Genomic DNA, 134451 nt, shown 5'->3' with positions numbered 1-134451 from the left:
TAGTCCGGGTGAGTTATGTTACAGGCCTACCTTTGAAAATAGCAGAAACATTCCGGAATATTTCTGACGGTAGCTTTGTCAAAGAATGCTTGCTAGCCAGAGATGTAGTCGTGCTATGGCGCCACCCCAGTACTGGTCGTTGTTGATCTTGACGCCTCTTGTTTTGTTTCCTGTGAGAGTGTGTTTGTGTGGTGTAATGTGGAGTCAAAGAGTGTGTGTGTTCTGAAATTGAGTTGCGTGTTGAGAATTTCATTGGAATATGTTTTTGTGTGTCTGTATATTTCATATTGTTCTAGTGTGTTTAGTTTCTGGCTTTTTGGTTGGATGTGTAGTATTTCCATGTCTGTGTTGATGTCTCTGTAGGTGTGGTTAGCATTTGTGATGTGTTCTGCATATGTAGAGATATTTTGTAATTTTGTTATGGTCCTGTGAGGGTGTGTTTGTGTGGTGTAATGTGTAATCAAAGAGTGTGTGTTCTGAAATTGAGTAAAGGAAACAAAACAAGAGGCACCAAGACCAACAACGACCAGTTCTGAGGAAACATGTAAACCAGGTACGATAGAATTAAATACAAGGAAGTCATATAATACATATATTATTTCGAAGTGATACAGTGTTAAAAGTTGTGTAATCAAGATGTATTATTTATTTACTATCTATGGTTACACAATAACTTCTTTTTATCTAATATCTTAGGCGTAATAGATTGACTATTGATCAGATTTTTGTATTCGACAGATATTGGAGAAAAATGTGAATATAAGAGTACAGTACATCAGTTATTCATAGATTTAAAAAAAATGCATATGACTCGGTTAAGAGAGAAGTTTTATATAATATTATCGGTATTCCCAAGAAACTAGTTCGATTAATTAAAATTTGTCTCAGTGAAACGTACAACACAGTCCGTATAGGCCAGTTTCTGTCGGATGTTTTTCCAATTTACTGCGAGTTAAAGAAAGGAGATGCACTATCACCTTTACTTTTTAACTTTGCCCTATAATATGCCATTAGGAAAGTCCAGGATAACAGAGAGGGTTTGGAATTGAACGGGTTACATCAGCTGCTTATTTATGCGGATGACGTGAATATGATAGGAGAAAATCCACGAACTATTAGGAAATACACGGGAATTTCACTTGAAGCAAGTAGAGAGATAGGTTTGGAAGTAAATCCCGAAAATGCAAAGTATATGATTATGTCTCGTGACCAGAATATTGTACAAAATGGAAATATAAAAATTGTAAATTTATCCTTTGAAGAGGTAAAAAAATTCAAGTGTCTTGGAGCAAATGTAACAAATATGAATGACACTCGGGACGAGATTAAACGCAGAATAAATATGGGAAATGCTTGTTATTATTCGGTTGAGAAGCTTTTGCCATCCAGTCTGCTCTCAAAAAAGCTGTAAGTTAGAATTTATAAAACAATTACATTACCAGTTGTTCTGTATGGTTATGAAACTTGGACTCTCAGTTTGAGAGAGGAACATAGGCTAAGGGTGTTTGGGAATAAGCCGCTTAAGAAAATATTTTAGGCTAAGAGAGATGACGTTACAGGAGAATGGAGAAAGTTACACAACGCAGAACTGCACGCATTGTATTCTTCATCTGACATAATTAGGAATATTAAATCCAGACGTTTGAGATAGGCAAGGTATGTAGCACGTATGGACGAATCCAGAAATGCATACAGAATGTTAGTTGGGAGGCTGGAGGGAAAAAGATCTTTGGGGAGGCCGAGACGTAGATGCAAAGATAATATAAAAACAGATTTGAGGGAAGTGGAATATGATGGTAGAGACGGATTAATCTTGCTCAGGACCGGGACAGATGGCGGGCTTATGTGAGGGCGGCAATGAACCTCCGGGTTCCTTAAAAGCCATTTGTAAGTAAAATACCAGATATTAAGAAAATGGTATTGACAAACTATAGGAACAATTCAAAATTGCGACCGCCATTGTTGACATATAAAGTATAATGCCGTATGATTGAACGACGAATCCTTCGAAATATCTGTGGTGGATTACGAAGATCTTCAAAAGGAAGAATAATTCTAGCAACTAATTCTTCTGGAGTCATATCTGGGGAACGTGTCGGTCAAGCAACTGGACCTGCTCTTCCTATCCAACAATTCGGAAAATGTACATTTAAATAATATCGACAATTTAAGCCGAAATATTCCGGTGCACTGTTATGTTGAATGATCATGTTTCTCCGAATATTAATCGGGATATCTTCAAGTAGCTCCTTAATATGGCGCTGAGGATGTTGTTCCTCATAGATTCGCTTTGCCAAATTAACATTGCTGTAACTTATGTAAGTATTATGTATGTATGTATGTATGTATGTATGTATGTATGTATGTATGTATGTATGTATGTATGTATGTATGTATGTATGTATGTATGTATGTATGTATGTATGTATGTATGTATGTATGTACGTACGTACGTAAGATTGACTGGGAAAGGAAAATAGTGGAGGTGTACGGTAAAAACTGTATTGCACGCATGTTTACTGACGAGCATGATGAGTTTTTAGAATCTGTAAGGGAGCATAATCACGACAATAGTGAACATTTGCCTAGACAAGTTTATCGAATAGTGTTAAACGCAAGGCCATGGATGATATTTCTTAATATTCCTGGTGAAATTTGTAGTAAACTGACAAAAGACGATGTCGTTTGTGCACGAAAATCAGTTGGTAGAACTAGGAGAAGTGTCCTTGCTCCGTTACCTAAAACGCGAATACTTACTGTACATGCCGCGATCAATGAAATTTATATTGTGACAAATAAATCCCAACAGTTGTTATTGGTGAACGATTGCATAAATAATGTTATAATAATATTCGGCTGTGAAACAAATCTAAGATATTTAGTGCAAAGCAAAAGTATTTTTAAGGAAGGAATATTTCAATTTTGTGCCAGAAATTCCGGTGAAGGTTACTTATGCCCCAGCCATTATAGGAACTTGTTAAAAATATCTTGATAATGCCTTGGATTTATAGTATTGATTATTAGAAATTGATGTGACCACTGGGAGAGCTGTAAGCCCATCCAACTCGCCCTAAATACGTATCTTACTTATATACGAAAAATCGTCGTACGTAAATGAAGAATATGGCCGTACTTCGTTAATATAACAGTGGGTTTCAGTTTCGCTAACAAATGTGTTGCGCAATAGTGTTTTACATTATTGTGTATGTGAGGTGAAACGCGTCTTTCATGAAAACAATATTTTCAATTTCATGATTCTGTAACGCTGATATTGCAGAGTCTTGCAACGTTTGAAAATATCGTTGCTCTCTTACAGTCATGTTTTTGTTTGTCCATTTTCAATTTCTTCATAGAAATACGATCCTATTATTAAATGTGACGTAAAACAACATCAGACAGTAACCTTGATACCATGCAATCCGTGCTGTATTCGGGTTTTCTTCTGCCCATATCCTGCAATTATGAGTGTTAACACCTCCGTTCAATTCGAAATGTGCCTCATCTGTCCATTTCTCAATCTTTGTAACGTTCGACATCTTCTCAATGCATATGCATATTGTCTATTGCATTCGTAATATCAGTAAAGGAGGCCAATTAGAAATCATAAAGGTAAAACCATTGTAAGAATTATTAAAATTATATACTCTCCTATAACTGCCGTCTATATTCTGAACAATAATTATTTATTGTTTATATAAGCGTGACGCAGTTACCATAGCAACGAAACACGCATCGATAAAACACCCCCAACCTTCTAAACCGACCTGCAGAACTGTAGCTCCTCAGAGCGACTGCCTTCATACCCCTTCTACTCTACCCACCTTTTCTACCAGTGTGGTCATACCGTTACACAGACGTGTGCAAATTATTAGACTCAGCACCACATTTTTTACTTTTTCATAATATCATGAAAATATCAAAATAATTCTGTAGGACTCTATGCGACAGGATCACTACGAAAAAGTTCTTTAAACCCGAATTTTTACACAAATGAGGGACTGGTTCCCTGATGGTGAATGTGTCTTCATGCAGGATGGAGCAACCTGTCACAAAATCAGATCAGTAACTAATTTTCTGGCTGAAAATAATGTAATTGTCCTTCCCTGGCCAGGTAACAGCCCAGACACAAATTCAATTGAAAATCTTTGGTATATCGTTAAGAAAAAATTAAAAAAAAAACGACGATTACAACCAAGGTGGACCTCATAGAAGCACTTCTCCAAATATGGCACAGGGATGAAGACATCAAGAAACAACGTGAAAATCTCATGAACAGCAGGCCAAACAGCATAAAATTGATGATAAAGAACAAAGGGTTTCATACTAAAAATAATTGTTGAAAACAGTGTGTAATAAATGAGTTTTGTAGAATAAATGTTGCTTGCATCATATATTACGTCTGTAGTTGCGCTCGCCTACATCAACATTCATCCTAGCGGCGGCAGGTACACAATACGCGTACTGCAGTTTTTAAAGAGAACTGCAACATGGCAAAATCTAAACCCATGAAGAAATACTACTTCCAAAGGAAATGGGAATATGATTATTTTGTTGAAGAATACGAAAGTATTGTTTGTTTACTGTATCCCATCCAATTTATTTCTACTCGTCATTTCAATATTAAACGACATTTCAACAAAGCCCATATTAAGAATCATGGAATAGACAAACTTTCGGGTAAGTTTATTATTACGAACTGCATATTGGTTACTTACGTATGGCTTTTAAGGAACCCGTAGATTCATTGCCGCCCTCACATAAGCCCGCCATAGGTTCCTATCCTTAGCAAGAGTAGTCCGGTCTCTACCATCACATCCCACCTCCCTCAAATCAATTTTAATATTTAGAACGTCAATTTTTGAAAAACTTAGGAGGTGGATGTGTTACCTCTATTGGGGCTCATCCTCCCATCCACATCTCGACCCCCCCCATAGGTCTTTTTCCCTCCGGCCTCCCAGCTAACACTATATACATTTATGGATTCGCCCATATTTGCTACATGCCCTGTCCATCTCAAATGTTGTGTAACTTTCTCCATTCTCCTGTAACTTCATCCCTCTTAGTCCCAAATATTTTCCTAAGCACTTTATTCTCAAACACACTTAACCTCTGTTCCTCTCTCAAAGTGAGAGTCCAAGTTTCACGACCTAACAGAACAATCGATAATATAAATAAATTCTAACTTTCAGTTTTTTTGAGAGCAGACTGGATGCCAGAAGCTTCTCAACCGAATAATAACACGCATTTCCTATATTTATTCTGCGTTTAATTTCCTCCCGAATATCATGTATATTTGTTACTGTTGCTCCAATTTATTTGAATTTTTCCACCTCTTCAAAAGATAAATTTAAAATTTTCATATTATTTGCGTTTCGTACAATATTCTGGTCACGAGACATAATCATTTATAGGCCTACTTTGTATTTTGGGGATTTACTTTCAAACCTATCTCTTGTATATTGATTATTTACTTATATACTGTTAAATTAAGGACATCACTCATATTAATTTCGTATTCAAATGAATAGTGACATTTATATTAACTTTCAAGTCGGCCTCGGTAGCGTAGTCGGTATAGCGCTGGCCTTTTGTGCTCGAGGTTGCGGGTTCGATCCCGGCCCAGGTCAATGGCTTTTAATTGTGCTTAAATGCGACAAGTTCATGTCAGTAGATTTACTGGCGTGTAAAAGAATTCCTGCGGGACAAAATTCCGGCACACTGATATAACCTCGAGTTGCGAGCGTCGTTAAATAAACCATATATTTTTTTCAAGGTTCATTACTTAAATACTACAAATTTATGTTTCCGTAGGTGATGATAGGAGGAAGATTTTGGAAAATCTAAAGCAGGTTAGGTGGAAAGAAATCTCAGAGTAACTAACGACAGAAAATGTAGCATAATCGTAAATCTTTAAACAACATAGCGCATTATAAAATACAATGACTTTATTACAATACTTTTTGAAAATTACAGTGCCGCCACTGATAAACCTTCCACACGCAAAGAATGTCAACAACTCACTACGTAAAAGTAGACTTTCCCCAATAGAGGTGGATTGAGGCTAGCGTTATAATTCCCCTACTTACAGGTTCTGCAGTTCTGTTCTAAACAGTAATGACATCTATATGAAGTCAAACTGCTGATATGTACAGAAAATACAGCTGTTTCAAAATGGGAACTAACTTTTAAATAACCATATAGGCTATATGGAACAACAGCAAGCAACAAAGATAATAAAAAAATCGTAAACACCTCAAAAGACAGAATTTCCATACTAAAATTGTCCTACACTATCAACTGAAGCAAATAATTCGCTTTTATTTTCTTAAGCGGGCTGCTTACACTCTCGTTCAAGCAGCGGTACGAGTAAGACATGCTTACTGCGGAGCGATCGTGTATAGTGAACAGTGTTTATTGCTAGTTGTAGTGTTGTGTTTTTGTGTTTTTTTTTCTTTTTGATTTTGCTTGCACAGTGCTTATTTCTTTATTTAATCAAAATATATACATTTAACCACAGCGTGTGTGTAAATAACGTTATTACCTGATTGATTTATTGATGACGATCGGCGTAAATAATGACATGGACATGATCATTGTTTCAAAATTGGAACATGAAATTGATACGGATTCGGAAACATTCAGTTCATCTAATTCACGAATGCATACTTTGTGATGACGCACTGAACCTTGAAGAAGTATTACTACAAGATACAGGTATCGATAATAGTCTCAAGACTTTCCTCTTTCAAACATTTGATGAACGAGTTAAAAATAAACAAGTCAATAAAACAGTGAGAAATGAGTCATCTAACTTTGAAGAAGAATTTCAATTTGTAAAGTCGCGGAAAAAATCTGAACGCAAATCTACGATGAATTGTCCCTCATCAACATCTGGGAACATTACGTTATCTAACCGATTTAACACGCTCTCAAATTATGATTATTTTCCCTTTAACGACGAACATCAGCAGTAGCAGCAGGAACAACAGCAGCAGTATCATTATCAGCAGCAGCAGCAGCAGGAACAAGATCATCGTCAGCAGGTGCAACAGCAGTATTCATCATCATCATCATCATGAGCAGCAGCAGCAGCAGGAACAACAAGATCATCAGCAGCAGTAGCAGGTACAACAAGATCATCATCATCAGCTGTAGCAGGTACAGTATCAGCAGCAGGACAACAAGATCATCATCATCAGTAGTAGCAGGTACAAGAGCAGCACATCATCATCATAAGCAGCAGGAACAACAAGATCATCATCATCATCATCATCAGCAGCAGTAGCAGGAACAACAAGATCATTATCATCAGTAGTAACAGGTACAACAACAACAGCAGCAGCATCATCATCAGCAGCAGCAGGAACAACAAGATCATTATCATCAGCAGTAACAGGTACAACAACAGCAGCAGCATCATCATCAGCAGTAGCAGGTACAACAAGATCATTATCATCAGCAGTAACAGGTACAACAGCAGCAGCATCATCATCAGCAGTAGCAGGTACAACAAGATCATTATCATCAGCAGTAACAGGTACAACAACAGCAGCAGCATCATCATCAGCAGCAGCAGGAACAACAAGATCATCATCAGCAGTAGCAGGTACAACAGCAGCACATCATTATCAGCAGCAGGAACAAGATCATCATCATCAGCAGCAGGAACAAGATCATCATCAGCAGCAGGAACAAGATCATCATCAGCAATGGCAGGTACAACAAGATCATTATCATCAGCAGTAGCAGGTACAACAAGATCATCATCAGCAGTAGCAGGTACAACAAGATCATCATCATCAGCTGTAGCAGGTACAACAGCAGCAGCATCATCAGCAGCAGGACAACAAGATCATCATCATCAGTAGTAGCAGGTACAAGAGCAGCACATCATCATCATAAGCAGCAGGAAGAACAAGATCATTATCATCAGCAGTAACGGGTATAACAGCAGCAGCATCATCATCAGCAGACAGGAACAACAAGATCATCAGCAGCAGCAGTAGCAGAAACAACACGATCATCATCATCAGCAGCAGTAGCAGGTACAACAGCAGTACATCATTATCATCAGCAGCAGGAACAACAAGATCATCATCATCAGGAGTAGCAGGTACAATAAGATCATTATCATCAACAGTAACAGGTACAACACCAGCAGCATCATCATCAGCAGCAGGAACAACAAGATCATCATCATCATCATCAGCAGGAACAACATCATCATCAGCAGTAGCAGGTACAACAGCATCATCATCATCATCATCATCATCATCAGTAGCAGGGACAACAAGATCATCATCAGCAGCAGTAGCAGGTACAACAGCAGCAGCAGCAGCAGGAACAACAAGATCGTCATCATCAGCAGTGGCAGGTACAATGAATAAATAATTTATTATTTTCCGTCATTGACTTAACATTTCATATAAGGTGTGAACCTTTATATTACATATTTATTCTTGGGTATTAATGTTTTCGTCGTACTAAACGACATCATCAGATACCATTATTAAATTACAATATGATAATCTCATTTGTGTACACACATATGGCCTTGGTGCCAAAAGATTTAAAAGCTTAACCTAAGTACATAAAATATAACAGCGCAAGTCTTCATAATTTAAAATATTTTAAATTTGGGAGATATTATAAAATGTTAAGTATGAAGACTTGCTTACATACAAATTAGACTGTTTATCATACAACTTTATTATGGCTGTAGTAAAATATTATTTTAACCTGATGGTATATTGATGTATTCATGCTAAACATACAAGTTCTGAGTTATTCAAGCTTTATATCTTTTACTAAAAATCCACTGATGTTTAGGTGAAGGTTGTCACGTCAAACGAACTATTTATTGTTATTGTTATTGTTATCGGTCTTCAGTCTGGGAAGAATAATATATGAGAGCTACGAGGTAGAAGACTCCATACTGGAAAACAAGTGTTTACAAAAGCTTGTTTAAATTAAAATTATCGTAATGTAAGTGAAATGTTGGAATATTATGATAATGTACTTTGAAATTATTGGATAAAATATATAGATTTGATATTAAATTAAAGGATTAATTTCAAAATTCAATGTTAATTGGCGCCAAGACCAGCAACAACCAATTCTGATGATGGCCAATAGCAGGCCGAAACATGTTAATAAGGTAACATAAAAATTTAACACGTGAAAGATATATAATATTTTTTCCAAAGAAATATAATTACATTTAGGAGATTTTATTATTTTCTGTATCATTATTTAAGCTATTTAATAGAGCAAATATCTTAAAATCGATAAATATGTTACATAGGAGTTATTGCAGGAACGACGACGAAATGCTGGGTAACTATCGGTGATGGACCCCGGAGTCATTTCACCGGAATTATCACCTTCATTTCATTCAGACGCTAAATAACCAGAGATGTTAATACAGCGTCGTAAAATAACCCCCCAAAAAAGATATGTATCAGAGGAAGAACAATGTTTGTATACATCTGAAGTCTGATTAATGTAATGTATCTAGTCAGCGATGTATGCAGTTGAGGGGGAAATGAACTGACCACCCTACGCCATTATCTCCTGCCTAGTTACCTCATGAGTGTTGCCTTGTTGGTGGGGTCCAGAAATGTCTTCGGATAGTTGACTAAACAACGACATAATTTAATAATAATCATAATAATGAGATTTTCGCGAAGCGTCTTAGTACTATTTTATTTAAGACTACAACCCTGTTAATAACGGCTACTGAACAAGTTTATTCCAATGACATCTTCAGATCTATCAGCTTGTCACGCAATGTAGTGGTCAGCAGAATCACAGATCTAGTTAAAGACATTGAGAATCAATTGACGGAAAGACTGAAAAAAAGTGTTGTTTACTGGCTCTCGACGAAAGCAATGACGACAGCGGTATGCACAATTAATAATTTTCATCAGAGGTGTTGATTCTGAGTTCAACACTTTTTAAGAATTGTTGGATTTGGTTCCAATGCACGGGAGCACTTGTGAAAGACATTTTTGAAGCCGTTAAACAACATGTTACAAAATTTTAATTAGCATGGATGAAACCCCAGCAATGACTGATTCAGAAATGACTTTGTTGGTCTTTTAAAACAATGTCTTGTTATGAAAGTGTCAAATTTAGATAATGTCCCATAGTACCTAACAACGTTCGAATTCCACCACTAGTACAAGGGCGAGCAGTCACTTGTTCTGTACTGTGCACCTGTATGAAATCTGACCTGCTGCATAAGCAATGTGAGGGGTGTGAAGGACAGAGCTTGCCTTCCTTAATTTTCCTTATTGACATGGCTGCTCTAAAATGAGTCGTCTGGGCCTTTCTTATTGAAAATGAGTGATCCAGAAACACTAGCACTGCTTGATATTAGGCATTTATTTATTTAAAAAATGTTAATAAAGTAAACTCCTATGATGGGCTCGACCCAAGTTGTACTGATAAATTTTAATAACATATATGTTTTTGTATGTTTTCAAGTATGAACCACATCTTCAAAATTTGGAGGCAAGGCCATCATGCCGGAATACAAATCAACCGGAACACTTGTCTCGACACTCTGCTGTTTGCTGACGATCAGGTTATCATTGAAACATCAGAAGATGAACTGCCACGAGCCGTCCACAACTTACAAATAACTGCTTCAAAATTTAATATGGAAATATCAACCGAAAAAACCAAAAACTTGGCCTTTTTAGGAAAAGAGCCATTTCCATCCAAAATCATTATAAATGGCACATCAATAGAACGTGTGAATTCATTCAACTATTAAGGTTATAATCTATCATACATCACTGATAATGATAAAGACAACAAAATCTCAAAATTTCTAAAAATTGCTGGAACCATCAACAGTGTATTCAAACCTTCCCAAGTACAAAGACATACAAGGCTGAAAATCTACAAAACTCTCGCATGACCAGTTTTGGCTATGGCAGTGAAGCATGGACACCAAGAAAATGCGATAAAAGATGGCTAACAACTGCCGAAATGAGATTCATGCGAAAAACTGCTGGATACTCTCTTCTCGACCATCATCGGAACGTAGATATTCTGAATGAATTAAAAATTGACTCTGTTGTCCATTATCTGCAGCAATACAGGCTTCAGTGGCAGACACATGTCAAGAGGAGGATCGCTCTAGATGGCCCAGGCAGATTTTGTCGTATGTCCCAAGAGGTCGAAGAAATTTAGGAAGACCTAGGAAACGCTGGCAAGAGACCGTTGGGATCTAACACTTGAAGGCTGATGATGATGATGATGATGATGATGATGATGATGATGATGTGTTCAAGTTGAAAGTATAAAGTGCATTTTCAGACTGTTGGTCTAATTCTGCAATGCATTTACACCTCCTCAACATATTGCACCTGAAAAATCAAGAAGTCTCCGTGTTAGTGGAATATTGCAAGAGACAGCAATTTGTTCTTTTAAATGTTCCACGGTCTTCTGAGATAGGCCTTCCCATATTACGTCCACGTATTCTTCGGTGCTGAACATTGTACTTTCAACTTACCAATCTTATTTTATTCCAAGCAGCGCTGGAGTATATAGGAGACCGGAAGTTTCTGGAATAGTGTAGAATGGCGTGAAATCAAGAACGAAGAAAATAATGGAATATTCTATGATTCTCGTATTAAAAAATTTACATTAGAGTAACATATAGTCCACCTATGTGGAGTAACGGTTAGCATGTCTCACAGTGAAACTAGTGGGCCCGGGTTCAAATCCTGGTTGAGGTTTTTCCGGGGTTTTTCCTCAACCCATTAAGAGCAAATGTTGGGTAACTTTCGGCGCTGGACCCTGGACTCATTTCGCTAGTATGATCACGTTACTCAGACGCTAGATAACCATAGCGGTTGATAAAGCGTCGTAAAATAAACCAATAAAAACATCAATATAATGTGAGATTCAAACCCGCGGTCTTACCATTACTACATGCACGCATTAACTACACGATGTATTGGCATTTTGTATTTCAGAACTTATTATTGATATTCTTTACAAAATGATCATGAATGTGCGGCTTGGGTAATTTTATTTTAAGAAGGCTTCGCATTAAAGATTTGCTGGAAAACGAGTAGATTGCATTTTTTTGTACAGTATTTTAGATTTGACGATTTTTTAAATTTGTGTTTTTTTGTTCGGGATGTCAATTACTTTCTTCTTGGTACTAAGAAGTTAATTATAAAAATCATATACAGTACATTATAAAGTTATAACGATTTGCTTCGGTTCTTTTTATTCGGAATATTGCTTTTTATACACAGTGTGCATAATTCAAATAGTAGTTGTTCCAGCCGCTAGGTAGCAGTATGAATGTAGTACGTTCTGCCACCTGCGGACATTTGAGCAACTATATATTCAATTCTACAAAGACGATGATGTTATCGCAGTAACTAACGCCATCTCTGCGCATAAATGTATATTGGAACTACGTCTGAACACAAAATAAATATAATACTGTGTAATATTTGTGAGTTATGTAATATAATGTTCTCACAGTAATACTATGAACTAGAATGCAGCTTTTAGATGCTGAGGCGAATGTTGAAAACGTTCGTTTCAGATGTTTCTGGAAGTTGTACAGAGATGTCACTAAGTGACTTCATATCATGCTATGCATGAAAGTACACTATGTTTATTTAATTTTTTCATTAGTTTCATAGTATTTTTCACGATAGTTTCAATGCGCTTTGGCGCATGAGCAATAGACAGTGGTGTTACGTCACCGCCGCACCAAGAGGTGCACGGATTGCATCCAATCACAGCCGATGTTTTGGTCATCTATCAACATGGCAGCGCGCGCAGCTTTCAAGTTCTTCTGAGTCCCGCCTTTGCCCCCCTTCCTCGGGTTCGGCAGCTTTGTCGCACTCGGCTCGGCTCTGTTCCTTCAGTATCGTGTTGGTAGTGCATACGTACGTGCGAAATCAGAAGGGGAGCCGCATTTCCTAACCCGGTTCACTATTCTCCTTTAGTTTTAGTCGTAGTTTTGAGGTAAACTATCAAAATACAGTTCATAATGGAGTCTCAGACCCAAGAAAGTGTTGCTGGAGGTTCTCCGGCAGAAGTGCCCAACGATCCAGGGTACGTTTTGTCATCATCTTTTGTGTGTTGTTTTTTTGAATATATGATTTTAATGTTACTCGTCCAGATTGTGTCATCTCCAGTGTTCTCTCGTGTTATGTGTTTACAAGTTACCGCTACAGCGGTCTTTTTTAATTCGAGCGGTGGATATATATTGTGACCGACGGAATCAACGTGATGTGGATGTGTAATACCCCTCTTCCCCCTCTCCCAGCCACCCCACTTTTATAAAAAGTGCTTCTCTGCTCCCTTTGGTGCATTGTGGATGGATGACCGACCGACGGAATGCTCTTACGCTGTAATAGAGGATGCCGGCTTGCCGGCCGTCGGATGTCGAGCTAGCCGCGCGGTCCTTTGTGTAGGATGCGGCGAACAGTGCATGCAAGCGGGGGTGGAATTCTTCATCCCTAAAAAAGTCACGGACACTATGAAGTCGCTTCATGTATCTTCCCAAGCTTGTTAACCATATTTGTCTCTCGGCCGGAGCTGAATAGGTTCTTTCCTGTTGGATGTTCCCACTATTAAGATAGCGTAAAAAACTTCTAAACGATCCTAGCAAGCAAGTGACAGTTCCAGAATCTTCTACATCACTCAGAATGCTTGAATTTGAGCTCTCTTCAGTTTGGTATTTTCTCATTGTGTTTGTTTTTAATTCGTGCTTGTTAATTCACATTGTAGTGGATGTCTATATTTTGTGAGAACGGGTTTTAAAGTGGACGATTGAACAGTGAATTATTTACGTCATAATTTTCAGAAATGGCGTTTGGAATGCAACATGAACTCTCTAACTATGAAAATATGTTTATTTTAAACACATTTATTACACAACTAAATTCATATTTTATATCATGCATAGAAGAGACAGTGACTACCCTTTTTTATCGTACTGGGTTATGCAGTTAAATCAATTATAAACATCCCCGGTATGGAAATAATTTATAGTGTGTTTGTATTTCTGAAGGCCTGTATGATGAAACAATAGCCACTAATGGACTGTGTGTTGACGCAGATGATGCAAGCTTACAGCTAACCCAAATCCGAAAACATTACTGGAACCAAATACATAATTACGGACTCTAAGTTTTGATTGTACACATCCGTTGTATGGAAATTCGTGCTGGCGGCTTTCATACACAGAGATCCTCTTTTGTTTCCTCTTTTGCCATTGTCAAGGCAACCCGTATCATTACAGACTGATGCGAATAAAAGCGAAGAGTAATCGTGGTTGTCGAACCATTGGCATTGTCAAGAAAAAGTTTTTTGGAATTGTGTGTAACAAATTATTTATAGGTTTATAGTTTGTACTTTTTGTAGTGACTATGTGTTAAGTTTTATTTTATTTCCTAAAATGAATTTAAATATTCGTTGCTGGTCATTTTTAACTTTTCATTATAATATGGAGTGTAGAGAAAGTGTACTTATTGATTCACAAAAAATGATTTAGAACACTTTACGGCATATTCAGTATCCATTGTGTCTGAGAAGAAGGTTTTTATATGCTGTTTGTCTGTTTGTCCTTCCTTCCGCGCGCATGTGTATGTATGTGTATTTGTGAATACACCTTTTGATCGAAGTAACTTTTCTTAAACCTTTAAAAAAATAAGAGCGACTGTAAACAATTATAAAAGAGGTAACTTTTGTCGAACTTAAAAAAAATAGGAGCCACTTTCAACAATTCTAAAAATTCTACTGATCACATACTGCACTGATAGCGAAAATGTGGATTTTTGGTATGCTGTCTTTCATATTTGTGTATTCGTTTACTTGTAACTTTTCTCTAAATTAAGGAAATTTGTGCCTAATATATGCAATTCTGTTCATTCATTCGGGAAGCATGCATACCGGTCATTTAAATATTGCAGTTAAAGATGACGAGGAAAATAGTGTGAATCTCCACAATGTCATTCAGATACTTGAAAGAAATAATATTGCTATGAAGAAATGAAGCAAAAGTATAATTTCTAGGATCCATTGTCAACTGAACATTAACAGACCACAAATGTATCTGGTATATCCGAAATAAGATTAATCTGGAAAACTTATTATAATATGAAAATAAAGAACTGAGTGAAAAGAGCATGATCTGAAAATGGAGCATTATAGTTTTCCACATAAGTTAATTACAGATCCATAGGATGGAGAAAAGTTTAAGGTCCAAAGAAACTCGGAAATAGCGTAATACTGGTACCAATAATTGGTATAATCCGTATTGTTTGTGGTAGTGAATGCGTATTCTTTTAGCAAGTCATTTTGAGTTTTATATTTTGTTCTTCTTCTTCTGATCATACAGACGCTGTACATGGACAATTATTACAAATATACAGAATGTAATAATGAAAGATAAGAGAGAATGATTTGTTACCCGATTACAATACCGTTGACACTGGATGATCATGCTTAGCGGAGATTTGATGTCAATCTATTCTGTGAAAAGTATATATGGACCAAATAATGATTCTGATTAAAATGGAATCGTGGGAGATACATTTATTAGAGATATTTTACGTAAATATAAAGTAAATGCGCGATATGTTTATAGAAATAAGTGACGATATTCCGTGTGTGAAAACAGTGCATTTACAAAGTGTCGGAGAAACAAGAATTGCTCCCGGCCTTCTACCTGTGAACTCATAACCTAACTCGTCAACACTTCATTAATGTTCAACGTACTCGATCTGGATCAGGAGATCTTAAATTCAAATGTTACGGTCTTCAGAAAGACCTGATTAAATTTTTTATGAGATTATGTGTACATATTTTTACATTAGAATGGTTTTAACGATCTACTTGTATTTATTAGTTGAAGCACGAAACTGCTGTTTAATAATCGATAAGGAAATTTTCATTGGAAATATGTGACTGTGCCTGTTGTTTTACAACTCTGTTCCAGTCGGTTTCTCGACATGTCGGTGGTGTTTCAGATGATTAATACATTGGTCTAAAGACGAATTGCTTCGCAAGAGGTGGACCTGTACCACGCGCATCGCCCGTTTCTGCTGTGTAATTGTGCGGGAGTTGATCTCCACTTGTCTCCCATCACTTCAGTCTGTGTCTACGCTGCTTTGTTTCCTCTGTTTCATAACACATTTGTGCTCGTGATTTTTCGTAAAATAAAATGTAACTTTAAACGTGTTTTTCACATTGTAGCCGTAATGTTTTACGTAAACGTATTTAAAAAAATCTCACTGTTAAATAATAATTATCAGTAGGTTCTGTGCACTGATATTGTCGTGAGGAGGAAAACATAAGTAGAATTCGGTTTTTGTATGTAGGCTACTACACGCACATTGCTAATATTTATGTTGAAATAATGATAATGGTGGTGGTGAAGGGGATAATGATAATGGTTACGATGATGATGATGATAATAATAATAATAATAGTAATAGTAATATAATTATAATAATAATAATTACTAATAAAATTACTATTTTAAAATATCAGGCAATTCAAGACGCGAAACAAGCTTGTGAAACATATGAATCTATAACACAAGCACGCAGCAAATATGCACGATTGTTTGTAAATATTATAAATCAACACATTTACACACAAAAGTAAAACGCTTAATGGAGTAGTTAATATAATAAATAAAGGAACAAACTATTTAAGTTCATGTTCATATTAGAAATGTATTTTCTTTAATTTCGAATTATTTTATTAGGAAGCACGTGCTTACCTCAGTTTGGTAATTATTATTTTCAGTTTACAATTATTTTATTTACGCCAAGGCTGTACTCTATAGAATCATAATAATGAAAAGACAGTGAATAAAGGACTACAGCTGAAATAGAACAGAAGTGCCAATAAATGTATCTTCTATTAGTAAACTACGGACATTCATGAACGATATCTGCTTATGAACTGCACAGTACGTAACTTACAATAAGTAATAACTCTGTAGAACGCTTATTACATCGTGTTCATTTTAAAAGATGTGAAGGATATTTAGTAACCCTATATTATTGCAATCATAAAGATGCAGTTTTAGCATACGTAGAAGATTTGCGTGGAGTGTTTAATCAGATGACTTGTTAAATTGTTTCTGGAATAAACTAATATATTGCTTTTCAGATGGGATTTGAAATCTCTTAACATAATATGATCCAAATTTTCAAGAACGGTCAAACGACTGTGTTAAGATCAAACTAAAATATATCTGGGTTTATTTCCAAATTGCATATGAATGTTATTTCAGGACCTCTACGTTGGAACAAACTTGTTTTTTTTTTATATTAAACATTTAGTCATATTAATATGCCTCTCATGGGTTTAGGCCTCAATTTAATGTATTCATTAATATTTTGAAAGGCGTTCATCAGTATTTTGTCACTCTGATTTGTAGTTATTTTCACTCAATATGGGAATCATTACGTTCTGTATTTAAGATTATTTTCTGTTATTGCTGTTTGAGGTTTCGAATGAATGTATTTTCATTTCGTTAGCGACTTCTCCATGTATGTCCTCCTCAAAAACATAATGCCTTTTATAGTTCTTGCAAAACCTTGATAGTGTGTAAAATATTAACAACTTTTCAATTGGACCGTAAGGTATGTATGTGATACATATTTTGTGTTCTCTCCATATATATTTGACTCTTCTCAAAGATTTCATTTCTGTTGCTGCAAAACATTGACAGTGTTGAAATGATTTAATTTTTTTAATTGATGTTTAAGAGCAGTCTAAAGGATTTTCTCTCATATCGGCAATTCTATCTTACAGAAAAAATTCTGTTATGTAACTATCAATTGTTTCAGAAATCTAGACAACTCCAACACTTCAATTTTGTGAGAAATTTATAATTGAATTTGTCACCAAGTTTATGCTATATTTTAGTGACCATGACTAATACCAGAATTACGAAATTATGCATCCGTAGTGTTAATTAAACCTTACTGAATACTTCATTTGCACCAGCAGTAAATTGATGTTTTTATGGTTGTTTTATTTATGTTTCCTGAAAGAAAAACGTAAGTTCGAAATGCTTGTGTAAAAACAAAACTGGTATAAATTACGTTTTCTAAATATTTTTCTGTAACTCTATAATAAGCTAAATGAAGACAACTTTATTTCATCACTATAGTCGTAATTCTCGTCACTTCCAGTTTTAAAAACACGCAGCAATCTTCGCATGAGAGGTCAATATGGCATACTGTAAAAGAGTAATTATTGACCTTTAACCCAGATAATGTGGTAGTAGACCAAACTAGTATTGCGTAGAAGAGTTTTCATTTCATAGAAGTAACAAAATATGACACAGACCAAGAAATTATCTCTGAAAAACGTTTTTGTTATTTTCTTGTTGCATTTTATAGCAGAATCGCTGCTTTCATCCGCTCAAATATTTTGTAACCATGATGTTAAAAGAGACGAAGTTGATTTATACATTGCTCTGAGAGCAGCAGCATTGCTGCTGTTATGTAACTTCCGGAAGTCTGAAGTTCTTCATATCTAGCGTAGGCTATTTTTTTAAGAACACGTGCTTTACCTTTGCTCGCATTGACGTTGGTAGGGGTTGGTGAACAGTGTGTTTAAAACACGATAATCGATTATAATCGTGACTGGAGTATCGAGTATTTCACATGTAGTTTTAAATTATCCTATTGCACAATTACTTTTTATTAAACAGACTTCGGCACGATAAATTTTCAACTGGAAATTGAAATAGTAAAACATGTGTGTCGACGTATTCATTTTGTGTGCTACTAAGCGTTTGGTATTAATAAAAATATGTATAAACTATAATAATTGTTTATTGTCTCTTTTAAACTGTATAGAATGTTCAGAGGGGTTGAATAATGATAATGGAGCGATGGTGGAATGGGAATAGCTTAAGTATCCGGAAAAAACCTTAATCGCGTGCTAAAAGTTTCGCAGGATCTGTCGGGGATAGAAGTGCGGTTTGTTAGTGATACGCTGTCAATTTAGTAAGCTGTAACTGAGTCCGACACGTACGAAAGTTGAAATAAATGGAAAAGATATAGCTAAAATATTGTTTGTTACGAAATTTCGTTCGTAAAAATATAGGCCTACTGCATGAATTTGAATGTGTTTAAGAACAGTAAAAGAATGTCCAAACTGTTAGAAATAAAAAATGAAAATGTGCATAAGAATGGTGAGTCTATTCTCTATGTGAAACACATTGCATTTTAAATACAGTGATCCTCGTTCTACTGTGATTTCATCAAATATTCACTAATAGGAAGAAGAAATAAGATGGTTCTAGAACAATATCGAATGAAGCCTAACGTATTGATTGCGAAACGTGACTATTGCTAACACATGTAATAATAATAATAATAATAATAATAATAATAATAATAATATGTATATTTATATTTATTTTTGTGTGCTGATTAACAGTATCTTGTATCATCATACCCTCTTCTACCTTGGAACATTGGAACGTAGGGAATATAGGTGGAAATAGGCCTATAGCTGTAAAAACTCACAATAATTAAAAAAAAAATGTATTTTCCATCATTTGCTGGTTTCTCTGATTGAGATTTTAATTCCTGCAGGAGCTATAACTGCTTCAACAGCTTTTTTTTTTTCAAGACAACCGGATCAATTGGGGTCCTCTTAACTTAAGACTTACTTCGTGGCATGATCTTAAAATAAAAGGAAAACAAAAACAGATAGCATCATGTATTGTATCTTGGAACATGTTCCTTGGTACAAGATGTTTTTTGATCCAAGATAGAAGAGGGTGCACGTTTAAATAAATATGTCTGCCTAAACTAGAATGAGAATAAATCATGGAAATTAACATTATGTATTTACTCACCAGATGATAGGGAACACACTGTACTTGATTGATATTTACAAATGCAATTTGGTTCCGTGTTAGGAAACGTATAACAAGGAATGAAATATTTACTTTTGGTACCAAAAAAATTGTTCCGTCAACAGTACTCATAATGTGTAATAAATCAAACCGGAACTATGATCAGAGCTACTTAGCAGCTTCCTCTACAATCTACTTCAGTTTCAGTCGGCTAGGTAGCAGCAAAAATCGGAAAAAAAAAAAAAAAAAATGATCCAAGATACAACAGTCTCACCTACATATGAATTATTATTATTATTATTATTATTATTATTATTATTATTATTATTATTATTATTATTATTATTAATTATTTTGTTATGTTTATTTATACACGGTTTAACATCTACGGTCATATCGCGTGCGTAGAATGTTAGGGTAGACAATTTTTACTATTGTTGAGTTTCTGTTTCTATTTTCCTGTGTTATAGGTGGCTTGTGTTCATGTAACTGATTTTATATTTTGATTAATGTTTATGATATTGATGATTGGGGCAGTGATGAACCATGGTATGTAAATTTCCAATCCGGCATTTGCCTTTGTGACCGAGGGAAATCATGAAAAATCCCAATCAGATTGGTCGGCCACTGAGTTTGAACCCGGGACCTTCTGAATGAGGGTCTCAAACGTTATCGAGTCAACTCGCTCGGTTATTATTATTATTATTATTATTATTATTATTATTATTAATATTTCTTACAAAAGATACATCATTTTCACCGACCTAATACAATATACAGTATATCCATTTATACAGTGCTATGTAGACAATGCAATATTTTACATTATTATTATTATTATTATTATTATTATTATTGTATCTTACTAAAGATACATATCTGGAACTCTCTGCCACATCATGTCAGAGTTTCTGACATTATCTAATTTCAAAAATAAACTAAGATTACACTTTTCCATTTCATATTCCCTTCAATTAAAGCCCTTTTTCTCTGCGACAGTTTTGTAAATAATATCTCTTTATTTCTCTTCTGGTCACCAACGCTGAATTCTCTTGACCACCAGGTGAATTTATTATCATAGCCTTTTTATTGTGACTTTTATTTAAATTTAGAATTTTTTCATTTGTTGTATTCTTCCTTACGTTTTCCCTGTTAACTATTCGTACTAATTGAGTTGCTTATGGTATATTCCAGTCTTTAGATCTGAATTTTACTTTTTTTCTATTAGTATTTAGTAGGCCTATAGTGTTAACACTCGTTATGTTATTATTTTCTGTAATATGTTAGTATTTTTTCTTTCACTTTTTGTTAAGTTTCACTGTTTGTATACTTTGTGATCTGGTAGAGTGTAAGAGAAGGCCCTATGGCTTTAACTCTGCCAGTATAAATAAATAAATAAATAAATAAATAAATAATAATAATATAGATACATCATTTTCACCGACCTAATACAATATACAGTATATCCGTTTACATAATTCTATATATCCAATGCAATTGTATTTTACAGTATTATTATTATTATTATTATTATTATTATTATTATTATTATTATTATTATTATTATTACTATTAATTCAATCAATCTACACTAAGGGAAGTATTATTCTTGCCAACCTAGGGTATACCTTGCTTCAAACCCTTGATTAACAGCATTTGAGTCGAAGTAGAGTCCAACCACCGGCTTTGCTCAGTCAGCTAAGACTCTTGCCTGTCGATTTGGAGTTGCGCTCGGGCTGATTAACTAGTTGGGTTGTTCCAAGGTTTTCCTCAACCGTAAGGCAAATGTCAGGTAATCAATGGCGAATACTCGGCCTCATCTCGCCAAATATCATCTTGCTATCACCAATTTCATCGAGCCAAATAATCTCGTAGTTGATACAGCGTCGTTAAATAACCAAGTAAAAAAAGTAGTCTATACTTACTACAAAAATATTTACATCTTACGTAGTCAGTATAATTTAAATTTGACATTAGTATTATTACCAAAACCACTCACTAATAATAATAATAATAATAATAATAATAATAATAATAATAATAATAATAATAATAATAATAATACCTTTAAGTGATAATCTTCCGGCGGAAAATAGGAGCCCAGAAATACCGAGAGAGAAATGGAAGGGCTCCTGATTTTTGGATAGAATAGGCTCTGAGGCCAATATGAAAAGAACAACACCCGAAATGAAACTGAACTAACTTTAGATCAGGGATTCTTCGGGCTGGAGGGGTCATGGTCGATGTTGCATCCAAACATTTCGTCTTCAGCTAGGGTAGACGTCTTCAGTGGCGAGGCACACGCGTGCGAAGTACGCCGAGATCACTTCGCTCACAATAGAAATCAGCAGACTACACTATCGCCTGAGCTACGCTGGTGGCAACTAAAGTTTTATAAATTATTGGCGGTTCTTACACTATTTTACGACGCAGAATTCTGAACTTGAGGAAAAGAAAGAATGAGAACAAGAACTGAGGGTTCAGAAATGAGACTTCTAAGAAGAATTGCCGGATATACTCTATAGAACAAGAAGAGAAACGAGGATACCAGAAGAGAACTCATCATCTTCAAATTAACAAGAAGCAAATTTAGAAACAACTGGAATGAACGTATCGATCGGATAGAAGAACACAACATTGCGAAATTAATGTAGGCCTACATTATAAATCTAAGAGTATAAAAATGTTGGCAGACCTATGAAGAGATGGATTTAGGTCGGAACAAACCTTAATTCCTGAAATCTCTGTTTCATTCAAGGGTAGGTCTTCCACTGCAAACCCAGTATTCACTCATTTTTTAGTCTCCGCATATGATATAATCTGATTTATTCTGCCCCGAACTCTTCTCACGTTCACTATTCCTTCTATTGCATGGGTGTCCAAACGCCTATAGAACCAGGAGATATTGCACGTCAAGCATGCTCTGCTAAAGTCAATAACTTTCCATATAAAATAGGAAAAACGACCTTAAAGAATATGTGCTGCGGGTTGCTTACGCCAGGGATTACTTCGTACGAGTTACAATTTGACATCTATGTTCTAGTGTATCCTTCAGTAGGCATTTCTTCTCACAATTCATTTTTCTCTTCCTGATCAGTTTCAGCATCATTCTTTCTTCACCACTCTTTCTAGCACAGCTCCATTTCTTATTTGTCTGTCCACTTCACACTCTCAATTCTTCCTTATATCCAGATTTCATTTTCTTCTAGTTGCTTCTCTTCACTTCGTCCTAATATCTATGTTTTTGCCCCCCATACAATGTCACACTCTACACAAAACACTCCATCAGTATTTTCCTTAGTTCTTTTTCCAGAAGTCCGCAGAAGATACTCCTTTTTCTGTTACAAGAAGTTGATGTTAATGAATGATAATACAGTGCGTTCGTAGCTCGGCCGGATCACTAAAACCTTCAAAGTTGAAAATTATACTTTCAATAATTGTTCCTTTTAAAATTATTCATGTTTATTTTTTATTTCATCATCCTTAATTAAAAGTTTTCTTGTCTATTTCATCATCCCTAATTAAAACTTTTCTAACGCTTGTTTATGTTATTTAGGTTATGTTATAACGGTTCGGCCGAGCAACGAACGCACTGTAGTAGTAAGGATAAGATGGAATGAAGCGTTGAGGACCAAATGATTGATGATGATACTACGACGACGACGGCAATGGCTACGACAATGACGACGACGAAGAAGATGCATGAATTTTTATTTTATGTGAATTACGGAAACGTATTTTTAAAGCACTTACAAACAATTAAATTTTATACTCTTGATGGTAGAAACGTTTTACGTGCAATTTAATGTAATTTATTAAAAGACTTAGAAATGGATCAGACATCTTTTGTCCGTCTAATGCCACGACGAGATAACCTTCATAATTATATTGTGTATTAAGTTGAAGGTTTTTCAAAAGGTGCAAACGACGTTGTAATAGAAAAAATGATCAATGACTTTATATTATTGCGCATTAATTAAATAAATTGCCTGGAGATTATTAAGATATAATTCTTGCTCATTAAGTTAGCAGGTTTATGCTTGGGTTTGATTCAGCATGTGCAACACATTGCCAACACGAAGTCCTGGAATCAGGTTCGCGTTTCTCATAGACGGACGATAGTTACAGCTACCGTTAAGAGACATAAGGCAGGATTGTGCGTTTACGCGTAAACGAAGATAATATACGTCAACGCGTAGATTATGTGATGTATGTACATAATGTTTAGACCATGCAATCTCTGAAGAGAACGCTTGATTGATATGGAAAACATAGCTTTAGTAGTCCTCTGTTGGCCTTATTTGGCATATGCACTGCGGTTAGAAAGGTAATATTTTCGGCGGGCGCAGATCCGACGTTTTATTTTTAATGGAATATTTTTACGAAGCTGTACTAATTGCGAGGTCAACAGATACGGCCATAGCAAAGTGGTATTTTGGAGACGTGAATTCGAGGATTCGTCGTGGATTTACCTGACATTTGCCTTAGAGTTGAGAAAAATCACAGAAAAATCTCAACTTAATCAGCCCAAACGGAGTCAAACCCAAGACCTAGCGCAGCCTCGTAACATACCCTGTGCTACCCTTAGACCACAACAGTGGGCCAGATTCCTCAGAAGGAAAATACAGGGTCTATATTCTCTGAAAGATGTGTGTTCCTTGTCATGTGATTGTTCTGTGATATCGTAAATGCGGCCTTGCGTTTTCTTTGTGATGATCACCACATGACTGGCTGTCGATTATCCGGAAGGATGTATTCACATTGCAGCTTTTCAGAACGGTAAAAAAAAAAGTCAACAATGTTTTCACGTCTTACGGCTTTGATTAACGTCTCTTTTCCTCTCTTCCTGTCGGCGAGGAAGTACTTACGTACAACATCAATCATTTCCATCACTCTAGACGCCAATTTGTGTTTTGCAGACACAATTTCTATTAATTTAGCATTTTTTGTGGTAGAGATGTTTGTGAATGTTCACAATTAAGGTAATTAAAATGTTAAATTAGTCACAGAATGTGTTTTATTGTTATAATCAAGTTTAACCTATAAAATAACTCATTTTAACAAGTTTTTAATTGTGATTTAGTTTTGTCCACTATCCGTGTCCCCGTCATTGTAGTGTGTAATGAAATCAAAGTGCTCAGTCCTGTACGTATAAGTGTGATCGTGAATATGAGTATGTGCTCGCGCGTATGCATGTTGTGTGCTCGCTTGTGTGTATGAGCATATCTGTGTGCATGTGTGTATGTATAGACATAGAGGATTCCAGGTTTAAAAAAAAAACATCGATTTTATGGGCCTTGTCTAGTACACTGTAGAAACTGTGTGGTAGGTATGTATTTCTATGGCAACTGGTTTTTTGATCCAGTAGCCCCATATACCCAATGTTTTTTTCTTAATCTGGAATACTCTAGAGACATGCGTACTTGGTTTGGCTTAGAGGGCTGGACTCGGGATAGATCTCTACACTGAGACATGCTTTGGCCCATTACGATGCAACGATTGTCCAAGTCCGACAGATGGCGTAGGTGGCATTTGCGAGTTCAACGCTGACAGGTGTACCATTCTGACTCAGCCCCTGATAGAGCCAGTTCCCTTCCGAAAACGACTAGCCTGGAACTAGCATCGTGAAACCGATGTTAACAGGTGGACCATCATCCCTCAGCCCCTATTAGTCAGGTCCCATCCGCAGACGAGTAGTCTGATAAGCCCCTGGGGCCCGGAACGCCAAACCTTTTCCACACCAACATTGGATACTCGTACTACCCCAAGATTTCGCCCTAACTTGTCTTTACTACTGCAAATGATAGATGAAATGAGGGAGAGGTGGAGAGTGTTGGTGAAATGATAGAGAGAAACGGGAATACCCCGAGAAAAGCACTCTGTAAAATCTGCTTTGTGAGCCACCGGCGTAGCTCAGTCGGCTGAGGCGCTTGTCTGTCAATTCGGAGTTGCACTCGGGCGTGGGTTCGATTCCCGCTTGGGCTGATTATCTGGTTAGGTTTTTTCCCAAGTTTTCCCTATCCGTAACGCGAATGTCAGGTAATTTATGACGAATCCTTGACCTCATGTCGCTAAATATCATCTCGCTATCAACGCTAAATAACCTACTAGTTGATACAGCGTATTAAATAATCAAGTTCCATCGCCGCCTAGCCGGGTATCGAACCCGGGTTGCCTGAATGGAAGTGCGCTAGCACTCGGATCAAGGACGAGGCTAGACATGTTTACATTATCTTCACTATTCTCATGACAAGAGCCAGGTGTTCTTGAGAGAGATCATATTTGTTCCTGAGTGATGGTATCATTAATAAACTTATGTTTTCCTGTATGGAACCATGAAACTTTTGATAGATATATGTGCAGACAACATGAGTTTAACATTTTTTTAAGGAATTAGAAGAATCTGTTGGAATTTGTAATTTTTATCCATGTTTTCATATTTGAAAATCTCGCGAAATATAAATTTTTATAATTTATTTTCTTTTCATCGAACCTCGAAACCTATGATAGATATTGGTGGAGACACGAATTTAACACTTTCTGAAAGAATTAGCACAATCGGTTGGAATTTATAGATTTTATAGGCCTGTAAGTGGAGACATTTGTGAAGCATATTGATCTTAATTTTGAGTTCAATTTTTATGAAAATATAATGGACAAAATTCTTGAGTGGTGAATGAGACATTATGGAAAGTAGATCTAATTTTTTAATTAGTAGACTAATTTAACGACGTAGTATCAACTGCGCAGCTATCTAGCTCTATGTTATTTTGATGAATTGAGTCCGGGAATTCGCCGTGAGATTACTTGATGTTTGTCGTGCAGTTGAAATTCTCAGAAAAATAACAACCATAGTATCAGCCCAAACGGGGTTCGAACTCCCGTCCGATCACAGCCTCGGAACACGAGTCACGCTTGCTATGCCTATGCATAACCAGTGCCCAGAAAGCACTTTATCGAGGTGTCAGGAACTTTTAACAAGAGGTGAAAAAATTAAATACATTAACCATTGTTTATAATGTTACATAATATAGGCCAAAGTGATTTTTTCCCTCCTTTATGTGTATGAGAATCGCTATTTCATGTATTTCCTTCAAACTTGAACGCACCGGCTGATAAGGCTCTTGAAAGCGGTCGCTAGGAAGCTCAAAGTGGAGCCGAGGGTATAATGCTAATGGAGATGGGTCTTGATAAAGTGTGCTGGAACAAGGCAGGGTCTGTCGCCAGTCTGTTGAACGTTTGCCGTATCCAGGGTCATAGAAATAACACTGTTGTCCATACAAGTTACAGTATACTCATGAAATGTAATTATTCTTGGTAACTAGGCCTGTATAGATTTTGGGACAGAGGATAACTGGAGGTAGACGAGATCACATTTGGAGATGATAAAATACAGTATCGGAGCTGTTAAAAGGACATTTGATATATAAATACTGTCCACTCGGCTATGGCAATTAGATTCATACACTAAATTTAGTTTTATTTCTTTATGATTTATTTAACGACGCTCGCAACTGCAGAGGTTATATCAGCGTCGCCGGTGTGCCGGAATTTTGTTCCACAGGAGTTCTTTTACATGACAGTAAATCTACTGACATGAGCCTGTCGTATTTAAACAGACTTAAATACCATCGACCTGGGCCGGGATCGAACCAGCAACCTATAGGACAGAAGACTAGCGCTATACCGACTACGCTACCGAGGCCGATAACAAAAATGAATGTAGAGGCTTTGACAGCATGGTGTAATTCATGACTAGACGAGAGTTAGCTTCTGTTAGGTTTACAGCAGTGGCATAGCATGAAATTTTGAGCAGGGGAAGCTAACTCAAGTTGTCTTTCATGCAATATGAGAAAATGTATTACAAAAATACAGCCTTAAAATAAATAGTAGTCAATTTCAAGTCAGCAGTCGAAGATTGGTTGGAACATCGTAAGTAACACCAATAAGGCATGACCTCAAATGAGACGTAATAAAATACGATTTCACGGTTTACACATATCTCTAACAAATAGACACGTATACGTATAACATTAGCTCACTCCCTGTCATACTTAGAGAAATCACAATATTAGTATCATTACATAAGTATGCGTCTGTCTTTTGGTTGTGTCCTTCATTGACAGCAAGGGAGTCGGTCATTTGTTTTTTAAATCATACTTTTGTTCGTAAGTCAGTCTTGATAATACAATTGTCCTAAAAAATTCAAGTAAATTAGTGTCAGGAACTGTTATTTCGCTCATTATTTATTATATCAGCCACAATGCACACTAACACTTCAACTGAATACAACTGACGAATAGGGATAACTCGGAAACTACTTATTTTAAATGTTAAAGCTAGCTTCTTTTCGAGCCTTGCGACTAGGGTAGTTTAAAAGGGATGGGAAATCTGCGGGGTGGATTACACAGAAGAAACCGGTCTGCTTGGAAGCTGGTGTGTGCAGGCTTCTTGTTTGCTGCTGCATCACAAATAATCCTGAGCTGCCGCATCACAATATTTAGCGCGTAAATATAAATTCTATTAAAATTAATAAATAATTTTCTGCATAAACTGCAGGTTTATTATGAAATTATTATTAACTGTTGAAGCTAAGCTTTTTAGCTTACATTGACGCTACGCCACTGGTTTACAGCAGGGGAGCATGTGTTGACTTGAATCGCGCATGACTGATAGCTGGTGGCTGCAAGTTAAAAAAAAAAGAAAAAAAAAATTAGTATTTTCAGAAATGATCTTCATTAATCGTAATATTAAGAATTGAGACGTATGTATTCGTTACTCTGTTCTATAACCGGGGCTAAATGGTTCAGCCCATTAATGTGGTTTTTAAAATTGTTTGAGAATGACGGTAGTATAATAAAAAGTGAAATATTTTATGCAGTTTGTTGATGTTTGATATAATTATAGTGCGGTAATGAATGAAAAAAGTGAAGGCAGTCACTTTTGCTATTTAATGGAGAAACAACGTTGTTGAGTATATATTATTATAATGTACCGAAGTACATATGATATTTCCATGCAGATATTCTGCGTTATCATACGATGAAAGAGTAATGGAACGGAGAAAAATTCTCTCCGGCGCCGGGATTTGAACCCGGGTATCACGATAACGCAGAATATCTGCATGGAAATATCATATGTACTTCGGTACATTATAATAATATATATGATATGCGTAAATCACTTCGTGATTTAAGACGGTGCTTATTCCGTCGGATCCCGGCCAACTAGTCACTCATTACGAGTGCACCTCAGCACATGTGTGGACTTCGGTCCTAGATTCATAGATATCTATGACGTAGTGCAGAGGGCGGCCACTAGAGGGAACCCAAGAGTTGGAACTTAAAACTGAGACGATTCTTCCGACGCCGGGGTGGAATCCGGTGTGGCTTAGTGGATAAAGCATCAGCACTTAGAGCTGAAAACCCGGGTTCAAATCCCGGCGCCGGAGAGAATTTTTCTCCGTTCCATTACTCTTTCAACGTTGTTGAGGTTATGTCTTTGTTTCTTTATTATTTCTTACGTAATCTCACAACGCTGAGAATTAAATATTTTATACAAAGTGATAGCACTTAGGTGGTTCGAAATTGGGTTTTGCAATGCATCGTAGGTGCAGATACATCTAAAATATGGGAGCAATTTATCGGCCCGTCAGAGGGACGGCAAGGAAAAGGGAAACCCTTATTTTGGATCCATTACTAAGAACTAGCCCTATTCCATGATTAGGTCTACTATCAATTCCTAGGACCTGTACTTCAGATACAATTGTATCCTGTTTTCAGAGCCCGGATAGCTCTGCCAGTTTATAGAGCAACTGGCTACGGACTAGAGTTCAGTGTCAAATGACTGCGGGATTTGTCATTGCCTAATTTTCAGAACATCCCCGGGATTCACTGAGTCACATATACAATAAAGTACCGGGTCTTTCCCGGAGGCAAAAGGCGGTCGGAGCGTGGTGCCAATCACACCACCTCATTCTAGTGTAGAGGTCAAGAAAACACGGAGTTCTATCTCCATGCACCCATACACCTCCATGACGTCTAACGAGGACACCTTTAGTACTATTTTCAAAATTGTGTATCAGATTTTCGTGATGTAGGCTAATGAACAAATGATGTTTCCTTGCTCGAGAATTTAATTAAATAGAAATTTAAATAAAATTTTAGAGTAATTTATATTTGCCTGTAGGCCTGTGAAGTGCCTTTTCGGAAATGTAATGCCTAGTATAATTTATTAAATGTCACGCGTTTTGAAGACATCGAGTTGAAGCAGACGATACTGCTCACAATATTCTACGGTTTAAAAGTCGTTAAGTTACCCAACATTTGCTCTTAATGGCTGAGGGAAAATCACGGAAAAAGCCTCATCCGGGTGACTTGTTGCAGCCGGGATTTGAATCCGGACCTGCTCGCTTCACGGTCGGATATGCTAGCCATTACTCCACACCGGAGGACAAAAATTTACTGGGATGAGATATTTTGCTATTGTATGACAAAACACAAAAGTACTGTTGTAATAATTATGCCCGTGATATTGCTTGGAGTGAAATGTTGTTCAACCAATTAGGGTAATTGCTAAAACTTCACAATATTCATAAGACAATGAATATTAAATATTAAATTAATTTTGTTTCATCTCTCAGAAGATACTCAAAGTGGAAATTTCTCCATATGTGTCCCTAGTTAAAAAAAAATATTATGAATCCAATATTTACCTCTGATTGAGGTTTTGACTCATAATATGTACGTCTGTTATCATTTATTAGGCAGTATAGGCTACATCTCACTTGGCGATATGTGTCAGAGGAAGAACAATTGTTTGTAGCCTATACATTTGAAGTCTGATTAGTGAAATATGTTATTAGTAAGGGATGTATGCAATGGAATGGGGAAAGAACTGACCACCTTTATCTCCTGGCTTAGTTTCCTCATGAGCGATGCCTTACATGTTATTCAATTGTCGGTTTCTGGTTCAATTATGTGAATCCTACTTACTTATAATCTAATACTAATATGTATTCTAATGTGTTTATTTTTATTTTTACTGTGTAACTTACATTTCTTATTAAATTATTGGCTTCTGTTTTTGTGTGATTTGTATTTGATTCTAACAACATTGATATGTATTCTACTATATTTATTTTTATTTTATGAGGTAAATTTTTATGTAACTACCTCTTCTGATCTCATTATGTTCCGAAATCGTATCAGTATGTAATTACTTAATTCCGATCCAGTTGTATGTTCAACTATGTAAGCAAGTTTTAATCCTGTTGAGTGTAAGAGAAGGCCTTATGGCCTTAACTCTGCCGGGTTAAATAAGCCTTATAATAATAATAATAATAATAATAATAATAATAATAATAATAATAATTATTATTATTATTATTATTATTATTATTATTATTATTATTATTATCGGACAGTTGACTAAACAACAATATTATTTTAAGGAAGAGAAACACCACTTCTTAATACCTATTTAGAAATATAAAACTGCATTTCTTTTCTACGTATATTAGACATGTGATGCAGATAGTGTCTTATTTTCTCCGAATAAGTCGTCATAGTGGATGGAAACGAAGTCAAAGGAAGTCGAATATTAATCTGAATTAGTCACACTGACTGACGGACTACCAATAAGCTTATTAGTTAAAGGGTGTTTTTTTTTTTTTGTCTTACAAGCAAACATTCTGATAGATGCAGATAAAAAAGTTATTTTTTTTCTTTCACCATATTAATAATGTCAAAAGAAGTGCTTATACAAATTTTGGCAACTCGACCCTTGTACGAGGGCCGTAAAAAATAAGTTCCGCCAGGGGCCGTTAACAGAAAGAAAACACAATTTCATTGGAAAATTTATTGGAACAGACATAGCAATTTTTCAGCTATTTTTCAACATACTATCCACTGGAATTGAGACATTTGTCATATCATGGGATCGAAAGAGAGGTGCAGTCGGCTGTCAAACGCTGATTCCGATCCTAAGCGGCTGACTTCTACGCGACACAAGGATACAAAAATTGATCCCATGGGATGACAAATTCTCAATTTTAGTGGAGGTATGTTGACAAATAGCGCAACAGTTGCTGTAGCTGTTTCAGTAAATGTTTCCATGCAATTGTGTTTTTTTTTCTGTAAACTGCCCCAGGAAAACTACTTTTTGGACAGCCTCGTAATTGCGGTCGAGTGGCCAAAATTTGTATAAGCACTTCTTTGACATTATTAACATAGTGGAAGAAAAAAATTTAACTTTTTTATCTGCCCCCATTAGACTGTTTGCCTGTTAGATAAGCGCTTTTACAGGCGAAGAGAGCAACTACATTAAACATTTGCTAAAATTCTACTTTTGCGTTCATTTTCCAGGTGTAATTATAACATAAAGAGCGATTTATATAGTGGGGACCTTTTGTTGGCAGAAGTCACTGCGGAGAAACCGAACGCGTGAAACAGGTTCATATACTTTGATAGTAATAAACCCTCGGAGGCAATGGAATTGAAAACCTGATGAATACTTGAATAGGTTAATAGTGTGAATGTCTCTTCATGGATGACTTTATACTTATTTAGATCTTGGGTACTGTAATTAAAGTAAGTGTCAATGTAAAACAGATTCCATTAATTTTTAAAGTGAATATGTACCTTTCAATTACGGAGTATGTTTATTTACAAAACGAACTTAACTTAGAAATAAATTGAAAAGTGAATTAAGAATTGGAGTGTAAAAATAGTGTCCTGAAGTTGTGGAAGAAAAAAAACTGCAAAATATCGAAAGTAATTTCTGTATACAATTCTGAAAGTTTAAAATAGAACTTAACTAGCTATTGCAAGGAAATTACCGACGTAAGAAAATGAAAATGCAATAAAAATAAGTTATGACAAGGATTATTAGAATAACATCTGTGTACATGTTTATCAGGAAGTAATAAATGAGTAGGCCTATAGCTATTTCTTGAGCATACAGCAGTTGCTGTAAAGTTCGCTTGTTAGAGAAATAATTGCTCATTAGTCTTTAATGTTATATCCTACAAGAAACTTCATCTTATCACGTATCGTAAAATAATAAACAATTTTTGTTCAAATTCTCATTTTGTGTAATCCTTCTTTTCCTTTTCTTTTTTCAGTTCCTCTGATTCTTCCTCTCCCCCTCTCTTTTTGTGCTGTCCTATTTATTTCTCACGTTCTCTTTTCCTTTGACTTTCTCATTCTTCGTGTTATTTTCTCTTCTTCCCATTTGCGTTCTTCCTTTTCCCTCTTTCTCTTCCACCCTCCCCTCTATTTACCCTATTTCTTTCCTTGTCTCTCTCTTTCGCTTTTTTCTATTCGTTTTACTTTTGTTTTGTTCTCTGCCGTTCTTTTATCCCTTAATTATCATGTTTTTTTCTACTTTTTATATCAACGAATAGATCATTAATTTAATTTAAAGATAAACGAATCATCAGCTTTAGTCTTTACAGGAAGTTTTTATATCTTATAATTCTTCATTTTATTATTGAGGTTAGTAATAGAATTTTGTAAGTTGCTTTTATCTTCTGTTTAGTATCTGTTCATCCACAAAGAGTAGATTACAATTCAAATGTTTTTAGTCTTGTCTAGCATCATTCCTTTCGGTTGATACGTACTCTAGAGTTCTATATCCTAGTTTATATACATATCGTATATGTTACGCAGGATCGGAGATAGACCTCATCCTTCTTTCAAACCTTGATTTGTGTTAATTGATATATTTTGTACATAATTCTGAACTGTACTGATTTTAGTGTCATTGTATATTGCTTTGATGGCTTTTAATAAATTATCTGGTGTATTATAATTTGTTGTGGTTTCCCACAATTTTCGTCTACTCTGTCTTTGAATAATCTAGGAATAGTAAATAAGTTGTTAATTGTATTCTCGTTTTTTTCTGGAATTAGTTTTACTGTAAAGATGGCATCAGTACAAGATCTGCTTCCCCTGAATCCCTTCTGAAAAGAATTAAAATAATTATTTATAAAGACATAATCGAACAAGTATCGATATTTAAATATCTTGGGTCAAAAATACCAATAACAAGAATGAATGCCGAAATTGAAGAAAACATGACAAAATATATAAAATTAAACGAGTGTATCTATTATTCCCCCTTTAGGGGAGGGTATGGACTGGGACTGTCCTCGCACGCAGGCCGCTGGAGTGGGCCCATTGTACTAACCGGGATGGAATGGCGTGAATACCCTAAGGTCCACCGCACTACAGAGTCCTCTGCGCGCCGCCTCCGAACTTCCCTATAGTCTACATCATCGTTTCTCAAACTATGGTCCGCGGACCACCTGTGGTCCTAGAGTTCTGCCCGTCTGGTCCTTCAAAAAGACAGAAGAAAAAAATAAAATTCAAATTAATTCCGTATCACACTACAGGTGAAAATCTCAGAGTTTGGAAATGACACATGGCAATTGCCTTTCAATTTTTCTCCCAGTACTAATGAAATTTCTTACCCTACCCACTCTACTCTCAGCAACAAAAGAGGGATTTAAAGCACTATGAACTATGAACGTGGCGTTTCTCGCCATCTTCTCCTGCATATCTGGCGTCGCTCCTGTAACCTAGCCAGGGACCACCCGAATTCACAACAGAGGACCAAAGTACCGAACCTTTTCATGTATTGAGACTTTCTTAATAGTTTTGCCGACACCCAGTATGAACATTGAAATGGGCACGTACAGTACAGTATGTCGTGCACCAATAATAGAACGAGCCAAATTGCATCTTTACTTGTTGAAAATCGGGCATGTTTCTGCATTAATTTTTTTATTTGTTTTTTCCAGATGACGATATAAGAAATTTTAGACTCCGCCTATTTTAAAATCCGACAGGTTTATTTTTTACACTTGCGTGTTTCGTCTCTAAGTGACGTTTCAATTTCACGGGTTTCATACACTCATTCAAAGCACTTCGTAACAAACAACACTTCGTTCACTCTCATTGCCACACCAAGTAAATCCAAGTTCCAAATTACTCTTGCCATATTTAGGAAAGTATTTTTTCTTTGAATAGCTACCACTAGGACTAGATATTTTAGTGCCAGTATAATCACTGATATTAATATATTTTTTCACACACAGCTTCTGAACTATTAGCACTGGCTAAATGAAGCGTATCATCATGTTCCTTTCTTTTCAAAGATCCGGATCGAAGCCAGTTTTCCATTATTTATAATGGGTACTATTTAACAGAGACATGGACTACTGCGTGTACCACATAAGAAGGATTTCAAACAACTAGCTGCTAACAGGCAAGCGATGAATCAACAATGCACATAATTTGTTACAAGTTATTTGTGATTGGCTATAAAAATATAATTAGAAAAATATTATAATTATTTAAGTAAGTATACTAGTGTTAAAATATGCTAAAAAAATGATAAATTTGCTTTCGAAGGGAACAAAAGTAAGGTGGTCCGCGGAACTGTTCTGACTTAAAAAGTGGTCCCCAGTTCAGAAAACTGGGAGAAACGCTGGTCTACATGATCCCTTTACCACCGCGGTCCCTCAAGTTCGGTTCCACGAGTTACCACGTGTCCAGTGGAGAGCCCACAGTTCATAGCGCTACCACCAACAACGAATGACCACATATCCACGGGGTCCAAGTTTGGAGGCGGCCCGCAAGCGACTCTACATCGGAGCAAGCCCGAAACCTAGGAAAGAAACGGAGATGATGATGAAAGAGAGAAATGGTGAAATGAGTCCGAGGTCCAACGCCGTAAGTTACACAGCTATTCTGCTTCAATTGGTTGAGGGAAAACCTCGGAAAAACCTTAACCACATAACTTGCAAAACCAGGATCTGAAACCGGGCCCGCTCATCTCACGGTCAGACGTGGTAACCTTTATCCCACAGCGGTGGATAAATAGGCGTATTAAACGACATTTTAATTAAAGTATACGTATAAAGATGTAAAGAAAGCTTATACAAAATTGTGTCCAAACCAGTCATTACTCTTGTGAAACATGGACCCTGAAAACAATATCTAGAGAAGAAGAGATTGGAGGTCACACTGATGAAGATTTTTAAGATCCCTGCAAGAATAAGAAGAGACGGGATTATAAATTCTGATATAGGGAACAGCTGGGTGAAGACAACACAATTGAGGAAATATCCGAATTTCAGAAATAATTGAAAAACCATATGGTTCCCTCAAGGTATTCACGTCAGGCTCTATCTTACAAATCGATCGGTACTAGAGGTGGAACGACTTACACGTAGATGTTCAGCATAGAAACAGGTCATTGAGCCTAATCCTTGGTAGGAGTAAGAACAAATTATCAGATGACTGATGTCTAAAACAAATTCATAATACATTAGCAATAACTTATGAAAAGAGTTTTTCTCAGGTTTCATTCTTTTTAATTCTCTCATTCACTTATTTACTTGACCCTTTTTGTCTTTATTTTTAATAGTCTTATTTTTATGCAAACTATACAGCCTAAAATAGCAGTTTTATTTCTGAATATTATCTCACGCATTATTTGGATTCAGAATTTCTGCTATTGAAAACTGATACTCATCTTTTAATTTTCCATGTCGACTAGAGAGAGGTTACTTAGAGAAGAGATTGTACGACAATAACGGAAAAAATGTGAAATGAAAAATTGGACAGAAGCCCGAAGTATTCGAGGTAATCCTACCTAACATCCACTTTGTAAGTCACAGTTCTCAAAGGATCTATCCGAAACCAAACTTAGATCCTTTTAGTGAGAAGCCAATGGAAAAGGAGTAAATGAAAATCATTGGGCCGGTCTTGGCCTAAAAAGTACTTGTACCTAAGGAAAAGAAGACACGATAGTGATATATAAATGAGGCGTTCAGAGCTAAAGTGGATCAAGTCCGTGAGACGTAGTTTTGAGATAATGGGACTTAAGATTAACTTTCCCCAGTGGACTAGCAATAATTTTATTGCTCCATTCTCAAATTCTGGATTTGTAAAATTATATAAACAATTGTGATGTTAATTGATGCAACGTTTTGGTCACTTGATCCACTATAGCTCAGAACATCGTGAACAAATGACGGGTTCAGAACCGTGGTGGGCCAAGCGCCATTTACTAAAACCGTAGAAAACAAGGGTTAAAATGAAGTTATTACCGTAATTCAATGGAAGCATATAGCAAATAATATAAAGTATAGCCTACACATTCAAACTAAATGATATGTCAATCTTCATTAAACTATGTTATTCACTTAACTTTAACCCTTGCTTTCTCCGTTTTTAATAAATGGCGCTTGGCCCACTATGGCTCTGGACCCTTCAAATAATCTGAGTCGAAAGTGACTGCTGTCACCTACCGTCGAATGCTTGGAATTAAGACTAGAACTATTACTGCTCGAAGAAGATCCAACTTCAGATAATCAGAAAATGAATTAAACTCTATTTATGAAAATTTGTGACTCGATCCATTTTAGTTCTGAACGCCTCAAATGATAGAAAGATCTGAAACGAGAAGCTCATTTTCAAAACGTCTTTGTCCACCTGCTAACGAAAATGAGCTTCCTGTGTCATTGCATTCTTCAAATGACTATTGGACTCGAACTTACTCCTGTAAACAGGCAAAGATTACGACAAAATATTAGTTCCAGCTTTGGAATCAAAGTCTCTCATGCTTCCATTTGATCCTAAATCAATCCAACATCTTTGGTTTCATAATGTCTCTTGCCTAGCTAGTAAGAAATTTCAGACTTAAAAACGTTTATTGTGATTTCCCACAAAGTTATGAGATTGGACAAGAGTCGTTTTTAAAATAAGCTCCTCGAAAAAAAAAAAAAAACTGCTCCAACCTATTTTCTTCGTCACAAGTCTCATAGGATCATCCAGAATCGAACGCCGGTCTTACTTGGTCGGATGTCGTCAAATAGCTGAGTTTGCCACATGAGAGCCGTATATTTCATTAGGCCTGTAAGTTAATCACCATTGCTTAGCTCCGTTTAAGAGTTTGTTAATTTGAACTTTAAGTACCGGTATGATGTAATATTGTTATTTATATTCACAAGGGACAGGAAGCTTGCAGACTTTGACGTGCGTCTTTCCTTCGATTTTTGTTGAAATAGGTAGTTTATTCCACTTTTATCATCACAGTCTATAAATTTGTAAATTTGTTACGTAACGAAAAGTTCTGAGAAAAGCTTATAACGTCTGCGTTTCTTTTAATGTCATTGTATGAACAGAAATACCAGCCGAACTTAAAAATTAATAATGGACATACCATGTGATCTATTTTCGTACAAAGTTTCCATTACAAAAAACTTTCCAATAGGCCTACTTAAAAGTTGTCAAACTGTAAAATAGAATATTCCTAGGTACCGGTATGTAAATTTAAGGGGAGGGAAGAAAGCGTTCCATTAAAAATTATGTTGACTTGTTTACAACCATCGTTATTGTTTCAATTTGTAGTTTTATCCCCCAGATGAAATTAATATATGGTTACGTGGTGACATTGTTATTTTAAGGGTTATTCAATGGCTATATTATAATATAACAATATTTTCGGTAACTGGTATTATCCTTTGACATCTTCAAATATTTCTCAGAAATTTAAGGACCGCTATTTATTACACCGCGGTTCACATTGTTCTTTAAAGTTGTTACTTCAATCGCACGCTGTGGTTGTCCCTTGGCATAGTGTCAGCACGATTGCAGATCTTTAACGGAGACAGTACACGACATCATAGAAAGTGGACAGACATCCTTTTGTAGGTAACAATCGAACTTATGACAGTGACTTTTATACGGCTGTACGCCTGAGTCATTTCTTTGCGCTTGGCATCTGATATTAATAAAATTACACGAAACTCGAAAACGTAAGGATAAAAATTTTAAGTTTAAAATTACAGTAATATTCACAGTTAACTCGTTTGTTATTTTGCTTGTATTCGTTTTCTCTACTTTTTCTCCTCCATCCACTTCGTCATTATTCTCCTTGCCTTAGTTTTTCTTCTGTTAACCTTTTCTTCCTCTTATTCACCAACATTTTTCTCTTACTTTTGTCCTCTTTCCTCATTTTTTATTTTCTCATTGTCTTCTTTCCTCTCCTTATTTCTTATTCTCCCCTTATTTCCTTTTCTCACCTTCTTTCCCCCTCTTCTCGCTTTCTTTTCTCTTCTCGTTTTCTATTCTTCTCCCCTTATTTCCTTTTCTCGCCTTCTTTCCTCTTTTTCTCGCCTTCTTTTCTCTTCTCATTTCCTATTCTTCTCCCCTTATTTCCTTTTCTCGCCTTCTTTCCTCTTTTTCTCGCCTTCTTTTCTCTTCTCATTTCCTATTCTTCTCCCCTTATTTCCTATTCTTCTCCCCTTATTTCCTTTTCTCACCTTCTTTCCTCTTCTTCTCGCCTTTTTTTCCTCTTCTTCTCGCCTTCTTTCCTTCTTTCCTCTTCTTGACCTCTTTCCTCCTCTCCTCCCTTTGTTCTTCTTTTCGCCTTCTTTTCTCTTCTCATTTCCTATTCTTCTCCCCTTATTTCCTATTCTTCTCCCCTTATTTCCTATTCTTCTCGCCTTCTTTCCTCTTCTTCTCGCCTTCTTTCCTCTTCTTCTCGCCTTTTTTCCTCTTCTTCTCGCCTTCTTTCCTTCTTTCCTCTTCTTGCCCTCTTTCCTCCTCTCCTCCCTTTGTTCTTCTTTTCGCCTTCTTTTCTCTTCTTTTCGCTTTATTTCATTTTCTACTCGCCTTCTTTACTCTTCTCCTCTCCTTTTCACTTTTCGCTTTCTTTTATCTTTTTTCTTCTTTTTTCCTCTTCTTTTTGCCTTCTTTCCTCTTCTTCTCGCCTTCTTTCCTCTTTTCTTGCCTTCTTTCCTCTTTTCCTCCCTTCCTTTTCTCTTCTTCTCGCCTTATTTCCTCTTCTCATCTTCTATCCTCTTCTTCATGCCTTTCTTCTTCTTCTTGTCTTTTTCCTCTTCTCCATTTCTTTGCTCTTCTTCTCGCCTTATTTCTTTTTTGCGCCTTATTTCTCTTCTTCTCACTTTCTTTCGTTTTCTTCTCGCCTTCTTTCCTCTTTTCCTTCCTTTCCTCTTCTTCTCTTCTTATTTTCTCTTCTCTCTTTATTTTATCTTCTCGCCTTCTATCCTCATCTTCTCGCCTTCCTTTCTTCTTCTTCTCGCCTCCCTTTACTCTTCTCCCTTCTTTGCTCTTCTCCTCCTTCTTTTGCTTTTTTTCGGCTCCTTTCCTCTTCTCCTCCGCGCACTGTGCAGTAGTTTCTGTATAACGACATCAGACCGTTTAAAACCCTAAGAACTAGTTGTTCGTTGGTTTATGTAGCCATCAAGGTGAATATGAATTTCATCTGGAAACCATATGTTGCAGAAGAAATCTGGATCCTGATAAGTCATGGACAACATTCGGCCAATACTGTAATCGGGCTCGTTCATCCCTTTCTGTTAGATGCTGAGCAACATGGATGCGGTATGCAAATCCACCCAGCTCTTTAAACATCCACCGAACCCAAGTTTCAGCGATGTTCGTCGTAGACTACTCTTTGGAGACTGTAACACCTGTTGGAGAAGTCGTCAGTGATTCTCGTTTGTGGTGACGGTTCTTGGGCGTCCTCTTGTCCCCTTTGTAAGACTGATCTCGTATGACGGAACTTGTCAACTACGGTCAACATTGTTCTGTTATTTGATGCCTCCTTATTAAATCGCTCCTCATACTGTGAAGTAAACTTGGTTCATTCTGACGTCCTACTTCGTATGACCGGAAATAATGTTTCACGATAAACACTTTCTCCTCTGTTGTGAGAACCATCCTAATTGCAGAAATCAACACAACACTGAATTCACAATATGTAAAACACAATAAATAGGATAAATACATAGATAGATAAATACATAAATAAATACTTCGTTGCTAGGGAAACGTGGACAGCAGATGAGTAATAATTTCAGTATCGTTTGTTTTGCCGCATACCGTACTGTACGAGTATAACTAGATTTGTGGAAAATTAATTACGTATATATGTACTTATACCGTATAATAATTATAAAACGAAGTCATTTATCTTAATTCTGTGATGATATAGAGAATGCGTTCTGTGTCATTCATTAAACGAATGTCCTTCTGCGTAGGTCACGCATTTGGGTCCATTACACTTAGACTACAGCTCCTGGCAGGTAGAGATGAGGTGAGCGAATGATTTAGGGACGCCGCTGAGCCAAAACAGGCAGGTCCCTGACTAACTGACTGACTGATTGTCATAAAGCAGACCACTCCCCGTACACCAGCCAGTCCTTGTTTCGAGAAAAGCTTTCTGAACGTTTCTGTCAGCACCGGGTATTGTCCCGATTTCTTTGGAGTGATGTTTGAGCTACCAGATGGTATTTAATTAATTATGGTTTATTTAACGACGCTCGCAACTGCAGAGGTTATATCAGCGTCACCGGTGTGCCGAAATTTTGTCCCGCAGGAGTTCTTTTACATGCTAGCAAATCTACTGACATGAGCCTATCGCATTTAAGCACACTTCCTCTAATATGCTCTTCCTGCATTTTTCTTGTTTTCCGAGGGGTTTAAATAATATTGCTGCAAGAGTAGTTGTTTGAAATTGTAATGTTCACTATTTGCTAGCGTAAGTGTGATTTCTTTTCCATGTAGCTGTCTAGGTAAAGTAAAATTCAGCCACCGGCGTGGCTCAGTCTGTTAAGGCGCTTGCCTTTCGGTCTGAAGTTGCGCTTGGCTGATTACCGAGTTGGTTTTTCCGAGGTTTTTCCCAACCGTAAGGTGAATTCCAGGTAATCTATGGCGAATCCTCGGCCTCATCTCGCCAAATACCATCTCGCTATCACCAATGTCATCGACGCTAAATAACCTCGCAGTTGATACATCGTCGTTAAATAACCAACTAAAAAAAAAAAGTAAAATTCTTGGATTTTTAACTTATCCTCTTAATATTTATTTTGAAATTTAATTAAGTATATGTTGTGATGGATCTTATTAAAGCCTGCGAGTTTCTGGAAAACCTTGTGAAAACTAATTAATTTTCTGTCAAAAAAGATTCTTCTATAATACCAGCAATACACAATTACTTGACATTTTTGCAGTTCACGTTAGAAAAACTTGCGTAATATTATACTGCCATTAAAAATATTAATATCCGTCAGATTAAACCTTTTGTGTGTAACATAAATATAACAATTCATTCCATTGCTGAGGTATTATTTCTAATAAAAGTTGAAATTCGTAGTTAGGAAGGGTTTGCCTTATAACTAGAGACGAAAATTTCATGCACTATAAAATCCCAAAATGTGCATGCATTCATGCACTATTGAACTATGAAACGTGCACGATCAAGTGAAAAATACATTAAAATATGCACTTTCATTTTTATTCAAAATTTCTTATTTTACTTCACTTCACTTTTTTATTTTGCACAGTTAACAACTGACAACATTTCTAAATTGGTTTCTGTGAGGTTTCTGCGCTTGTCAGTCAATATGTTTCTGTAGACAGAGAAATGATCTGTCTACATCGCAAGAAGTTATGGGTGCAAACGTGAATGAACCTTTTTCTGTTATTTAGTTTTTCTTTATTTTCCTTCTTCACTCCTGATTCCTGACGCTAAAATAAGGGGCATAGAAATGGAGAAATTGAGGTATCCACTCAAAATCATTAAAACATGCATTTAAACTAAATATAATATATATTATATGCATGATTAAGCTAAAAATTGTTGAAATATGCATTATGCATGTTTTTATTCCCAAATAAGCCGAAACATGCAAATATGCACGGAAAAAGTACACATATTTGGAACCGGAAAGTAATGGAATGGATAAATGCTAAGTTCGAGCTATGTTCTATGTTCCTGTAAAAACATGCATTTGCATTGAATTCTCGTCTCTGCTTATAATATTTAATCTTCATATCTCAGTTCTCGGGATGTTAAGAAGAAACTCTAATAGTGACGGTATACGCCAAGGCGTTTTCGCTTAACAACGTTTAAAAACGAATCGTACGGAAAATGGGTTGTGATGCGGGCCTATATAACTCGGTGACAAACAAGAAAGAGTATGTACAGGGGAATTAGGGGTCCTTTTATTTGTCCATTCAAGTAACTTGTTCGAAACAAAAGAATTCTTAGGGAGAAGGTGAGACGGGAATTTTTTCTTCTATTTTTGCGTGTGTACACGCACTGTTGCAAAACACGTCAAATTAAGAGTATAAAATAATGGAAATGGTTAGTATTAAGACGCAATGATAATCATAATGACACATTTAAATCAATCAGAATCGTACTCGTAAACAAGACAAAAGCGCACGACTGGCTGAGAAACGCATCACACACGCAATTAAAAATTTCTGTATCCATGTTATTTATCGAAATGTTCTAAAGTGAATAGCCTAGTTACGTTAAAAAGCTACGGGTAATGATTTAAAACAGACTTCCTTAAGCGTGCGATTTTATTTTTCCTGTACATATTCTGTTGAAAACACTGTTATAATTTTTTCCACCGATAGGCATTTCTTTTTCTACTTACTACATTTATTTAGTTTTCGGTATGTTTAAAGCTGTACTTTTTGCAGTGCGCGTATTACCAAAGGAAGTTCATTCATTCATTCATTCATTCATTCATTCATTCATTCATTCATTCATTCATTCCATGGGTAGCGTAGTCGGTATAATGCTGGCCTTCTGTACTCGAGGTTGCGGGTTCGATCCCGGCTTAGGTCGATAGCACTTAAATGTGCTTAAATGCGACAAGTTCATGTCAGTGGATTTAGTGGACAAAATTCCGGCACACCAGCGATGCTGATATAACTTTGGCAGTTGCGAGCGTCGTTAAATAAACCATAATTTTTCATTCAGTCATTCCCTGGGTAGGATAGTTAGTATAGCGCTGGCCTTCTGTGCTCGAGGTTGTGGGTTCGATTCCGGCTCAGGTCGATGGCATTTAAGTATGCTTAAATGCGACAGGTTCATGTCAGTAGATTTAGTGGACAAAATTCCGGCACACCAGCGACGCTGATATAACTTTGGCAGTTGCGAGCGTCGTTAAATAAACCATAATTTTTCATTCAGTCATTCCCTGGATAGGATAGTTAGTATAGCGCTGGCCTTCTGTGCTCAAGGTTGTGGGTTCGATTCCGGCTCAGGTCGATGGCATTTAAGTATGCTTAAATGCGACAGGTTCATGTCAGTAGATTTAGTGGACAAAATTCCGGCACACCAGCGACGCTGATATAACTTTGGCAGTTGCGAGCATCGATAAATAAACCACATTTTTTAATTAATTAATTAATTAATCAATTCATTCATTCATTCATTCATTCATTCATTCATTCATTCATTCATTATGTTCTGCCCGAGGGCAGTTCTTTCACTGTAAAGTCAACATTCTTCAATCTTTCCTACCTTCCGCTTCTTCTTAGTCTGTGCATACGATTTTGATGTAGTCTGTCATTTAATATCTTCATCTGCCACGAAATTTTCTTTCTTTCAATAAATGCTACATGTGATTCCTCTTCTTTTATTTATCAATTCCAGGTTTTTTCCGGGGTAACTTTCGGTGCTGGACTCCGGACTCATTTCATCGGCATTATCACCTTCATCTCAGTCAGACATTAAATAACCTAAGATGTTGATAAAGGTCGTAAAATAAACTAGTAAAAATTTATAAATTCCTTTAGTGTAAATGTTTATCCCAAACTTAATCTGCTTTGTTCTTTCGTTAAAATTGCTTCTGTTATTTGTTTTAGTCTAGCTGTTAAAATGTTTGAGTAGGCTATATTGCAAAACTTTAGGCCTTTTATATGAAATGCGCGTGGAAAAATTGCCTTAGAAGTTTGGCGTCGCGACGCGTAGTTCCCACCCATGGCAGCTCATAGCATAGCATTGACAGTGGACAAAACATCCATGCCACAGGCGGGATTCGATCCCACGCGTCAAAGCTGCGCCTTTGTCGTTGCGCACATCGCGGCCACTAAATGTCAGAGTAGGAGGGCGTTCATGTGAATTTTCTGTCCGTTATACACCGACATATTTCCAGCGAGTTGAATCAATTTCCTTTTTATCAGTGGAACGGACACAGGAGTGCTGACGTGGACATTTCATGTTCTAGTTTGAAGTGCTCATTAAGGTTAGGCTTACTTTGATAATAATTAATAATACACTTTACATTTGCTGCTATACGCGTAAGACCAATTAATCAAAGCATACGCCTACACAAGCGTGCCAGTAGTCATCCTCACTGGTTTATTAGTTAGTCTATCGTGTTTGCCATTGGATCTCAGGTTTGCAGGTTCAAATCCGGCAGGGAATGATGAATTTATAAAGTACGATAAAATTTCTTAACTTAGATAAAAAGCTGTTCTGTCCTTGAGTGAGTGGGCTGTAGTCCACCGCTGTGGAGTAACTACTAGTATGTCTGACCGTGAAACGAGCGAGTCCGGATTCAAATTCTGGTTGGGACAAATTAGCTGCTTAAAGTTTTTTTCGAGGTTTTCCCTCAACCAATTGAAGCAGAATAGCTGGGTAACTTTAGACGTTGGACCTCGGCCTCGCTTCACTGTCATAATTACACTTGCTCTCTTTCAACATCATCTCCGTTTCTTTCCCATGTTTCGAGCTTGCTCCGATGTAGAGTCGGCTGAGGGCCGCCACCGAACTTGGTATGTGGTCATTAGTTGCTGGTGGTAGTGCTATCACAGTTTAGTATATACAGTCACGAAGCTTGAGTTTATGAGGGTACTAGGAACAATAGACTGTGCAGGTACTATTTCGCATTATCTGTAATGAGGCGATATTAGCGATCCTAGTAGTTAGCAACTATTTATGCATGCATATTTACTACGTACTGAGCTTTGTGACTGTATATACTAGACTGTGGTGCTATGTACTGTGTCTCTTCCCTGGTAATTCGTGGAACTGGGGTTGAAGGACTGCGGTGATCCCTACACGAAAAGGTAAAAGGATTCTGTAGGTTGAATGGAAGTTCGAAGACGGCCCGCAGAGGTGTCTATAGCGCGGGGGGCTTTAGGACATGCACAACATTTCATTCTGGGTAGTACATTGGGTCCATCCAAGTGGCCTACGTGCGAGGGCAGCCCCTAGCCTTTCAAGGGGGACTAATAGAGAGGGCTATAGGCAATTTTTACAGAACATTTCTCGTATACATCAAAATTCGACACCGGAAGTAGCACAGTAGACTAATATGAATTACATAAGTGCGCTTGATTTTCTTCCATCAAGTTTAATCCATCCATCCATCCATCCATCCATCCGAGCTCTCCATTGGAAGTAGTTTTATCCTGGTTCTAGTAAACTTAAGCTGTTTCTTCTCCTTCATTATCGTACAGGAAATTTTAAAGTGTGTCTTCAATATGTATTTTATTGAATACTTGGCTTATCATTTGACCCATGCTACATTTTCAATCCATCCTAGTATAATTTTGATTTCCCGGTCCTTGTAGATTCAAGATGACCCTTCTTGCTTATTCCCGTAGACAGTTTTATAATTATGAATTTGTTTAAACGCGACTCATCTTCCTTTTTGGTCTGGCTTTAGTGTGAGTCTGACAGCGACTATACATATTTTGTGTTTGTTTTAAATTTCCTACGCGTTTAGATTTGTGTTTTGTTTTAATAATTTTCGTGGAAGGGCGCAAATAACTATATATGCTGACGCAGCCTAAAACGCCGTCACTAATACGACTGCTACTAATACGACCACTACTACGGTGATGTCAAAATCTGGTCCTCTCGCATTGGTGGTTTCTGCTGACGTTTTTCCCTAGCCCAAGCCTGAATCCAGAGCATTTTCCGCTCCGACCAGTACCGCTGCAGTTAGCCACAGGACTGTGTTCTCTAAGGCAGTGATTTTCAACCGAGGGACCTCGGAGTAGTTAATGAGAGGCCGCGAACAACAACAAACAACAACGTAATAATAATAATAATAATAATAATAATAATAATAATAATAATAGGCCTAATAATAATAATTTTTTAAGTTGTTCAATGAAAATTTAAACATAGACCATTTGACATTGAGTAAAGACATAATTTAATTGTTTCCTTCGTAAGTTGATATAGAGTTTCATATTAGTCTTACTCTGTTCTACATTCTGCTCTAATATTACTGTCTTTTGGATGAGGCTCCCCTTTCCTTTATATTACAGTGGACTCTCCTAAATTCGACTGAACAGATTGAAAGTTCAGTCCAATAAGGAAAACGCCCAGTAAGATAAAAAATAATAATAGATGACATAAATGTTGAACAAGTATCACAATTTAAATATTTGGGATGTACTATCTCTCACCAATACGAAATAGATTTAAATGAAAAAATCAACAAGTTTAACTACATTACAGGAACATTAAGAACACTCAAACATAAAGCATGCAAAGATTCAATAATAAAATTATATAAATCAATGTCAATACCGACACTTACATACGGATCAGAAACATGGGTAATAAATAAAAACATATTTCAAGAATACAATTAGCAGAAATGACATTTCTTAGATCCATAGCTGGATATACAAAACTAGATAAAAAATGTAACACAGACATTCGACAAGAATTACAAACAGAAGAACTGAATGAAATAATAAATTTAGGAAATACTGGCGACAACATGTAGATAGAATGACAGACAGTAGATTTCCTAATATGGCCTTGAAATATCAACCTAGAGGCGAAAGAAGTATTGCGAGACCTAGGAAGAGACGGTCTGAACAAATAGGAGCCGGAACGGATTGAAACTCCAAACCATGAAGAAGAAGAAGAAGAAGAAGAAAAACAAACCTCCTTTTTTTGGCTTGCTATTTTCTATAAAATAATAACATTTTTTTTCCTTCACTCATATTTATAAGAATTAGTCTTCACATTTCTGATGTCTACTGCATTAACTTTTTTTTTTAGTCAACTGTCCAATGACAGGTTGGAACTTCAAAAATGACATAATAAGGCATCACGCATGAGGCAACTAAGCCAGGAGATAATGGGGTAGGATGGCCAGTTCCTTTCTTTCTACATTGCATGCATTAATCAGACTTCAGATGTATACTCGTACAATCAATTGTTTCTCCTCTGACACATCGTCAAGTAAGATGTACTGCCTGATAATAGATGTACAGTCTTAGAAACAATAAAATTGATGGCGCGACTCTTTGTGGTGAAAAAGTTTTTATCGCACTACTTATTTACTCTAATTTCATTTCCCTGGCACTTGTTCTAGCTACTTAGGGACGACGAAACAACGAATGTTATTACGTCACCTATACTGCGTTCCATAATGTCTGACAGGCAAAGTAAACATTGCCGGCAGAGGAAGGGAGAAAGATAATTGCTTCTCAACCAATGGCAGAGGTCGCATCCCACGCTTATCTTCAAGTTGGTCGGTCTGAAGCGTTCCTCCTCCTCCCAACTTCAAGATTAGTCTGAAATGTAACCTCTGCCATTGGTTGGGTAGCAATTATCTTTCTCCCTTCCTCTGCAGGCAATATTTACTTCATTACGATGTACCGAAGTACATATGATATTTCAGTGCAGAAATTCTGCGTCATCATATGACGATGAAAGAGTGGAACAGAGAAAAATTCCCTCCGGCACCGGGATTTGAACCCGGGTTTTCAGCTCTACGTGCTGACGCTTTATCCATTAAGCCACACCGGATTCACCTCTCGATGTCGGATCGAATTTTCTCAGTTTAAGTTCCACCTTTTGGGTTCCCTCAGTACGAGTGCACCTCTCCACATGTGTGGACATTGTTCCAACTGTCATACATCTATGACGTAGTGCATGAAGTAGGCCACTAGAGGGAACCCAAGAGGTGGAACTTAAACTGAAAAAATTCGATCCGACATCGGGATGGGAATCCGGTGTGGCTTAATGGATAAAGCGTCAGCACGTAGAGTTGAAAACCTGGGTTCAAATCCCGGTGATGGAGAAAATTTTTCTCTGTTCCACTCTTCCATCATAATATTTCCTTTGCCTGTCAGACATTACGGAACGCAGTATAATGGTTCACTTATGAATCTGGTCGTTCGTCCTCTGATCATGCGCAGTGCCTCTTTTCTAGGACTTTGAAGAAATCTGTGCGCTATCATTTATTTCTAGGACTGTATACAATATCAGCCAAAACCCGCCAGAGCTAGCCATTAACTTATTACTATAACTAATTTTTACACGATTTTATACGCGGCGTAATAAATTATTTTCATTTTAATAAAATGTCATCACAATATAACTGGGAAGCAGTTGTGTTAAATACTTTCATGTATAATCACAGAAAGGAAAATAATTTGAGTTTCATTAACTGTCTCGTCCAATTTCTCCCCTCATGCCTCGGCCTCTGTAACTGTCTGTAAAAAGCCAGTTTCATGAATCGCCCATTACCAATAGCTGGTACCAAACCCCAAAAAAAGCTCGAGTTTGATGTCTGATCTAGCGACTATTAGACCTGTTATTGAATCTATGATTTAAGCATGACAGTACTGTAATTCTTCAACATGACCTTCCGAAAGATAAAATGAAAGCAGAGGTTTATTATCGTGAGTTTGTGTAAGAGTTTTGTCCTGAGAGATGAGATTTCCGGCAAAATTTGCCGTACATTCATCGATCTCGAAAATTTCTACATTGCGTAGGCTTACTCGAAAATAAATTCCCTCTTTCTCTTACTTACTTGCTTACGGCTTTTAAGGAACCCGGAGGTTCATTGCCGCCTTCACATAAGCCCGACATCGGTCCCTATCCTGAGCAAGATTAATCCAGTCCCTATCATCATATCCCACCTCCCTCAAATTAATTTTAATATTATCCTCCCATCTACGTCTCGGCCAATTCCCTCTTTCTCGTCGCTTTAAACTGTTGATGTACCGGTATATTACTTTATTGAATTTGGAAGTTTTCTCAAAGAATACAAGGCCTGCAAATTAAAAGTAACATTATACCCTTTTCTGTGTTACAGGAAGATGTTCATCGGGGGGCTCAGCTGGCAGACAAGTCCAGGTAAGTCCACCAAAACATTTACTCGTCACTAGGAGCGTTGAAATGTATGTACTACAGTTGAGAAGCTGTGTTCATTTATGATAACTGAACAGCTGTAATTCCCGAGGAGAAAGTAAGGTTTAACATTGCAAATTCCAATAGACTAATTGCTACAAGCATTATATCGATCACTATTCTATTTCTAATTCTCGATTTCTATAAACGTTTCTTTATTTCGAGTTTCGGCTGAGAGATGACATGAAATATACATCCTGCTGGCTTATTGTATTTATCTAATATATTGATATATAAGTCTAGGCCTATCTTCAGAAGTCAAGTTCTTTCGAATTGCAGTGCATTCTAAGTAACAATTTTCATTAAGAGGCCCGAAGCGTCTCTTGTGAAGGCTATGTGAATTGAAGTTTTCAGATGCACAACTCTAATCCAATTCCTTATTTTCATTGACTACTGTTTTTCTCAGCGAAAGCTAGTTAGGGTCAAGTTTAGGAAGATATAGAGTGCATACATTTTATCTTCTTTTACCTCGCATGTGTTCAGCTGCGTTGTGCACTACCGCGTCCGCCTTACATCACCGAGCGTGGAAAGATAAAATATATGAACTATATAGGTCTAGTGCAGTATAATAATAATAATTATAACTATTGTTAACTGACTTTTGAGGTTCTACAACCAGAAAAATATTAAATAACGTAACATGTCAAATGAATTTCTGTCGTGATTCAGCAATATCAATTACATGTTTGTATTTGGAAATATCGGAAAATAGTATATCTTATTCGTTCTAGAGAAATTTCTTAATGTTTACATATTTTCTTTTAGCTTTCTTTTAGATCTTCGCCTTAGTCTCTATATCTTTTTAGGAGAGGCAGTGTTTATTTTTCTTACATTTTTCGCATTCTACGTTATACAATTCTTATCTATTCAGTTTATCTTAATCTTATTATATGCCTGACTCCACTTACTCGTATATATTGCTTTGGACCCATCATTTAAGTTTTGTGTTCCTATATAATATGAGAAATTACAACAGAAGCTAGCTGTTGATGTACACTCATATCAGCGAAAGAAAATAAATTAAAATAGGCAATAGTATAAACAATTTTCCATTCTGTTGATATTTTTAATAGCCCATATTTCAAATATTAAAGTTAAATTCAATAGACATTAAGTAGACATTAATTAAAACTAACCGTTAATGAAGTTCTTGTCCTGTAGAATTTTCTTTCATGCCAGTATGAAGTTAAATTGAATTAAACATTCTACGTTGCTGAATTTTGTTTTATCCTCATCGAAATCAAACGACTGGTATAAATATTTTCCCCTCGCGTAAATTTTGTTTCATATGTTTAAATAGTGAATTAAAGCCAGCGATCGGAGTGAATACTGTACTTCTTTCTCTGGTACAGATTTATTCCATATACATAATTAATTAAAGTAATCTGTTATTATAGTAATTTATCTGCAAACATTTCTCCTAGACCCATACTAAAAGACAACTAAAGCAGTCGATCTATGTACAGTTTAAAGAATTTTTTTCCACACTCAGACGAAGAAATTATAGCTAGCAATTGCAATAAGTACTTTTTTCTTTAACATACTTTTTTTCCATATTCATAACAAAAAGATCCTAGAGACAACTCTTTGTGTAAGTAATCAAAGCCGTTCCAAACATTATTGATACACAATATAGTTCACGTATACGTATCTAGATATATTTGGAGAAATATTACAATGGATTACTTTATTCATTTCGTTTTGTCTTTTGCTCCTTTTCAGTTTTTTTTTTTTTTTTGTTCTACGAGGCTGTCTGCAATTTTTCAGTCTTTCACATGACATAAGCCTACTTACATTTCTTATTTATTTCTAGATTTTGGTATGATATTACACAATATTTTTTTTCTTTTCCACTGCAAGTTTTGTTGTTAGCACGTTCCTGCCTTTCAAAGCTGAATTTTTTTTGCATGAATGATCCTGGTCTTTTCGTATTGGTATTGTTTTGCATACTATGCAAGATGAACTGTAAGTAATGTCATTAATTTTAGGGAGTTATTCTTTGATATATTTGAAACAAAAATGTTTAATACAATTTTGCTCGTTTTTGATTCCTTTTCGAGATAAAAATTGTTTTGTATGAAACGTTTCATAGAGTGTTTGTGAAAGCCATTGATTGAATTCCCAATATGCTCCGCCAATTTAAGAGACCAGTGTATTTTGATAATAAATGATTGAAATAATTTTAGTTTTGTCCTTTAAATGTGCAGAAATTTCGTCCGAACAAATGCAACTTTTTGTTCTGCAAAGGAATTTTACAATGTTACATTTGTTCGGATCAAATTTCTGCACATTTGAAGGACAAAATTTAGATTTTCTTTCAATCATTCATTATCATAATATACTCTTAAATTGACTGAGCATATGGGGAATTAAATCAATGTCGCAAATCAAGATTTCAGGTATAACTCCCTGTAAAGTTGATTTGAATAATTTCGAGGGAAAAATTGTTCCGGAGCCGGGTATCGAACCCGGGATCTTTGATTTAACGTACCAACGCTCTACCACTCTACCACTTTGACGTTAACAACTTTTGTCAGGTTTACTACGCTGCCATCTAGTTGTTACATAAGGAGTCACGTCATAATTCCCATTTGAATTGCATTAGCGACTGTACTGCCATCTCGTGTTCGTTTACGGCGGACGGGTGGCGATCCTGGCGGTTGTTCTATTCAAAGTGCTGCCGATTTTAACATAGCGATGACCTATCTGTTACATATATGATCTAGGGTTTCATATATACCTTGTCTGAGAGAAGTACATGCCTTTTCTGCCATACACCAGTGAAAGAATAGCCATTAGTTCATGAAAATTCAGCTTATTGCCGTTCTGAGTTTCATTTTTTAAATTCTCCTGATGATTTCACAAGACATTGTAATTCACTTTATGTAATTTTGTCTAAAAAACCTGATGCTATGCAATGACGTATCTCATAAAATACTTAAAATGTGAGTCGAATAATTTTTTGTTCAAAATAACTTTACTTTTCACAACATATTTTTTATTCTAAAAGTTAGTGCATAGGTGGTTTTGGAAATATTTCATTTTATTGATACAACAAACATTACACTAATCGACAAATTTCAACTTTTTGCCTAACATGAACAAAATCGCGTTACTTTAACTAAATCGACTTTTCTGAACACGAAAATGACAGTAAAAATGTCGTAAGATGTAACTTTTTGTGTTACAGAGGTGTAATAGATTTCGGCCAAAAACACAGAATTCTGTTTTATTTTACATTAATAGCCTACTGATATCATTAAGTAATTGTTTTATTAAACAAAATAGTCCACACCTGTGGAGTAACGGTCAGCGCGTCTGGCTGCGAAACTAGGTGGCCCGGGTTCGAATCCCGGTCGGGGCAAGTTACCTGGTTGAGGTTTTTTCCGGGTTTTTCCCTCAACCCAATACGAGCAAATGCTGGGTAACTTTCGGTGCTGGACCCCGGACTCATTTAACCGGCATTATCACCTTCATATTTCAGACGCTAAATAACCTAGATGTTGATACTGCGTCGTAAAATAACTCAATAAAATAAATAAATAAATAAACAAAATAAGTACTAGAATACTTTAATTTTACAGAAAAATAAGAAGCTCTGAATGTATGCTGATAAGGAGTCATAAATTTCCATTTTATGTAATAAAAATCGCTGGTTTTTTAATAACTTATTAAATCTTAATTATATTATTTTAAATTATGATTATAATAAGAGTGTTGTCTAAAAAACACCATAGTAAGCCTGTTTACCAGTAAACCCAGTACACAACGTACATTATTTTTTATCTTGTAGAGCCTAATTTGGAACACTTGCAGTTACTTTTTCCTCTTGTGAACAGTGCCGCTTTCTCTAACAAGAAACCAGCAGTAGTCGCCCATTATGTGGGGATCCCATCTTCCTCGATATCACTACTCCATTTTTTGAATATAGGCTACTGATGGAATCTGTCCCCTTGTTCGTCGCTCATAGCTTCCACGTTTCGGGATAAAGTCGAGGTGGGAATGCAGCTCAGGTCCATATGGTACTGGTTTAATAGCAGATAAAACATAGAATATCAACATTAGATTTTGTTCTTTTTCATTGGCCCAATTTTTATTAGACAGAAATAAGTCTTCAGCATGGCTGGTTGGTTCACGCCAGACCATCAGAACCACGAAAGCCATAGTTCCAGTTTTGTCACCATTCATCCACTAAATAAGGGTAGAATAACACGTTATGCAGCTTATATGAGGGGCTTACGGTTTGCCTTCTTCACCTGCTCGGCATTCAAAATACTTGTAATAAGCTTCTTTTGCTTTTTCTGCTACTGATTGACGCTGACGTTTACTGTAAACTGCCCACATATATAACAGAATTCACACGAGCGACGGAATTTCTCCATTACAAGAAAAACTAACTTCACATTCACTAAAATACCATTTATCACAGCCGAAACCAAATCTAAGCTAAAACTAAAATATCAATTCTTCTCCCTGAAATGCTGCCTTCTTAGAAATTTCCTGTCGGCCTGGCGCTTAGAGTATTAAAGCAATGAAAAGGATAAACATCCCGCCTTTCAGCAAAATCACAAATACGGCATAAAGCTAATGATTGAGAGCTCCTTTCAGATCTTCAAGAATGAAATACAAGTAAAATTGTGTGCAAAAAAGATTTATATAGACTCTTTAAGAACTCTAATATGCAGTAACTCAATTCTTTTTTTTTTTTTTGCTATTTTTCCCTCTATTTAATTTATTTTCAAGATTTAAAAAGTGCAGAGTCATGGAATATTTTCACACCCATATTCGTTAATAACACATGGGAATTGACTTAAAATGCCTATTTTCATCCATATAACAAGAAACTTGTCGACTAGTGTTGTTGAAAATATTTGCAATGTAAGGAATTGAATTTCTTCAGATATTTTGTATTTTGAAGCGTTGCATAAGAAGTGATGAGTGAATAATGATAATAATAATGAAGGTAATGGTATCGCTATTATAGGTCAAGAAGGCCCATTGGATAGCGGGAGGTTAAGGCTCTCATTCTTCCTAGACAGTGGGCATCAACAGCAGTAGGGATACCAATCCTACGTGCTTGTCGCTTTTACACCCAAGTAAATACCCTCGCACTCAATTCTGTTAGGGACTGAGTCAGTCCCAGGGTAACTGGAAGGATTAGACCTTAGATCAATGGAAAAATGCATAATCCCATCGGGAACCGAATCTGCGACTTTCTAGCTTGCAGCGAAATGCTTCAATCGCAACGTTATCTTGTGACCCAATAATAATAATAATAATAATAATAATAATAATAATAATAATAATAATAATAATAATAATAATAATAATAATAATGGGTTTAACCAAGTTGTTTGTTCCGATTCATGTGCAGGTTAAACTTGATCTTTCCATGTTCTCAGTCTTCTAATATTTCTACAGTGTACGTTCTTTTAGGTTATAAACAGGGAAAGGAAGTTCATGTCCTAAAAACGTGGAGAATATGTATGCATTTATGCCATAAAATAGATAAATATGCTACAAAATAAGCATTATCAATCTGAGATTATTTGAACAGAATAATAAATTATAGGTAACTTACGTTTAGTCTATGGATTTTGAAGTGCTTGCTTCATTGCTGAATGCTCCATTTATGCTGTTACAGTTCACAACTAAGCAGTGACGTATGTTTTCTGTTGTCATTCTTCGCCTGTTGTCTCTCAGCATAGCTTTGTAGCGCGAAAAACTTCGTTCTACGTCACAAGAAGTAAGAGGGGCTTGCACAAAAGCTGTGAGCTGTTCTATAGAAAATTTTGTTGGCTTTTGGGGTGTTTTTCCTTTGAGAATATCTTGAATTTCTTTAAGTTGATAATATCCGGGGTTTTTGGAAAGAATATTTGCTGTTTTCTAGTTCACTTTATCTCCTACATTTCCTGGAACTGATGCTAAACTGGATATTGTTCTAACGAAATCTGCTAAAGACTGCAGTAAAGGAATACCAATTGCTAACTTGAGAGGCTCCCTATGAGGGCGTCATCGTTACGTTCAAAATTCATAAACATAAATTAGTCGTGTTTACGAGGTTACACACTTTTAAAAATGAGGGAAAGACAAATCAACATACATAATTTGCAGTTTTCCTGCATAAATGTTAAAATATGATGCTTTTATAAATAAAGGCAAAATATGAACTTTTATGCACAATAAAAGAAATATCATTGTATTCAGAAATTTGTGATTCATGTAGATAATCTTTCAGCATATTCACACAACGATAGAAAACAAATAGTTATAAATAAGATGAGACTTAATTGTCTGTACAGTTATCCTCCATTCGATAAAAATATTTCATCTTCTATCTTTTGAACAATACTAAATACTTGCAGTTCTTGTATGGTTTGTAAACCTTCTCATATCTAGGCTGTAATATCTGTCGCATTAAGCAGAAATATCATTTCAGCTGCTTATATTTTCTTCAGTTGGCTCTTTGCTAGGGTCAAATTTCCTAGCCCAGAAAGTAACACAAGTTTCAATATAACTTTATAGAACTTGAGTTTATTTTGTTGACTTACCGTTTTAAAATTGATTTTAATTCTCCACACATAACAATTAAATTTGTTAATTTTGACATCAACAACTCTATTTTGAAATATGCCACCACGCAGCCTGAATAATTAAACAACACTGACTTGTTCTAATACTTGATTTTCTAGAACTATCTTTATTGTAATTGGTTTTGGGCCTCTAAACGCTGACACTTTTGGTTTATTTATTGATATTTCTAACTCAGATTCGTTTAAGAAGAAGAAGAAGAAGAAGAAGATGATAATAATAATAATAATAATAATAATAATAATAATACTAATAATAAAACATAACAGTATATGGTAAGCTCTTTATTAATAATATGACGATGGTGGAGCAGTCGTGTTAATTTACATAGCAAACCACATACGTAATTAAAGAATTCGAAATTACCTTTCAAGTTATCAAAATAATTCTTAACATATATTTCATAATTCTCTTAGTTGTTGTCCCCTGTGTATATCTCATACGCTAATCCATTCAAGGTGTCTAACTTCAGTTTTAACTCCAATATTAGGATTATTTAAATTAGTCACAAATTTACTCGTATTGTAAAATTTTCTATTAACCAGAGACAGCATCCCTTATTGCCTCCAAAATATTCCATAATAAATTTCCTTAAAATATCATTAATTTTTACTCATGTCGTTTCGCCAGTGTCCATACTTTGCAAGCATGTGTTAGAATTGGTCCTATTAAATATTTATAAATATGAATCTTTGTGTATCCGAAAATTATTCTAATTTCTTTACTTGATGATAGGCATGACAACATTGATTTACATGTTATATTCTGACTTTAATATCGTCTTTTAAATTGTTTTCTGAGTTTAACAGTGTTACCAGACACGTAAATATGATTAGCCTGTATGCTCAAAACTTTTATCTCTGGAGTTTGAGCTAGTATTTTGTTTAAGGTTACGAAAGAGTAGGCTATAGGAATGTGATGGTGAAGGTAGCAATATTACAGAATATTTCGGTAATGTGAATCGTACAATATTTGGCAATTATGTAAGCCCATATTCTGTAACTTACGGTATTTTAAGTTGTTTTCTCTAATACCAGCGTTATGAAACGATAAAATACCGCTAAGCCATGTTTTGCAGTACTTCAACATTCTACGTAAACCAGCAGAATACTTTTGCGGCTACTGAAATTGGCGATCCTCGTGCTCCACTCTTACAATTTGTACGGCTATTTGAGCCTCGCGGTTTTCGGCGCAAGAATTTATTTGCATTGCGGCCAGCCTTTAAAACGCATTATCCTTTCTTCTCTGATTTACAAGCATCCATAGTATTTGTTTAGGCAGTTAGGGGTGCTCTTATTGTTTTGAAGTGTCTCTTAATTACTTTAATGTTCGGAACCAACGTGGTGTTCGCTGTTTTTACTTGGCTTTTTTGAAAGGAATTGTTACGAAATTGCAATTTAGTAATGGGCTTTATACTGCAGCACTTTCAAGCAGAAGAAAAATCTTGTATTTTGTGTCTGAAATAAAATGTAGGCCCATGTTGAAAATGTAAAGAAATGAGGGGGGGGGGAATCTGCCAATTGCGTTATTGAAATGAAACGATTGAGATGTTAAGGTGAAATAAATTATTGGAAGAAAACTAAATGTATGTAAATTTGAATTTTGTGTGTGTATTCCAATAAGTCCTATAATGATAATACACACATTGTGAAGTTTTGGTATTTCCTTCTTTGATTTATTTATTATAGCAAAATATCAACAAAGTTATTTTTGCTAATACATCTTAGTGAACGTTTTCGCCATTATTATGGGCATCATCAGACTAATGTAAATTAAGATATCTTTTGTAGATTCTTGTGTGATTCAAGTCTATAAATTTGAATTTTGTGTGTGTATTCCAATAAGTCCTATAATGATAATACAAACATGTGAAGTTTTGGTATTTTCGTTTGTTTGTATTATCATTATAGGACTTTGGAATACACACACAAAATTCAAATATATAGACGTGAGTCACACAAGAATCTACAGAAGATATCTTAATTTGCATTGTCTGGTGATGCTCAAAACAAGGGCGAAAACGTTGTATGTATTAGCAAAAATAACTTCGTTGATATTTTGCTATAATAAATTAAGTCAAAGACGGAAATACCAAAACTTCACATGTTTGTATTATAATTGTATGTAACTGATGATTTTCTCATCCTCGATCTCTCGAACTAATTCAATTTTAGTTCAAGTTCGTAAGATAAAGGCAATGATGTGGAATGTGAAATAATCGGTGGAATTAAGTCCCTGCAGAAAGTCTCGATGTAGTGGGTAAAAAACTATTTGATTTCTAAGGTGTTTGTTAACTTACCTCACAGTGAACATCTGATGAATACGCGTAAGCGACATCTCATATGTGTAAAATGTTGCTTCATCTTGTTGAAAGAAGCAGTAATTACGCTCCTCTTCTGTTGGGGATAAAATTCATCCAAGAAAATGAAGTATACATCCATGTTGACTGTGGTGTCTAAGAATATTGGACCGATAATGCGTTTTGCAGTTATGGCGCACCACCCACTGATCTTCAAATGTTCACTAAAGAGCGTACTGTGAGCAAAGGTTTGTGACCACCGCGGTCACCAGATTTATCGACATGTGACTTTTATTTATGGGGTACTTGAATGGAAAAGTTTACGAGCAGAATCCCCATACTATTGATGAACTGAAGGATAACATCAGGAATAGCATCCTCACTATAACCCGTGAGAGGAATTGGCACGTGTCTATATGAACCTGTTAAGACGTGTACAGAAGTGTCTAGATATTGGTGGAGGAAACTTTGAACGTGTATTATGAAGGTTAGTACGGGACACATTTATTTATTTTATTCCATTTCTTTGAAAAGAGTTTGTTTAAAATTAAATGAGATGAGACGGGCCGACTGTGTATTAAAATGGATTTGAGGAAGGTGGGATATGATGCAGAGTGACTTGATTAATCTTTCTCAGGATAGGGACCAATAGCGGACTTATTTAAGAACGGTAATGAAGCTCCGAGGTCTTTAAAAGTTGTAAATATTATATGTGCCTTAAATCATTGAAATCTCTTATTGTTAAAACGGTTGTTCAGATTTCTAACTATCGTTAAACATTAACAAATAACGCCATTTCTGTGTTACGTGGACACCATTGAGCAACGTCTATAACAATACAGGATACGCATGAAGAGAGTTAAATATTCACTTCTGTGTCGCGAAATCGAACTTATGTCTTCTATACTTATAGCAGTAAACTCTTTCACATCAGTCATAGCGGACATTTAATTGTTTATACAGTTCCGTATTCCTCAACACCTCATCAAAGGAACATAAGTAATACTTATAGTTGTGGGTCGCTTGACGTTTTGTGGCAGAGATGATCGAACCACTAGACAACCCTCCCTTGTTGAACGTTGGTACGAATCGGACAGAAGCAACGCCAAGCGCTGCCGAGGGGCTTCTTCCTGGCTTTTATAGCATAGCCACCCCAAACGCTGCTATGCGTCCTTTGCACGTATGTGGAAACCACGTCCGTCCATCTGTCTACATGTATCGATTTTATAGCCACTGAATACGTTTTGTGATTAATTTGTTATCGGAAAGTGATGGCTGAAATCCGTCCTCAGGCCTCGAATTTGTTGCTAATATCCAGCAGTTGCAGTGGTCGTCTATACAATGACCTGAATGAAATGCCACTACAAATTATACACATAATTTTATTTATAAATCGATAATGAACCATCTTTGGTCGGGTAGTGCTATCAAATCCATAGGTTTAGCCGTCGGTTGGTCAACCGATGACTTCTCATGAAAGGGGGCAGGCGTTCGATCCTGTATATATTCTGAGAGATTTTTCGTGGAAAAAGATACCTTTGAAACATGTTTTCTTCGAGTACTTTGATTTTTATCATAATTATTATTCGTAGCATTGCTCATTTATTGCCATGTCACATTCTATAATCTCTGAGTAGCCTGTGTAGTGGAAGAGAAACTTTAGATGATTTATTATTATTATTATTATTATTATTATCATATTTTCTGTCGATGTGGACAAAAATCAAAATCCTACTCGCAATAGTTACCGAATAAAAGGGTGTTAAGCATTTGGGGGAAAATATATTTTTGAAAAAACTATGAACTTCCCATCAAAATGGTATTACACTTTTTTGTTACATACAACATGCGCTATTCGCTCTCAAAATCTGTAGAGTTATTTCACTTCCGCCCTATATATTGTCCGCACAAAAATTAATAACTTTATTTGTATAATTGTGTTTCCTTATACTTACTTACGGCTTTTAACGAACTCGGAGGTTCATTGCCGCCCTCACATAAGCCCGCCATCGGTCCCTATACTGAGCAAGATTAATTCAGTCTATACAATCATATACCACCTCCCTCAAATTCATTTTATATTATCCTCCCATCTACGTGTCGGTCTCCCCAAAGGTCTTTCTCCCCCCCCCCCCCGGCCTCCTAACACTTTATATGCATTCCTGGATTCGCTCATACGTGCTACAAGCCCTGGCGATCTCAAACGTCTGGATTTAATATTCATAATTATGTCAGGTGAAGAATACAATCCGTGCAGTTCTACGTTGTGTAACTTCATCCTTCTTAGCCCCAAATATGTTCCTAGGCACCTTATTCTAAAACAACCTTAATCTCTGTTTCTCTCTCAGAGTGAGAGTCCAAGTTTCACAGCCATGCAGAACAACCGGTAATATAACTATTCCATAAATCCTAACTTTAAGCTTTTTTTGAGAGCAGACTGGATGACAAATTATTCTAAACCGGATAATAACAGGCATTTGCCATATTTATTCTGCATTTAATTTCCTCCCGAGTATCATTTATATTTGTTATTGTTGCTCCAAGATCTTTGAATTTTTCCACCTCTTCAAAGGATAAATGTCCAATTTTTGTATTTCCATTTCGTATAATATTCTGGCCACAACATATAATCACGTACTTTGTCTTTTCGGGATTTACTTTCAAACCTGTCTCTTTACTTCCTTCAAGTAAAATTCCCGTGTTTTTCCTAATAATTTGTGGATTTTCTTCTAACATATTCACATCATCCTCATAGTCAAGCAGCTGATGTAACCCGTTCAATTCCAAACCCTCTCTGTTATCCTGGACTTTCCTAACGGCATACTCTAGAGCAAAGTTAAAAAGTAAAGTTGATAGTGCATCTCCTTGCTTTAGCCCTCAGTGAATTGGAAAAGCATCCTTATACTACTTGTGAAAATATGAATCAAATACTGTAATATACAAGGAGTATTAGGCTAACATGGAAGGAGTTACTGTGCCAAAAAGAAGTATTTATTCAATATATTCACCTCTCAGTCCTGTACATTAATTTAGCACAAAGGTGATAGGATTTTAAAAAAGTTTGTTTGTCTACAAATCACTCTTCTATGTACTTATTACACGTACTGTTTCATTCTAGGAAAACTTCTTTCCTTTCATTGTTTTTTTATTTCGAAAATAAGTGATAGTTTGAGGGGAATAAATCTGGCGAATATCGGAATAATCAATTAATTCAAAGCCAACTTAATCAATTTTCTGCAACGCAATCAAGAACTTGTCAGCGGGTGCATTGTCTTCCAAGAATTGCACAACTTTGCAACCCAATTTTTATAGTGGCATCTCTTATTTATATCCATAATATCCGCAGCCTTTTCAAAAATAAGTACTTTTTCACTGATCTGTAGTGTACTCAATTTGATGAAAATTGAATCTTTTATGATATCTAATTTCTTTTAAAATTCGCAATACAAAATCGGCTAAACTTTCCATCAGTGAACATGGAATATCTATCAAACATACTCTCTTCCAAGCTTACTGTAAGTTACAGTATATCATATTTTAAAAGTTGTATGTATCTCCCTTGTATTATCTTAAGTAACTGATATTCTTCATTATGTGTAATTGTTTATTTTATGTAATCTTTTAGGTGTATACTTTTGTGTTGTTTTTTATTCTGTTTATGTATTTCGTGTATATGATTCAGACTTGATTGAGTGGAAGAGAAGGTCTTACGGTTTTAACTGTCAGGCAAAATAAAGCTATTACTGCTACTACTACATCAGTACCCCTTAGTATTTTAACTATCTACGTAAGTGTATATTCTTTTGTGGCACCTTATCCAATGCCTGGTAGCATCTCTCTATGGGAAAACATGCCAGTTTTTGCAATTTAAATAAATTCTCAATTAATTAAGCAGTTAGATGAAGTTTCATAAATACAAGGTGGATGGTAACATTTGTACCAAAATGAAACTGGTAATAGATTGTGAAGAGAGATTTGAAGAATATAAATAAGTTTTTTCTTTAAATTCACCGTTTTAGAGAAAATCGTTTTATTTCTATGAAGCATTTGACAACATCACGGCTGCTGCAATAACTCTAAGCAAGCGCGGCCTGCACTCCTTACCTTCCCCTCCCCCTGTGCTCAGTCAATAATACGCGACGTGCGCTGCGTTGCAAGATTTATTTCAACGATTTTCACTATTATTCCGTTTAAATTCATGGCTAAACTGTTTAATTTACAAAAAAAAAAAAATAAATAAAAAAGACTCAAGACATATTTTTATCTATCTACTTGTAGTATAGCAATCAGCCATTTCTCTCGGGCCATTACCGCAATAGAGCGGTGCAAACATGGGGGAAATAGACCTACTATATTTTTCCGGCTTAAAGGTACTTCATCGAAAAAAAAGTGTAATAAAAGTTTTGTTATATTTAACATGTAGAAGCACCTCCTTAAATTTTGGTGCGGAGGTTACCATCTACCCTGTATAGAACACAAAAAAATGGAGACTTACTGTGTACAGTTTCATTATTAAAGGTTTGAGTTATATCCGAAGAATATTTAGATTTGTCATCTTTCCCAGTATTGTCTTATAAAAGTGAACGAGATATATAGGCATTACAAAAATGTTAAATAGCCCGTTTGCCAGTGTTCCCTTTCTTGGTAGGGAATCTGCGAATTAGTGTTGTCATTTCTTAAGAGAGTAGTACCGGTAGATTTTCACTTTCAGGCACTTACACGTCACTGCCAAAACTGTTCTTGATTCATAGTTTTAGAACCAACGTCTTTGGACGTTGTAAATTGCCTCCTTATAATAAAAAGACTGATAAAGAGAGAGAGATAATTAATATGAACACGACATTTCGGAGGATATATCCTTAAGGAAATATGATATGAAAGAGGAGCAAACTAGCTAATTTCCAAGGTTTTTACCCCTCCTATCTCCAGATTTAGGTTCACTTTCCTATTTTCCTGCCTCTGAAGGATCGGCTCTCTTGTTTTGATTATTTCGACAAGACCGGATGGAGACTTCATAATTGCGAAAGCCTTATTTTGTAAAACTCTGCCATATATATCTTGTTCAGCAAGTAGATATATTTCCGTTTCATTTATAATGCCTGTAAGGTATAGGATGGATTTCACTAAATACAAGTTACGGCTCATTAAATATTCAATTATGGCAGAAGCAAAGTGGAAATACGATCCATTAAAACATTTTTTTTTTTTGTCGTTACTCATTTATTACGGATAATGCAGCTTGTGTTATATGATGTCGATTCTCTCTTAATACGATTACTTTTTTGCAGAATATTTGTCTATTAAGCTTAATCCAGATATATGATAGTATGATGTTACTATCGCCTCTGGATATAATTCTGTGTACTCGTCTTCGAATCTATAACTACTAGTTTCTGATCTGTGTTGTCCGTAACAATGCCCTTTCACCAGAACTCGATACTATAGCCCTGCGAAAGAATAAAATGGTGTAAACCATAGAATCCCAGTAGAACTGTTGACAAAAAAAGTCATTGCCAATTCAAATATCTCAAGATCACGTGCACTTGTTTACATCCCTTTATTCGTTCGTTGGATAGACTTTAGTTGTGTCTAATGTTTGTTCATAATCTGAAAGGGCCATATTCATAGACATTCTTAGCGCGGACTTCCGGTGGATGATCAGCGAACTAACGTTTTTCGTATTCATAAACTAGTGTTAGCGATATGCTATGATATGAATCGTGTACAAATAATCAGTCGATAGCCGGAGCTAGTTTAGCACGCTCGTAGCGCGGGCTAGCGAAATGTCTATGAATAGCACCCAAAGTGAATAGAGACGCACGGGCCGAATTCTCGAAATTAGGCTGTGATAGTGATTTTATTAAAATTGTCTTGATATAGAACATTCTCTCTCCTTACAGTAAAGAATCCAAATGTGATTCCTGAAGATAGTAGGCTGTGATTTTTTTTTTTTTTTTGACATTGCTGTTTATGACATTTACTCTGAATATTTTCGTTTCGTTTGTCCTTTTACCCTACATCTGAACCGGCCATTTCTAAAACATTAAGAATAAGATTTTTGTAGTTTTGAGTAAATAGAAGTACATGAATTATTACATGTTTGTGACACTAGCGTTGGATTGCTTTAGGAGAAGAAACACCAATGTGTTTCATTTCTCGTGTTTCATTACAGGAGTAGATCTACTTAACTGTGTGAAGAGAATTGAATTTATACACATTTTTTTATTTTTGGCTCGTTATATTTTAACATTTTTATTAATTCTACGCAAATATTGACAGGAGAAACACTATCAACTTCATCTCATTATACATTTAATTTTTTGTTCTGGGATACATTATTTTAACAGAGATCAGTAAAATGAAAAATCGTATTAGTGTTGTTTGACAGAAGAGATACGAAAAAGCTCTTCCCATTAGAGAAGTAATTAATCTGTATATTTTAAACGTTTTTTTCCTGTTTTTGATCTCCGACTAATACCTTGTTTTATCAAGAATCAATTATAAAACATTGCTGTGTAACTCTTATAGTTTAAACAGAAATGTCTCTGATTAGAGAACTAATTAGTCTGTATTTTATGAATTCATTTCATATTATTTACTATTCTAGGACTTAAGTTGTTTTAATAAGAATCAATGGGAAAAATATTATTGCTCGTAAATTTAATAGATATAACGTAATGAAATTATAAAAGTAATTCATCTGTATTAACTGGATTATTTTATGAATAATATTCTTTTCACTTATATTCTTATGAGTTTAACAAATATCAGTTACAACAACTTTATTTATTCATTCGACATGACTTTAAGAGGAAGTAAAGATTTTATTTGCAGTCTTAGAAACAAATTGATGGCCCGATTCTTGGTAGTGAAAAAATTTAAGTATTGAAAAGCGATTCACACGAGTACATTTGTATGTGTGCTGTCTCCTTTGAGTTCAAATCGGGCGGCTGTAAGCCTCTCTCCTTGCCGTTTCTGTACCGTTCGCCCCGGCTGGACAGTCGGTAACATGATGGTTTGCGGCGTCGAGGGCCCGGATTCAATTCACGTTCAGGTGGGGGTTAAAATTTTTTATACATGTTACCAATCTGCATTCATTTTTTTGTAAGTGGAACAACTTATACTAAATACCTGTCGGTTAATACTTGGCTCGACTTGCTGCTACAGAATGAATTACTATAGCCTATTCACACCCCATTACTTAATTTATAAATTACAGGTCATAATAAGATGGTTTATTTCTACAACTGATGAAAGACGCTTCTCATTAACTTAAACTAAATTAAATTAATGTCCAATTTCATGATTTAAGTAAGTCCTGAAGTATTGCATTGCTTCATACAGACCATTTCTATCACGGACGGTTTTAGTCTAGCGTAGAGAATACCTGCTGCCCATGCAGTCGGTGACGTGTAAGATCCTGTAGTCATGGAATTGTTTTTCTCCCATTTTTTACGGACATTAAGACTAAAATGTGCTGCATGTCCTGTACAAAGTTAATTTTCTATCATTAATTTGCAGCACTAACATACTTCAAAGTCTGATATCTCAATAATTATCAATTTCCGGACAAATGTTTATATAACATTTTTTTTATCGTCCATATGTGTGGAATCCAACCCTGAAATTTTGCCGTGTATTTTTGAAACACCCTTTATACATTTAATTTTTGTAGTAACACAATGCTTTCTCTTTATACATTCATTTCATTCATTTATTATCTTCCATAGATCTTACATGAGCAATGAAGCTTTAAGATGTGGAACAAGTCAAAATTTTACAATATTACAATTACATTTTTACAAATTTTTACAATATTTTACAATTTTTACAGTTTTACAATGTAGTAATTTTCTACAATGATGAAGTGAGGTCCGAGGATTCGCCAAAAGATTACCCAGCATTTGCCTTTTGGTTGGGGAAAACCTCGGAAAAATCCAACCAGGTAATCAAATCAAAGGGGGAAATAAAGTGATGCCGAGGACTCGCCATAGACCATCCGGCTTCAGTCCCAAGGCTGGGGAAAACCTCGGAAGAAACCATTCATTGAGACCAAAGGGGGGTCCAACCCAAGCCCGAACGCAGCTCCGAATCAGCAGGCCAGCGAGTCTGTCGACTGAGCTACATCAATGGCTCTACTAAAAATATACAATACATAGCCAATCAGATTATTAAATTTACAAACGCAAACAATCATTCATCAGTTGACCCATATGTATAATACAAAACAAGTTAATTAAATTTAAGGCATAAACAATTCAATCAGTTGTGATATACAGAAATTGATAATACATAATATGAAAAGTACTTCAAATTACAAACACAAACAATTTATCAATAGAGCTATACAGATTACTATTCAATTTAAAGCATATACAATTCATCGGCCAAAACTATACAAACATATACAATACAAAGTAAGCAGATTAATACAATTTACAAGCATACTTTCATTAAGCTATACAAATTTGTGCAATTAATTTCAAGTAGATTAATTCAATTTATAATCATAAACAATTCATCAGTTCAGCTATACAGACTACTATACAATTTACAGCATATACAATTCATCAATTGGGCTATACAGACTACCATTCAATTTACAGCATATACAATTCATCAGTAGAGCTATACAGACTATACAGACAGTGAACAAAAAGTAGAAAAAAGATGTTACGATTATTCAGCGAGTAGATCTGCCATAAGAATCGATTATATGTGATGAAGACGAAGTTGATTTGTTCAAAGGGAACATGAAGAAATTTGTGTATTCTGTTACATGTGTATCTAATCTTATTTCAGCAAAATTTTGGTATTTTGTTCGGTGCAAACGATGCTAAATGGGGAGTAATTGGAAAAAAAGTTTAGTTCTGTAGGAAACAAGATCCTTTTCATAAGATGAGAAGTGTATTTAAGGTTTTGAAAATAGATTTGTACTATTGGCCTCTCTATATTGAAAATGCTATTGTTTTTAGTCCTCTTCTTAGAAGACTTTTCTTCTGTTGACCCAGATCGAAAAGTCTAGAGGCAAAATGGATGCCCATAATTAAATTTGATTATCGTAAATCAGTTTGTCCCTCGTGTCGTTTTTGTCTCATCTATCTCTCTCGACCCGAACACACTCTGGTGGCACATAAGTTGGAGAAATTAAATTAGCATAGCGCGTTGCGAAGAAACAGAGGACGCTTCTTGTGTAACTCAGGCTCGTTCCGCAACAGAAAAATTATATAGGCCTAATGCCGGTATACAATTGAAGACCTCTCCGGAAAAGGATGTAACATAAACTTATTCAAATGTGTGACTTAGGTGGAAAAAGTAATTTCGAAGCATTCATTTATAACAATAAATTATTGCATTCAATAACAAAGTAAACTTGGTGTCCTTGATTAGTCAAATGGTTCTCCTAGTATTTTAGGTTTAATGAAATATGCTCCTGAAATTATTTTCTTTTCTTCTGAAACATGAATTATAGTTTTGTTGATTACATCTTTATTCCTTGTGCAAATTATGGTTAGGGGGGACTGGAAATATCAAGCCTATGAATATCACTCGAGCACTTCGTTCACTAAGCTACAAGACCACTCCTAAAAAGAGGATCTTCTTACTTAAGTCTTTCTTATAAGGAAATGAAAACTATAGTACCTCGAAAAATAAGCCTGTTTTTTGCAAACTCATTATTCTTGAACTTCTCCATCTGATATGCATGTCATCTGAACCCTCAACAACTAAGGTGCGCGAAATAGGTGGCACGTTACCATCATATTGACAAGCATGTTTTTATATCATTTTCAAATTGATCAGGCTGTATATTACATTGTTAAGTCTACATGTCACAGAAACTTTTCGTGTCACAGCTAGAAACGCTACAAACTTGACAAGATTTTCTGATAGGTATTGTTTTTCAATCTAATGAAAGTTCAATAAAATCTGTGTACGGAAAGCTGTGGACTCTCCTGGTAAGACAAACGAAAGAAGAGGGATTTATCGTACAACCATTTATTATGGGAGAGAGAGAAACCTCCATACCTCTGCTAAGAACCGAACCGCGGTCTCTAGATTTATACATTAATATTTTTGTTGTATTTTTAAAATTACGGTTTATTTAACGACACTCGCAACTGCAGAGGTTATATCATCGTCGCCGGTATGCCGAAATTTTGTCCCTCGGAAGTTCTTTTACAGGCCAGTAAATCTTCTGACATGAGCCTGTCGCATTTAAGCACACTTAAATGCCATCGACCTGGGCCGGAATCGAACCCGCAATCTCTAATACAGAAGGCGAGCGCTATACCGACAACGCTACCGACGCCGACATTTTGTTGTGGGCTATTTTATGCACTGTACATTGATGTAACAGGTTATTTGTTGTCGCTTTTTGTTACGTTTAAGCAAATGTTGTGTGAGGCTGAGTGAAGGAGACGAACGAAATAATATTCAAATGTGTTTGTTGTGTTTATGTAACACAGTCAAATACTTGCTATGAATTTAAAAGAATTCATGTATTCATTCGAATGACGTCTTCAAGCTTGCAAAAGTATAGCATTATAAACCCTTCAATTACAGTTACTTAGTCTTGTTCACATCCAGACATATTATCATCATTTTGTTTTACATTGTCTTTGTTTTTATATTTGTTCATTGTAAACACTTTACTCGTAAGGAAGTATCTGATCGTGTTGACGCATTAGCTGTATATTTGTGATCCTTCTTTTCAGACCTCTGAGAACTCGCTGAATTTTTTAAAGAGCGTAGGCTACACATTCTTCTTTCTTCCTTTTTTTTTCCATTCCTCTTTCTATTTTTCTTTTACCTTGTTACCTTTTTTGTCTTCCTCTTTCTTTCTCTGTTTTCTCCCTATGCCTTCCTTTCTTTTCCTCTTTTCCATTCTCTGTCTTTCTCATACTTTTCTTGTTCTCATTATCACCACAGTCTAATACATACAGTCACGCAACTCATACGTATAAAATATGCCAACATTTGACAGCTGGCGCGACAGTAGCCTCTAGCGGCAGGCAAGTCAAAAGTGTGCACACGACATACGATAAGCTATCATAAAATGGGTTTTGCGTAATTTATTTTATATTTTTATGCTATAAAGTAAGTGTATATGGTTCTTATTAATTTTACTTATGAATCCTAGAAGAATTTCACACGCAGTTAATCTACAAGTTTCAGAAGCTGGGAATAAACGTAATTCTTTCTGCTCCTTACAACTGAATCATGGCCCTGATCACGTATCATGGTTTGAAATAATATAATTGTTCGTACGTGGACGGTTAATTTAATTCATTCCTAAATATATTTATGAATCATTGGAACTCTATATTTCCTATGAGAAGAGTCAAAACTAATAGCTTCAAAATTGTAGGGCATATCTCGTAGGGTACATCGCGTGGTGAACTCCTCTCCCTATTTCCTGGGAAATTAACTATTTTCCATACCGCAAACTGAGGTAAACTTGAAAATAAAAAGGGGAGGATTTAAACCTTAATATGACAGACATTGATTTATGAAGTTCATTATTTTTCACTTCTTAAGCACTGGTATTTCCTTTATTATTTTGAGTCACAAATAGTGCTGATATTATAGTTTAAATTTTTATGGCAAGTTTACTGCATTTTACATTACATTTCCAGTTTTCACACATAAGCTTAATTTTAACTTATCCTACCTGTATAATACGTAATTTAGATATGACGTAGGTGAGAACAAATAAATGAACACACAATTTTGTTGAAAAAATTGTAACTTCAATTAACTCAGAAAATGTAGGCCTAATTTTATTTTCAGAGCAGAAGTGGTGCAAGTCAAAAATGGATAATGAGGGTTAAAGTAAACATTCTGTAAAATACAGCGCAAAGTAGCAGTTAATATTGAATTTATTTAAACTATTAGTAGTCAGGTGAATAGCACGATGGATATATTAATTGCTACTTTGCGCTGTACTTTACAGAATTTTTACTTTAAACCTCATTACCTAATTTTGACTTACACCGCTTCTGCTCTGAACGGCTTAAATAATCACTGGGAATGTAAAATCAACATCAATAACAGTCATGCAAATTATTACAGAAAATATTGCTTTTATATTAAATTTAAAAAGGATCTTTTATTTCTTGAGAACTTAATACGCCTGAAACATGAATCTACACCAACACATCAGAAATTTATCGACACAGTGGATTTATTCAAGAAGTGAATATTTTGCAAAAGGATTACAATACTCCATGAATTCTTGAAAAATTAACACCATGATCCCTACTTGAATGCAATATAATATTCAACTTTTGAAAAATATAAAGAAAAAAACACGAATACAAATATTATGGAATTACTTGCATTAAAAACTGTAGATACATTATCCAAAATCGGAATGGTTACACATTTACACATATGATCTCTGCAGAAGAATAATATACTGTAACAGGTATTTACTTTTTTTATTTAAACTCTCCTTCCTGACATACAAATACGTAACTGATAACTAATAAATGTTTTATAGAACACAATACGTAGGCTACCTACAACGTGGATTATTGGTTATGACTGAGTTATGATTTTCTCTTGGTCTTTAGGGAATCTGAAGAACAACAAATTCGGAGATCTAAACTTGTTACTGCAATTTTCGGCATTGCACACATTGCCTTTATTCCGACGCATGATTAAAACGTTATTATAACATCTCGCATCCCTTTAAAGCACGTGTTGGCTGAACGAGATTGTATCAACCCTATGACCAGTACCTTGCCTGCCGCTTGGGCGCTAGTGTCGCGAATGTTGGCAAGAAATTGTTGAAGTTGCGGGACTGTATGTATTAGACTGTGTTATCACTCTGTTCCTAGTTTACTTCACTGTTTCTCTCTCTACCTTTGTTTTTTTTTTCAATTTCTCTGTTTATTTAGCTTCAGTCTTTTATCAATCTCTTATTCTCTCTTTTTATCTCTGTATATCGTTGTACCTCTCTGTTTTTCTCTTGCTCCATTTCTCTCATTTTCTATCTTTAGCTCTCTATTTCCCCATCTCTTTCTATTTCTCAGTTTCTATTATTTCTGTTTCTCTCTACTTCTATACTAGCCCTTATATCTCCATTTATTTCTGCCTATCTCTCCCTACGTATATTTCTGTTTCTTCCTGCATATCTCTGTCTTTATATTCAACTTTCTCTCCGTCTCTTTTTATATCTCTTTCCATTTCTCTTTCTATATCCTTCTGTTTCTTTCTGTCTATTTCAGCCTACACATTTTTTATTTCGCTATGTTGAAGTATGTTTCTATCTTTCTCTTTTAATCTCTTTGTTCCTTTCTCTTTCTCTCTTTTTTCTCTTTATTTGTTTTTATTTCTATTGTTTCTTTCTTTCTTATTGTTTCTTTCTTTTTCTTTCGTTTTTTTCTTTTCTTTCTTTCTTTTTCTTTTTCTTTTTCTTTCTTTTCTTTTTCTTTCGTTTTTTTCTTTTCTTTCTTTCTTTTTCTTGCGTTTTCTTTTTCTTTCTTTTTTCTTTTCTTTCTTTTCTTTTTCTTTCTTTCTTTCCTTTTCTTTCTTTCTTTCTTTCTTTCTTTCTTTCTTTCTTTCTTCCTTCCTTCCTTCTATAACTTCACAGCCCTCGAAAAGATTGGTCTTATTCCACATATTAACTTTTCGAGATCTGACACACATCTTTCTTATACGGACACTAGGGAAAGCACCTGTGACGTGGAATCAGTAGGCCTATGACGCCAGACTTTTATCGGAAAACAAGAGTATAAGCCTGTCATATTAAAAACGAACATACTCGTTGTAGTTTAAATTTTTCACGTTGTTCAACGTGTGCAATTTTTTAGAGACGGAGTGGGGTTACACCGTGCTGTAGATGTAGAAACATAAATTGTTTCGGTGTTAATTATCGACTCCATAATGAGAGAAGGTTTTACATCAAGCACGAGCTCATAAGTAACTCCAAAACTTTGAATGTTTATAAATCTGTGAAATGATGCAAGAACCAGGATGTCTTAGCTACAACTAGTATACTCTATTCCTGAGGCGAAATTAAAACACACGACCGTAATTTCCACACGACATTAAAACTTCGCCTCCCTCGTTACTTAAAATACCATACTTGTTAGTACTTGCTATCCATAGAACGTAGCATTTCGCCCATGCGGCCACGACTCGGTGCACTGAGAACAATTGAAGAATTCTTCTCCTTATTCTTCTTGTCCAGTAAATCACCGTCGTTCTTATCTTGTTCAGAATAAAAGGAAACTCCATTCATGTTTGTCTGGCAGTTTCCGGCCCCTACCTGACAAGACTTTCGCATCAAGTTATTGGGAAATTTATGGTATCATGAAGATCTTGCGTTGTTCGAATTTACGACAGCGTTTAGAATTTTTACGATTTTATAAAAATACCATTGTATATGCTCCTATCTTCACTGCTTGAATTTTGAAAAAGCTGTAACAGATATTTTCAATCAGAGTGATAGACATCTCTTACAGTGTCTCTTTTCTCTATGAAATACGACTTTATACGGTTTCGGTAGATTCTATGCTGATTGAAGGCAGAGTAAGATCTCGATAGGACTATTCGAAAGAGATGATATATTTTTTCATTTTTTTATTTTATTTTTTGTTTTAATTTTATGAGAATTAGTCTGGGTTCGTTTACGTACCGTAACTATTATTTCTTAGCACTGCAGTCAGAACTCCTTGTCAAAGTCCACAGTTGACGGCTTATCAAGAGGAGACCGAGATTTTATTTCGGGAAGTTCGTACAAGATATACGATTACGATTATAAAAGCAAGTGTGATATACAGATTTTCTACTATACTCAGGTTTCCTGTACCATTATATTGCTCCATATCATATCTTGGCCTATGTAGCGTATTATATCGGGACATCACTTTATTTTACTTGCATTTTTATTGTATCTGCGTTTCTGAATGTACTTGACTCACACCCCTTTCACTAATGTTCTTGCTCTCGTCAGCCACACAAACTTAAGGCCGCTATTGCATTCGAAGTCTGCTAGCAGGGTAAAGAATATAGTGTGTTTCAGAAATATGGTTGCGTTTTCCATAGAAGGGAGAGCCTATATTATTGAAGCTTATTTCCAGGGGCAGGTATTTATGGAGATTAATTTTATCATTTGTGTTTTTCAATATTGGTATTGTTGGAGATTGATTTGTACTCTTGTTGGATATTAATGGAAATTTTGGAAAATACAACTATTTTGAAATAGGAGTATTAACTCTCTATGAATATTACTTTCCAAATAATTAATATTAAAGATTCATTGGTTTCTGGTAAAGGTGCGGTATGGCCAATAGACAATATTTGTTGGATTGAGACTATTTAACACACATTCATTAAAAACGGAAAAAAACTTGCAGCCCTCAAATAATACTTTCAAATTATTAGTGAAATGTTGAATTCTCAGTCTTTTGAGTTCACTAATGTAATTAGAACACCTGGAATACCATGTAATGTAGCCTACTTGAATGTGCAACAAATCCAAATGAAAAAAGTCCGAAAAAAGAACTCAGAATATGAAATTTGCTATAAAACGACACAATAATAATAATTCATGAATGTGTTCATATTTCGCTATTAGAACTCTATTTCGCGATTTGTCGTGATTGTTTTATCCGCATATTATTAATCAGAATCACTTAATTCGTAAAGATTAGTAAAAATCTATTGTATATCTAGCCTATTAGGCCTATGTCGTGGTTTTCACGAGCTCCGTAAATCCCCCCTCCCCGCTTATTTCGCACAGGTACTGTGTGTAGCATGACTGAATAACTTTATCTGTGTGGACTGAGCAGAAGTGAAGATTAGAGTTACCGAAAGTACGGTAATATGCTGAATAAAGTAGCCATTTATAATTAATAAAACCGCCTGAGGAGTTGAGTTTGTGAAAAAAAATGTTACTACTCTACTATATTTTGATAAAATACCGTAAAAGTAATGATCAAACTGAAAATCCTAATATCATATTTCCCTGTAACATAAATGGATACACTACTTTTCTCTCCTCCTATAACTAGTAAAATGATTTGTTTCCATATTGTACTAGTAACACTAAACTCCTGTAATGGAACGGGGTAACAGTGTTTCCGAATATAGCCAGGTTAATGTTAAAAATGTTGGTAAAAATAAAGTGATGTCCCTGTATAAGGTGTTGTTTACATCAACTCAGGGTAGTACAGAGACTTCTACTGAGCACTGCTATGCTTGAATCAAAATATTGCTCCCCATATAGTTAAGTGACTAAAACAAATAGATTATAACACACATTTACGAAAGCGGCTTACCTTATTCTCTTCGTTGTGAGATGGAAAAACTGCACATTTATTTGTCCTTACTCATTGTAATCGCCAGCCCTAGCAATGTTTCTCCCCTAATTTAACCTTAACTGACATGTCTATTATTTCTCTCGTAACTGACTTGGTGCGGTCTGTCAGACCCCATTAGTTACATTATAATAAATATAAATCAGTATTGCTAGATCACTACATTCCAATTGGAAGGTATGTAGAAGAGGAAAGTTCTAGACCATAAAATTCGTAAAGTGAAGGGGATGAAAGGATGCCGGCGGTATGTGAGACCCCTTCATGTCAGTTAAGGGTTAAGAGTACTCGGGTTGTTATACCTACAGCTCAGCTCATTTCTTGTCTATTCTTATTCTTCACTCATAATCAATTCTCTTTCTTTGAGCTATATATTCATCTAAGAAATGCATTTCCCAAATTATAGTCAATTCCCTTCTTATTATCGTTAGATTTACTTATTTACAAATGGCTTTTAAAGAACCCGGAGGTCATTGCCACCCTCACATAAGCCCGCCATCTGTCCCTGTCCTGAGCAAGATTAATAAAGTTCTTAGCATCATATCCCACCTCTTTCAAATCCATTAACATTATACTCCCATCTATGTCTCGGCCTCGCCAAAGATCTTTTTTTTTTCACTCGGGTCTTCCAACTGACACTCTGTATGTATTCACCCATACGTCCTACCAATGACGTTATAGTTACTTACCTAGACGCACAGCGAGCGCTGCTGTGGTGTACAAAATTGCTCTGAAAGACAAATTGCACAGACGTTGCTAATGTGCAAAAGTACAGTTCATGATATAATAAGACACTATGAAAACAGGTCAGAATAGATTCTACATCTCAAAAAGGTCGACTATAAATTCTCATCAAAAGAGAAAAAAGTATTCTCATCATACAAATCAAGGTAGAACCAAAACTGAGTGCATCGCAAAATAATTATCACAACACAAATTGTATTTTGAACATTTGACAGAAGATTGCTTCCTGAAATTACGTGAAAAAAAAAAAATGAATTTGTGGCAGGAACTTGATGCCAGGGTCAGGAAATGTGAGAAGATTCAGAGAACAATGGTACAGAATTGATCGTGAAAATACGGAAAAATTAGTTGCCTTCATGCCGAAGAAACTGGAAACTGTGATAAAACAGAATGGACATCACCAAATACTAGGACTTATTTCTTAGTCACAAGTGTCAGCTTATATTTTATTCAATTTTGTTTTATATTTTGCCCGAATATTATAGTGGCTGTGATAAATGTATAGCAAAGAAGAAAACCATTTCAGTTGATGTTATTTTGTAATATAGAATTATTGTTTATGTTATGAGATGCATCACAAGTAGAAGTTTCATTTTATTTCTTGTGATACAATTTTGTTGTATTTAATTTCTGTGTAACCGTATACAACTGATCAAATAGCAGTTGCCCGAATATTTAAGTGAGCCACTGTAAGTATTTATTCAAATATCAGTCTTAGAATAGGAGACAAAAATTTAATTATACACAATTTTATTTATTTTTCAGTCAAAAACTTATCATAAGGTATTATATATATATATATATATATATATATATTAATAAATCAGTACATTTATTAATATTTTCAGTATCTTACGATAAGTTTTTGACTGAAAAATAAATAAAAATTTGTATATCAGTATCGAATTTATCGGAATGTCAAACATGAATTGTAAAATAATAATAATAATAATAATAATAATAATAATAATAATAATAATAATGATAAGAAGAGGAAGAAGAAACAGTAACTCAGATTGTTTTCCTTTTAATGATTCGTGTTTTACATTTATAAAATATTATTCGGTTAAAATAGATATTAACAGCCGATAATAACTAAATTACTGAATGTACTACTTGAATAAGTTAGTCTTTTGCTAAATAATAGTTTCGTTTTGGCGCTCATCAAAATGTACTTCGACGGTTCCTCGATGGGATTCGAACTAACGAAAATAGTCTCCATGCATAGTCAAAGCTACCCTTATAATCAAATTACAAAATGTCACAAGATCATAGTCGGTTTTCTTCTCTACCTTCTCCTAGAATCAGTTTTGTCTCTATGGGACAATGACGGAAGAAGGAAGGTTTGTCCACCCTTGTTGTAAACTGAAATGTGATAGCTTATATTTTGATGACAAAATGCGGGCAAGGGTCCGCAAAGAAGAGTATAGCGTCTTTATTAGTGGAACTGCATAACCATCATGATTCATGACGTACGCAGTATGGAACAAGCGAGTTCTACAGAACATGTTCTGTTTAGCTTTGTGCATACTAACCAAGGACATGAACACCCCGCCTGTCTTCCTATCGTGGCTGTCCAGCCACCCCTATTTAGTGTCAGCGTTAAAAATGCATGCACGCCCACAACTCGCCTGTATATCCACATGAACTCCAGGTCGAAATTTCTCATAGCAGCACTGCCGAAGAAGATTCGAATGCTCTTTTGTAGATGCGTTCACACATAAAACATACAGTATATGTGAAGAACACCGTCTGTCGTTGTCTAACCGTCTGCCGATATGAAAGAAAACGTTTGTGTGCTTTGTATTCTTCTTTGTGTTTACTCTTTTATTTTCTCATTATGAAAATAATACAAACAAAATATTATGGTGCAAAAATAGAGTCAGAAAATTTCATGTAAATATACTTTTTCAGTATTAAGTATATAATACTTATAAAAAAAAAAAATATATATATATATATATATATATATTTATTTATTTATTTGGAATCAACATATCAAAATGTTACTTGACTGACGACATACAATCTGAAGTTGATAACGAAAATTAAGCTTGAGATGTTCGAAATTGTCTTTATAAAAACACATTACTATCCTAATATGTCATAGAAAGTAAAACATTTACCGTAGGTAAATAAAATGCCAAAAATTAAAAACTATACAGATAATATAGGAAATTAATTTATTGCGGTCTATATTATTATTATTATTATTATTATTATTATTATTATTATTATTATTATTATTATTATTTAATATCAGTTGTTATAGTTTACGAAACAGTAATACAGTAGCGCCGCATATCAGGATTTGTTTGAATCAGTACTAACAGCCAGGTAACTACAGGCCGAAGTATAGTTATCAGTTGAAGCACAGATAACTGTAAAGATAACGATAACTGTTGTTTCGGAAATTTCATTTTAAACATATAAGCACGTTAAATCATGGATAACGCTGTTTGTACAGGTAACTGTCTTTCCAGAAACCGGGCATAATTCATTTAATGGTGTCTCTACATCTCAGTATTGCAGTTGCTGTATTTTCTAATAATGGTGTTATTATTTGAGCAATATTGAATTTTTATTCATAATATGGCATTGAGTGTAACTTTAATAAATTACATGGTGTCAATTAATATTAATATATAGCATTTAAAATGTCATAATCATTTTGTTCGTAATTTAACCTTTTTATTGGTTTTGTATATTCCATAGTGTTCTGACTGTTTAATTTAATTTATTGGTCTGACCCAATATTTTGAGTTTGCCCTGCGACACAGAATAGCTCAAAATAAAATTTAAAATGAAAAATTATATAAACAGGTTTCAGACAAAATTGATTAAGACATAAGAAAAAAAAAATAGAACCAAATATAATTTAAATTGAATGTCTGTTTGTATTCCCCAGTAGCATTTCTGTGGAGTTAAAATGTTACAAACTTTTATGATGTGTAATATGATTTTCAATAACATACAATCGTATACTTCGCTTAGTGTACAAAACATATTGATGGAATAAATGTCTATGTTGCCCGTTTGATAGTAAATCTATGAGCGGAATTACGATGTAACATTTTTGTTCCTTCTGCACAGTTAGCAGATTGAAACATAGATCGTTATTCGGCCCAACGCTTCAATTCTAATTTTACTAGTAAGAAAGATGGAGGCGCTGAACGCGTCTCAAGTATGTTATGCAAGCGTGCACAATTGTTTATAGCACGAACTGTATATGGAAGCTCCTCACATGGTCCGACGTACAAGCGTTGCTTCCTTCCTTTCCGAGCTGTATATAGGTGACAGTGTGTGTGAGAAAACAGGTGGAGCGTGGGACTGGAGACCTTGACTTGCGATCCAGACTGTAGTTGGCCAACGAAGCGTATCCCGAGTTTTCGTATGTCTGTCTGTCTATCTCTCTATTCTCGATGGCGTCAGTTATACCCGGCCTGGCCTCCATCCTATTCTTCTCCCCTTCCTTTGTCTTGTGCTCTGCTAGCGTGTGGCTTCTTTTTACATGACGTATAGCCATCTTTTTCTTCCCTACCTGTACTACCTGCTCAAGAATATTGTCTACTCTACTTCCCTGTTTTTGTTTTCTCGCCGGTTGAGTTCTTTGCCCAAGTCGCTGACGTGATTTTCGTTGTATGTGGTAGGTAAGCTATTTATTTTTTAGTTTAGGACGTCTTGTTTCGAAGTAGCTTATTTATATGATTTGATTATTCCATTATATTGAAAGCGATTTGATTATTTAAGGAACCGATTATTTTTCGAATTGAGGCAAACTATTATTTTTCCGATAAAACGAAACGGTTATTTTTTCGAATGAAGAACTTCTACATGTCTTGTTCATGTAATTTTCAAATAGTTTAGCCCATTTTCTCTTATTTCATAGCTTAAAGTGCAGTAATTAGGGCTTATTTGATACAATTCAAATAACTATTATCATTAGGACTGTAACTATCAAATAATAATACTGCTATTTTTGCCTTGCATACGTCAGAGTAATTCAACGATATTTTCTACAATAATAATACAAAATAACTGCTGATATTGTTCACTTCGGATTATATATAACAAACTTCAAATTTTTAAGTATCTGTATACCCCTTTAAAATGTGATTTAAACTACCCAAATGGAATTTAAAATTTTATACGCAACAGTTCAGTCACGTGGTTTGAATATTTCCACACTAAAAGATTCCGGACGTAAATTATCTCTCCATTCGGATGTTTGGGAGGGGAGTGCTGGGAAAGGACACGATTCTCCTGCGAATACTGAATCGACGTTTAGGCCTATTCGGCGAAAGATACCTAGAGAAGAATAAAGAAGTGTATATGGTATTTGTGTACATATAAAAGGCGTTTGACAGAGCGGTTTGGAATAAACTGACGGGGATCCTGAAGAAAATTGGCGTGGATTGGAAAGAGAGCAGGTTCTTCAGTAGCCTTCATAAGAAACAATGAGTCAGTCAGGATAGGAGAAGAAATGTCTGAAGGAAGTAAAATAGGGAGAGGAGTACGACAAGGATGCCCTTTATCACCTATCCTGCTCAACATTTACTTGAAGGATGTAGTGAAGAACCGTTTTCAGAACATGGGAGGAATGATAGTAGGAGGAATAAGAATAAGGTTTATAAGATTTGCTGATGATATGGCGTTGTTAGCAGAAGAGGAGATGATACTAAAGGATATGCTACTAGAGCTAAATGACAGCCGTGAACAGTATGGAATGAAGATAAATGACAACAAAACGAAGACCATGGCCATAGGAAGAAAAGTGAAAAAGGTAAACTTGCGATTTCTAAATGACGCAGTAGAACAAATGGACAGCTTCAAATACTTAGGGTGTACTGTAAGCAGTAACATGAGCTGCTGCCAAGAAGTCAAAAGGAGAATAGCAATGGCAAAAGAAGCTTTTAATAGAAAAAGGCGCATCTTCTGCGGATCTCTGGAAAAAGAACTAAGGAAGAGACTAGTGAAGTGTTTTGTGTGGAGTGTAGGATTGTATGGGGCAGAAACATGGACATTACGACGGAGTGAAGAGAAGCGACTAGAAGCATTTGAAATGTGGATATGGAGAAGGATGGAGTGTGTGAACTGGACAGGCAGAATAAGAAACGTAGCTATGTTGGAAAGAGTGAGTGAAGAAATAATGATGCAGAAATTGATCAGGAAGGGGAAACGGAATTGGCTGGTTCACTGATTGAGAAGAAACTGCCTTCTGAAGGATGCACAGGAAGGAATGGTGAACGGGAGAAGAGTTCGGGGGAGAAGAAGATATCAGACGATATACGACATAAAGAGGATCATATGAGGAGACAAAGAGGGAGGCAGAAAATAGGAAAAACTGGAGATTGCTGGGTCTGCAGTGAAATACTTATCCTTGGGTAGAAAACTATGAATGAATGAATGAATGAATGAATGAATGAATGAATGAATGAATGAATGAATGAATAAAGTAAAGTTGCTCTATAAGTGCATTTTCAGAATTCATAGTTACAAGGTCGAGCCGTGGCCATTGTGTTTTTATAAGTGTTCACTGAGCGGGATGGCCGAGTCGGTATAGTCTCGGACTCTCATTCGAGAGGCCCGTGTTCAAATCCCTAGGCCTGCCAATCTTGAGTGTGGGTTTTTTCCGTGTTTTTCCCACTCTCAACGGCGAATGCTGGATTGGAACCCAAGCACAGAGGTGCACTCATTACGAATGACTAAGTGGCCGTCTTGAATCACAAAGTGATTACTTACGCTTTATCATTTTACTATGATATATCGAAGTACATATTATGGAGTTTCAATGCAACTTGTGGTTGGACATAGTGTGACACTGTGACACGGTACACGAGGGTAGGCCAACAAAGGAGAACACAGTAGGTAGAACTTAAAAATGAGAGGGATTCAATCCGACATCGGAACTTGAATCCGGTGGCTTAGTGGATAAAGCGTTAGCACACAAAGCTGGAAACCCGGGTTCGAGTCCCGGTGCGGGAGAGAATTTTTCTCCTTTCTACCGATTCTTGACTACTGCAAAAAGCATAGAAAGTCATGTTAGACTTTAACATTAATTTCTTTCTGAAGAAAAGTTATGGGTAAAATCAGCCCAAGCGGGAATCGAACCCGCGCCCGATTGGAAGGCAAGCGCATCAGCCGACTGAGTTATGCCGATGACCACAACAACTTATAATAGAGATGAATAATTAATTTGATGAAATATTGTTCTGTAGTTTGATAAAATTATCAAGCAATAAAAACTTGTGCCAATAACATGTTTGTGACTCACCCTTGTCAGTTGATTTCTTTATAGAACATACCTTTTCTCCTTTTTGTTGTTCATAACTGTCTTATCACTTCAGTCATTCTTGTAAGTGAAATGAAACACGTTCTTCATTTAAATAGCTTAAACGTAAACGTTGTAGGCATTCTTGCAGCGGGCAACTAGTAGTAGATTATTTCTAGATATTGACGGCAAATATGACAAATACATGCGAGCAAAAAACTATCACGAACATGAGCATGTAAGATAATAACAAATAAGTTGGTAAATCAGTAAATAAGTGAATAAAGAAATGCAAAATAAATAAGTAAACGAATGTGAGGTAGATAAGTAAATAGATTAATATGAAGTAGTTGAGTAAATAAACGAATATGAAATAAACACGCAAAGAAATATATCTATGTGAAGTTCGTCTACAATGGTTGTAGGTTGTTCCAAACGCACACAGTTAAATTTTATCTTTCCATCTCTTTCTCACTCTCTCTCTCTCTCTCACTCTCTCTCTCTCTCTCTCTCTCTCTCTCTCTCTCTCTCTCAAATATTATGTTTATATGTTTTCTGAGGGAATCTCTCTTGTCTCATTCTCTATACAGATGAAGGAGACTTGTTTCATAATTCTGCATTTTATGTGCTGTAGCTATTAAGTTCAACATCTGTGATTGTTTTCTGTTATTTACATTTTGCGATTAATTGAGATTTAGAGTATTCTCCACGAAATTCTGTATCATCAGAGATACCTCGCACCCATGGTCTATATTCTCTTGAGTCCTGAGGCATTTGTTATTTTATTTTTAAAGTTGAATATAATTTTACACTTAAAAAAATCACTGACATGAGGGAAAATGCTGAAAAAAATCTGCAGGTAACAGTTAGGGCACAAATGCAAGTAGCCTATAATATAGGCTACTATACTTCGGGTCTCCGCACATACATGTATCATCATGTATGAAGTATGCTATAGTATACTATACTCTCAGGACTCAGGAGGTTAAAATTATATACAAATAACGGAAGCTGATATTAATGCGTTACGGCATATTGTAAAACTAGTAAAAACTTGAATGCAGGCTTCATTTTATTCAGAATCTTCTTTCAAAATCTATTAGTTATGTTTACCATGCACGCAAGCACGGAAACACGCATTTATGTATGGAAAATGTTCTGAAAAGAAGCGATTTTACTCCAAGTGCTACAGTAAAGACATGGCAGTTCTGTGTATCTGAAAAGGAGGTTTTCTTCTCTCTTTTAATTCCAAAATCGCCAGGATACTTTACATAGACCAAGGAAAATCAGTCGAATGATTGATCAAAGAACGTTGCATAAAAGATTCACTGACCACAATTGCGTGTTTTCTCCTGTAGAGGATTACATAATGCTGCCAGACGAATGGGAGCTCCGTTTCTTTTTTCTCTTTCTCTAGACTTCGAAATACAAGTGAAGGACTTAGCAGATTCCAAGCGCACTGCAGGAGAGGTCGGTTAGAAAGAAAAATGAAAACCAGAAACATTCATACCTTATTTACATTATTTTGTAGCGGCCGTAGAACAAAGAAGAAAATAACTCCTTATTTTTTTACGAATTCCATGAATACCTGCATCGAACCCTACTGATGGCAAAATCGCTTAATTTTACTTCTGAAGCGTCATGCGTAGTACGTTTCTTAACTACCTGTTCTCAAATACATGCTTCAGTTATTCATATTGTTGTGTAAATCATATTCTTATATTATTAAAAGGCACTCTTGTATGGCAATTACGTCTACTCAAGTGAAAGAGTAGGCTTAAGTTTAAATGGGTAATTGTTTACATTGTCATAATCTTCAATATTTTAAAATTTACAATCTTCTTGTTTTTGTGTTTCATGATAATGGTGACAATATTCGTGGTGATGGTAGTGGTGCTGACGACGATAATGTCTGATGATATTACAGATGACTGTTGACGTCTTGACGGCGATTGCAGTGATGATCATGATGATTAACAAATAAGAATGAAATTGGAAAAGCTATTAGACTCTTCTCTGTTCTTGAGAGATTTTGTTTCTTTGTTGGACAAAACTATATCAGAGATATTCTCGGACTATTTAATAATAATAATAATAATAATAATAATAATAATAATAATAATAATAATGTACTCTGAGGTTCTGGCTGAAATGTACAGTAGTGGCAAAAAAACCGGACCGAACCTTGTAGCTGATTTCAGAGCCTTGTTCACTCCAGAGCACGAAAGACTGGCAACTAAGACTTTCGTGGTTTGAATCCTGCCTGGAAAGGACACTTTTTTTTTGTTCTTTATTCAAATTTATTCCCAATACTTTTCGATTGCAGCGATATTTTACTACTTAATTAACTTATTATTCCCAGAACATGAATTTTATCAGCAATCGAAAAGTATTGGGAATAAATTTGAATAAGGAACAAAAGAAAGTTTCCTTCCCAGGCAGGATTCGAACCACGAAAGTCTTAGTTACCAGTCTATCGTGCTCTGGAGTGAATAAGGCTCTGAAGTCAGCTACTGTACTCGAACCACGAGAAAGTCTCAGGGGAATGAGACGTAGCGGGGTAATGCTGTGAATGAATGTTGATGTCATAAGGTCACACACGTGGGTACACGCATCTCCATTGGCTAACTCTCAAAGCATAAACGATAACACTGATACACACATTTATATTACCCTAATTACAAAATTAGATCACGGTTAATCTCCTGGTCTTTTAACCCCTCTATACAGGAAATAACATATGCAGGAGAGCACCTGTTCTTTAAACTGACGTTATAACGGTAATATTATCTATCTACTTCGCTTCAATAGCTGACGCAATAGTAAGCACATTTCTTTCACGGTTAATCTCCTGGATGGAGAACAGTAGAAGGGTCGGTCCGGTTTTTTTTGCCACTACTGTACATCTGTTATCAGACAGTACATCTCACTTGACGATATATGTCAGAGGAAGAACAATTTATTGTTTGTATGCATATGAAGTCTGACTAGTGTATACTGTATGTAGCTAGTCGGCGAGGTATGCAACGGAGGGGAAAGGAACTGGCCACCCTACTCCATTATCTCCTGGCCTAGTTACCTCAGAAGTGGTGCCTTCTTGGTATCACTTGTGAGGTTCAGACCTGTCTTCGGACAGTTGACTTAATAATAATAATAATAATAATAATAATAATAATAACAATAACAACAATAATAATAACAATAATAATAACAATAATAATAATAATATTGTTTATTACCAGCAAAATACACTACAAAGAAATTGTAAATTAATAAAATTCTATGACTCCCCTGAAAGAATGTTCTCGTGCTTAGGAGAGGATTCGATACATAATAAATTTACATGCATAAATTTAAAATAAAATAACTCCTAAAAATTAATAATTACCCATAACAAATTGCTTACATACATTCTTAAATTTTAAACTGTTGGAGGTAAACAGATATGGGCAATTCTTTATTAATTTGTTATAAATTCTAGGGCCGATATTAGTACTATGGTTGAAAGCAGTGCTCGTTAAAACACTTGAGTTTAAACAAAAGTATTGTAAACATGCCTTTGGTTTTGTGTTTGAGTATATGATCGGAAATATGTAATATTTGACTATTTCGTTTTTCCCTGGCATTTTCATTGCAAATTATCTGCAATATCGTCATACAGTCGCCTTTCCTTTGTAAAGGGGCTGTTACATAGAAAAAGTTAGTTAAACTTTTTGTGATGCATATGTCTGCAAATGTGTAACAATTTACATTTAGCAAATAGACCTAAACTTATTCATTTATTGGCTACTGGAACGTCGCGACGCGTCGCTTACATACAGTAAAATGGAGCAGTAAAACCTTTGGAATTAAAATTGTCAATTTTGCTCTACAACTATTGCTACTCTTCCTTTTTTATTCCATTGCCCCTTTAGTTCCGAAACTTTGGCGGCTGTACTGTGACGTCAGAACCCTGGATGGTGAGTGAGCAGATGGTTAGTTGAGATGCAGGTCACGTCGGTCAACCCCTCCCCCCGCCTCCTATCCACTTGTCTGGAAGCTGGGCTGGTCCAGCTTCCTATTTGTCCTTTCCCCCCTCCCCTTCACTTGTCGGACCCTCATCATGGGAAACGGTAATCGGGTTCATTTCCACTGCTTGTGCTGTCTGTCCAGTCAATTTTTCATCCCTAAACACTTTTAAATGTGTTAAATTGAATTTCTAAAAGGCTAATATATATAACCTTACGAGGCTATAAATTATTTGACTTATATTAAGTACATTTAAATCAACAGCTCCTTCACATCTCCCACTTACTGTGTTGTGGAGTTAATTAAGAAGTCATGAGCAGCTCAGACAGAGGAGTGACTGCGATCTGTCTACTTCACAGAAATATCTCATTCGCTTAACCTGTTGTGCGCTTTCAGACGAAATTGCTTCAATAAACAAGATCGATCATTTTAGATTCTGGGTTATGCTTGCCCTAGCTAATTCCAGTAGAGCTATTCCTAAATCTTTAAATTATATCAGGCTATAAGATTCTTGGTTGAAAGATGGTTAATATTTTTACATTGATGTTATACAAAGAATGAAGAGAAAGCGTTGTGTTGTTGAAAAAAATCGAGATATTTTCAGCATCCCAGATTTTGGAAATGCTATCCGCCAGCCTGTATATAGCGATTCTTCCTAAGCTATTTGTTGGATTAGATTCATATGTAGTATCTATGGGTCAATTTATCCGTAATTTTCGGGATTGATGAACATGATATATATATATAAACAATAATAATAATAATAATAATAATAATAATAATAATAATAATAATAATAATAATAATATAATAATCATCATCATCCTTCACGAATTAGCCTCTGTAGACCTGTTTCGGCCCCATCTAGCAGTCTTCTAAAAGTCTTCCTGGTCGACGATGTCCTCTAGATCCAGAGGCTAAAAGTGGCAGCCCCATTACTGGACTACCTAACGATAAGGCTAGTAACCTATCTTAGGGAAAATTACATTACTTTCAAGCCTCAAACAAGCAGCATAATAATAATAATAATAATAATAATAATAATATTAACAATAATAATAATAATAATATTAACAATAATAATAATAATAATAATAATAATAATAATGGTTTATTTAACCTGGCAGAGTTAAGGCCATATGGTCTTCTCTAACACTCAACCAGGAGTGTATATATATAAAGTAAACATTTGGAAACACAAATGTACTGTATCGATTTTTTTTTTTACTAATTTCGGCACCTCAGCCTGAGGCTTATTGTGCCTAGACCCACAACTCTACTGAACACACGCACACACTGCAGGACTCCCCCGTTTAGTACTGGATCAGGATGCCTGGGGACTACTGCAAGATATCACACACACTTGGACAATGGACAGACACCAGTCTTCGTGAAGAGATCCGAATTAAATCCCCTTGACTTCACGGCAGGGAATCGAATCCGGGCCATCTTGATCAGGAGTCCAGCATGCTACCTTCGAGACCAAGGAGGCGGTCACTATATCGATTTACTTTAAATAAAAAAAAATTCTTTGTGATTTTTTTGTATTGCGTGTAATAAACTGACAAATAAAATGGTGATATTGTATGGAAGGACATATATTTTCTAAAATAAATTATTGTAATTATCAGAGCTGAGTTTCTTTTAACCTGCGCGGTGCTGTAAACGACGCAGCGACTATGTTTCTAGAGAAAAGAGACAGAGAATACCTTTACGATTCTATTCGGAAGCAATGCTCGAGCGTATACAGATACAATGGGGTGAAAAATCTTGTAGCAGGTCAATGAAATGAAGTTTCCATGTGTACTAAATTGAGCAACATTTGCACTGGAATTTAACACAGTGAACTTCATATAACTTTGAAAAGTAATTAAATAAAGTACATTAATACAATACACTTCTATGAATAACAAAAAATAGTAATTACAGTTAACATTGATATAAATTTTAATGGTACCATGTTTAATAGGACCAGACAGTGCATGGCCTATGCGGATGATATTGTGGTCATGAGTAGATCTCTTGGAGTGCTAAATGAAATAGTAAACCAAATTCAAATAGAAGCAGAGCACATGGGGTTAAAAATTAATAAAGAGAAAACTAAATATATGAGAAACATAAGACCAAGTGGCGTTTGTAATAAAGATATTATAATAAATGGACAGAAATATGAGGAAGTAGATTCTTTTAAATATCTAGGAGTTCTAATTACCCAAGAAAACACTGCAGATGCGGATATGAGGCAAAAAATTGCTGGGGGAAATAGATGCCTGAGAGCCCTTAACAAAACTTTGAGAGCAAAATGCATAAGTAAAAAAGCAAAACTTACATTATATAAAACAGTCGTAAGACCAATTGTGCTTTATGGCAGTGAAACTTGGACTCTGTCGAAGAAAATGGAACAACTGATGACATGGGAAAGGAAAATTCTAAGGAAAATCTATGGTCCTAAATATGAGAATGGGCACTGGAGAATTAATTATAATGCAGAACTGAAAACTCAATATAAACCTCCAGATATTGTTGCTGAAATCAAAGCCCGTAGGTTGGAATGGTTAGGACATGTAATCAGGATGAATGATCAGAGAATACCAAAAAAGATTCTAAACACAAAACCAGAAGGCAGGCGCAATATTGGCAGACAGAAACTAAGATGGTTGGATGGAGTGGAGGAAGATTTAAGGACTCTAGGCGTGAGAAGATGGAGGCAGAAGGCTCTGGTTGGACAGGAATGGACCAAGATCCTAAGGGAGGCCAAGGCTAGACTACAAGGGCCGTAGTGCCAAAGAAGAAGAAGTAATTACAGTTTGACATACATAAATAAAATGTACTTCTATGCATAACAAATACCTTTATGACAATAAATTACAATACACAGTCAACTCTGGATATAGTGAACTCGGTTATAGTGAACATTCGGATATCATACATAAAATAATATCACAAGAAAATAAGAGAGATGCTATTCACAACGTGATGAAATAACTGAATTGTTACGAAACGCTTAGAATGTACTGTATGAGGAAATATGTTACTCTAGTGGCATTCATTCCCCCCACCCCACACCTTTAAATAGCCGTATTTCTCTGCGATTGAAATAATTGCTAAATAAAATACCAGCATTCAGATATAAACAAGATCAATCTGAGAGCGATATATGAAATCATGCGTTCTGGCAGACTGGTTCTATTGGATGCTGTTAGTGACACTGAACATAGATTTAGAGCAGCTTAGTAAATGTCTGGATGATTGACAGCAACCCAATGATCGACATAAATGCTCAAATTCCCTCCTAAGTAACGTGCCATATGGAATTTATTTTTGTTGTTTATCAGCAATTTTACGAGTATGTAGTACCTGTCTGTAACATTTTGGCAGAGCGAGTAGAAGACGGAAAGTGAGATCACTAACGGAGTTTCTGTGGCCGGACGCAGAATGGCATTAGTATCGTTAGTTGTTGTGCAAATACACAAGGAACAGAGAGAAGCATGCAGTGAGATACGAGTTTCAAAACAAATATATCCCTGCTAATTTATAATTGAAACTACAGATAATATCTATAATACACTAGGTCTATGATAATTATAGACCCTATTACATGCTGTATTATTTTACCATTTATTAATGTTATTGTGCTGAGTGAACTCTCTTAATTTTGTGATATATTTTGTATAACTGATCTGAACTGCGCCCGAGCACGAGCTTCTACTTTTTCGGGCTGCAATGCCTAATGTAGCTCAAGTGTAAATTATTAAATAAATATTATTATTATTATTATTATTATTATTATTATTATTAAAATATACATGGTTTAAGGAATGTGTAACCCATGTCAGTCTTGAAATTTCAACAATTTTTTCATTCACAACAAATTAATCCACCTTTATAAGTAAATCACCTGAAAAATGGATATGACAAACATAGGATTTATGACTAACAGCGTATTCCGAATCTCACCGAACCGGTGGACATAAACGACGTCAAGCTGCAGCGAAATAGGAACAAAACTGCTGGAAGGTTCGATGGCTATCATGGCGGCTGTACAAGTTGTTGTCTGTGCTAGGCTAGCGAGATTTTGCGAAATTTCCGTACTGTCATCTCGTTCAAAGAAAGGAGAGCATAAACAATTTATTTCTTGAACCAGTAGTAATAACTGGTCTGTTGACATGTTCGTTCATAATGGATTAACATATATTTTTACGTTGTGCTCATTACAAACAACACAGCAGAACACACCGCCATGACACAACAGTGCACGATGTCATTTGTCTGCTAATTCCCGCCCTATACAAGAACGAATCAGATTCACTGATGGCGGCTGATGGATACTGCCACCGACTGCCATCACCTCTGCAAGCTGATGGAACCGGTGCAACACCTGTGGAGCATCAGTGACGTCATCGTTGAAGCTCGGAACACCGTGTTGCCATCAGATTGCTCAGCGCTGAGATTCTGAATACGCTCCAAGAGACTTACTTTGACATAGTTTGAGTTTTTTTTATTGTAACTTTTGTAAATTTCGTTGATATAATACAAAATATTTTTAATCACGTCAAATAATCCTTCGGCTATAAAACTGTAATAGTATGATTTCCGTCAAATAATACTAAATATAGAAAAACGCCCCTTCATCTGGTGTCTGGATTTAGGGGTTATTTTGATATGCCATTAATGTACTAATGTAATTAATATACAATCATGATAAATGTTGCGTATCACATTTCTTCTAGTGATGGGGTGTGATTTGAAGACCTGTGACTTTGTCGCTGTGATATAATTGTCACTGGTTCAGACTGTGACTATAGTTCCAAAATCACAGCTCCGAGAAATCGCCATCTCCGACCGATGCGTGATTCATAGCGATGACGACTGTTGTAAGTGTATGGCAGCTTTAGAGCTTAGACACCTACAAGTCGGAACATTAACTTGTAGGACAAAATATCTGGGATCTAAGTACGAGTGATTATCGCCCCACTCTAAATGTTAACGAGGGCAACTCCTTGATATTGAAGCTATATACGCTCGCTCTATTCTTCCACGAATGACAACACTCATTACTGATTTCTATAAAATCTCAAATAATCGAATGTTATAGAATGTGAAATGTTAAAATGTTAAATGTTATGTTTTATTTAACTACGCTTGCAACTCCAAAGGCTATATCAGCGTCGCCGGATGTGCCGGAATTTTGTCCCGCAGGAGTTCTTTTACATGCCAGTAAATCTACTGACATGAGCCTGTCACATTTAAGCACACTTAAATGCCATCGACCTGGCCCGGGATCGAACCCGCAACCTTGGGCATAGAAGGCCAGTAGAATGTGAAAGAAAATACTGAACACATCACTGGTCACCAGTTATAAATAATGGTTTGTGTCTCAAAACGAAAATTTGTGTTTGGTACATTACGGGCTATAGCCTACTATGCCTTTTGATTGTAATTTTCGGATTCAGTCTGGTTTTGTTTCGATATATGTACATACCTCTTCCAAAGAACACTTATATTCCGTAATTTTATAAAATGACGACGAATTGAAGACTTGAAGAACTCGGACAAGCTGGGACTTGTAGCAACAAGAAACTTCTACATAACGACTGATGATTACATTACCCTTGGAATGTGACATGTATTGCCTGTCATCATCTTTAAAGAGTGACTCGGTGAATACCAAGGCGTTACGACATTCGCAATAACCAAGAATTATCCTAATACAAAAACACACTGTGACAAAATCGCTACTATCTGTTACAGCGATTTTCCGGAACTGTGACGGCAAAACGATGTCACACCCTACCTCTAATTTCTTCACTACCACTTAGTCTTATAATAGACTGCCACAGAAATCCTTTCTTGGATTACTGAAGACAAATGAAAATGTTATTCGTACATCATCTGGCTTAACGCGTGTATTGGCGCTTCATATTACGAAAGGTACTAAAAAGTTTCTTAAAATACATAATAGCAATGTCGGAATCGAAGTGTGAACATATTTCCGGATGCGACTTCGTCCAGAGTTGCTCTCGACTTCTAAAACAAAATTGCTTCCTATTCCGTGCACAATTTCAGATCATAATTACTTCCAACTTCGAAATCATCCAGAATGGCTTCCGACTCCAACTCTATTTAGAATAGTTCCCGACTCCGCCCAGAATTATTTCTAATCAGAATTACTTCTAGCTTCAAATTTATCCAGAATGGATTCCCACTTCAACTCCACCCAGAGATGTTTCCGACTCCGTTCAGAGAAATTATTACTTTTTTCTCCATCCAGAATTACTCCCGACCGACTCTGCCCAGAATTTCTACCGACTTCGACTCTGCTCAGATTTACTCCCAATTCCGCTCAGGATTGCTCCCACTCCGGCTCCGCTCAGGATTGCTTCCGTCTCCGACTCCGCTCAGGATTGCTCCCATCTCCGACTGCGCTCAGGATAGCTCCCGTCTCCGGCTCCGCTCAGGATTGCTCCCGTCTCCGACTCCGCTCAGGATTGCTCCCGTCTCCGATTGAGCCCAAAATTCCACAACTCTGACATTACTCGAGAAAAAACGGCACTGTAGTTATTCATTGTGTTTTTCAGTGTTCTTTCTCCCCTTCCTCAAAGAACAGATTTTATCGATAAATCTGCGAGTGGAACACGAGCAGTTTTATCTAGAGAAAATCAAAACTCGAGTGGGATTTGACTATTACACGATTAGAAGAAAGTATATAAAGATTAGAAGTAACGAACTCCAATACAATAAAATATTAATTGACTTACGAAAATACAACTGTCTTCAAATGTATTATTGTACCATCTCAACATTATAAATATTACGCTAGATGCATGCTAGATGGCAGTAGTGAGTTATGATTACTAGCAATGCCTTCTTGTCGAGAAGTTCTCGATCTATACACGATGGCAATGTTACTAGTCAAGAAGGCTTTGTTGATTCAGTTTCATTTTTATTAAAACAGTTGCATTCCACTTCAGTTATCCGAATTCCAGTAATCAACGTCACTTGACAGATGATTTTCAATAAATCTTAATATTAAACAATCTCTGATACGTGACTATCCTTAATATCATATAGCAGAAGCTATAACATAACCTAACTAATATACACAAGTGTTAGAAAAGTTTTAATTAACGACGATGACATAAAAAATAAACATGAATAATTTTAAAAGGAATAATTATTGAATGTACAATTTTCAAATTTGAATGTGGTTGGTGGTTCAATTGATGTTATATTGGACGTGTGCGTAATAGAAGTGGAACTCGTTGATTTAGGCCTACATGGTGTATTCAACTTACAGTATTCAGGATTTCCGAATGGTGCTCTTCATTTATTTGTAAATAGAATTTCAGAAGATGCATAGGTATGATCAGTGATTTTTATTAATTCTTGTTCTTGAATGCCAATGCGAGTCATATTTGAAACTGCTGTGCAGCGACTGGAGTGGTTTGTAATTATATATATATATATATATATATATATATATATATATATATATATATATATATATATATATTTGACGTCCAGACCAGCGCAGTTTCAAATGTTGGCAAACAAAGAAACAAATGCTAGGGACGCGATAAAATTAAACAAATGCTAGGGACGCGATAAAATTGTGCGATAAGCAGCCATGATTGGTTGAAATACGTCCTTTCGTACCGTTTTATTGGTCAAAAGTAGTATGACGTAGTAAGAGTGTAATAGTCATCGTAAAAAATTTCAAAACAACTATATTGTTTTCAGATTAATATGTACTCAAGTTTTGAAAGTAGGTACTAGAAAAGTAAGAAGTCTTTCAGGAGGCGTGTCCCAATACATTTCATTAGTATCTTGCGCAAGCGTCTATTAGAGCCAAAAGAGTACCGGTACCCCAACAATGGTAGATATGAACAGTCTATAAATATCAATTGGTTTAGAATCAAATTCTGTATTTAGCTGCGTAAGAAATTAAAATCGGTTTTCTAAATGTGACCCAGTTAAGTCAATTTCTCTTCTTTGTTACATCAGGAACATTTGTTTCATAGTGCAGATAAATTGTTCATATTGATTAATTAATAAATTGTCTGTGACAGGGGAGATTATGTAGAAAATTACATTATAAGAAGCTAATAAAACATTATAAACAATAATTATAATCTAAGAATACATTGAGCATTTTTTATGACTGGAATAGTGAACTCTGGTGTGGATTTGAAGCCTACTTGATTGATACTTGTTTGGGAGTTTTCCGAGGATTTCACCAATTGTAGGCCTAACGCAAATGCCATGGCGAATTTCAAATTTCTCGCCAAATATCATCTCGCAATTAACAGTTCCATAGACAGTAGTTAATATCGCAGTTCTTAAAGAGGTGGTAAATAACCGTTTAAAAATATTAGCTATTTTATTTCTAGGGTGATATTTTTCCTTCATTTCTTTGTAGATAATTTAGGTCATAATTTAAAGTCGGTTTTCTTACAAATACAACTATTCTTTTAAATTCATTTTCAGAGCTGGTGAAAATCATTTGAAAGTATGTAGTCCTTCCAGTAAAATAACATTGTGTCTTGGGAAGGTACTTTGTGTGAAAATTACTGGTGTATTGCGAACAATTTTTATTTCCAAAGGAATGGGCGAATAAAGTAGACTCGGAGACTATAAAACGGTACGAAACTGCATATATAATGTATATTAGGCGGCACTAAGTAGAACGGAATAAGTGAAACGAGGTGAATGAATTGTAAATTCAGAGGTTACTTACAATTTCGCATATGCTATAATGAAGACCGTAGCTGCATGCTATAGTGCACTCCAACTCTGGCTGTTAGTATGAGCCAACGTAGATACCTACTGTAAAAAGAAGTTGTCGTTTTAACTTATTTATAGATTTGTTCAGGGAATGGAAACAGTGTTACTTGGTACCATAGAGAGACCGAAAGGATGTGAGTCCAATTCCGTTGGAAGTAAATCCATTTAACTCCAACTTTCCAAGAGATTGTATTGACGAATACCCCTGTCTTGATTAGATGATCGTTCACTTCTGCTGAGGCTTGTGGACGTGAGGCCATCAGACGGCTGGTCTATCTTGATCCTCATTGGGTTGTCGTGCGTGGGTGTTTTTGTCTTTGCAACACATGCTGAAATGCTGTTCAGCATAAACGATACAAGTTTTGTCGAAGTGTAGCTACATGTACTTACTTAATTACAAATCACTTTTAAGGAATCCGCAGGTTCATTTCCGCGCTCACATAAGCCCACCATCGATCCCTGTCCTCAGCAAAATTAATCAGTCTCTACCATCATATCCACCTCCCTCAAATCCAAGTTTATATCATCCTCCCATCCACGTCTCGGCCTCCCCAAAAGTCTTTTTCCCTCCGGCCTCCCAACTAACACGCTATATGCATTTCTGGATTCGCCCATATGTGCTACATGCCCTGCCCATCTCAAACGTCTGGATTTAATATTCATAATTATATCAGGTGAAGAATACGATACGTGAAGTTCTGCATTGTGTAACGTTCTCCATTCTTCTGTAATTTCACCCCATTTAGCCCTAAATATTTTTCTAAGCGCCTTACTCTTAATGCGTGTATAAAGTAAACTCTAAGAAAAATAAGATTTAAAAAACTATCAAAATACAAACGCGATTTTACAGTTACGTAACCTAGGCCAACTATTTCCATGCATAGAAAATAAGACTGATAACATACTTAAACCAACAATTGAATTAGTACTAAGCAAATTAATAAACTACAAAACGAACGCACCTCAAGTGTTAATATGAATACCTGAAATTGAGTATCTTGTTCAGATCGAGGAACATAATTAAGAGCGGACCTCAACATTAAAGCCGATACTTTTAACAGCCACTCTGGATTGTAGTTTTGTTTCTCCACTTCTGTTATTACGATTTCCATTTGCCAAGAATAAGAGGGATGAGAAATTAAGCAGGCATATAAAGAGGCATGACAACAGTAGGGTGTACTAATTAATTCCGAGCATCATCTACAATGCGGGTATGGAAATACAAACGATTTTCCGATTGCTACTTGGATAAAACGTCTGCATATGCGGGTTGCACGAACAAGTCCTGGTCTCCTGTTACAGGAGACGTTGTGTGCTGAATGGGTGTGAAACCGGGAGGCTCAACAAACAAAGCGATCCGAACAAAGGCTGGTTTGTATAATCAAAATGGTAGATTTTCTATAAAAAAACACCCTTACTCTCCAGTCTTAGCTCGATCAGCTGACGTCGTCTTGCCAAAAGAACTATGGTTCAACTCTGGAAAGTTTTAAGAAGTCTGTGGCAGACAAAGTTGCTGTGGTGTCAGTTTTCTTCTGATGCATATACAGGGTGGAAGTGAAATGACCTTGCAGATTGAAAGAGACGATAGTGTACACGTAAATGAGTAGAAAACTTATATTACGTTTTGTGATTAAATGCAAGGTCAATTAGAAAATTAATTGTTTTATAATTTCAAATTGCACTAGCTAGCTAGCTAGTTAAATAAATAAATAAATAAAAAATGGACGGATAAATAAATAAAAACATCAATGGTATTAAAGCACGATTATTAGCAGATTAAGCACCGAAATAAATTACTTTTATTTACTATTGTTAGTAAAGTGAGTCATTATTTCATATATTAAATTTAATTAGAAAATTGCAAATAAACAAGAAATATTGCTTTAAAATGACAAAAAAAAGTTTGAAGTTTCAGCAGTCCAGCAACATCGTCGCTAAAACGCTGTACTCGTATACAGATGTAAGAGATCAACGAACTCGGTGAGTCTCCGTACTTAAGGTGCCAAGCTGGCAAGACGTTGCCATGTGTTCGTTTCGTGCAATGGTTTGAATTAAGCGTTTTAAATGAAATTTACACAAAAATGCGCACGCTATTGAAATACGCCAGAGGGAGAAATAATATTTTATTAGATTTCCTATCGATATGGACAAAATCACGATCCTATTCGCAATAGTTACCGAGTAGGAGATTGTTAAACGTTTGGGGAAAAAGAAAAACATTTTATTCAGAAAAAATCTATGAACTTTCCACCAATAGGATATAGTTTTTTTGTTACATACAACATGAGCTATTCGCTCTGGAAATCTGAAAAGTTATTTCATTTCCACTCTGTATTCTTCTTATTCTTCTACCATTATAGAGATTCGATATTTTCACAGTTCTTGTTTGTTCAAAGATATTAATTTTAGGACCCATGTTACTAGACTACTTTATTGTTTTGATGAATACTATCTCTTCTCAAAATATTAAATTCTTTTTTTTAACGCCTTGTATAAATCTTATGATGGAATTGGCGTTCTGGGAAGATGGTATAATATGCAATAACACTGTTACGCCATTCGATCTTCCTGAAGTCAGGAACTCCGCGTCAAATTCTGCGAGCAAGTAACCAATAGGGAATCCTTGGACTTAACACTACCGCCACATTAGAAAACATTCCATAATTTGCTCATTTGAGTAGCGTGTGTAGTGTATAAGAGTCATTACGCAACTCCCTCTACTATTCGTTGCAGCACATAGATTTGTGAGGTGGATTCGTGGGTAAATGTTTGTGTAGCACATGTAGCGCAGTCTGTGATGGAAAATCGAAGTGATCGCGTGACTCGTGGTTGTCACGGCGTTGTTATTTTTCGGAACAAATGGATTAATGGACATTATTCGGAACTACATGACATATAACTGAGAGCTGTATTATATAATTCGTTAGGACTGTTTCGAGCTCATACTGTGGTTAGATGTAGAGCCCGCAAAGATCTAGAGACGGTAACTTTATGTTCTCGAGATCAGAGGTCATTCCCAAAATAAAATGTCATTCTTTGCTTGACGGTGCCTTGAACTTAGTGGTGGCAGGATCTCAGAATTCTGACAAGTTACACGCTGGAATTTGATCCTAAAGACGGATACCATAAAGTCTTGGGTTCGAACGCCAATGACGAACAGCTGAGCTTCGAAACTGGGAGTTACGTTCGAACTGCAACTAAGGAAAGTACAATGCATATATACTACTAACTGGTTCCGCAGTGAAGCAAACGGCAGTATTCGACCCGGCAGCGATGTAAAGTTGGTACTGTGAAGCGCCTGGTTTGAACACGCAGGAATATTACATCTCCTTTCTCGCTCCCTGCCATCCTCAACCATTCAATGCGGCCAAGGTCATTAACTCTACCTGCACGATACCAACACAACTCCTCGAGTCTCCGCGTTCTCCTTACCATTTCTCCTGCGGAGCTAGTTAGTATACGCACTGTACATTCTTTAACCGGTTGTTTTAAGGCACAGTATCAGATGTGCGATTATATAGCATCTATGAAATTGGTGATATCGGGAGGTATTTTAGTGATATATCAGAGGATTACCTGATATTCATCTTACAGTTGATGAAAATCTCGAAAAATCTAATCAACTAATGAATCCAGTCGCGATTCGAACGTACGACAGAGCGTAGCCTAGACTCGTTTGATACCCTTAGACTGCGTTAATGGCCGAGGAGGTGATATTCTGTGCACTTGCTTAGTGATGGACTCTTTTTGTCTTACAGTATATTACTTATCCATCCCGTGCTTTTCTTCTTAAGCTCTGAAGTTTCTTTAGTGAATGGTGGATTTCGGCGTGAGAAAAGTGGTCACATGCCTTGGAGCTCACAATTTCATTTCTGATTGCTGATAGTGTCTTGACCTACATTCAATAAATTAGAGTTCTGACAAATGGGTTGAATTCCGACTGATAGCAGAACGATCCTAAGTCATAGGCTGGGGCTCAAAATACAGTTGGTGCTCGCATATCTGGATGGAACTTAGGTGACTGACGATGTATTTATCTATGTGACAGGACCTCTAGAATTCTGAGGAGTTATAGCTTCATTGCAACAAAACTTTTCTGGAATTTTGGTAATATGACATAGTTGGGCTCCATTTCTGAGGTAGTGACACGTAAAGCGATATTTATGTGCCCGAGATAATAGGATGACAGACGAAGATATTTCCTACTTGTAAATGCCGGGGAACCTAGAGATTTGGTTGACAGAGTTGTCTGAAAATATGAATTGTCGGTGGAAAATACAATGATATTTATATTAATTTTTCTCTAGACATTAATGGAATATAGTACGATTTTTAAGTACCACATAGTAATGTCCTCCAGCCAAGAGAAAGAAAATCCAGGAGGACAGGGGAGCATCGCTTGTGTTGTGAGAAGTTACTATTTAACAACACTTGGATGGCTGAAAATTTTTTGAGGGCGATCGCACTCAGTCTAAAGCTGATCTAATTTCCAAATTGAATCTGGCTTGTTCATTACTTATATTCATGTGCAATAGAAACATAGCTACGTACCTAATTGCAAGTATAGGGAGACATATTTCTAAGTCCTCCTCGAAAGAGAGAGCTCGGTTTAGAACTCATGTGGTGAGCTAGTTCACAAGAGTTATAAGTTTAGTTCACATCTGTAGTAGTTTCCTTCCTCATACTACACTTTCCTACGATCTTTGAACTATCGCTACAATCTTTCCTGCTAAAGCAGACACTTACTTCGGCACTGTCACCTATTCTCCTTCACACACACTCGCTTCTACACAGTTATAATCCTTGTATATATCTATAAAATATAAAGATAAATAAAAATATATAAATAAAACTACATAAATAGATAAATTTATCTAAATAAAAGTAAATAAAAAATAAATAAATAAGAAATAAAGAATAAATAAAAAATAAAATAAATAAAAATTATTACACAAGTAAATAAATAAGAATGAATGAATAAATAAAATAGTTAAATAATAATAAATTAAATAAAAATATAAATACAAATAAATATTACCTTAAACTCTACAGAAATATCTGGAGAGTTTAATAATATTTGCCCCGTTTTCAAGGTGATGAATATTTGCTTTGTGAGAAATGCTTAGACGTGAACGTGTTTGTGACATGCCTTGCTATACTAAAAGCCAGGTTATGAACCGACGAAACAGGAAGTAGTTGGATGGGCGAGAGGAAAGTGCGGGTTGGAGGGGTAGCCTGTGCAGTGATGACTCGTTGAGTGTGGAGGATGGAGGGGAGAACGAGAACGGAGCTTTTCATTGGACCTCGCGTGAAAATGTCGTCTGCTAACGAAAATCTGGCAACGGAAACACGGAGACAGTGTAGCCAGTTCATTTGCAGTACTACGTGCATTACGAGTCGCATTTCGTACCAGCGTCATTAGCTCATGCTTTCTTAAAAACAGTAATTTTAATTACTAATATTGTAGATAGTGTTATCGAGAACTATATACAGTAGTTATTTTAAACATATCGGTGACAAACGCTGAACACGCTTTGAATCTCGCCCCACTATGTGGCAACAGAGCTCAGAAAGAGACCAACAGAACGTTGCTTCCGGTTTAGTCGGTTCATAACCTGGCTTTTAGTATAGTATGCGGGGGCTTGGATTATCGTCACAACAGACCACGCTTTGCTGCTTTCTTTAGACTCAAACGCATTCTACTAAATCGACGGAGCAATGTAAAACTGCTGCAGGGATCATTGCGCTGCGTTATCCTCGTACTCGTTTGAAAATGGTTACCTCTGCTGAGGCATGTGGACGTGAGACCAGCAATCCATGAGGTGTCGCATCACGTATTTAATTTAATTTAATTTAATTTAATTTAATTTAATTTAATTTAATTTTAATATGCAGAAAGTTAACGGTCAAATAAATTTTCTTCCTGATATCACTAGCCTACAGACGACGCGAGTGTTGATGAATTAAGCACTTCAGCATGTTGTGCTGACCTGTATCCACTAGCGAAGGTTAAATATTTGCAACTTATAAAATTGTGCTGTTTCGTAAAAGACAATGTATTCATAGGTAGATATACTGTTATAAATTTTGTTACATACGTGTATTCATAAACCATGCAATTTTTGATGGAAAAACTTCTTCAAAAAAGAGAAATTTCCTTAGACTTACCATCACTGGGTTGAGCAACCAACCACTAGAGTATACATGGGCACAATTTTCGGTTACGTGGAGGCACTCGATTTGAAATAGTTTGTTTACTAGGAGAGGAGACTCCAGAGTAGGAGGGGAAATATAAACTGCTGTGACCTGCGTCACCTTATCGTAATCGCTAAGGCGGTCAGTGACGAATTATTAGGAAAGCGCTTGGTTAACGTGAGAGACTCGAAAACTTTTATTCAATTTGGCAAATTAATTCGGCAGCTTTAATCATAAACCTCTTCACTATTTCTCCATCATTGAATTGATTTAAATCACAGGCGAGAAATTGCGTAACTAGCCAATAGAAATATTCCATCACGTTGTCTACGTTTATTTTCTTGAATATTCTGGCGTTTCTCAAGATTACTTAATAGATTTGCACGTTCTCGACCTAAAATAATTTCAGAAAATCATATTTCGTTTTATACGCACATTTGATATTTTTTTTATAAATTTCTTTTGGAAATAATGCGTACAAACAACATTTAATTCCTCGTAGGCCACCTTTTAATGCAGCGTGTTTAAGATATAATGTATTTAGTATACTATGCAAATGTTAAGATCATAAATTTTCTTCGGAATAGTACGAAAAATAACATTTATTTTGTCTTACCTTCTAATTCAGCATGTTCGTTATGACATAAGGAGTAATGTCGTTGTATATTAAATTTATTAATGCCTAATAGGATTTCGAGCATAATATACATCGTTTGTTTTTCCCTTCTAAACAGCAAAAAGCTCTTCCTCCCATTTCTCATGAAATAATCGTTTTCTAACGCGTACACACTGCTTTGATATTGCCATTATGCCACCACTGATATTGCTTATGAAACTGATATAGAACCTGCCCACGCCTAGGAGCTACGTGAGGGAGGAACGGTGAGTGTGAAGATGATGTCACTCAGAGCGATAAGCTCTGTGAAGGTCAGTGAGGCACAAATTCTCAAGTGAGGCACGATGCCCGTGTATGCACTAGATCATCGAGGACGACATTTTGTATAGTATTCCCATGTTGTATTTGTCTACGGAAAGTCAATGCATTTTATTTATGCTATGCACTTTTCCACTCGCGTTCAAGGAGTTTCCGCATTGCTTTTTTGCGCCATGACCCACATCCGCGGGAATTCCCTGAAACGTAACCAGGCTTGCCATATTACGTGTTTATAAAATGAAGATGTCCCTCCGACGCACTTGCGGATGACCTCAAGCTGCTGCCCGGTGCCTGCCCGCCCGCTTTTTGTATCGATCCCCCCTTCCTCCCGCTGCTCTCAGACAATAGAGCTGCTGTTCGTACGTGAGATTCACGAACAGGGTTTAACCTAATTTATTTGGCGTGGTCTTGACCACCCTGGCAACTTTATTAGTGGTAGTTTTACACCCACCCAGTAACTCGCTCCCTCGGTTTGGGGCTCCTTTTAAACTACCGGCGATTTTCCTTTCTAACTCCGAAATGTAAGAAGTCTTCCCTTATCTAACTATGCCACAGAAAATTAACATTATCAGTTCGATGTTCACTCCTCGCTTTCTCAATTTATTATTCACCATCACTCATTCTCATTAATTCACACACATTTTAAGTCGTGCACTCATTCATTGATACATTCATTCCTGTTTCACTCATTTATTTGTTCATCTGTTCACTTATTCACCTGCTCACTAGTTCATCTATTTATTTATTCACCTGCTCACTAGTTCACTTATTTAATTATTTATCTGCTCACTCGTTCAAATATTTACTTATTCACCTGCTCACTAGTTTACCTATTTACTTATTCATCATCTGTTCACATTGTTCGCGTTCACCGATTAACCTACTTGTTCACCTATGTACCTGCTCACTAGTCAACACAATCACTTACTCATACGTACGTTCACTTGTTTACTCACTCACCTATTCACATATTTACATACTGACACATTCACATATTCACACTTTCATTTATTCACCTGCTCACTTGGTAACATATTTACTTACTCACTTGGTCGCATTAGCACCTACTCTCTCGTTAACATATTCACCCGTTCGCCCACTCGTTCACCTATTCACATGCTCATACATTCAACTATTCACTCACATTCACCTCGTAATATACTCATTCACATATTCACACATTCATCTATTCAACCACCTGTTCACTTATTTACCTGCCCATTCGTTTACCTATTCACTTATTCATCTGCTTATCCGTTCACCTGTTCACTTATTCACCTGCTCACTAGTTCACCTATTTAGTTATTCATCTGCTCACTCGTTCAAATATTTACTATTCACCTGCTCACTAGTTCACCTATTTACTTATTCATCTGCTCACTAGTTCACCTATTTACTTATTCACCTGCTCACTAGTTCACCTATTTAGTTATTCATCTGCTCACTCGTTCAAATATTTACTATTCACCTGCTCACTAGTTCACCTATTTACTTATTCATCTGCTCTCTCGTTCAAATATTTATTTATTCACCTGCTCACTAGTTCGCCTATTTATTCATCTGCTCACTCGTTCAAATATTTACTATTCACCTGCTCACTAGTTCACCTATTTACTATTCACCTGCTCACTAGTTCACCTATTTACTTATTCATCTGCTCACTAGTTCACCTATTCAGTTATTCATCTGCTCACTCGTTCAAATATTTACTATTCACCTGCTCACTAGTTCACCTATTTACTTATTCACCTCCTCACTAGTTCACCTATTTACTTATTCACCTGCTCACTAGTTCACCTATTCAGTTATTCATCTGCTCACTCGTTCAAATATTTACTATTCACCTGCTCAATAGTTCACCTATTTACTATTCACCTGCTCACTAGTTCATCTATTTACTTATTCAATGACTCACTAGTTCACCTATTTACTTATTCACCGGCTCACTAGTTCACCTTTTCACTTCTTCAACTGCTCACTAGTTCACCTAATTACTTATTCATCTGCTCACTTGCCCAAATATTTACTTATTCAATGGATCACTAGTTCACCTATTTACTTATTCACCGGCTCACTAGTTCACCTTTTCACTTCTTCAACTGCTCACTAGTTCACCTAATTACTTATTCATCTGCTCACTCGTCCAAATATTTATTTATTCAATGGATCACTAGTTCACCTATTTACTTATTCACCGGCTCACTAGTTCACCTTTTCACTTCTTCAACTGCTCACTAGTTCACCTAATTACTTATTCATCTGCTCACTCGTCCAAATATTTACTTATTCAATGGATCACTAGTTCACCTATTTACTTATTCACCGCTCACTAGTTCACCTTTTCACTTCTTCAACTGCTCACTAGTTCACCTATTTACTTATTCATCTGCTCACTCGTCCAAATATTTACTTATTCAATGGATCACTAGTTCACCTATTTACTTATTCACTTGTTCACTCTTTTTTAGCTGCTTACTCATTCATATGCCTACTTATTGAACTACTCATTCATCTATTCACTTATTCACCTGATCACTAGTTCACCTATTCACTTTTTTAGCTGCTTACTCATTCATCTATCCACTTATTCAACTACTCATTCACCTATTCATCTTATTCACCTGGTCACTCCTTCACCTATTCACGTACAAATTTTGGAGGTTCTGTACATATTCTTATCTGACATTAAATCACTACTTGTCGTCATGTTTGAAGTCGCGTTACGGAATGCGCATTGGTTCGAATCCTCATGAAGAAGGAATTCTTCCATGGAATTTCGGCCAGTTTATGATTTTCAATGAAATCTGTCGGTACTTTCTCGTCGGTTTTGAAATTATATTCCCTTTTATTAGGTTTTATTTTTCCGTGTTTCATATCACGTTCATTTTCACGGCTTAATTCTCATAACATATCAAGCTCTTATTTCCTAAAACGTGTACGATAAGCAGAAGCTCTTAGGCTATCCCCAAAAATTTATTTGATAAGCAGACTGTGATTGACCAATCACGACTACATATGATAACCTTTGTTGCTGTGAAACATGGTCTTCTTAAATGATCAATGCATATGAAAAAGGTTTCTCAAATTGACTATAGTTTCAAGTGTATAGTGCTTTAATGTATTCTTTTGAGTTTCTGTTTGCTGTCCTAACATATGCCCCTCCGAACATGTTCCAACGTCGCAGTCATTGTTGCATATCAAAAGCAGCATGTCTGTTATTCTATCAAGTTACGTAGTTCCCATGACTCTTATATTAGTGCTTTCCTTACGTCTCGAGTTATTGCAAAGCCCTGCTCAAGTTACAGCTGGAAACGTACTTCGTAACCCAATACTCATTTATCTCGGTGCGGTTTTTGCATGCCAATTCTCTCACGGTATAATGAGATTAGAGACCATGTATGAAGGTCGTCTGATCTGGTAATTTAAATGTTTAAATTTAAAATCTTCGCTGCTAATCGCATCAAGATCTAACAAAGCCTTGAGCCACTGTTAAATCCTTTAGTTATTATCATACTTTCATGACTAGAGCCTGCTAAAATATTCATGTAATTGTACAGAACAATTTACAAAGGAAATGTGGACTGTGAAAGTTCTCCGCTGTTATGAATTCAACGAACCTAGTTTCGTTGTCGACGGAATTGCTATTTTGAATGTTTTATATACTAAAGTTATTTAGTCTTTTGTTACAGCTTAATGCCTGCGAATTCATTGGTTTATTGAATTAATTGCTGACATGGAAATGTTGCATATATAATATATAATATATTCCCAAGTCATTTACATTAAAACGAGATATTAAAAATTTAACACACAATTTTTATTAATAGCAGTCGTTACATAATAAAATTGAAAGTGTATAGTTAGCAAATATGTGCAGTTTAATTTGTACTGTTTATTTGTTAAAAATCACAGGTCATCGAAGATTTTAGACTTTTACTGTGATTTTGTTCAAAATAATTTTGAATGTATAATAGAACAGACACATGATAGAAGAGGAGAGAAGGGGCATTGGACAGAAGAACAGACACATGACGAAAGAGGAGATACATTGGACCAAAGAACAGGCACAGGGAGAAAGAGGAGGGAAGAGGCATTGGACAGAAGAATAGACACATGGAAGAATAGGAGAGGAAAGACATTAGATAGACGGAAGAGAAAAGCGATTGCAAAAGGAATAGCCATATAACGAAATATGAGAGGAGAGTTATTGGGGAGAACAGACACGTGACGGAAGAGGAGAGAAGAGACATTGGACAGAGAAATATACAGAGTTATTCAAAACCTCTGCGACAACTCTGAGGGGTGATAGATCTAACAATAAGGAATCCTTTTTGTTAAACAATCTGTGTCTTTTGACGCGTCGTTTCAAAGTTACCGTTGAAAATTTTTTTGCGCGGACGTATGTCAGTGTATGCGAATGTGTGCACCCCTGTTTGTTTCTTGATGTTTGTAAGAGACGAGAAGGGTTGTTGTTGTTGTTGTTGTTGTTTACGTTTAATGTTCAATATCTTTTTAACGATAACTTCGAAACGACGCGTCAAAAGACATAGGTTGTTTAACAAGAAAGGTTCCCTATTGTTAGATCTATCCCCCTCCCCCCAGAGTTTGTCGCAGAGGTTTTGAATCACTCTGTATAGCCTACATGACGGAAGAAGAGGGGAGAGACATTGGACACATGGTGGGAGAGGAGGAAAGAGACATTGGACAGAAGAACGTAGGCTTACATACGGCGAAAGAGAAGAGGAGAGACATTGGACAGAACAACATATACATGACGGAAGAGGAGAAAAGAGACATTGGACAGAAGATTAGATACATGAAGAATTAAGAGAAAAGAGACGTTGGTCAGAGGAATAGATACATGACGGAAGAGGAGAGGACAGACATTGGACAGAACAACATATACATGACGGAAGAGGAGAAAAGAGACATTGGACAGAAGATTAGATACATGGCGAAATAAGAGAAAAGAGACGTTGGTCAGAGGCATAGATACATGACGGAAGAGGAGAGGAGAGACATTGGACAGAAGACACATGACGGAAGAGTTGAAAAAGACATTGGACAGAGAAATAGATACACTACGGAAGAGGAGAGGGGAGACATTGGCGGAAGAATATCACATGGTGGAAGAAGAGAGGACAGACATTGAGCACAAGAATACAGAAGAAACATGGGATAGAGGAGAATAGTCGTGAGATAGAGACGAAGAAATGGAGTTAAAATAGAAAGATTGTAGAAAGACACAAAATATAGGAGGAAATAAAGATGGAACGAAATAATGTTTGCTCTTTTTCCTTAATGAAATGATCTGCCTTCGTTGTGTTATTTGTGAATGTGTTGGGGAGTTGGCGTCTTCTCGCAGGGTCGAAGAAGCGTGCCTTCTTTGTGGTCAGAATTGCCAAATTATCTAATGCATTTAAGAGCCGATATCCGTGCCAACGTCCGATGCGATGTGCTGATCGGAATAGATTATTAAGCGTTAGCAACGAAGGTGCCAATTGTCGTTATAGATAGAAGTGATCTAGCTCGCACTAAGTGACTTCTCCAAATGAATCTGACTGCAGGTTCCCAGGTTACATTTCAACTCAAAGGCCGTTGCTTGCGTCAATATGAACTCCCACTGTAGCGTTAGTGACTCCAAATTCAATGACTCGGGTCGATTGCCTGCAGAATTGTGGTACCACGAGAAGACTTTGTCTTCCAATCTTATGTTGAGATTTGGGGTGCTATTCATATACATTTCGCTAGCCCGCGCTACGAGCGTGCTAAACTAGCCCCATCGACTGATTACTTGTACAGGATTCATATCATATATCATATCATGTTATATATCATATCATGTCATATATCATATCATGTCACATATCATATCATATCATATCATATCATATCATATCATATCATATCATATCATATCATATCATATCATATCATATCATATCATATCATATCATATCATATCGCTAATACTGGTTTATGAATACGAAAAACGTTAGTTCGCTGATCATCCACCGGAAGCCCGCGCTAAGAATGTTTATGAATATGGCCCATGGTTTCTCTATAAATTTCGGAGCTACATACAGGTTCCATAATCAGGATCATATCAGTTGAAAGGATCATCTACCCTGTTAAGTCTGTTATTCTTCCTTATCCCAAACATAGGGGAAAGGAAACTATCTTAATTCTTTGGATCACAGTAAGCCAAAATATGAAAACAAAATGTAATGTTTTGTGTTTTTCATGTCATGGATCATAACAAAGCTTCGATCAATTTTTTTATTTTTTATTTTTATTTTAACTCTTCACACAATTTCACAAAAATGATGGTCACTCTGAGCGACCATTATGCCATAGTAGAGATTTTGATTTATACCAATATAGTATAATATAACATTTACAACGGTTTTATAAATCTGTAATTTATTAATGTTATTGCTCTTTTTATAGTTAATACACAACACTCATTCATTACTTTTGATGATACAATTTATAATTGTAGAGAAAGAAAGTAAACAGTGGTTGTGCTGAAGAACCCAGTGGCGATTCCTCCATGAAGGATATGAGGATGATCCTACGGTTTAATTTCGTTCCTCTGAGGATAGAAAACATTTTAATTACAGATTTTTATTTTTAATGCGTCCCGACGTAATAATTTTCTTCAAACTTCCACTTTCTGTCGTGAGTTGTCGCCACTGCATATATCAGACCTTAGAAATACTTTCCGAGGAACCATCCAAATATCTTACAGCAAACGGTTTTTTTCAAGCAGTGAAGCTTAAGGACAGGGGAGGGTGCGGAGGGCAGGGTATTACTTAACTTTAACCGCGTTTGAGGATGTGACCGTATATCCTAATACTACGACCCTTCTTTCTGGGTGGTGAAGACTTTGTCAGAAACTACAATACGAATTTTCAAGTACCCTTGCAGCCTTCTTAAATGCAGTTCATTGGTCATTTTAAAAGATCAGAATAAACGAAATAATAGATAATTTAAAATTATATGATATAAAAAATAAAATGGATGAAAAACCAAAATTACATAAAAATAAATAAAATAAGGTATAATAAATATAAGAATTAACAGGACTTTCAGATGACAGGACAGCCGAAAGAATATCTGAAGTTGTATTTGATCATTTAGAAGAATTTAACTGTAGCAAGAAATTAATTGTGTATGCTCTATTATTATTATTATTATTATTATTATTATTATTATTATTATTAGTTTCTATCTTGGTCATCAGTCATCAATCTCATATCCTACATACAAAACATATCACGAGTCGCCACTGGAACAACCACTATGCTGCAAAGGGTTAAAATTGTACCCATAGTGTCAGGTTTACCAGTTCTTTTTATTTTAAGAGATTGGTGTCTCATACTAATTTTATGGATTGGTTTGGTGTCAGTAATTAATGATGAAGAGAAAATTGTCTCTGCATAGGACTGAACCCGCGACCTTGCATCATGCGAACCGTAGCTCTAAATGAGAGAGAGAGAGAGAGAGAGAGAGAGAGAGAGAGAGAGAGAGAGAGAGAGACCTTCACCTTCGCAAATTGAGATGTGAGCTCGGACTTCGCTGATGAGTGTTAATTCCCAATAAAACGCATCATTATGTGAAGGAAATGTTACTTAAAAGACCAGGGTGAGAGTTCTGGTGCGTTTCTGCTCAATTTAAGCTCCCCCCATAACTACTGCGCTAGAAAGAAGCGTTTGATGTCGACATTACCCATGCAGGTAGTAAATAAAATCCCGCCATCTGGTTGCAAAGTTCTCTCTCTCTCTCTCTCTCTCTCTGTCTCTCTCTCTCTCGCTTTGCTGCTGAAACTTTATGTCTCTAACAGTTTTGCATGGGGTGGTTGGGTGGGGGCATTTGCTTTTAATTACTTCCTGTATCTAGGAGATGAGATTTTCGAGCCAATGGCAGTGCTGCCCATTCCAACCGCGTTTACCCCTCCTCGGGATTGAATTTTGACAAGATTTACTAAGTTTGAGACCTAAATAAATTTCAGATTATATAATGAGTAGTAATAGAACATACTTATGATATAATCATTGTGTCCATCGCTCCCGTTCTCATCGTTGTCGGCCATAATCATCGCCATGATCTTTATAATCATAACTATATTCTCGGAGGGGAATGAAATATATGGGGTATTTGAACCTATGAATCTCGGGTCAGCGGCCAGCATGGTAACCACTATATCACCAAGAACGATATGAGTAATTTCATGGATAGATTAGAAGACCTGGACATACGAGTAGAACAGTCTGATCCCCAACGGTCACCAAATCGAAAAGCCTATTCTGGATAGAGAAATCGGATCTTGCACTAGGTGTCCCCGACGAGTAGAGTAGAAGTCTATGGCTGTGAATATAAAAAGGACATTTTGTCTTCATCTGATATTAATGAGGCTTTTGTGCAACCCTACGTCCTATTTTTGATAAACCAAAACGCAGTCCCATGAAACTCATACGCAAAGATACCATATTAAATGGAAACGAAATGAAATGACATGAAATTACGTATTATAGACTCTAATAATTGCTAAGTTTGTTTGGCGCCTTATACTAAGGTGTGTGTGTGTGTATGTGTGCAATGTTCTATATTCATTGTAGACTTATATGAGAAAGTTTTCTTAAGGACTGATGAGAAATATATGTCGTCAAATTGCAGAAATTGTGGCTTTATAAAAATGTACAGAAAATTTACATTTCATTAAAGAGATCTACCAATGTTGTATTTATTTACTTCGAGAAGTTATTTTATCGTGTCGATAGAAATAAATAATGGGAAATAATTAAGCCTATGAATAAAGGCTGCGCTCTACTTCTTATTAAACTTGTTAAAATTTTGGTAGATAAATTCATGGAGGAAGAACAATATAACTAGAGAAGTGCACAACAAAAACAGAAATTATCATAAACTAAGAGGCCAGATAAGGATGTAATGTCACCAATTCTGTTCAGTATAAAGGCTGTACTGAGAATCTTGTCAAGAGGATAAAAGAAGGAAGTGAAGTCTGGAATAGAAACAAATAAGAATACTTATAGTATTTATATTTATTTATGTTTGCAGCTGGCATAGTAAAAGAAATCTCAAATCGGTAAACATAAAATTCATAAAATGCAATTTGTATTTGTATTGGGCAAATCGCAGTATAGCGAAAGTAGAAGCTCCGCCCACGACCCCTTCCACTTTTCCCCTACTAGCTCATCAGACACTCTACGTGATAGGCGAGTGTTGTGTCGAATGCACATTTCATGTGGGTGGGGAGAACTTCCTCCACTGGCGTTCGCTATATTGCGATTTATCCTTTGTATTTATTTTGCTAATAATTGTAACATAAAATATCATATAAACAGATAAAACTTCAGCTCACCCCTGAAAGAATAGAACTCATGCTTAGAGGCGAATTCCTGAATTTAAATTAAGAAGTATATGATACAATTTCTTATGTCTACTACACAATAAGAATATATAAATTTAAATTTACAGTTTTTCATTATTTATAAAATCCATACATAACTTTTTTAATTTAATACTACAACTATTAGAATTGACAAGATTATGATATTTAAATATAAATTTGTTGTTATATCCTTGGGCCTAAATTACTACCATCATTAAATACTGTAGCAGTGTTGCATTTTGGTTCAAACAGTCTTAAAGAATTCATGCCTATAACAATACAATTCAAAATTATTTCAATTTTTATGTATGAATTTTATTAATACAATATAATACATTTGTCTTATTTTAAGAACATTAAAGTCTAAAAACAATTTTTAGATGGAAAAATTAATAGGTTTATGAAGACCTGTTTTAATTATTTTCTTATGTAATAAATAAAGTGGATTAAAATTGGTTTTAAATAAGCTACTCTATCCTATAGGCCTAATTCCATACATAATTACCGATTGAGATAAAGTTAAGTATATTGTACGTAATAAACTTATTGACAAGTAATTCATCAGTAAAACAAAATAATATATTATTTTACATAATTTATTACAAAGGTTATTAATGTGTAGGCCTAGGTTTCATTTTAAATTGCGTATTTTATTTCGGTAAATATAATTTTAAAAAGTCTACAAAGAAAACAAAAGTTATAGTTCGTCACGGTAAATATTGCACTCGATCTAAAATGTGTATAATATTACAAAAACACTTCGAACAGATTACAAATTGTGAGTACAGTATCTAGGCAGCGATGTAAGCTTTGATAGGGATAAAGATGTAGAATATAAAATAGAATTCAATAAATATGTATAGGCTCTAATAATAGGGATTGCATTGATTACAAAACAAAATGCGAAAAGGTATTAGCTATAACAAAACTTTATTAACTTATGTCTGTTTCTGTCATCAAGTGCGGAAATGAATTGTGAGGTTATTAAGGTATAAAAGTGAAATACAGACTACGGAAATTATATTGGTAGGAGGGTTAATGGTTGCAGAAGATGTGATCGTATTTGAAACGAAAATGAATAACGCGAACAAAATAATAGGCCCTAATAATAATAATAATAATGATGATAATGATGATGATAATGATGATAATGATAATGATAATATGATAATGATAATGATGATACACTCCATCGTTCCATCAGGAGTACAGGTTATCCACGAATCTTCTCCAACTATTCCGGTCCTTTGCAGAGAAAGTAGTTGTAGCTGTGGTCATTAATTAAACTCTCTGACCTTGCGGATTCCACTGCAATGCTTTCTTGCAAGGTTCATCATCACTTTTGTGTAGTGTGAGAACTGTTGTTGTTTTTGTTTAGTCAACTGTACGAAGACAGGTCTGAATCTCACAAGTGATACCAAGAAGACACCACTTACAGGAGATATTGGGGTAGGGCGGACAGTTCCTTTCTTCCTCCATTGCATACATCGTCGATTAGCTACATATTACGCTAATCAGACTTCAGATGCATACAAACAATGTGTGAGAACTATTGATCCATATTTACATCTTTGGTTTCTATATTATCTGTCTGCCTTGTCATTTTCCACAGTTCGTATGTCACCACCAGAATTTTGATAATATTACCTGAGTACCTGCACACAAAGGATTGCAGTTTTCGTTGAATCTCAGATGTAACCATCCAGGTCTCACATCCTTATAGGTGAACTGGATATGTACAGTTTAAAAGTAGTAAAATAAAGGAATTCAAAGAAAGCTAGAGACCACGTCAGCAGGAGGGCACTATAAGAATACGAGCTATGATCATACAGGCTGTTTAAAAAATACGGGACATAATTTCAGGTATGTATTTCCCACATGTAGACAATCAAAGTAGTTCATTACAACATGTGTCCGGAAATGCTTCATTTCCGAGTTATGGCCTTCACAACATTGAAATTCACCGGAACGTTTTTCTTTCCGCAGGTCGTTGTCATTACAGAAGATGTTCAAAATGTCCACCTCCTGCTTGAATATAGACCTCATATCGATGTCTCATTGACCTGCGAACACGATCCCAAACTCTAGGGGTATTGCGTATGTCCTCAGAACATGCCACAATTCGATTCCGAAGGGATTCCAAATCAGGCACCGGAGACGAATAAACCAATGATTTTAAATGGCCCCACAAGTAGACATCGAGAGGGTTCAGATCAGGTGAGCGTGGAGGCCAAGCAATTGGGCCACCTCTACCTATCCATCGATCAGAAAACCTTCGATCCAAGTACCGGCGAGCCGTACGACTGAAGTGTGCAGGAGCGCCATCATGCAAGAAGTGAATGTGTTGACGATTGATCAGTGGAGTGTCTTCTAAAACATGAGGTATGGTGTTTTCCAGGAAGTTTGTGTACGCCTGCCCCGTAAGTCTGTTTACAAGTACATGGGGTTCAACTAATCGATCACCAATGATACCGGCCCACATGTTGAGGGAGAACCGCACCTGGTGATGAGATGTAACAGTTGCACGTGGGTTTTCATACGCCCATACATGCTGACTGTGGAAATTTGTTATGCCATCTCGTGTGAACTGTGCTTCATCTGTAAATAATACTAAGGCAGGAAAGTTCGGATTTACACCATACTGCTGCAAGAACCACTGACAGAACCTAACTCGTGCAGAGTAATCTGCTGGTGACAGGGCCTGTACACGTTGCAAATGATAAGGATACAATTGATACTCTTTCAACAGTCTCCAGACAATCGTATGAGGAACATTGACTTGCAACGCTACCCTTCGTGTGCTGATAGAAGGAGACATGTTCACAGCCTCCAGAATCTCCTCCTGTACTTCTGGAGTTGTAGATCTTGGTTGTCCCCTTCCCAAACCAGGAGAGTTAAATTTTCCATACTCGCACAGACGGTAATGGAGACGTAAAAATGTCTTCCGATCTGGACATTGTCGCTGTGGGTACCTCTCCTGGTACAAAGGACGAGCCAGCGCAGCATTGCCGTCCGCCTTACCGTACATGAAGTGTATCTCTGCCAGCTCTTGATTTGAATACATGTCGCACAGTCTATCGCCTACACAACACTGAATGTAACCTTCGCCTCGGAATGAACTGTCAGAGTGCCCTCTTAATGTCTCCTTTGACGGCAACGACCTGCGGAAAGAAAAACGTTCCGGTAAATTTCAATGTTGTGAAGGCCATAACTCGGAAATAAAGCATTTCCGGACACATGTTGTAATGAACTATTTTGATTGTCTACATGTGGGAAACACATACATGAAATTATGCCCCGTATTTTTGAAACGCCCTGCATATAATTACTCTAGGAGTTACCTGTGTTTGAGGTTCTGGCTGATATGTACGTACATTTATTATCATGAAGTACATATCACTTGATGATATGTGTCAGAGGAAGAACAACAATTGTATGCATCTGAAGTCTGATTAGTGTAATATGTAGCTAAACGGCAATATATGCAATGGAGGGGGAAAGGAACTGGCCACCCTACCACATTATCTCCTGGTTTAGTTGCCTCATGAGTGATGCCTTATTAGTATAGCTCGGAAGTTGAACATTTTTTTCTGATTGTCCGAAGACGAGGCCCAACATAATATATGTTCATTTTGGGTCATTGTAGGCCAGAAAATGATGGGTTTTATTTGTTCGTTTTTGCCTTTTTCGTTTTTTTTTTTTTTTTTTTTTTTTTTACTTATTGGTTAATTTTTAGAATTTTTTTTTTTTAGTCTTAATGACTCTTTTTGTAACTTCATCTTCATTCGAGTACATTTTTACTTCCATTTTTACAATTCAAGAATCCACCACGAGATCTCACTTGCTTCAAGTATAGAACTTTCTCGATGTTTCGCAACGTGCTGTCAGAAAACCGACGATCCTTTACACCTAAGAAACTGGAGGTGACTATTGTGATGTACTGCAATACTGAGGTAAGGTTTCCGCAGTTCAATTTCTGTAACTATAGTGTGGTTAAGCCAAATATAATTATAGTTATACCAATTTCAATTTCTCTCCCCAGGATTTCCATTGCATGTTCGCTGAATTCATTCTAAGTGGCAAAAATCGTTGATTCTAAATTCTCAAAGTACTTCTTTTTTTTTTTTAACAAACACGGAATTCCTTTTTCAAATGATGTTAATCTAAAAAATATATAATGTGTGAAAGAAGAAGCATTTCATTAATATAAGTTAGTGTTTTTCGCACTGTATGTTGCATATACCAGAATGTTGTATTTTTAAAATATTATTTTCATTAAATATGTAATTGAAACTGAAATTATTAATTAATTTGGATCACCTTTTTACGTCCTTTTTTCAGTCTTCGGGTCTTTTTAAAGGTCTTTTTAGGCAATTTATAGGCCTCAACTTCCGAGCCCTACTTATGGTGTCGCTTAAGAGGTTCAGATCTGTCTGTAAGAGAAATGTCGGTCCTTCAAGAAAAATGTGGGACTGACAAAAGAATGTGAAATTCAGAAGAAGAAGAAGAAGAAGTCGTGTCTTAAGAGATTAATCCCGCCTGATCTAATAGTCCGGTTGTGGAGGATCCTTAGTAAACAATAAATCAGCTGTTTAAGAAGTCCTCACCAACTTGATATGAGTCGCGTGCTGAATTGGACACTTCTTCCTCACATATGTCACTTACCACAGAACCAATGATTATTCATTTCGCTATCAGCAATTTGTCAAGTTCTTGTAAGGCATGTCCGTGTTGAGATATCCTCACCACTGGTTGGCTTTGTCATCTTTGTCTAGCAAGGTCGTATCGTTATTTCCAAGTGTTTTTAAGTTGTTACACTTTAATAATTTTTTATTTGGAATCATTAGCTTACTCCATCATAAATATTTGTCATATACTAATTCATCGTTTATCACGTGAAAACGAGCTCTGATCGCTAGTGATCACTAGACCTCGGATTTTTGAGGTTTCAAAAATCGCCTGTAGGCATGTTATGGAAATCTGTTATATTCCAAAGGGAAATATGTCCTAAAATAACAAAATAGATTTTTGAAAATTCTGATTACATTCATAACTTACCATCAATTAAAATAAAATAATGTGAGATGTAATACAGAAAAGTATAGTTGAAAATTTATTGTGCTGGTAATAAACACATTGACACTTTTCTAACGATTAACTTTAAAGAAATAACAATGATGCACAAACTTACAATGGCTTACACAGCAAAGTTCTAACGAATTTTGAACAGGTTTTCTTTTTTAATCTAAATAAAACACTTGAACTAATTTATTCCTTTGAATTAAGTTCACAACTAGAGTATATAAAGAAATAAATATAAGGAGGATTATTTTTACTTTATTTTCCATTAGTACTTTAAACTGACAAGTACTCGGGCGCGAGTTCGATTCCCGCTTGGGCTGATTACCTGGTCGAATTTTTGCCCGAGGTTTTGCCATCCGTAAGGCGAATACAAATAATAATCTATGGCGAATACTCAGTCTCATCTCGCCAAATACCATTTCGCTATTACAATCCCATCGACGCTAAATAACCGAGTAGTTGATACAGCGTCGTTAAATAACCAACTGAAAAAACTGACAAGTACAGTACAGATAATCTCCTGTTGTCCTTAATCTCAACACACCCCTTCTCATTTACCCTGCGGGTTCGCAGCAGAGGTCGTTGCACTTGGTCACGGGACCAATGATTTAAGTTCACTATAACAGACTTTACTAATTCAAGAGTTGACCATATATACCGGATGTTAAAAAAGAAGGGTACAATATTTTAAGAGGTAGTAGAACACGTCAAAACAAGTAAAAAAAGTTTAATAAATTCTGTGCCGAAATTAATAACTTTCGAGATATTAGAACTTACTTGTTCACAGCAAATGCTCGATGTGACTTTCATTCATAATCATAACACATCCTTCTGCTCTACATCTTGGCAGCGATGTCCAAAGCAAGCGCATTTCATGACCTTGAAATCTTTCGCGAGGGCTAGACGCTAGAACACGGCCTGGAGATGGACAAGGTGAATCATGTAGGGACCTGCTGATTGCAGAGGGATAGGAAATCAGTGGTGTACAAACAATAGGCGAACGTCAAATGCGTAGACAGGGGTCGTCAGCACAGAGCACGCTGGGGCTAGTCTCGCTTACCCGCGGAAAACGCAGTGCACTATAGTGCTCTCGTAGCTGCTAGCGGGTATGCTCTCTATCTCTCCCTGTTGCACGACGGTGCGCACGGGACGGCATCGCGTACCCATTGCACATTTCAGAGAGTGCTGACGACCACTGGCGTAGACGAAATGTGATATGAACCACAGTAATTCTAAATAGATATCCATAGTTCTTTTGTACATTCCTTTTGTGAAAATATAAGTAATAGTTGAATTTATTTTCATGTATTACATGGAGAACAAAATAGGTTTCTACCTAAAATCCGAGGTCTGGTAATCATATAGTTAAAGATTCTGGAATGAAACCATGTCCTGCCCTGTTATCTTCGGTGGTCGAGCTTCGTGTGTTCAACCCAAGTCGAGCGCAATGAAAGGGTTTCTTCAGAAAATATAAAATTGAGGGTCCCATTCCATAGGTTTACTGCAAATAAAAAACCCTTTGCTCACATCAGAGAAATAAAAAAATAGAAGCAATTTTTTTTTCTGGAAACTTGTGGAAAAGAAATTAGCAAGGAAATTCTTCAATTACAAGAATTCATTATTTAGTAGTACAGTGATAATGAAACAATAGTGTAATGTAAAAGGGAGATAAAACTTGAGTACTCTGATAAAATCTGCCTCATCAATTTCATAGGATCAGCCCGGATCGGATCACAGTCCCTGAAAATCTTCGATCAATTGACAGATTGATAGGCCGATCGTTAAATTGATCAAGATGGCATAGCTAACCAATTGGTCGATCGAGATAGACAGCCAGCCTGGGCTACTGACTATTTAAGACGGAGGAACAACAAAGTCAGACCAACCGACTAGTAGAGACGGACGAAGGCGGACAGACACGACCGATCGACAAAAACTGGCATACACGATCGATCAATGAAGACAGACGGACATACGGACAGATCGATCAAGGCATACGGACAGACACGGCAGATCGACGAGGAGAGACGGACAAACACGACAGATCGAAGAGGACACGACAGATCGACGAAAAGATGGACAGACACGACAGATCGACGAAGACAGACGGACAGACACGACCGATCGACAAAAACGGGCATACACGATCGATCAATGAAGACAGACGGATATACGGACAGATCGAAGAGGACACGACAGCTCGAGAAAAGATGGATAGACACGACAGATCGACGAAGATAGACGGTCAGACACGACAGATCGACGAAGACAGATGGACAGACACGACAGATCGACGAAGATAGACGGACAGACACGACAGATCGACGAAGATAGACCGATAGACACGACAGATCGACGAAGACAGACGGACAGACACGACAGATCGACGAAGACAGACGGACAGACACGACAGATCGACGAAGATAGACGGTCAGACACGACAGATCGACGAAGACAGACGGACAGACACGACAGATCGACGAAGACAGACGGACAGACACGACAGATCGACGAAGACAGACGGACAGACACGACAGATCGACGAAAAGATGGACAGACACGACAGATCGAAGAGGACACGACAGCTCGAGAAAAGATGGATAGACACGACAGATCGACGAAGATAGACGGTCAGACACGACAGATCGACGAAGACAGATGGACAGACACGACAGATCGACGAATATAGACGGACAGACACGACAGATCGACGAAGATAGACCGACAGACACGACAGATCGACGAAGACAGACGGACAGACACGACAGATCGACGAAGACAGACGGACAGACACGACAGATCGACGAAGATAGACGGACAGACACGACAGATCGACGAAGACAGACGGACAGACACGACAGATCGACGAATACAGACGGACAGACACGACAGATCGACGAAGACAGACGGACAGACACGACAGATCGACGAAGACAGACGGACAGACACGACAGATCGACGAAAAGATGGACAGACACGACAGATCGACGAAGACAGACGGACAGACACGACAGATCGAAGAGGACACGACCTATCGACGAAGACAGACGGATAGACACTACAGATCGAAGAGGACACGACAGATCGACGAAAAGATGGACAGACACGACAGATCGACGAAGACAGACTGACAGACAGGACAGATCGAAGAGAACACGACAGATCGACGAAGACAGACGGACAGACACGACAGATGGACGAAGACAGATGGACAGACACGACAGATCGACGAAGACAGACGGACAGACAAGACAGATCGAAGAGACACGACAGATGGACGATGAGATGGACAGCACGACCAATCGTCAAATACAGACGGACAGTCAGGCTAACTGACTGACAGACTGACCGACCGAGGTATCACTAGACCTCCTCACTTCAGTTACACAAGGGAACGAATGTTGTAGAATCGATCGCGACATGTAAACTCACGTTGAATTTCTAACTGCAGCCGATACTCGAACAAGCAAACTTCTAGACGAGTTGTCGGCAATGGGATCGGGCGCCTTCGCACGGCCATTTGTTATCAGTCACAGAGTACAATGACACTGCACTGGTATTTTGCGTTCAATGAATGTCAGTGTCACCTGGCGGTGTCAATTAGAAGTACTGCTTTGAAGACAGATAAATTACTGTCACTTGCCCAACTGCTTGTTTACCACGCTGCAATAAAAACAACAATTTGTTTCTACAGAAGTCAAAACTGCTATCGCCTTTGTCTGGTTTCTAAAAGCATTAAGTTATAAAAAAAATAACGACTTCTTCCGTCGTACTTACAGACTGCCCTGGAATACAGTGGATAGGAAGTGCAATTAAATGTGAATTTAGCCTTGAGGATGATAATTGATAACTACAGCATTGCTTATACCAGCACGTACATCGCGGTATATGTAACTTATGAAGCTATAATGTAGTGGCCTGGGTTCAATGCCCGGCAGGAAAGCGAAGATGGATCTCATTTCCGACAATAATTTATATGTAGGGTTCAGAGCCATAGTGGGCCAAGCGCCATTTATTAAAAACGGAGAAAGCAAGGGTTAAAGTTAAGTGAATACCATAGTTTAATGAAGATTGATATATCATTTAGTTTGAATGTATATACTTTATATTACTTGCTATATGTTTCCATTGAATTATGGTGATAACTTCATTTCAACCTTCATTTTCTACTGTTTTAGTAAATGGCGCTTGGACCACTAAGTTATGGTTCTGAACCCTTCATATATGATCCTTGTCATGTGTCTGTCTTGCACTGGCCTAATCGATGGACTTGAGTGATGTTTAGTACCACGTGACTGGGAAATCCCTCTACTTGTGAAAGTCTAGTGTTAGTTTATAACCTCACAAGAGTGAGATGAAATAAACAAGGCGTCTAATCCTTCAAAGTTGCTGATAGCCTAATAAAGAGCTAGGATTTATATATAGTAAGAGTTAAGAATGACCCGAGTATAGTTGAGTCGACGTGATGCCGGTTAAGAAGGTTTTAAGCCTGGTTGACAAGACTCAAAATGCAGAAAACTCACAAGGACTAGACAATGCAGCTTTTAAACCCTCCTCTGTTTTGTAAGTGGTGGTTAAGATGATTAAAGACTCTTAGCGCTAACTAATAGAAGAGCTGAATAACAAGAATGTCAATTATAAGGAGTGGGGGAGGCATGGGTTGCATGTTTATAAACTATACCGATTAAAAATATTAGCTTTTACTACATACGAATCCCAGCTCTACGTAATAACGTTCAGTGATGAATCTAAGACGAGGCTCGTAGGGTGGAGAAATTCTCCTCGGGGCTCAAAAAGTTTCACACTGGAGATCCAAAGTGCATTCATACTATTTTACTGCAATTTGAAGCTATTTGTGACAAGTTTATGGGGAAAAGTTAGGCACAGAAGAAGATATCAAATGATAGACAACATCAAGATACTGAGACTAAGAGGAAGCGGAGAAGAGGGAAGATTGAAGAATGCTGGGTTTGCAGGGAAGAACCTGCCCTTGGGGAAAAAAAACTAATAATGAATGAATCAACCAGTGAATGAATGTGATAAGTTTAACTTAAAAAATATAAACAATTGACGAATATTTAAATTCTAATAAGTCTTGTTGTGGTACCTTGTAATTTTTGTTCAAATTGTGAGTTCATTTTCTTATAAAATTTTAGAAATTTAGAGCCTGCATTTTCTGATAATGTTTGTGGTCGTTCACGTACATATGCCCTTCTCTGCCGCTCGCATATCTATACTGTGTTTATTGAATGTGACTTGTACCGCGTTCGCTGAAAGTTGACGCTTGTGGACTCACTTTTTACTACTATTTCCATTTTCTCGCGGCACACCAGAGGACCGCTCGCGGTACACTGGTTGAAAATAGTTATTCTATTCTTTTCCTACAAACTTCTGAAATATTTAATTACGAGGCTTTATTTCTCCACAATACTGCTTTCTTAGCCCTATATGTTTAAGAATTATATTTCCATACGTACTGAACAGCATTATCGCGGATATTAAAATTTAGGCTACCTTGAGTTTAAACTTTATGTATAATCACGCTGACTCATCTCTGAACCAGCCTTTTAACCATCCGTCTACTCACTCACTTCGATATACATACACACACTGTCTCTCTCTCTCTCTCCCTCCCTCCCTCCCTCCTCTCTCTCTCTCTTTCTGACACAGACACACATTTGATCTTTTTTTTCTTCATATATAATTTCCTCTCTTCGTTTCTCCGCCTTTCTTTTTCTCCTCAACCTCTTTTCCCTTCTCCCTTCTTCAGATTGGACCTATTGCACGTAGTTCATGGGTTCGATCACTTCAAACCTCTCAAATTTTTGTCACAATGGCTACGATGGAATTGTTCTGTACTGCTATTTGAGATTTGAGAGACGTGAGTTTGTACCAAATAATTATTCATCTTCATTTTCGAAACATAAAATTTTGGAGATATCGTAGAAAAAAATGTTTCGCTCCTTTGGTACTGTTCATCTTTTCCGGAAAGAAATTTTATAAGAGCTGTGCTCACTACCCCATTGACATCGTCGTTTACAGAAAATATCTCAGCAACTTAATTTACATCATTATATCTATAATAACAGTCTAATAGTCAAATTCTTTATAAGACAGAATTTTCAATAGCTCATAAAAACTCTTAATAAGATATAGGCTACATACAGCTGCAGCATGCCTTTCCTTTTAACTTGAATCTCGAAGAAAAATATTGATGTCTGCGTACCTTACTTTCAATAATTAAAATGCTAACGCTTCATGAGGAGTAAGTGAAATGTGTTCATTACAAGTGATTGTGTATTTTAAGTATATTTTGGTGTGGTTTCCGTCACTTATTTTATTAGCTAATCAGCATATCTTTTGTATTTTCTCTCGTTCATTTATACTGAATCATTTAAGTCCTCTAGAATCATAACTCACAATATTCAAAATATTGTTTTTTGGCAATTAAGCAAAAACTTACATCTCACTAATTACCATTTAGCAGAATTATTTTAAATATGCCATCTGTTATAATTCTAAATGTTAATGTCTGTTTTTAAGTAAAATCGTTTGTTTTTTATATATATATTTTATTTTAGTTGGTTATTTAACGACGCTGTATCAACTACGAGGTTATTTAGCGTCGATGGGATTGGTGATAGCGAGATGATATTTGGCGAGATGAGGCCAAGGATTCGCCATAGATTACCTGACATTTGCCTTATGGTTGGGGAAAGCCTCGGAAAAAAACCCAACCAGATAATTGGCTCAAACGGGAATCGAACCCGCGCCTGAACGCAACTCCGGATCAGCAGGCAAGCGCCTTAGCCGACTGAGCTATGCCGGTGGCCTATATATGTTCATGAATTATTAAAGAATAAATAAATATATATATATTTTTTTGATATTGTGAGTCATGATTCTAGAGCACTCATTTTCTTCGTCTTCAGAGGGCAAGAAATGTCTTTGTTATTGACTCCTATATTTGTAGGTAACAGGTGAAGATTTAGTAATGCGACTCAGTTTTAAAGTACAGTGAGTCCCAACGAACGTTCTTGTGTGTGTATGGGCCGATCAGCGGCAGATCTCCCCTGCTACCGCCGCTGTTTCCATCCGCGAACTCACGGTGCTTTAATGGGTTAAAACTTACATAGTCTACCGCACGATTGATAATATTCGGTAGACGTGCTCATTCTTCTCACAGGAGCTGCTGCAAACATTGCCATTTGTGTGATACATAATTCACATCGTCGTAAGAAACTATAATGCTAGGACAAAGTCCAAGATCGCTTTCTACTTCATCTAGTTTTTCTTCGGTAACACACAAGGTTGTCGTTTGACTCTCTGGTCATTAACGAATCTGTTATATTAAACCTATTCACTAAATTTAGTATACCGGTATTGTTTTTCTTCACGGAACTGGGCGTCCAGGGAATTTATATCTAACATTTTCTCATGTTCCGTTCCCAGGTTTTATTTCTACATATGTACGTTTTCAAAATCTGCATATGTTTATTGTTTATTGTTAGTAAAATAACATGTACAAAAGTACAGTCTTAATTTTTCCCTGAAGGAGTAAAAACTCGTGCTCAGGGAGTTATCTAAACACGTACTTAACACAAACAAAGATAATTATTTGACACAAAGTCGGTCAAGAAATAACTTATAGGAATAAATTAACTTTAAAAATACAATTTCAATTTTAACCATTTAAATCACACAAATACATATACATATTAAATCAATATATATTCTTTAAAAATTAAATTCCTAACGCTATTTTTTTTTAATTTCTGGTACTAAAATTTTTCAAATTTGTGTATTTTTCAATTATTTTAATATTATCTTGGACCAAAGTAGGTACCATGGCTAAGAACTGTGCTTGTGAAACACTTTGGTTCCTCTAGTCGTATAAAATCGGATACTTTAGTTCCATATTTATGATGATACAATTTGAATTTATTAAGATTTTTATGTATGAAGTTTAATAAGGCAATATAATAAATTTGTTTAGTTTTCAAAACATTAGAATGAGTGAACGAAAGCTCGAATGAGTAATCAATTGGTTTATTAAGATATATTTTAATTATTCTTTTCTGAATAAGTGTTAGTGGAGTGAGATTAGAATTACAAGCATTTCACCATTGTAAAATTCCATACTGGAGAATGGATTAAAATAAAGCTAAATAAATGAGATATAAAATATTAACTGGTAAATATGACCGAAGTATAACAAAGATTTAAATTGTTTTACGTAACCTATTGCATAAATATGTAATATGTTTATTCCATTGTAAGTGTTGGTCGATTGTAATGCCTAAATACTTAACTTCTGAGGATTCGATTAATATGGGACATTCACAGTTTTGAGAAGAACAATCAGAATGATGAATTTTGAGCCTAAAAGAAGATTGAGGAGATTTAAGACCACTGGACAGTGAAAACGGAACAACAGTTGTTTTGGATGTGTTTAAGGAAAGAGCGTTTGAATCAAACCACTCTTTAATATGTTCATGCACTGAATATGTATGCACTGCAAAACATAACACTACGAACGAGAGTACACTGCATTTATTCTTACCTGACTCGCTGCATAGTATTGTTTATTTATTTATTTTTATACTTATTTATTTTTATATTTATTTATTTATTTATTTATTTTTGTATTTATTTATTTTTATATTTATTTATTTTATATTTATTTACTTATTTTATATTTATTTATTTTTATATTTATTTAATTATTTTACCCATGGAACTGGTTGGCCAGGAAATTTACATCTAAAGTTTTCTTGTAATGCCACAAGATTTCTTTTCCCGCACGTACAGTTTCAAATGTGTACTAGACGTTCACGCATTGAGTATGTAACCATTGCGAAAGCAGCACACAACGTAAGAGAATAAACTGAACTTATTCTTAGCTAAGTCATTGCACAGCATACACGTGGAACGATCAGCCTACCGACCTACAGGAGCCCCCCACGGATACAAGAAACGGCGATAGCGGGGAGGGGGACCTGCTGCAGATCTGCATATAGACACACCGGGAGCTTTCGCTGGGACGCACTATATATTGAAGATAACAGCATTCGTATCTGAGGATTTTAGCCCACCTCCTACATCAATTATTATTGTTGAAAAAGTCGCGATTTCACAGTGAATTTTCTTTTTACTCTGTCATTAGCTGAGGTCAGTGGGAAATGCATCTTCTTATTTTTTTCAGCTTTGAATATACTAAGAACTTCAATACGTTCCATATATCTCATCGCTAACATTATCCCAAGAGATAACGAATGATTATTCATTAGAACTGCAACCAGCAGTAAATGAAACTTGTACAGGGACATCACTTTATTTTTACCAACATTTTTAACATTAATCTGGCTATACTCCCTTACCCCCTTCCATTACAGGAGTTTGGTGTTACTAGTGCAATATGTAAACAAATCATTTTACTAGCTATAGGAAGAGAGAAAAGTATTGTATCCGTTTATGTTACAGGGAAATACGATATTAGGATTTTCAGTTTGATCATTACTTTTACGGTATTTTATCAAAATACAGTAGAATAGTAACATTTTTTTTTCACAAACTCAACTCTTCACTGTATAATGGCTACTTTATTCAGCATACTACCGTGCTTTCGGTAACTCTAATCTTCACTTCTGCTCAGTCCACACAGATAAAGTTATTCAGTCATGCTACACACAGTACCTGTGCGAAATAAGCAGGGGCGGGTATTTACGGAGACCGCGAAAATCACGACATAATAGATATAGAATAGATTTTTACTAATCTTTACGAATTAAGTGATTATGATTAATAATATGCGGATAAAACAATCACGACAAATCGCGAAATAGAGTTCTAATAGCGAAATATGAACACATTCTTGAATTATTATTATTATTATTATTATTATTATTATTATTATTATTATTATTATTATTATTATTATTATTATTATTATTATGTCGTTTTATAGCGAATTTCATATTCTGAGTTCTTTTTTCGGACATTTTTTCAATTGAATTTGTTGTACATTTAAGTAGGCTACATTACATGGTATTCCAGGTGTTCTGATTACATTAGTGAACTCAAAAGACGGAGAATTCAACATTTCACTAATAATTTAAAAGTATTAATTTGAGGGCTGAAAGTTTTGTTATCGTTTTTAATTAATGTGTGTTAAATGAATGGGTTATTTATGAAAGGGCCTAAGTCTTGAATACTAAACTGTTAACAATTTAAGAAAAAATGCTTAAAAGCCGAAATTTTGAAACTATGGCTGAAATAAAAATTATATCATAAATTGAACTAAGCATTATAGAGTGTGAAACTTAATCCTCTTCATATTTAAATCGATATATCTACACCCAAAGAGCAGTATTACATTACAAACTCATTTTCACAAACTTAGCGACTTAGGCCCTTTCATAAATAACCCATTCAAATACAGTCTCAATCCAACAAATATTGTCTATTGCCCATACCGCACCTTTACCAAAATCCAATGAACCTTTAATGTTAATTATTTGGAAAGTAATATTTATACTGAGGTAATACTCCAATTTCAAAATAATTGTATTTTACAAAATTTCCATTAATATCCAACAAGAGTACAAATCAAGCAACAATCTCCGCCGACACCAATATTAAAAAAACACAAATGATAAAATTAATATCCATAAATACCTCCCCCTGGAAATAAGCTTCCATAATATAGGCACTTCCTTCTATGGAAAACGCAACCATATTTCTGAAACACACTATACTCTATACTGTTTACTTCATTGCTAGCAGACTTCGAATGCAACAGCGGCCGTAAGTTTGTGTGGCTGACGGGAGCAAGAACATTAGTGGAAGGGGTGGGAGTCAAGTACATTCAGAAACGCAGGTACAATAAAAATGCAAGTAAAAATAAAATGTCCCGGTATAATTATATAGGCGAAGTGCTATAGAAACTTCTATGACTTGATTTTGATGGCTCTAAATAAAGTAGGGTCTATGTTACATTCCAATTAATCATGTAACAAATATTTTTGGTTGCTTACATTTGTGATTGAAAAAATTAAACTCAAGCACAATTTAAGTCGTCATGACAATTCACCTGTTCTTTCACACACCCTCCTAATCGTTCATATAAAATTTACATTGACGTTGGGGCACCCCCTTCATCTTATTGTTCGACCGCCCAACCCAACAGGCCACTAACATGTTCAAATACCCCTGCTCCCGCAAACCAACGCGCTGTATGCACACATGCACGCACAACGCGACACCTGCGTGTACATAGATATTTCACAACTTACAGTACGTGGCGGCCTACAAATTATTTGTAAATGTTATTGCAATGTGTAGGCCCGCAGAATGCGACTATGCACTATGTAATTGAATTTAGTTTATTAACGCTTGTAACGTATTTTCTTTGTAATGCCACCCCCTCATATAGTTGGAGAACCCTGAAACAAGCGTGGAAACACTTGCAAATGACTGTATACACAGGCACACCTGTTACAAGAGTTCTGTTATTTTATTTTAATTTAACATGGGCACCATGTGAGGGAAGTTTCAGTTATTTCATTATTTGAGGTCACGTTTAGTCTAATAAAGTCGGAGCAGACAGCAAGTGCTGATAGCAGTTTAATTAAAAAGTAGATTGGGCGGGAGACCCCGAATTCATTTCTTTGGGGAAAAAATTCTCGATTGTTTTGAGCAATCGTCATATCGAAGCAGCTGAAAACAACGTTGCTAGTTTTTTTTTTTTTTTTTTTTTTTTTTTTTTTTTTTTTTTTTTTTTTTTATACAGACAAAGTGCGTTTAGCTTCGATTAGTTTCTCCTATTTCTCTTTTATTTATTTTTCAGTCACTAGAACAAGAGAAATTATTAAGAAATCTAGTCGAGTAACAAGAAGAAGAAGCATGTAGGGGTATTAGAAGACGATAAAAGTATAAGGATAAAAGTGGGAACAATAAGAACAAATTGGAGAAGAAAAGGATTGTACCAACAATGGAGAGAGAAAAAAAGAAGAATTATATGTGCAGGAAGAATTAGTAACAGAAGAAATAGATCTATAGTAAAAGAAGGAAGTAGAATTCGAAAAAAAGGAAAATAATCAGAGTTGTTTTCAGTCTTTGAAACGATAAACTCACAACCGACTTGTTTTCTTTGTTACTCAAAATCCTGTTATGACATACTAGCGCGATTAAATACTATATTAAATTTAAATTTTACGAAGCATATTAAATTACGGGGTGTCTCAGTCTCTCGTGGTCGTCCCTGCGGTATCTGTCGTATGCGTAGCAATTGTACTACTATCGGCCACTAGTCGCAGAATTGACACTGGTAATATATATTATGTTCTTATACAATTTAACCAAGACCATGCTAAAACTGCTTTCATAGCACCTCCTTAACATGTTCTCCAACACCAGCTCAAGTTTCCGTAGAGAAAATGTCTCCTAACGATATTATGCTTGAGATCTCCTAAGATGGTGGGTTTGTCCTGTACATTTTATCTTTCAATTTTTCAATTAATTTCAAAGATAAGAATGACAGGGTCAGGTCGGGAGAACGTGGGGGTCGCAGATTAACACTGTTGCTATCTCGTGGAACATTTAATTAATTTCTTGTAGAGGAACCGTTAGTTGTGTGAACAATGAAAGAATCTTATTGAAAGGATGTGTAATTTCGTTTCATCTCGGTCAACTCTTGAAAAAGAAGTATTAAATCAGATTCACATACCTATTGGCATTAAATGTTTCTTTAAAATAAAAGAAAGATAATATAAAGTAAATTTTCCGATAATTCTTAGCCTATCCCTCTCATGGCACAACATACACTAACTTTTTCATCATTTAGGGGAACTTTGTGAATAATATCTGGTTTTTCTGTGGACTAATAACTGCAGTTTTGTGAATTTACATAGCCGTGGAGATGGAACCAGTAGTCGTCAGAGAGAGAAAAAAAAGATATGAGTCAATTCCTCCATCATGTACGTTAAAAAATAATAATAATAAAAAAAAATTGTACAACATTGTAAAAATTGTAGAAAATTACTAAATTGTAAAATTATAAAAATTTGTAAAAATTGTAATTGTAATATTGTAAAATGTTGACATGTTCCACATCTTAAAGCTTCATTGTTCATGTAAGATCTATGGAATAAAATGAATGAATGAATGAATGAATGAATGAATGAATGAATTCATAAGCTATTCACAAGATGTATGTCTTTTTCACTGTCGGTCGGTTATAGCCAATCACACACTAATTTTGCATAATTAGTTTGAGTTTCAACTTCGTGGCTGTGTTTGCGAAAGGACAAGAAATTCGCAATTGTTGGATAAGCTCATAATGATTTTTGTAGGGAAAATTTTCAAGTGGTGGCCAATGTTATCCAACATTTCTCAGTTTAAACTTTGTTTTTTTGTTTTTCCTTTCTGCAGTTCTCATCTGTAATACGTTTAGTCTCCCGAAATTTACCAGTATAGAAGAACTATAATTGTAATTGGAAGAATAATTGTTTAAATTATAAGTTGAAAAAAGTTGAGATTATAGAGATGGGCAAATTATTCGACTAAAGTGATTACGTGTGCAACAAAGCTGTATTTATCGGCAAAACTAATGAACAAAAACGTATTTTGCACAAAAAATAATGAAGAGAAAATTGAATCTGAAGGTTACTAATATTTTGTGAACATTCCCTTATTCTTCATAAACATGTTGATTTTGTCAGAGATGCTGAAAACCAAAGTTTGATACTTTCTTTGAATATCAGCATCATTGCGTCAAGGAGTCCATGTTTTGTTGTAAGCTTCTTTTTGTTCAGTTTCTTTTTCAATATAGATAATAGATTTTCACTTGGGTTCATATCCGGTCTTTTACAGGCTATGGGAGAACAGACTGTTGAATGTCTTCTGCAGTATATAATTAAAACAACAATAGTACCAACGGAGCCAGACAAAATATATCCAACTGTTGGAAAAAATATATACCAGAAAGTGTAAACAATCATATTTACAACAATACAGACTCTGTGAATTATATTGATAGTTGATTTAACGAATTATTATATCATGTTAAAAAAATGTTTTAGTCTAATAAGTGATTTGGCCACCTCTGTGTAATTGGAAGAAAAAGAGTTAGAATTGTAATTGGGAGCGGAATTGTAATTGCAATTGGAAGTAAAGGAATTATATTTGTAATAGAAGAGAAATTGTAACTATAATTGGAAAGAAAATAAATTTTAATTGTAATTTGAAAGAGGATAAATTGTAACTATAACTTATGGAAAAGGAGAGAAATTGTAATTATATATTAGAAAGAAGCAATATTGTAATGATTGTAAATGGAAAGAAGAGGAATTGTAGTTGTTATTGGAAGGGATAGAGATTCTAATTGTAATAGGAAAAAAAAAGTTGGAAATGTAATTAAAATGAATAGTTCTCATTGGTTTAGAATAATCTTACATGGTGCTGTGCTTTGATTGCAGATTTCTGATCTGTTAGGTTATTCTTTCAGTGCTGGGACGGGTGTTAGAGAAGTTAGGAAAATTGAGTTACGGAAGATTAGATAAGTTAGGGAGGGTTAATGTAGTACAAGAACAGTTTCTATGGCTTACGACGGATTATCATAGTGTGAATAGGCATTACAAATATAAAAAGGGAGTTAGGGCGCGCCCTGGTTGTACAAGGGCGTTGACCTGGAGCTGACTGCATCACCATGCTGGAGTACTCCCTTGTCAAAAAATGTCCATTCATATTTATTACTATAGACTGCAGTTGAGGAGACTATTTTGAGTAACTCGTTTTATAATGAGTCTTGCAAATGAGGCCGTAGTGGGCGTTTTTATGTAAACTTCGTATATTGAACATTTCTACATACGGCATCTCTTTTCTACCTTTTAACTGACGAGTGGGGATGCCAGATTTTGTTTCGACAATACAGAACGTCTCTTGTAAGTCCTCTTCTCTCATTTAAGAGTCTTTATATTTAGTCATATACTGTAGCACCTATTATGAAATTTGACTATGTAAATTGAAGGATTCAGAGCCATAGCGGGCCAAGCGCCATTTATTAAAAACGGAGAAAGCTAGGGTTAAAGTTAAGTGAATACCATAGTTTAATGAAGATTGACATCATTTAGTTTTAACTTGTATACTTTATATTATACTTGCTATATGTTTCCATTGAATTATGGTAATAACTTCATTTGAACCCTTGTTTTCTACGGTTTTAGTAATTGGCGTTTGGCTCACTATTGTTCTGAACCCTTCAATTACATGTAACTATGTATATTTCAGTGTAATTATTAGGCTCCGTATTCCAGCTACCTAAAGACTGAAGTTAAAGACACATTGAGTATATAGTACGCCGAACACTGGTAATGCAACGGGTAAGGATATAAACAAACAGGTCGTCACTGCGTGTTCGTGGAGTACTGTCAACTCCAGACATTCTGAAGCTATACTAGTAAATACATGCTTGAGCCGTGATGTTCATTTTCGTCGTGATCTTTGCAGTAAACAATAACGTGCATTCATAAGTTACGGAACTTGAACATATGCGGATGTCATTTGAAATGATTTTATATTGCAAGAAATTCTTTCAATAGCACATGACGTTATTGGTGTATGATGTAATATAAGATATTCCTATTGTCCGATATTTTTTCGTGTTTCATTAGGATATTGCATGCCACTCCACATTATTTTTATTTCCTATACTTTCCTATAAATTCTCTAAAATGTAGATTAATTAATTAATTAATTAATTAATTAATTGGGATATTGTCACTGAACAACATGGTAGGCTACATAAATCCATGCTAAACGTCGAATAATTTTCAGATTGTGATGGTACTAGTTCTTTTGGATTACATTCAACACACTTTCTGTGCCTTTCAGTGCATGTTTTTATTACTTTTACGTTTATTTTACACAATTTATATGAAATGTTGTCTATATTGACAGTGAAAATATTAGTTCAAATATCCTCAATTATGGCCTGCAATATTACACTGTTTGAGCGTCTTACCTAAGGCATTTCACCTCTGTAATGAACCTTCAATCAGCCAAAAAGATGTACTTATTTAAATAATACGACTAGTAAGGCAGTGATCGATAAGACTACTCACTATGACTGCGTCCCGATTTTGACTTTCTAGAGAAAGAGGGCAGAGGATGCGTAACTATTTTGTATACGAACATACCTGTACCTGCTCTATGACGTGACATATACTTCGAATCAGGTGATCCAACCAATTCCTCTTCCTGATCAGTTTCAGCATCATTCTTTCTTCACTCACTCTTTCCAGCACAGCTTCATTTCTAATCTGTTTGTCCACTTCACACGTTCCATTCTCTTCCATATCCACATTTCAAATGCTTCTATTCGCTTCTCTTCACATCGACGTAATGTCCATGTTTCTGCCCCATACAATGCCACACTCCATACAAAGCATTTCAAAAGTCTCTTCCTTAGTTCTTTTACCATAGGTCGGCAGAAGATGCTCCTTTTTCTATCAAAAGCTTTCTTGGTCATTGCTATCCTTCTTTTGACTTCCTGACAGCAGCTCATGTTACTGCTTATAGTACACCCCAAGTATTTAAAGCTGTCCACTTGCTCTACTGCTTCATTTAGAACTGGCAAGTTTATCTTCTGTATTTTTCTTCCTATGACCATGCTCTACGTCTTATTTGCATTCATCTTCATCCTATATTGCTCAAGCTGTCATTTAGCTCCAGTCGCATATCCCTTAGTATCAATTCCTCTTCTGCTGACAACGCCATATCATCATCAAATCTTACGTACTTCATTCTTATTCCTCCTACTATCACTCCTCCCTCTGAAAACAATTCTTTACTAAATCCTCCAAGTAGGTGTTAAACACATGTCATGTGATGAAAGACATCCTTGACGTACTCCACTCCCAATTTCACTTCCTTCTGACATTTCTTCTCCTATTGTGACTTTGACTCGTTGTTTCATATATAGGTTACTCAACAGTCTTTCCAATCCACACCAATTTTCTTTAGGATCCCCATCAGTTTATTCCAATCCACTCTGTTTAAGCCTTTTCTAAGTCCACAAATACTACATACACTTCTTTGTTCTTCTCTAGGTATCTTTCGCCGATTGTCCGTAGCAGTCCAATTACATCTCTCGTATCTTTTCCCATCCTGAAGCCAAACTGTTCTTCCAACTGTTCTTCCATGTTAGAATATAAACGTCGCAAGAGAATCTTCACCGAGTGCGATATTAGGCTGATAGTCCTGAACTCCTTGAAGTCAATCGTAAAACCGACGAGTGTATTCTGAATTACAAATATGCCTTAAACACAGGTGACGAGAGCGAAATTCTTGCATATTGACGTATCTCGTCAGATTAAAAACTTCGTCGTGTACATTTTTTCGGTAGGTATAGGTATAGGCCAAATTTAAAATGTTTGCAACGAGTGTCAAACAACTGGGACTAGTGCAAATACGAAACTCAGAATAGGTTTAGTTCGTGTGATCTGGAATAGGTGTTGTGATATGTGTGTACGTCCGTGAATGGCGTTCTCAAGTCACGTGAGTTCTTAGTTTTCTTCGCTGTTTAATCGTAGAAGTTGGATGTTTATAAACTTTCGACAACATTATTAGGTAATATTTATTATTAAAATAGTCCAACTTCGACGATAAATAAACTCATGCATGTTATTTCCCATTTGTACATAATTTGTTGAAGTATAAGGTTGTAGTAGGCCTATCTTTGGATTTAAGTCACTTTGGAAGTCAGTTGAGTATGTGTGCCTGATATCGATAGTTGGGAACACGATATTGGGTGTATGCGCTGGAATGAACAATTTTCTATTTGTGAACTAACCTCTGTGTATATAACGCGATTAATCGGTTTATAAGGGGAATGCATGTACGTCAAC

The 134451-nt window shown here is 36.0% G+C and overlaps 1 long non-coding RNA gene across 1 annotated transcript; it reads left to right on the top strand.

Moving 5' to 3' along the window:
* The first annotated feature begins 12874 nt into the window (after window positions 1–12874).
* Window positions 12875–84342, top strand: LOC138715171 (uncharacterized). The gene is made up of 3 exons (XR_011336177.1): window positions 12875–13095; window positions 49803–49843; window positions 84055–84342. It is a non-coding gene; the product is annotated as an uncharacterized lncRNA (long non-coding RNA).
* The last annotated feature ends 50109 nt before the right edge of the window (window positions 84343–134451 follow it).

The sequence above is a fragment of the Periplaneta americana genome, chromosome 15, assembly GCF_040183065.1.
Source record: "Periplaneta americana isolate PAMFEO1 chromosome 15, P.americana_PAMFEO1_priV1, whole genome shotgun sequence".
Classification (NCBI taxonomy): domain Eukaryota; kingdom Metazoa; phylum Arthropoda; class Insecta; order Blattodea; family Blattidae; genus Periplaneta; species Periplaneta americana.
Note: the sequence above shows the minus strand (reverse complement) of the source record. Positions and strands in the feature narration are given on the sequence as shown.